General features: G+C 37.4%; 1 protein-coding gene across 9 annotated transcripts; it reads right to left on the bottom strand.

Moving 5' to 3' along the window:
• Window positions 1-23,638: 23,638 nt before the first annotated feature.
• PLS3 (plastin 3) lies at window positions 23,639-99,734 on the bottom strand. Of its 9 annotated transcripts, none has more exons than XM_037001883.2 (17): window positions 99,620-99,734; window positions 59,308-59,391; window positions 57,042-57,125; window positions 48,505-48,668; window positions 43,013-43,142; window positions 42,377-42,509; window positions 40,033-40,114; window positions 39,065-39,230; window positions 37,047-37,189; window positions 34,578-34,673; window positions 30,267-30,462; window positions 29,104-29,182; window positions 28,213-28,327; window positions 27,863-27,996; window positions 27,081-27,204; window positions 26,732-26,856; window positions 23,639-24,866 (listed from the first exon to the last, which is right to left on the bottom strand). In XM_037001883.2, exons 3-17 carry the CDS (start codon window positions 57,112-57,114, stop codon window positions 24,734-24,736), a joined length of 1,893 nt encoding a protein of 630 aa, XP_036857778.1. In that variant the 5' UTR covers window positions 57,115-57,125; window positions 59,308-59,391; window positions 99,620-99,734; the 3' UTR covers window positions 23,639-24,733. The 9 variants fall into 9 exon arrangements, with proteins under 9 accessions (XP_036857778.1, XP_036857782.1, XP_036857779.1 ...); XM_037001887.2 differs by having other exon boundaries at window positions 99,641-99,702; XM_037001884.2 differs by lacking the exon at window positions 99,620-99,734 and adding an exon at window positions 98,956-99,132.
• Window positions 99,735-144,179: the final 44,445 nt, after the last annotated feature.

A 144,179-nucleotide genomic window follows, 5' to 3' on the forward strand; every position in this document is an offset into this window, starting at 1 on the left:
TATAATCCCCTCAGGTAAAAATGAGTATCTAGTCCCTCCCCCCGAGGGATGGTAGGCTTGTAATACTGGAGTGACCCCATGTGTCTCTACTTCTGCCTTCAATTCCTCTCGCGATTTCTGTATTATAGTTCAGCTAGTACCCAGATTAATGTATCATGATGATCTCTCATTCGTAACTGAATTTGAACCTAGGCATAGATATAAAAGAGAGCCGGTCTCGCTGACCTTAGCCGTGTTGTTAGGGATAGGAGTTGCAGCCGGAGTGGGAACGGGGGCAGCCGCTATTGTTCAAGGGAACCAGCATTATGAAGGACTAAGGACTGCTATTGATGAAGACCTAAAAACAATAGAGCAATCCATTACAAAACTTGAAGAATCTCTAACTTCCCTCTCTGAGGTAGTCTTACAGAATAGACGAGGGCTGGATCTACTGTTCCTAAAAGAAGGAGGACTGTGTGCAGCTTTAAGAGAAGAATGCTGCTTTTATGCAGATCATTCCGGGATAGTAAGAGATTCAATGTCAAAACTTAGAGAGAGGCTAGATCAGAGGAAGAGAGAGCGAGAAGCAGGCCAAGGACTGTTTGAATCTTAGTTCACCAGGTCCCTGTGGTTTACAACCCTGATATCCACTCTGGCTGAGCCCCTACTCATCCTTGTGTTGCTTCTAACTTTAGGACCCTGCATGTTAAACCGGTTAATAACTTTTGTTAGAGAAAGAGTGAGTGCCGTTCATGTACTAATGTTGAAGCAACAATACCACTCACTCAACTCACAAGAAGATACAAACATTCCATGATTGGAATGCCCCAAAAAGAGAAGTGGGGAAATGTAGGATCTGAAGAATCAAAAGTTAGCATAAGTACAGCCATCTTAAGGCCTAAATACCACCCCCTAACCCAAAAGAAGGAAAATCATTAGAATCTTGAAAAACAAGTTAGTTAGCCTGTGTCAATTGTAGTGACCTTTCTGTGTCAATTGTAGTGACCTTTAGTTAGCTAACCGCAAATCAGTTAATCATACACACCTAGCTTATCTTACTAGAACCACCCTAGACATTCCGTAGGTGATCTCATCTAATCAGACCCCAGGATGTGGCGCCAGCAAAAGATTTATGAGCCTATAGAAAAAAACCCTGTATTGTGATTATGGAAAATTTTACCCCTTTTGAAAATGCTATAAAACCTTCTGCCTTAGTGTGCTCGGGGTCCTCGTTGAGACCCGCTGCGACGGGCTGACGTGGACCCCAGCTAGTTGGCTTCTGAATAAATTCCTCTTGCTTGTTGCATCAAGAAACGTCTTTGGTGAGTGATTTGGGGCGGCGCCTTCCTCAGGGGAATCCAACAGCACTTACAGTAATTTTCCATAATCTTTGGCTTGTGCCACATCCTGGGGGTTAAGCAAAAGCAAGATAAGACCACTTCTCAAATGTTAGGGTGGTTCAGCAAGATAAGCAGACCAGAGTTGTAACCGCCCACAACTCGGTATGCACGATTAGCTGACCAAGGGTCAAAGCCGCCCACAACCCGGTGTCTCTGATTAACTTGTTCTTCAACACCTGTTTATCAAGCCTTACCCAGTTCCTCCTTTTTTGAGTCACGCACTCAGAAAATAGCTTTTCGGCCCTTAAGATGGCCATTCTCATGCTAATTCATTCTTACAGTACAGGAGGCATCCCCCCAGTACCGTAACCTTCACCCCAGCAGGCTATCTGGGGGGAATTCCAAGGGAGCTCATCTGGTTCCCTTTCCCTGCTTCCCTAGGCCTAGAATTTGTATTTCCCATCTTTCAAGAGGTCCTTGTGTCCGAGTTCCCTGTGTGCCCAACCCCCCATAATGGAAGTTTCTTGCACACACCCTGAGATTCGCTTTGTCCTTCTCCGGCCATTTCCCTCGAGTGAGAACAGAACCGTGGATCGGGACTCCACACTCACTTCGTATCTAGGACACGTCTCAGCCACACACACTCGACCTCCGAAAAATGCCCAACCACCAAGGCAGTACTTATAGCCCAATTTTCCTACCTTGGCTCGTGCACGAGGTTGCCTGGTTGCTGCGGTGCTTGCGTTTTCTCCCCTGCTTCGGTCACACTGTCTCCTCACAACAGTCTCGGGACTTCTCTAGGCTTCCATATGAAGGTGAAATGCCCAGACAGAGCCGGTCACCCAAAGCCAGGCGGGACGCATCTTCTCACTCCACATGGGCCCCCACCTCGCACAGGCAAGAAGATCCTGGATGAGCCCCCAAATTTTGAGAAACACACTCACTAGTCCAAATTCAATAAGTGGACATGGAGACAAAGAGAACAGTAGAGCGAGGCTTTAATGACGGTCTTGCAAGATCGGTGTCTGGTGAGCAGGCACACCTGGGGAGATTGGTGTCAGTAATTTATCTTCTAGTGATTGACTCCCTCCCCTGGTTCCTCATTGACTGAGTACTATAGGGTTCACATTCTTTCCTGGACGTCGCCTAGTCCAGTTATATTTTCCCCTTATATTTGTCTTCATTTTATTGGTAGGTTTAAAGAACTCAAATCAAACAGGTATAGCCAGGCCCTTACTAATTCCCCCACCCCCACCCACACCCCCACTTGGCCTGAGCATCTTCCACCACGTGGCCCTTAAATCACATTTAGGTTTTATGCTCTTTCCTAACAATTTCAAACACAGAGAAGAATTTTATTTGGAGCAAATTCTATTTGGAGTAATTATTCATAGTTAGATCTTCAAAATAATTAGTTTTATGCCAAGTACTTTGAAGTTTTCCAAAGATAAGATGGGTTGTTACAAAACTATTTTCCTCTTTTTAGAAAATAAAACCATAGAGGACAAAGTGGGCTGAAGAAGAATTGGAAACAAGGAGACAGTTCTGGACATTCAAGTAGGGGTAAAACTTGAGCGCAATTTCTTGTGGCTTTCCTTACTCGCCACCTAGAGAGGGATGCGGTTGTTTCCAGTGTCAGAAAAATACCAGGATCATCCATCCCTGCAGCGAAATAAGTAGGATTTATTGCTTATTGAAGGTAACCTTGGATTGCCTTCTGTTAGAAAGGACTTAATTTAGGATTTGAGTTTGTATTAGATGGTTTTAGAGAGTGCTTAAAGAATTAGTGCTTTACTCTGAATTCATTGCTGTAATGTAATCGGAAATAAATATTTGATCTTTGTTCCAAATTGTTGGCACGCAGTTCCTAATACCCCAGAATCTCCCTGATGGTTATGAGACAGGGACCATGGGCTTAGACAGGGTAGGGTGAGGGCCTCCGGAAAAAGCAAGGCAAGATATTTACAGTCAAAGCAATGTAACAATGTAAAGTCCCTATGGAAGCTCTGTGTTCAGCATTATGCAAAGTCAAGGTCACACTAATTCTCTAGGGTAAAGATACAAGAATAGGCATATAAACATCTTCAGTGAGATCAGTTAAAGGTCAAAAGGCCAGGAGCAATTTGGCCTGGAACGTTTGAGTGTTTCGGAAGGGTATCTCAGCATAACCCATGACTTCACTGTAAACAGCTCTAGCAAACAGAAAACAACCCAGCCCACATTGAGGTCAGGGCAAGTGGTACAAGTCCACACCCTAAGCCGTCAGTCCCCCAAAATCCTCAACTGCCTATAAATCCCCTACACAACGCACCACCCCGGGCTCTTTTGTCCCCTCCTTGTGTGAGCCAGGAGCTCATTCCTCTCATTTTATTTCTAAATAAAAGCCTGTACTTTGCTCTCCTACCTTGAGTGTTTGTGAAGCTCATTCTTTGGCTTCGTGAACAAGAACCCCGGCATCATCTTTGGGGGCTCATCCAGGATAACCTCAGAGGTGAGTATCGGCATCCAAGACTACCTTTTCTTTCACTGTCCTTATAGAGTAAGCCATCTATGGCACACAAAATCGGGCGCTCGTCAGCCACTTAAATGGGACTACCCTGGCTACCGATCTCAAAGTCTTAAGCGTCAGGATCCCCTCATCTCCCGCAGTGGATCCCCCATCTCCCTTGGGAGCCGGGAAAGTCAGCTGAGTGGAGGCCCGGATTCCCTTTCAGAGCCTCTCCTTGGATGCGAGGGACGGAGGAAGGCCATGGGCACCTGCGAGAATCTAGGCTGAGGCTGCACTTCAGTGGCTTCTCAAAGTCCCGCGTGTCTGGAATCAGGCCCCAACAGCCTGACTGGGTATCCGTGAGGATTGTCTCTCTGTCTCTGTCTCTGACTTCCAGCCTGCTTCTTCAGGCCATCCTGGCCTCTGGGTGAGGCAGGGGGCGTTCCTAACTCTCTTGCAACTTCATCAGTTTCACGGAACCTGATGCTCACCGCCACAAGGTAGGAGGTCTACGCTTTGCTCTTTTTCCTGACTAAATAAATGCTGTACTTTTTATCTCATAAAAATATGTCTGGGCACCCGTTAGACACTTAAAAGAAAATTAGAGTCAGCTACCAGTGTTAATTGTCCGGTGAAAGGTTTCCCGGTGTCTGCTGCTCCTTGATCCCCTGCCCTCCAGATGGATGGGAATGTTCGGGAGTGGCGAGCCGATTTCCTACTTTCCTATCCTAATCTGCAGACTCCAAAGGCAGACCAGACTAGTAGACAGTGGTCCTTGGATCTTGGCTCCAGCCAATTGATCCCACGGCACTGAGTGAACCTCCAGCTAGGCTGCTGCTTATGTGAGAGTAGCAGATAATCCCCTGACCTCTTGTTTCACAGATCAAATTTGTTAGAGTGGGTGACTGGCTAAATCCCAGGCAGTGGCAGAAACTGGTGTTTGAGTATAGACATCCCCCTCCATAATTGTACATGTAAATGGCCCCGTTTAAATTCTAGCCGTTGCTCTATTCTATTGATCTCTCTTCCTTGGAGGCAGTCTTCCTGGGGCTATGGCATTTCCTTATCTGCAGCCGGAGTGGATTATGCTAAAGTCTGTGCAGAGAAACTAGGGTCTGGATCAGGACTCCCAGAGGCATAAAATAAGAGCATATTGGTGAGGTCCCCACTAGATCCAGGGCTCTGAAGCAACTCTTGCTTAGTGGGAAGGCAAGAGGGGAATCAAGGCAAGGTACAGGCCACGCTGGTAAGGAGTGGTTAATTCCAGTAGGCAGAGGGGGTGACTAACCACTGTCACCTAGGCTCCAATGCGAGGGGACGCCCTCATAGAGAGAGAGGCTGATCAGGTGCTGGACACCCATCTTTCCCTCTCTCTCTTTCAGATAGGAGCATCCTCTTCAAGTCTAAAGCCATACACGCCTCTGGCTTGCATTCTAAAGAACTGGGAGCAATTTTGATCCCCAGACCCTGAAAAAGAAGTGCCTTATCTTCTGCACACAAGCCTGGCCTCAATAGAAACTCTCTAATGGAGAGGCTTGGTCCCTGAGAGAAGTATACAATGTAATAAGGTTATACAGCTAAATTTATTTTAATGCAAGGAAGGAAAATAGTCAAAAGTCCCATGGACTACTATGAGGCTAGTTTTCTAAATTTTTTTCGTGAAAATCTGTTCTACTTATTGGGTTAATTATCTTCAAAAATTGGGAGGTTTTTAAACTAGACTCCCTGAAACAGAAGAAATGTATCTTCAGAAATACAGCCTGGCTTTAAATGACTGGTGCTAGAATTGTACTTGCATTTCATTTCCAGCCCCCTGGACACACATAGTCCCTATCAGTTCAGAGCCTTCATTGGTCCTATTAGTCTGGGGCCATCTAAACCTTAACCCAGTTATGTAAACTGCTCACCCTGTAGAGTGTATTCTTGAAAACTGAGATGCTTTTAGTCAAATAAGCTAAAAGGAAAGGCATTTGGATATCAGTAACTCAAATCTCTGTATCAGTTTATCTGTCTGTGTATATGTTCTTTTATGAAAAGTGTTGCTAACTGTAGTCATTATGTCTCAGTCTGCGTGTTTGTGTGTCTAAGCATGTAAATGAAAGATTTTTCTACCTCTGGGTGGTATTAATAAAATTGATTTAAAGACAAACGCTTGTGAAAATTGGGCATTCTAAAACTTCCAGAAAATTCTAATAGAAAATATTAAGCATTAATGCTAATTTAAGTTGAACTGAAATGGACGTGTCCTTATGGTTATCAGCTGCCCAAGTTTACCGTGAAGTCATTTAAGTTAATGTTATCTGCTACATCTTTCAAGAATAAAATGCTTAGAGGCTTGACTTTGTCTAATATTCAGTAAAGGTTTTGTAAGTAGTCTAGCATAGTTGTTAAGAATGAGTAAACAAGTGTAGGAAGTGAACATCTTAATAATAATGATGTTACAGTGTGTATACCTACCTACAGCCTGAGAATTTCTGTAGTAACCTAAAATCTCAAAATTTTGCTAAGTTTAGACATATTTTGTGCTTAGTGAGATTGTGCTGCAAAGCACACGGTTCCAGAAATTATAAAATGTGTTCATAAATTTGTCAATCTAAAGAATGCTAGTGTAACAGTTTACAATAGCCTACTTCTCAGTGTCCACTGAAAATTAAGGTACCTAATGGTTTTAAATTCTAATTAAAACTACTTAAAGTAATAAAGAAAACATTTCTACATGCTAAAGAATGTGTCTTGATAAAAGAAAGTAACTTTGTTCTAAAGTACAGAAGCTTATTTAAAGAGGGACAACTCTGAATGTAAAAGAAGGTTGTAAAAAGTTTGTAGAAGAATTGATATGGTCATGCTATATTAAATTAAAGCAAATGAGTCTCGATATCAAGTACAAAGCAAAACTAAAATTTTGTCTTCAGTTAAATAGACAAGTTTTCTTAAAGGGTCTGCTCTTTATGTTGAAAGATTGCAAAGGGTTTTCTAATTGTTTTATCAAAGCAGTTTCTCATGCTTAAAGTCTCAATGAGTTGTCTTGATTATTTAAGAAAATGAGATATTAATATTAAAAGGACTAAAAGCTAAACTTTGCTAACAACTGTAACCTTCTGTATTTGCCTTTGAGGTATTTTGTTGTCATTCTGGTTAAATGGATAAGTATTGCTTCATGGCAACCTATAATCCTATTTAAGCAAGTGTCAAAGAAACTTTCTTCTGACAATTTCCCAAAATCAAATTCGAAAAGGTGCTTTTACCTCTAGTTAACTCTGATATTTTCCAGAGGGCTCCTGGAACATGTCAGAGGAATTTTTTCTCATTGGAGAAAGTATTGCTAATTTGGCTTATTTATCTGATATATAATTATCTGCTTAATTACCTGGAAAGCACTGTCAAAGGGAATGATGTTAAACTTTGTTACTGAATGTTTTGTGCAGAAATATCCGAATTTCCTTATGTCAACTGTCTTACAGTAAGCTCTCATCAGATCTTTAACCATTGCCATTTGTAAGTCTTTTGTCATCTATAGTCAGTTTTATTACCCCTAAACTAGTAAAGAACTAGATTTCAGCAGAACATGTATTGGTTATATAGTATTAAGTGAACTAAGGAAGATGATTTTGTGGTTTTTTGTTTCAAATGTTGCTGATAAAGTGTTTTAAGCTTTTTCTCTTAAACTGACAACAGTTTAGTAAATGGCAATCTTTATAAGCAGAAATGAAACATTTATCTTTCTCTCTACCTGATCCCTCCAGAATTTAAAAACTCTCAGTGACTATTTTTATATTTCATGGCAGTATGTTTATTTGCATAAGTTCAATAAGAATCTGCTTTCCTTGTAAGAGGACCAATTAAAAACACAGGTTATATTACCAAGGCTTTGACTGGAATGTCATACCTGAGAGACACGTGCATAAACTCAGATATGAACAGCTTTAAGGAACTAAGATTGACTTTATAGAGCTAACAAAGCCCCTTGGAAGAACTGGCCTGGTACCTTGCTTATACAGGGTTCCCAGCAGCCTTACCAGGTGAGTAAGGAAGGTCACTTCCTGGCAGGTACAGGAACCTCAGAATGTCTTGGGGACCTCGAGAAGAGAGGCATTCACCCAAATCTACAGGTACTGCAGGCAAAACCTGATGGCAAGTCTGGCTTGGCTTTCTGGCTTTGTGAGGCCTTTAAAAGTCCAATCTGAAATTCCTTATAAAATGTTTCAGCAAAGCACATTTAAAAGAGCCCATGTAATCAATTACTTTTCTTGCTGCACTTATGCAAATAATCAAGCCAAGTGTTAATTATTTTCTAGAGAAAAGTATTGTTTCAATAATGCAGCCTTTATCTATACTAAATCCTAATAGTAGTCATTGGGACATAAACTAAATTCAGAATTCTAGTTTCCCAAAAATATCTGGCTATGATTGTCCAGCTGTGTTAGTTTTCTCCCATCATTTCAATTAAAGTTTTTCTATTTCTAGTTCTCAAATTCAGCCATGCATTCTTTTTTTTTTTTTGAGAGGGCATCTCTCATATTTATTGATCAAATGGTTGTTAACAACAATAAAATTCAGTATAGGGGGGGTCAATGCTCAATGTACAATCATTAATCCATCTCAAGCCTAATTCTCATCAGTCTCCAATCTTCTGAAGCATAACGAACAAGTTCTTACATGGTGAACGAATTCTTACATAGTGAATAAATTCTTACATGGTGAACAGTACAAGGGCATTCATCACAGAAACTTTCGGTTTTGAGCACGCATTATGAACTATAAACAATCAGGTCAGATATGAATATTCGCTTGATTTTTATACTTGATTTATATGTTGATCCCACATTTCTCCCTTTATTATTATTATTATTTTTATTTTTAATAAAATGCTGAAGTGGTAGGTAGATGCAAGATAAAGGTAGAAAACATAGTTTAGTGCTGTAAGAGGGCAAATGTAGATGATCAGGTGTGTGCCTATGGACTAAGTATTAATCCAAGCTAGACAAGGGCAACAAAACATCCACGGATGCAGAAGATTTCTCTCAAAGCAGGGGGGATGAGGTTCTGAGCCTCACCTCTGTTGACCCCCAATTTCTCACCTGATGGCCCCCCTGCGACTGTGCCTGTCTCAGGTTGTTCCTCCCTTTAGGAATCTTACCCGTCTCTTCAGCCATGCATTCTTAATCTCAAGTTTGTCCTTCCAGAATGGAAAATCCAACTCCAGATGTTGCTACTTAACCTAATAATACAATTTGTTCTTTCTTGCCTAGAAGCCACAAAAATGCCAATAGTAATAGAAATGGAACCTGGAATAGAAGTGCCCATCTTCTGAGGCCCTCTCAACTGACCACTGATGGAGACCTAACTGCACCCTTTACTGTGCCCCTTCTCAGCATGAAGCAGCGAGAGTGGTCATCGCCCCCTTTCCCTAGCAGCAGCTAGGGTCTCTATCTGTAGAGGGGGGAATGAGACAGGAACCATGGGCTTAGACAGAGTAGGGTGAGGGCCTCTGGAAAAGCAAGACAAGATATTTACAGTGAAAGCAATGTAACAATATAAAGTCCCTATCGAAATTCTGTGTTCAGTATTATGCAAAGTCAAGGTCACACTAATTCTCTAGGGTAAAGATAACAGACTAGGAATATAGACATCTTCAGTGAGATCAGTTAAAGAACAAAAGGCCAGGAGCAACTCGGCCTGGAATGTTTGAGTGTTCCTCAAGGGTATCTCAGCATAATGCATGACTTCACTGTAACCAGCCCTAGCAAACAGACAACAACCCACCCACCTTGAGGGCAGGAGAGGTGGTACAAGTCCACACCTGAAGCCCTCACTTCCCCCAAATCCTCAACTGCCTATAAATCCCCTAGACAATGCATCACCCTGGGCTCTCTTGTTCTCTCCTGGCATGAGCCAGGAGCTCTTTCCTCTCACTTTATTTCTAAGTAAAAGCCTGTACCTTGCTCTCCTACCTTGAGTGTCTGTGAAGTTCATTCTTCGGCTTCCTGAACAAGAACCCCGGCATCAACAGATCATGTAGAGGCTGTTTCCGGGTGTATTTTGAAAATGTGCCTTATGTCCAATGGTCATAAAGCTATTTTATGAGCCTCTTGGAATATTCAGTCATATTAGCCTAGATTCTGGGATTGGAAGTGAAATCCCCAAGTGCATGAGGCAGCCTTTTATTAACATATAAGGAGACAACTTATGGATCCCTGAGATGTTTGATCTTATTTTCATCAGGTCTCATGACAGTACTGCAGGCCTAGGAAGCTAGAGGGCTTTTGAGAGCTTTGGTTATTATAATTTTAGCATTATATTAATCTTCTTTATTTTTTTTCAATTAGAATATGGTAAGTACGGAGGGATTTCTGAGTAAAAGGTAATACTTTAAATGATTTTAAAATGATGACACTTGCAAAATGTGTGTCCCTGTTACTAGAGTGTTGTGGTTAAACTGTGCTACTGAGATTGATATGAAGCATTTTTGCTAAAACCTGTTTCTATCATGGTTATCTTCATATAAGGATAGGCTGCACCAAAATGTGCCACTTTGGTATATTGATTAAATTAAAGTGACGGGAAGAACAAACAGTGCAAGAGATACCCTGACCATCCTCTGTTTCCCCCTGAAACCAGGAAATTACTCTCCCATGTGAAAGGTACCATCCCTGTACCTGGAAGGCCGTTAGTCACCAGAGACAGGGAATTTAGAGCCAAGAAGTCTGCATAAACAAATCTTGTTACTTTTTTACTAATTTACTACTCCAGCCAAAATGATGTTTAGAATTCCTTCCAAATTGAAGCTTCCAAACCTAAGTTTTCTTTCTCCTGTCAATTCTTTACAGATTTATTGTCTCCTCCTCCAAAATGTATAAAAACTGTATGCCTTGGTTCATATCTATAGGTCCCCATTTCATTATTTGGCTTTTGTACATACTGTTTTTTCTCCTGTTAATTTGTGTCATGTCAATTTGATTCTTAGAACAGCTAGAAGAAACTTGAAGGATGGAGGGAAAATTCCTCCTCCCCAATGTCTTTGTAGATAATGGCAAAGAATCTAAAGGTTTTTGAACTTACCATTTATTTTATGGGGATTCCTGGAGAGGGCAGGAAATACCTTTTGTTTTTAAAGCATATTGATGTAGACTAATCTAAAATCACATATTTACTCTCAGTATAAAACATCCTTTCCTATTTTGTCAAATGCTAAGTCTGGGCAAGGGCAATTAAGTTTGCCATCTGAATGGATATATTTTTTATGAGAAGCTTATTTTTAAGAGGAAAGTTAAGTCTGTGATAGCATATCCTGCCTAGCAATTTTTAGTCTTTTCATATTTCTACCATTAACAAATACCACTAAATCATTTATAGAAGATTCTCTAACAGGACTGTACAGGGCATAGATAATCTCCTAAAAGAGATCAATGACCACAGGGTTTTTCTGTTTTAGGTAAAGGAAGGAGAGTGGCTGGGTTTGGAGTATTGCAAGGACGGACAGTGTTGGGTGAAGTAGAAAGTAGACAGCTAAGTGACTAGCTGGAAAGTGGCAAGCACTTTTCTTCCACAGAAGAGTTCACATACCAGGGAGGAGCATTACTTTTAGTGAAGACTGTAGAACTAAGCTTATAAAAGTTTTAAAATATTTTGTTGTTGCTGGTGTATCACACAAAGTGAATGTGTCTTGGTTATTCCGTCTAAGCAATAGACGCCTCATGAGTCCTATGTAACTGAATTGGTAACCTCAATCCTGATACACTAATATTTTGGCAGGGGTTAGGGTGAAGTTATGCATACAGTTTTAGTTAGGGCTCTGGGTTAGGGTTAGGCTTAGGTTTAAACAGCTTTCAGCTAACAGTGAGGTCTGGGTAAATGTGAGGATGAGGGGTTATGGGTATGGTTAGGATTATGCTTAGGGTCCATGTTTCGGTGAACCTATGGTTACACTTAGAGTTTGGCTTAGCATAGAGTGTTAGGCTGAGGTTTATGTTTTGGTTTCAGGTAACAGATATCTGTTGGTGAGTGTGAGGATGATGGTAACAATTCGGGTGAGGGTTTGTGTTATGGTTAGGGTTAGGCATTGTGTTGGGGTTAGGGTGAAGTTATGGATATAGTTTTAGTTGGGACACTGGGTTATGGTTATGGTTAGGGTTATATTTAGCTTTCAGCTAACAGTGAAGTGTGGGTAAGGGTAAGGGGTAATGTTTAAGGTTAGGGTTTGGCTTAGTATCTGTTTCAGTGACCTTATGGTTACACTTAGAGTTTGGTATGGCATTCAGGGTTTGGCTGATGGTTAGATATTGGTTCTGGGTAATGGATAACTTTTGGAGAGGGTAATAATGATGGTAAAAGTGGGCATAGGGGTTTGGGTTAGAGTTAGGCTTATGCGTTGCTTTGGTTTATAGTGAATTTATGAATATAGTTCTGTTTATTTATTTATTTAGGATTTATAGTGATTGTGTTATCTTTTTCACCTTTTTTTATTAAGGTTTCATTGATACACAATCTTATGAAGGTTTCACATTAACAACATTGTGGTTACTACATTGACTCTTATTATCGATTCCCCCCCATACCCCATTCCAGTCCCTGTCCATCAGTGTAGTAAGATGCCACAGAGTCACTACTTGTCTTCTTTGTGCTATACTGCCTTCCCTGTGGCCCTCCTCCCACATTATGATGATACACTAATATTTTAAGCAAGAAAGAAAAATGGCTTGTGAATTCAGCATCCTGGAAAAATTTTTGGCAGATCATCATTGCATTAGTCTTTGGGCTTAAACATGAGTTAAACTAGAAATGTATTCAGTCATTGAAAGATGTAACTACCATATTTGATTTATGCAAAACTAACATAAGGTTAAATTCTTTTGTCAAGTTTAACATCATCATTATTATTACATTTGGCAGACAATAGAGCTCTCCTGACAGTTTTGATTTAATTAAGTTAGAAAAATATATTCTTACTGCCCTGTCTTTTATAGAATTGAGGAACAAATCTTTGTCTTCCCTACTGGCCATTTCAGGAAACCCAAAGATAGTTTAGGCATAAAATACATCTTAGTGAGATTCAAGATGGCAGGTATTGCAGTACTAGTATCAGACAAAATAGACTTCAAAACAAAGAAAGTAACAAGAGAAAAAGAAGGACATTACATATGGTAAGGGGCTCAGTCCAACAAGAAGATATAACTATTATAAATATCTATGCACCAAACACACGATCACCTACATATGTGAAACAAATACTAACAGAATTAAAGGGGAAAATAGAATGCAATGCATTCATTTTAGGAACTTCAACACATCACTCACTCCAAAGGACAGATCAACCAGACAGAAAATAAAGAGACAGAGGCACTGAACAAAGTATTAGAACAGATGGACCTAACGGACATCTACAGAACACCCCATTCAAAAGCAACAGGATACAGATTCTTCTCAAGTGCACATGAAACATTTTCAAGAATAGATCATATACTAGGCCACAAAAAGACAATCAGTAAATTGAAAAGGATTGAAATTGTACCAACCAGCTTGTCAGATCTGAAAGGTATGAAACTAGAAATAAATTACACACAAAAATTGAAAAAGCTCACAAACACAGGGAGGCTTAATAATATGCTCCTAAATATACAATGGATCAATGACTAAATAAAAACAAAGATAAAGCAATATATGGAGACAAATGACACCAATAATTCAACACCGTAAAATCTGTGTGATGCAGCAAAGGCCGTACTAAGAGGGAAATATATTGTAATACAAGCCTACCTCAGGAAAGAAGAACAATCCCAAATGAACAGTCTAAACTCACAACCAATGAAACTAGAAAAGGAAGAAAAATGAGGCTCAAAGTCAGTAGAAGGAGGGACATAAAAAAGATTAAAGCAGAAATTTAAAAAATTGAGAAAAATAAAACAGTAGAATCAAAGAAAGCAGGAGCTGTTTCCTCAATAAAATAAACAAAATAGATAAACCCCTAGCCAGACATATTAAGAGAAAAAGAATCTACACACATAAACAGAATCAGAAATGAGAAAGGAAAAATCACGACTGACACCACAGAAATACAACGAATTATTAGAAAATACTATGAAAATCTTTATGCTAACAAGCTGGATAACCTAGAAGAAATTGACAACTTCGTAGAAAATACAACCTTCCAAGACTGACCAAGGAAGAAACAGAAAATCTAAACAGACAAATTACCAGCAATGAAATTGAATCAGTAATCAAAAAACTACCCAAGATCAAAACTCCCTGACAAGATGGATTCACTGCTGAATTTTACCAGACATATAGGGAAGACATAATACCCATTCTCCTTAACGTTTTCCAAAAAATAGAAGAGGAGGGAATACTTCCAAACTCATTCTACGAGGCCAACATCACTCTAATACCAAAACCAGTCAAAGACACCACAAAAAAAGAAAATTACAGACCAATATTCCAGATGAACATAGATGCAAAAATTCTCAACTCAAAAATATTAGCAAACCAAATTCAAAAATACATCAAGAAGATCATACACCATGACCAAGTGGGATTCATCCCAGGGATGCAAGGATGGTAGAACATTCGAAAATCCATCAAAACCACCCACCACATCAATAAAAAGAAGGACAAAAGCCACATGATAATCTGCATAGATGCTGAAAAAGCATTCAACAAAATTCAACATCCATTCATGATAAAAACTCTCAACAAAATGGGTATAGAGGGCAAGTACCTCAACATAATAAAGGCCATATATGACAAACCCACAGCCAACATTATACTTAAGAGTGAGAAGTGAAAGCTTTTCCTTTAAGATTGGGAATAAGGCAAAGATGCCCAGTCTCCCTACTTTTATTCAACATAGTTCTAGAGGTCTTATCCACAGCAATCAGAGAACACAAAGAAATCCAGATTGGTAAGGAAGAAGTCAAACTGTCACTATTTGCAGATGACATGATATTGTACATAAGAAACCCTAAAGAATCCACTCCAAAACTATTACATCTAATATCTGAATTCAGTAAAGTTGTGGTTACAAAATTAGTACACAGAAATCTGTTGCATTCCTATACACCAATGATGAACTAACAGAAAGAGAAATCAGGAAAACAATTCCAGTCACAATTGCATCAGAAAGAATAAAATAGCTAGGAATAAACCTAACCAAGGAAGTGAAAGACTTATACTCTGAAAACTACAGACACTCATGACAGAAATTAAAGAAGAAACCAATAAATGGAAACACATCCCATGTTCATGGTTAGGAAGAATTAATATTGTCAAAATGGCCATCCTGCCTAAAGCAATCTATAGATTCAGTGCAAGCCCTATCAAAATACCAACAGCATTCTTCAATGAACTAGAGCAAATAGTTCAAAAATTCATATGGAACCACAAAAGACCCCATATAGCCAAAGCAATCCTGAGAAGGAAGAATAAAGCTGGGTGGATTATGCTCCCCGAATTCAAGCTCTACTATAAAGCCACAGTAATCAAGACAATTTGGTACTGGCAGAAAAACAGACCCACAGACCAGTGGAACAGAATAGAGAGTCCAGATATTAACCCATGCATATATGGTCAATTAATGTATGATAAAGGGACCATGGATACACAATGGGAAAATAACCGCCTCTTCAACAGCTGGTATTGGCAAAACTGGACAGCTGCATGTAAGAGAATGAAACTGGATTATTGTCTAACCCCATACACAAAAGTAAACTCCAAATGGATCAAAGACCTGAATGTAAGTCATGAAACCATACAACTCTTAGAAAAAAACATAGGCAAAACTCTCTTGGACATTAGCACGTGCAACTTCTTCATGAACATATCTCCCCAGGCAAGGGAAACAAAAGCAAAAATGAACAAGTGGGACTATATCAAACTAAAAAGCTTCTGTACAGCAAAGGACACCATTAGTGGAACAAAAGATATTCTACAGTATGGGAGAATATATTCATAAATGACATTTGATAGGGGGTTGACATCAAATTATATAAAAAGCTCACGCACCTCAACAAACAAAAGCAAATACTTCAATTAAAAAATGGGCAGAGGGTCAGAACAGACACTTCTCCAAAGAAATGCAGATATCCAACAGGCACATGAAAAGATGCTCCACATTGCTAATCATCAGAGAAATGCAAATTAAAACCACAATGAGATATCACCTCACAGCAGTTAGGATGGCCATGAGTTAGGATGGCCACCATCCAAAAGACAAACAACAACAAATGTTGGCGAGGATGTGGAGAAAGGGGATCCCTCCTACACTGCTGGTGGGAATGTAAATTAGTTCAACCATTGTGGAAAGCAGTATGGAGTTTCCTCAAAAAACACAAAATAGAAATACCATTTGACCCATGGATTCCACTTCTAGAAATTTACCCTAAGAATGCAGGAGTCCAGTTTGAGAAAGGCATATACACCCCTACGTTTACTGCAGCAAGATATGTACCCCTATGTTTATAGCCACGAAATGGAAGTAACCTAAGTGTCCATCAGTAAATGAATGGATAAAGAAAATGTGGTATACATACACAATGGAATATTATTCAGCCATTAGAAGAAAACAGATCCTACCATTTGCAACAACATGGATGGAGCTAGAGGGTATTATGCTCCGTGAAATAAGCCAGGCAGAGAAATACAAATATCAAATGATTTCGCTCATATGTGGAGTATAAGAACAAAGCAAAAACTGAAGGAACAAAACAGCAGCAGACTCACAGAACCCAAGAATGGACTAACAGTTACCAAAGGGAAAGGGACTAGGGTGGATGGGTGCTTCCCTTAGTAGTTCATCTTTTTCCTTGATGGCTGGCCTTTTCCTCCTTTAGAGCAACTGGCAGCACTGCTATCTCATTCTGTAAGGAATCTTTTACCTCTCCAATGGCACCTCACTGCTGGTGTTCTCATGCTGCCTCCTCTCACATCAATGCCATTTCATTCTTCAGGGAATCCATAGAAGTTTGCAGCTTGCGTTCTCATACCACCATTTCTTGGGTCTTTTTCAGGAGGATGTCCTTCTCTTCTGTAGGCTTTTTTAATACTGTGAGAAGCAGCCCACCCACAGTCCCCGCTGAAGCACCCGTCACATAAGGGCAGCCTGTCTTTTTCCTTGGTAAACAATGAACCCTGCCAATTTTGCCAGTTGTCTTGCCCATGGGTTCCAGCCCTGGGCAAGTTCGCTATGGATTCAGTGTGACCAAAGAAATGACAGTAGAACGTTCTTGGGGTGAAAGGATTTATTACCTGGTGGTAGGTTGAGCACTAGCATCTCTGCCTCTGCTCAGAGTACTGGGCCAAGCTCTCCATATAGTGCAATAATAGCTTATTGCCTACAGGAGTGGAAGCAGTAGCCTAGCAACAGGTCAGTTACATCATCAACTGGTTTAAGTTCAGTGAGTATCCTGGCCATAGGAACCCCAACTTCTCCACAATGGGTAAAATATGAAGCCTTTAGGATTTTTTTTCAAAACCTATCTGGGCCCTTTTATCTCCAGTCAAAGTTGTGATAATCTAGTCACCAGCTAAACCAATACTACACATTGGAGATTTTGCTGACCACCATCACCCTAACTCACACATAATTTTGCCTACCACTTTCAGAATTTACCCTTTCTGACTTTGCACCCCTACCTGAGCAAACTTCCACTGTTACACTTTATGATGTGTTTGTGTCCCAGATAAACAACTACAGAGCTCTAGGAAAAGAATGTAGCATTCAGGCCTTACACAAAAGCCTGAGAAACAAGGCAGGTGCTCAAAATTGTTTGACTGATTAATGAATTAATTATTCATGAAAAGTATCTTAATAGCAGACTCAAAAGAAAACATAACTTTGAAAACCTCTACACCCACAGAAAGTATGTTGAATAAAAAGCAACAAAAGAAGACTAATGTCCTAAGCTTTCCACTGAGGGACATTATACAAAGTGAATAAAGTCTTATAAATCCCTCATGAGTTGTCATTTCCATCTTGTTGGTCATTTAAATACACCTTCCCATGCAGTGCTCCCGGGAAGGTGTACACAGGTGTATAATGGACAGAGTACTACCTCCCATTAAAAAAGCACTCATTCTTCTTGTTTTGTAAACAAACTGTTTTATTTTGGTGAGAATATTTTACATGAAATCTACCCTTTAACAAACTGTGAGGTTGGAAGGGAAGAAATAAATTTCCTATTTACAGATAACGTGATTGTCTATGTAGAAAATCTCAAGGAATTTATCAAAAAAAACACCAAATAAAACAAAATACTTAGGTATAAACTTATTTAAAAATGTATGCTGTGTATATTGAAAAATTTTAAATGTTTATTAAAGAAATCAAAGACGACCTTAATAAATGGAGAGAAATACCATGCTTGTGGACTGGAAGAGCTTACACAGTAAGATGTCAGTTCTCCCCAAATTCATCCATAGATTTCATATGATCCTTACTGAAATTGCAGCAAATATTTTTTGTAGCTATAGAGAAGCTTATTCTAAAATGTCTGAGGAAACACAAAGGACCTAGAGTAGCTAAAACTGTTTTGAAAAAGAACAATAAAGTGGGAAGAATCACTGTACCTGTTAAGGCTTATTATGTAGCTACATTAATAACTGTGGTATTGGCCGAGGGGTAGACACATGAATAGAACAGAATAGAGAACCCGCAAGTAGACCCAGGGCTTAAGAATGATGGGTGGTGGGTGTGGCTATAAAGGGATAGCACTAGGGAGCATTGTGGTGGTGGTTCTGTGAACCTACATGATACAATTACACAAAACTACACACACACACACACACACACACACACACACAAATGCATGTCTATAAAACGGGTGAAGTATGAATAAGCTCTGTGGATTGCACCAATGTCAATTCTGTTTTTGTTTTTTTCACATTTTTCATTGCTTACTATTTTCTAGCTCCTGATTTTTTTTAAATTGAGAAGTAATTGACATACAACATTAGTTTCAGGTGTATAACAGAATTCAGTATCTGTATATACATGATTCAATATTTGTATATATTGCAAAATAATTGCAAGTCTAGTTAACATTGATTACCACACAGTTAGAGAAACTTTTTTCTTGTGATGAGAGCTTTTAAGATTTACTATCTTGGCAACTTTCAGATACACTACACAGTATTACTAACTGTAGTCACCATGCCATTTATTACATCCCCATGACTTTATAACTGGAAATTTGTACCTTTTGACCCCCTTCACCCATTTCACCCACTGGGTTTTTGATATTGTACTATAGCTATATATAAGATATATAGATATAGAAGATATGGAATCTCTTGTTCATTTTTTACACTTCCTTTTAACCTATAAGTATTTCAAAATAAAAATGTAAAATGACGCACCCCCCCAAAAACCGATATCACCTTTTTACCTGTACCCACTTAAATCCTGCACACTCATACCATGAGCTCATTTATACCAGGTTTTATACATGCTATTTTGCATAAATTTCAAAAACTTTTTTTCTTCTCTATACAAGCAGGCAAATCCAGATTGTGGGGGCATTCTACGACAAAACTGGTCTGAACTCTTAACAAATGTCAGTGACACTAAAGATGGAAAAAAAGATTGTTCCAGTATCTTAAATCTCAAAGGACAGAGAAGGGAGTTGACTGACAATCAAATGCAGTGTGTAGATTTTTACTGTCTCTTGGATTAAAAAGAACATCGTTAAAGGCATTTGGACTACTTTGAAAAATTTGGATTCAAGCTATGTGTTAGATATCATATCTATGTTAAACTTTGGAGACATGACAGTGTTATTCAGTCATCTGACAAATGTGCTTGTTCTCAGGAGGTTTATGCTGTAGTATTCAGGAGTGAAATGTCACAATGTCTGCAACTTACTTTCAAATGGTTAAGCAAAAAACACACAGATATTCTTCAAAAAACTGAAATTAGAAATACCATTCGACCCAGTAATTCCACTTCTAGGAATTTACCCAAAGAAAACAAAATTCCTGATTTGAAAAGATAAATGCACCCCTATGTTTATTGCAGCCCTATTTACAATAGCCAAGATACGGAAGCAACCTAAGTGTCCATCAGTAAATGAATGGATAAAGAAGATGTGGTACATGTACACAATGGAATATTATTCAGCCATAAGAAGAAAACAAATCCTACCATTTTCAACAACATGGATGGAGCTAGAGGATATATTATGCTCAGTGAAATAAGCTAGGTGGAGAAGGACAAGTACCAAATGATTTCACTCATCTGTGGAGTATAAGAACAGAGAAAACTAAAGGAAAAAAACAGCAGCAGACTCACAGAACCCAAGAATGGACTGTTATGAGGGAACAGCACAAAATGGAGATAGCTCAAAGAGAAACCCTCCTACACTGTTGGTGGGAATGTAAACTACTTCAACCATTGTAGAAAGCAGTATGAGGTTCCTCAAAAAACTAAGAATAGAAATACCATTTGATCCAGGAATTCCACTCCTAGGAATTTACCCCAAGAATGCAGTTTCCCAGTCTCAAAAAAGACATACACACCCTTATGTTTATCACAGCACTATTTACAATAGGCAAGAAATGGAAGCAACTTAAGTGTCCATCAGTAGATGAATGGACAAAGAACATGTGGTACATATACACAATGGAATATTTTTCAGCCATAAGAAGAAAACAAATCCTACCATTTGCAACAACATGGATGGAGCTAGAGGGTATTATGCTCAGTGAAATAAGCCAGGTGGAGAAAGACAAGTATCAAATGATTTCACTCATTTGTGGAGTATAACAACAAAGCAAAACTACAGGAACAAACAAGCAGTAGACTCATAAACACTGCGAAGTGACTGGTGGTTACCATGGGGAGGGGTTGAGGTGGGTAGCTGGGGAGGGTGAGAGAGATAAAGAGGCATAAAAATCCTCCATCTTAATATAAGTTGGTCATGGGAATAGTTGTACAGCATGGAGAATATAGTCAGTGATTTGGTAACATCTTCCTATGTTGACAGATAGTAACCACACTATGGGGGTGAGGATTTAATAATATGGGTAACTGTTAAACCACTGTATTGTATACTTGAAACCAATTTAAGATTGTATATCAACAATACTTCAGTAAAAAAACACACAGATAAAAAAGAAATATGTGAAATGCTAAGAACTGGTGAATGTAGATGAAGAATATTTTTGTGTTCACTGTAATACTTTTAATAGGAATACTTTTAATACTTCTCAGTAGGTTAACAAAATGTCTATTATCTGTTATTTGTCTGATTATGGTAATAGTATATTTTAATTTTCCTTTTAAACTTTCTGACATTGTAGAAGTATGGAACATGAAAAGTAAAACACCCTTGTTATTGTACTCCACCTCTCCAAGTATAACTATGCACGTATATTCATATAGTATCAAGATTTTTATGTATATATTACCATTTATTTTTTAACAGTGGGATGGAGCAGAACAACTTTTCTTTTCAGTCTTTTTAATACATTAAGTATTCCATTGTGTAGATGGAACACAACTTATTTCACCAATCCTTTATTACAAGACAAGATGCATCAGGGCACATTGCTACACCTGCTGGCTGCAAGATTAAAGGATATACCAGCTTTAGTTTGACTTTAATTACCGAATCGACTTCAACAAACTGTAAACTGATCACTCTTCCTTCCATCTGTGATGTTAGAGAACACTTATATACTCATACCTTCATCAGATAACTTATTACTTTTTTATCAATGAAAAGCAGTTCATTAACAAGGCAGTTCTCTTAAATGAATATTACTAAGTGAAAAAAGGCAATCTGAAATGGCTACATACCATATGATTCTCTAACTACATGATATCTGCAAAAGGCCAAACTATGAAAATAAAATATCAGTGGTTTCCAGGGGTTAAGGGAAGGCAAGGGATGAAGAGGCAGAGCACAGAGCATTTTTAGGGCAGTGTAACTACTCCCTATGAGAGTATAATGTAGACACATATCAACATACATTTGTCCAAACCTACAGAATGCACACCACCAAGAATGGACCATAATGTAAACTATAGACCCTGGGTGATGAAGAAGTGTCAATGTAGGTTCATCCATTGTAACAAATGTCCCTCTCTGGTATTGATAGTATATGGGTTTATGGGAAATCTTTGTACATTCCTCTTAATTTTACTGTGAGCCTCAAACTGCTCTAGATATAGTCTACTAAAAAGCAAGGGGAGGGGGCAGTTCTTGATTCTTTTAAATTGCATACCATCATATGCTTGAAAATCAGCATTCCTTTTTTATGTCCACTGGCAAATTATTGTTTTTTGAATAGGATATTCATCTCTTTTGCCCATTTTTTCTAGTGGAACTTTCTCTTTTATAGAATTCTTAAAAGTATTAGTGATTTTAGCCCATTATTTGTAGGAAGAAATGGTGTGTTCAGGCCCATTGCTTTATACACAACAGTCCAAGGTGCATTCCTATAAACTGTGTGCCTTTGTACAGTGAACCACACAAAAAACCAGCTCCTTTCCTGAATAAAGGGCAAGATGGGATAAACCTTTTCCATCATGCTTCAAAGGCATTTCAAGGCATTAGGGTCCTAATTACTTAGTGCCATTGTACATGGAAGGAGAGAACTGTGGGTAAACATAAAAAATATGAAGCAGAAGACAGGTCATAAGATGTGATTGTCCTTTTCAGTTGCCCTGGTATATGCGGAAGACTTATCTTTTGTTTATTCATAAAAGCTGTTCTTATATTAATAAAATTAATCCATGATATAGGTACTGTAAGACCAACTATTTGTCTCTCCCCCAAAATTCGTATGTTGAAACCTCATCTCCCATGTGATGGTATCTGGAGGCCAAGCCTTTAAGAAGGTGCTTGGGTCATGAGGGTAGAGCGCATTACAGAGACCTCAGAGAGCTCCCTTGCCCCTTCTGCCATGAGAACACAGCCAGAAGACAGCTGTCTATGGACCGGGAGGCCAGCCCTCACCAGAAAGCAAATCTGTCGGCACCTTGGTTTTGGGCTTACCAGACTGCACCACTCTGAGAAATAAATTTCTGTTGTTCATAAGCTACCCAGTCTATATTTTGTTATAGCAGCCCACATGGACTAAGATAATGGTACTAAACTTGTTTTCTTGGTCATCTGTATTTTGACTTTATTTATATACTTTTTGCAAAAGCAGAACTGTCAACTTTATCATTCTTTTACTTTATGTCTTTGGGGTTTCTATCATACTTAGAAAGGTCTTTCTTACTCTCAGATTAGAAATACAAAATATTTTATAGTATCACCATGCAGCTCCTCAAAGGATTGCATTTCATATGACTCATTCACACAAAGCCTTAAAATGGGACCATAAGCCACTGGTTGTCAACTAGGGCTTATTTTGCCCTTCATGGAATGTTTGGCCGTGTCTGGAGACTTATTTGGTCTACATAGTAGGGGTGTGCTACAACATCTAGTGGGCAAAGGACTGGGGTACAACTAAACCTCTTGCAAAGCACAGGATATCCCCTCCCCTCCAGCCCCAAATGTCAGTGATGATGAAGCTGAGAACACCTGCCAGACACCTCTCCTCCCTGGTTGTTTGGATCCCCACTGTTATGGTGTTCTGTATTTTCACAGAACATTGAAAAGACTGAATGGTATGGGAAAGAAAGAACAAGGGAGAAAGTAGGTAAGGACATTTGGGTAAGTAAAGCTGTCGTATCCCATTCATACTATCCTTACCTCAATCCCTGTAATTCCAGCTTAAATTTAACAAACATGATTTTGTACAGTACATCAGAAAAGCAGTTAGAATATTAGAGGAAAAAACCTGGCAAACATTATTAGCATACACCTAAGGGACAGAAACATGAAAAGACTAATTTTTATGTAAATGCCTTTATTTGAACTTATACACTGCTACCAGATTACATCTCTTTCCAGAGTTAAGGTAACATTATGATCTTGAAAACTAAAGCAAACAGCTTGACAAAGCAAGAGTACATTAAGTCCTACATATGTATTTTTTAGTGACCACATCTCCTTGCCTTAGGTGTAAAATTAGAAAATTTATTGTACACTTAGCATACGTGGCCTACCATATCCTGTCTAAGTTCTGAGCACACTCTCTCCTCAAAAGTATCATATTTAACATTTTCAATTTAAAGAGAGAGTTTGATGATACAGGTTTCAAAATACATAAGCATATACTGAACCACATGTTTTAAGACAAAATATGTCAGTTGTTTACAGCTTGGGTGTGAGAGGGGAGATGCAAACCCAAGGTACATTTTTCCTCTGTCTATAATGTATGTTTTTCACTTACTTGAAGACCCCTTTAAAAAAGTAGCAAAATCAGCAGTCTTATTTAATGTAATCAAAATATTCTTAAATGTACAAAAAAGGATCATGTAGAAAGAATACTGTAAAAAGATACCAATTTTAAGAATAAAAGAATATGCAAAGCATCTATTACATTCTGCACAGCCAGTTACTTCTACAAATTCTCAGTATTGTAAAGACAAGCAAAAGACTCTCACATCCAAACACCCTCTGACCACAGTTCTTGGATAAGAACTAGCGCACTGGATGGGAAGCAAATTATTGTCTAACAATATTCATACCCAATCATCTAAGTGAGTCCCAAGAGGTGGACATTCTAAGAGGGAAAATATACATAGAAATAACATACAGCAATGGGAAATGTCAAGGGCGGTGATCTAGGAGGAGAGAGTAAATGATTTGGCTATGAGCACATTTCAGGTGTGCCTGACAAATCCAACTTTGACTATGGGAAAGCAGGTTTTATTAAAACTCTTTCCCCTAAGGGCTCTCCCAATGAGCTAGTCTTGTTTATCAAAACTGAAAGTCCTTTAGATGACCAACAGTTCCTTAATCCATGAGCACTTCACCTGGAAATAGCTGACCTGCTAATCATGCCCCTGGGAGCAAGGTTGTTTTTATTCAAATTGGTTATTTTACACTCTCTTCATTCCCCTGCCCATCAAGCATGCAAACACAGTCATGACCATCTTGGGCTTTACTTCCACAAGGTCTTCAGGAAGCGCATAAACCCTGGCTCCAATTCTTCTAGCCATTGACACGGCATACCTATATTTTAGGGAAACAAAAATTTAAAACGAAATTCTTGTCAGTCACGGACACAATGTGAGACATCTATTTCTTCTTATATAATAATTTGGCTGGGATGCAAAACTGCCATAATGAAAATTCAAATCAGAATGAATACTTGTTTTTTTGTTTTCTGTTTTGTTTTTGAGGGTCACTCTTAAGTGACGTCAGGTTTTAAAGCTCTACTATTTGAGACTGAGAATATTTATTCCTTTTCTCCAATATGAAATAACATTAAGCAGACTTGATATGAAAATGAAAAAACATGTATGTAATTACCTGGATTGAGTGTAAAACATTTATATTCTCATTGGGCATGTAGTAACAGACACTCTCACGTGATCTTAGAGCTGAGAGATGGAAAACTATGCCAGCTACAAAATCCAAGTCGCTCAAACAGATGCAGTGAATACTTCTAAATATTCAAAAGAGGGGAGAAAGTCTACATGGTAGACAGCCAGAGTTGGCCAGAACAAGAAATGGAAAGGGGACAAAAGAATGGAGGAAAGATCTGACATTTCCAGTTAGGGAAATCTGCAGGAGCACTAGTCAACTAATGTATGAGGCATTTCTAGGTGTTTTATAACAGGAATCTTTAAGGATGATCTTTATCAAAAGGGAACCGTTGTGCACTATTGGTGGGAATGTAAAATGGTGCAGCCACTATGGAAAACGGTATGTTGGGTTCTCAAAAAAATTAAAAATACAAATAACATTGACCCAATAATTCTACTTCTGGATATTTACCCAAAGAAAACAAGAACACTAATTCAAAAAGATACATGCACCCCTATGTTTACAGTAGCATTCTTTACAATAGCCAAGATACAGATGTACAGACAAAATGGAATATTACTCAGCTATCAAAAAGAATTAAATCTCACCATTTGCGACAACGTGGTTGGACCTAGAGGGTATTGCACTAACAGAAGTAGATGAAGACAGACAAATAACATATGATTTCACTTACATGTGGAATCTAAAAAAACAGAAACAGACTAAAAAACACAGAGAACACACCGGTGGTTGCTATAGTGGGGGAGGTAGAGGGATGGGCGAAATAAGTGAAGGGGATAAATAAATAGATGATGAAGTTTCTGGAAAAGGAAGTTTGAAGAGCTCTCTATATATTATGGATATTAAATCTTTAACAAATATTTTTCAAGGAGGAAACAAATGAGGTGCCTAACTCTGAAGTTTTGCAGTATGCCTTCTTAGCTATCCTGTGATGCTCTGCTGCAGGCTGATTTTCAGTGTATACTAGTAAAGCTTTCATGCGTTGCTCATAAAACCATGTCCCAGTATAGGCCTTTGGTGAGGAAGGGAAGACATGGGCTGAAAAGACCTTCTCAGTATTGCTGAATTGCAAGAAACTTCCAAGGCATATTTTCAGCTGAGAGTTAAGCACTCTGCCTATTTAGGGACCAAGATAATAAACTCAACATGTGTAGTAAGAGTAACCTATGCATGGTAAAAGAGGCATCAGTGGATAATGTGTTTAAAGAAAGAGACAAAATAGTCTTATCTAAGGCATGAATATCCTTGGGTCATTTTTCTCTTAAGTTTGTAACTGAGTTGCATTAAAACATACACTACATTATTTCTGTAATCCACTGAAGCAACAACAAATTGAGCACCTACTAAGTCAGGCACAATGCTAGGCACAAATATTTTATTCATTTCAAAATCTCTAAGGTAAATAGTATTGCAAGGAATCAGCAGCTCAAAGAGACCCCTGCCTCACCCGTGACAACATTGTTCAGTGGCAGAACCTGAGTGAGAGCGCACATCTGCCTGGCTACAAAGCCTGTACGCTCGCCAGGATATTATGCAGTGTCCCTTACTTGGCATTATTGTGCTTGTCATCTTCTGTTAGATTGCCGCTCTTAACAAGGTCATAGTTTATGCAGCCTGGCTGGATGGCATCAATTAAATCCACAACTGCCAAACTGGAGCTGATTGTCTTGTCCTATGGTAAAAGGACAATGAATCTGAGAACTTCAGTATGTAGAAATTAACAGTGATTATCTTATATAAAGTTGCTAAAAACAAAGCCCAGTGAATTAAAAGAGAATCTTGCCATTAGCAATTGAATTCCCCATAACAATTCCCAAAAGAAAAACCAAAGGTTGTCCTTCCAAATTCCATTTTCGAGCAAACATAATGTTTAATGGTCACATGGGGAATTCTTACTTTAAAATTCTGAATGGAAGTTGATTTTCCAGCTTCACTTAATGTTCTGTTCACCCAGCTTACAATGATGTCATCATTAGCTTTCTGACCATCTCCAAGATCTTCCAGGACATTGAGGGTATATCTAAAAGGAAGCAGCAGAAAAGAAGAAAAGGTCCTTATCTACTTTATGAGAAAAAATGCAAACATTAGACATAGGCCTTATCTTCCACTTCTTTTACTCCAGACTATAAAGAGTTCATGAAAGAGACTCACACTATTTAAAAAAAAAAATTTCAAGTAACAGTGGCTTGCCACTCATCTACCCTTTGCAGTGGTGCAGAACATTTTTATTGCTTTAATAAGCCAGTCCAACAGTCCACTACAAGTACATTTTGTACTAGTTCAACAGTGGTAATGACTTAAAATAGGCTGTGCTTTGGCTGGTACCCAGTCATAATGAATACTTTTCAGCATTATAGTTAAGAGATCTTGTTTTTCAAATGGACACACAGGATGTTCATAATTTTTGCTGACTGTTTTTTTATTCACTGGCTTTCGATAAGGCTCAAGTCTGTGTCAGGCTTTCTCTGAAAAATGGAAATAAAATAGTTCTGCTGCTTAACTTTCAAGGAGGCACCTCCCACAGAACATTCAGCATAGATCCACTATTCAAGCTAACTTCAGAGGCTAATTACAATGATCTCCAAGGTGTAGGCATTGACACATTTTCTTAAAAATAATGACTAGATCACAGACCTGTATCACAGTGAAGCTTAAACAGCTAAAATTGTGTAACATACCTTCTCATCAGCTGCCAGACTAAAGCCAATGTCAGGGTTTGGTTCCCATCATTCAGGTCTTGCCCTCCAATGCCAACCAGAGAGAATTTGGCAGGATGCTTCCCTAATTCAACAGCATAGTTGCAGTTTTCTAGCTGCAAACACACAAAGGTAAATGGTTAAAAGATTTTTCCTTTGTTTAATCGGTATACATGTGTGTGCATGTGCACATGATGTTAAGTGTTTAGCACACAAAAATAAGACACTATTCCTGTCCTTAAGAAGCTTAGTCAAGAGTTTTCCAAAGAAAAGGAACGAATTGGGAATAAAAATAGTCTGTAACAAATATGTGCAACAATTTAATTATCTACCTTTTTCATGTTGGCTCCGAGTTTCGGGTATGGAGGCTTATTAACCTTACTCCAGTCAACAGGAACTTTAATTCGTTCATATAACTGTAAGATTACCAGGGCATCTTGCAGGTCGCTAACAATTTAAAAATAATTTAATCAGTGTTTTCAGACAGCTGGTCCTTTGTTTCCTTAAAAACAATTAACACTCTACTGTCAAACAAGATATATAAACCATAGGTAATATCCAAGACTCATATTTTCTACCAATTTTTGCTGAAAAATAGAGCTAACATTATTCAATTCACTTAAAAATATTTATCGAGAGCTTATTGTTTGCAAAGTCTTGTTCTAGAAGCTGGCACATAGGATAAAAATTCCTGGCCTTACATTAGAGTCAGAGAGACAAAAACAAGTATATGGATAAAAGGTTAGTATGATTTTGGGGTGTATGTAACTGTTAGAAGAAGAAAAGGACTAGGATTAGGGGTTAGGGAGTAGTAAGTAGGTGGTGGTGAGGATCTGAACCAGTGGTTTGACTATAGTAAGGGATTAAGGCATTAGATGTGGAACAGAACATTCCAGGCTGAGAGGAAATTGAGCACAAAGGGTTTGAGACATCACGGATGGACTACATAAGGCTTTCTCTGGTCTCTGTTTCAAAATAAAAGGTATCTGTTCCTTAGGGTGTTAGAAAGACACTGACACATTCTTTCACTTAATGTTAACATCATGTAAAGAAATAAGCTAGGCGTTTGTTTATTTGGAAAATGATCATGTGAGTCACTACTCATCATTTTCCAATATAAAGAATTGCTCCAAACTAACACAAAATGTTTAGAGCTATAATTATTTATGTAGTATCTATTCATGATGTTCCTGACGGTTTACAACAGCAGTAGGAAGGCTTACACATAGAGATGGTTTACATGGGGATTAACACCAAGAGAGTTCATCCAGTTACGGAAGGTTCTTTCTTCACGGGTTTCTCCTATTAAGAATATTCACAAAATTTAGATATCAATTAAATACCTTGTATAAGTGCATATAATGTCAACCCATATAAGATTATTTTATTTCCTCTGTACAGATCTAGAAGCTTTCTCCAATATGAATCTCCAAGCATTCTCTCTAGATACATGCTAATTTTTCTAATTTGTTGAACTTATTTTAAAATTAAAAAATAATACAACCTCATGATAACCAGGTAACCAATTTAAAGTTTATGAACTTAAAAAAAAAATCTTCTTACCTCTCTAGTCCTTCTCCAGTATCTCCCCCAATTCCCATACCGCAGAAGTAACTTCATCGTGTCACTTTAGCTTATATTTTAAGAATTTGCTGTGGTCATATGAACCTCTGTGCTCATATTAATTTATGTCTTTCATATGAACCTCTGTACTCATATTAATTTATGTCTTTCCTCTCCCCATTTAAAAATAGTAAGCTATATATGAGTACTCCTTTTACACACCTATATTACAACAACAAATTACTTGAAATTTCAAAAGCACAAGATTTAAAGATTTTTACAGTAATTTCAATGGATATTCAAAAAACCACTATCACTTTTGATAATTTTTAAACACTATACTTCATGCATATATCATCTGGAAGAGGTTAACTCTGCCTTCCCCAAAGTTAAACCAATGATTACCATGTATTAGTATTATTTTCTGAGTAGGGTGAGTAGGAAAAGAACTGGGGCTAGGTCCAATTAGTCTATGGAAAAATGAAACATAAACACTGGAAATGTATAGGTCAAATTTTATGCATATGTGCATTTTTCTGGTGAGAGGTTTAAAAAGTGATCAAATTCTAAAATATTAAAATAAAACATTTGTGTACTAAGTGGCCTTAGACTAAGTTACCCTAGACTACTTTAAAAGTTCCCTTGTATCATCCCTTTCTATCAGCTGTCTCTTTTTATTCAGCCCTTGGGTCTACTCCCAGCAGAAATTTGGTGGAGGAAAGTGGATAAGAAAATTTATTAAGTCAAGATTATGAAATCATCGTGGCCTATGTATTCCTACTCTGTAGTCCAACATACTAGAATTTGAGAAACTTTTACTCACCTTCTAGGAGAGTCCAGTCAATATCCTGGTTTTCTGGCTTAGTTAGTGCTGGGTATTTATTAAACAGGTTAGCCACAAAGGCTAGGTTCAATTTGGGGTTTCCACTGACAACATCAGCAGGGGTAACAAACTGTCTACAACCTAACTTGTCTGCTTGTTGAAGCATACTCTCAGCTCTCTTCAAATCATCTGTTTCCTGTTGAAGTACAATAAAAAGACATTTTATAAAAAGCCATAGAAATGGCCTTTTAAAGGTAGAAATATTTCTCTACAATGATAGGCTAGATATACAAGTCTACTTTCTCTCGGCCAACATATGATACTTATTATGAAATTGTTCTGAAGGAAAAAAAAAAAAGTTGGCCCTGATTGATATGCAGTACCTTGAAAATACCCTAGATGGCACCAGAAGATATCTCTAAGGACAGAATATTTTTAACTCAATTGAGATTAAATCGCTAGTGTGAAATCTCAGGAAAAATAGCTAATAAAACTGTTCAGATTTTTCAATCAGGCCCTAAAGAAGGTATAAAGCTGAAAAAGATGAAGGAATTATGAGCAAATGTTTTAGAAAGTAATCATCAAGGACACCAGGTTCCAATCATTTAACTTCAGGTTTAATTGGCATATTTCAAATTGCAGTTTTTCTCTTCAACCATTTTTTTTTGGCTTTGTTTTGTTCTACTTAACTTTTCCACCCAGGAAACAAAAGTTGCTCATTTCTGTAAAGAATACTTACTTTCAACTGATTTCTATGACTCCTAATTTGTTGCCTTCTTCACCATTCTTTTATTTCCCCTTTTTTTCTGGAAAGATGCCCACCGATCTCTTCATTAAGATGGGATTTACTGAAGAATTTAAGTTGTAGATCCAGTGATTTCAAACTGGTATAGAAATAGCAGTTTCCCAGGAGCCCACCATTCTCACCTCCCAGTGCTAAAAGTAAAAAGCCAGGAGCTGCAGGAGGAACAATGGTTTTGGATGTCCCGTTTCTAGTGTCCTATCCCTGGAAAGGGACAAAGGGACCCTCTGAGCAGTTACTCATACAGCTCCACCCCAGTTTGCTCTGGGGCAAAAGCAGCACTTCTGGAAAACAGTGTCACATGAAAAAGGGTTTTACAATTGGTGGATAAAAGAGATAAAAGAAACTTGATGAATGTTACATATAAATCAACACTGCTCAGCTCAGGATGTGTAGCTTGACAGTCTTTGACTCCATCATTACTGGGTGATGCTGTCTTTAATTAGTTTTTTAATCTCCAGTGAGGTAGTATAAGACTTGACTGCATAGAACTCCAGAACAACGTGTAGTTACTGCTCCCGTTTCATTGTTACCATCTGCAGGGCAATCAGTAACCACCAGCAGATGGGCAACTGAGTGGGATTCAGCCTTTCTTCAAGATTCTCTTTGAGGACAGTGAGTTTCTCTCATACAGCCTATTCTACTTCTTGTAACCTGTCAGTTGTTATTTTAATATTTTCTGGTTTATGCTGTTTACCACCTTTATTTTAAAATCCCTTCTTTATTTATCATCTTGGCATTCCTAAAGAAAAAGCATTGATAGTAGTGGAACAGAAGGAAGCTTTAGAAAAGCCAGAAATTAAAAAATATAGAAGTCAAATACAGGAGAGTGAAATAAAAAATATACATATAAAAAAAAGCACTTTGGCCCATACTTCACATGATATTCAAAATTAACCACACAAACATATTCCTAACTGTAAAACCCAAAACTATAAAACATCTAGGAGAAAACGTGGGAAGAAATATTATGGACCTTGTTTAAGGCTGTAATTTCTTACATCCAACACCACAGGCATGATCCACAAAAGAATAAATGACTAAACCTGACTTTGTCAAAAATAAGAATGTCTGTTCTTTGAAAACACTGGGAGAAAATACATGGAAATCAAATCACATATCCAATAAAGGACTTCTAGCCAAAATATATATAAACACTCAAAATGATAATAAGAAAACAACGCAATTAAAAATGGGCAAAATGTTTGAATAAAGAAGATATATGGATAGCAAGTAACCATACAAAAAAGATGTTCAACATCATTTGTCATTTGGGAAATGCAAATTAGAACCACAATGACATATCTTTCAGCACCTGTTAGGATGATTAACATTAAAAAGAGTAACCGTAAGACATGGATGTAGGGAGATGTCCACACATTGCTGGTGGCAATGTGAACCTGTACAACCACTGTGGAAAACCATCTGGCAGCCTCTTAAAAAAGTGAAACACACACCGTGTTACCCAACCATTCCATTCCTAGGTATGACGAATGCATACAGTCATTCATACAAAGACTTGTACATGAATGTTCATAGCAGCTCTATCTGTAATAGCCAAAATTGGAAACAATACAAATATTCATCAACAGGTGAGTGGATAAACAAATATGGTGTATCTATTCACTGGAATATTATTGAGCAAGAAAAAGAAGGAAGGAATTTATGCTACATGTCTCAGTTATGCAGAGGGAAAAGAAGTGAGACAAAAAGAGGTATGTATTGTATGATTCCATTTATACAAAATTCTGAAAAATTCAAACTTATCTAAAGTGAAAGAACGCAAATCAGTGGTTGCCTGTGATAAGGAAAAATTCTGATAAGTCCTAAAATCAAGTGACATAAGGGCCAGAGAATGGGGGCGAGATAAGAGGTTAATCAGTCAATAGCCTCAGGCTGCAGCTAACCAGAGGCTCCACATTCCTGAATGAAGTCATTTCAGCAATGATCTAGAAGGTCCCCAGAACCACTGCATCCCTCTTACAGGTGGACAGTTCCTGGCTGTCAACCACCAATCAACCAGCAAGCCTTCTCTCTGGACTGACCACCTACCCCCAGGCTTTCCCAGCTTCACATTTGCCCACCTTTCTTATCTATAGCCAATATAAATTTAAACAACTTTTTCCCTTAAGACCTCTCATAAATATGCCATTTCTTGAGTCTGGGGGCAAGCTGTTCCTGTGACCTGGCTTTGGTGCTGGGGAAGCAGAGAACTTCCTGTCCCGGGACTCAGTTCTTGCCTGGCTGCATCTGTAAAGGCTCAATAGGCCCCTTCATGTCAGAGCACTCTCGCTCTCGAGAGTTTTGGTTTGTCACCTGGAATGGGAAGTACAGCATGGGAAGGGAGAAATGACAAAAGCTTAAGAGAAAACTTGATATAGTAATGGCTATTAGACAACGAAATAAATAAGGCCCTAAAGAAGGTATAAGGCTGAAAAAGATTAAGGACACTGACAAGAACAGGGAAAGCATGACCAAAGGGCTCAGAGGCAAAATGAGTGTTGGGGGAGCTGCAGACCAGTGGGAAGTAGTCTGCTTAGGAGAGATGGAGCAAGACTGTGTAGGGCCTTAAATGCTAAGCAGAACATTTTAGTCTGAACTCTAGAGTCAATGGGGAATCCTTGAAGGATTTTGAGGAGGGAAGAGACAAAGAAGTGCTGTAAGATCAGTTAGGGCTGATCAGAATTGGAATCAGTTAATATACTGGTGCCATTTACCCAGGCATAAGATCATGTAGCTGGCCGTCCCAGACAGCTCCCACAGTGCACAGGATGGCCCCTCAAGAGTGAACCGAACCGAAGACTTTCACATTTAACAGACAAACATACACACACAATCCAATTCTACTAAGGGCAGTGTAAATGGTTTAGCCAGGGTAATGCACTCAATCCTCCTGCATAATAGACTAGAAGTGTTGATTTTTAAAATTAGCAGAATGCATTCCATATCTAATGGGTACATAGGATCCTAGAAACTTGAGAAATAAATCATCTAGTCCAACTCCTTACTTACAAAGTGAGATCCCATTTGAGGAAGGAACTCATCCAAGGTCACTGAACAAATGACTGCCGCAACTAGGGAACATGGTCCATGACAGTGACTCCCCAAATTGGATTTCAGGTATCAAGAGTTTGTAAACACATTCACATTACTCTGCACAAGAATATTACAGATGCATAGGTGAACATGTAGTCATTAAAGCTGCCACTGTGATTATAAACCAAATACTTGGAAAAGGTGAGTGTCTAGTGCTTACTACCCCAGTCTTGCTTTGACTTATAAACCATAATGCATCTATATAAACTAATACCACCATAATTATGGAACTCATTAACAAACTATCAAAATAAGTGAAAGCTGGTCTCTGCCTCTGAATGACACCTACAGCAATACATTTTAAAATAATGCTTAAAATTGTCAACACCACTACAATCACAAAAATTCTTGTTATCTGTAAGAAATCGGTAACAATTTTGTAAGACTGTAGATTTCAAAACATCTGTACTTACATTAAAACCTGAAATGTTAATATCTATCCGTGGTTCACCTTCCTTTTGTCCTTTCGGTGCAATTTGATTGAGAAGATGGAAATATGCTTTGGAATCCTACAAAAGAATTGAAAATGTCAGTGAGATCAAATTTACAAAGAGGGAATGTATCCTACCATCCTGTGTTTTGAAGGCTATTTGCATTGGATTTTGTGAGAATATATGGCATAAACCTGTCTTCTAATTTAACGTATTTTTTCCCCAGAAAAGTTCATCTATCTGGCCTTATGTCTACTTTGAATATGGATGAACTGCATGTTGTCATGGTGTGCTAATAAACATGTAACTAGTTCTGTACCTTCAATGAATTACTGAAGTCAGTAAGCTTGGTAGATAGATAAAACAAGCAAGAAAAAAAAAAAGGACAACAGGAATCCAGGAAGCATAGGGAAAGAGAAAATGAACAGGTTACATCATTACAAAGTGCAGTATATATCCCATAACCTATGCAGATGATTGTTAAAGATATATTTAATTGCAAATTTTAAGAGAGAAAACTTTTAAACGAACTTGAGTTGGTGAGATAACATTCCACCCTTTATGATCTGAATATACTTAGCCGAATGAGCTTCTCTTGTTTTAAGAGCCTGAACTCTTTTATCACTTGACCATTTTTACTTGGAATCCCAATGCCTAACAAAGTGGTGTTGCTCCTACCGGGAGTGGCCTGCAAAAACTACTAAAGGTCTTCAACACACACACTTAATGCCTTTCTGCAGTACTAGAGGACAGGAACTGGGATCAAGATTTCTCATCCTGCTATATCTGAAGACCACCTTTCAAGCTGTGAGTTTTCTATTACTAGACCCTGACAGTCCAGACAGGCTACAAAGGAGTGTTTCTCAGTCAGCTCTGTAGACTATGTGCATCCTAATCCTCTGGGGAAGCTTTTCAATAAGCAGATTACTATATCCAACCCTAGACCTACCAAATATATCAAACTCTGAGAGCTACCCAGAAAGCTGCATCTTAAATGAGCTACCCAAGTGAGCCGGATACCCAGTGCCATCAATTATTCTAAGATATGGGAAAATCAGAGAGTGAAAGGCATTTCAGATTTATTTCTGAAATGCAAACCCACATACTACCTCCCATTAGTGGGCATAAGATTTGCCTCCTTCTAAGGAACAGTGCATTACTGTTGTGAATGCTTTCGATTAAAATTACCTACTAACAGTGCATAAATACTTCATAGTCTAATTCTGTGTACTAGAGAAGAACAGGTAGAGAGCAGACCCAACAGAGCCTGTAGTTATGACCCTGAAAAGGACTTTACAGGTGAAAATTAGAACTTGAATATAGATAAACTGATGTTCCTTTTCACATTACCAAACAATCTTTTGCTTTTAAAATATACTGAAAACAGGCTTTATTTTTTTCAATTATTTCCTTTTGTACATTTAAAATATGTCTCAGAATGCATAATCCACTTGCAAATGGTTTTCAGGAACACACCCAATGCATAAAGCAAAATATACAGGGTCAAATGTGTGAGTTAAAAGGGGTGGCTTTAATAATTTGGTGGCTAGCCTTAATTATAAGGCTGTCCTCTAGTATGATGATACCAGTAGTGCAAATATCCCATTCCTTCCTCTCACCACTGAACAAATCAGTATGATCACAGACTACTGTTTTCATAGTTCTGTTGGTCAGTGACATCCGAAGATCCTCAAGTCTACTCCCTGTGTCCCAACATCTGGATTTTGGAAAGAGTTAGAGTCAGTTATCGAGAACTCTGCATTATTTGCTATGGTAATTCTGGCCTTCTCTCCCTGAGAGGCCAAAGGGCAACATGTGGTAAATGAATGCTACCAATGTCTCCCTCCTTTGCTAGCTTTCCTCTGTTGCTCATGGTGAGCAGTGAGTACCAAAATTCAACGCAGCACAAGAAGTATCTGTGGATCTTTTATGTGCCAGGTATTGTGTTAGAGATGCGCTGTAGAAGGAGTGCCCTGGGGCTGGAGCTGAGGGAGGAGACACACACATAATAAGAGCTCATCATTACCCTCAAGATCTCAATGTCTAAAGGTGGGAGCCCATGACTGGAGAGAAGCCAAATAAGAAAGGGGAAGGGGACTCTTGAGGCCCATTCTCTCTCTTCTAGTCTTTGCTAACAGGTACACTGAGACCTGGGTGAGGCAGTTGAGAGTAGAATACTCACGGCCCATCCTCTTGCACTCCATCTTCAACAATAGGCAGAATGTGAAATGTTACCACTAGAAAACTTTTACCCTTTCTCACAAAATGAAAGCCAGACTGGTGCTCGTGCTCCTTACTTGGCACCATGTCTCTACTGAAACCTACCATCGGGGCCAAGGGGCAACCAGGCTTGGTGATATACTGGTAGGATTCTCCCTCTGTTAAGCTGGGATGAAACCTCTCAAGTCTTTACATTCCCCCGAAAACGTTTCTGGTTCTCTGCACAGTTACCTTGATGTCAGCACTAAAGTTGTTGATTTTTTGCCAGCCTGAGTTTTCCAAATGAAAGTTGGCCCATCTAAGCAGCAGCTCTTCTGGAGACAACTTCATAAGCTCCTCCAGAGTCTCACCATCTCGAAGTAAAGCAGCCAAGGCTGCAAAAAGAAAAACCCCAAAACCACTATATTATATAATAATGGTCATTACAAGTTTATTCTGTCTTTTGACACTGTTAAATAACAGAGGCGCAAAAACTGGTAAAACCTAGTTCTGCATTTTCAGGGACTCATAGTCTAACAAAAGATAAATATGGAAGTAGGTGATTGTAACATGATACAGAGAAAGGCACTGTATTGTGAGAATACACAGCATGTATATAATTTATTTATTATTCTTCACATTCCAAATACCAAACGAATTACAGATTTTAAGATTAACATTTTCACATTAAGTCACATATTTACACCAATGGTCCTTGTTTAATAATATTAAAACCAGAGATTTGGGGGAGGATGTTTGGAATTTTGGAGTCTTTTACTTAATGCTTTGTTTGTATATAAACACTATGGCATTTATAATTAAGTATAATTCATTAAATCTTGAAGAGTTAAACCTGTTTTTAAAGGAATACAATTAGACTTTACATTTTGTAGAGCACCTAAGGGATGCTCTATGTAAAGGCTGTGCAATAATTTTTTGTTGTTGATTTGATTGTGTGGAAGAAGCCAAGGGTTTCTGGGAAATTGTTCCATAGGCAATAGGTAGAAGTGTCTGCATAGAGAATGGGTGTCTGCAGAGAGAACTGTCTAAATTTAGGCATTATTTTATGAAGATATGTAGTCCTTATGCACTAATTCCCTCCCATAAAATAAAGGAAGTTTATATTGAACAAGAGGACTGAAACCACCTGATTTCTGAAGAGGTCTAAGTAATAGCTCTATCAGGCATATTTCATTTTGCATGGACTCTGCTTCTCACTGTGTCATTTTGGCACCGAGGGATTTAAGCAAGGCCAGGGACAGGATGGTCATTTGTACAGAACTCTCCTGCTCCCCACCTCCACCATGTCAAAGTCTGGCAGGGATTAAACAGCTTTGACAACTATGCACCTGAGACCTTGTCAAAGCCAATGTAATTGTATTTTGTCATCTACTTTCCTTTTTCAATGGACTTCAACTCTAACTAAAGACAAACACCACTGTGAAGAAAGCCAGGAATTAGAATAACTTTATTTGTTCAAATATATACCTTTGAATGGATTGAAAGTGTTAAGTACAGTGAAGTCTTGAAAGTACAAAAAAGTCTCACATAGATAAATGTGCAAAATAAAGCTTTGACAGATATTCTGAGACCTTGAAAATACTGAGAACCCAAAATATATATTCTTCCCCCAAAGTAACTGAGGATTGATATGGTGATTCCTGGAATCAAATATGGGTATTTGGAGTGGAGCTTAACTGTTCTAAGCTTGATAAGGTGAGGATAATGTAGTATTTCCTAGGATCTCAGGGCAATTGTACTACATAGCCCTGCATAGTCTATAAATCCATGATGTGATATAAAAACCTATTCTGTAAGGAGGAGGTTTCTGCTGGTTCAGGAAGTATGAGACCATCAAGAGCAAATTAGACTATTTTTGAAGAGGTCTAAATGTACGATAGAATATAAAAAGTATTAAAACTAACAGGAGATGGTGCACAGTAGAAGAGCTGAGGGTGGTGAGGGGCTGGGAGCTAGGTGGGCAGAGCAGAAAAGAATAGATGTCAAGTTTGGGGACCTTGGGAAAGTTCGTTAAACTCTCTGTGCTTCCATGTCGTTACTGTAAAATGAATTCTAAAATGCCAGACAAATTATAATAGCATGCTACTCAAGAAGAAAGTTATCATTAGGCTGTTCTCCCGAATAACACTATAGCATTACCTTGCATTAATTCTAGTTATCATCTAATCACCTCAATTAAGTGAAAGCATGAGTCTGCATGACTAGAAAAAAATAACCAATAAACTTTCAAAATGACTGTATTGCATTACCTTCATTCCTGCTTAATTCAATGTCAGCAAACAAACCGATCTTAATGATCTGCCAAAGCAGTCCCAAAACCAGATGAGGCTTCCCAGCCCGCAAGTCCTCTGCACCGATGTTCACAACATGACACCCGATGGCAGAAGCAGAGTTCAGTGCCAAGTTCAAGTTTTCCTGCAAGACAGCCAGTTTATATACTTGCTTGACCTTTCCATTTTTTAGAAGTCTATTTCTCACTTCACTGAAAAATAACACTCAACTCACTGAGGAAATTAATGCCCTGTATTAATTTCAGCCATACATGATCCACAGGAAAGAAATTTCAGACTTTAGAGTTAAAAGCATAGCTAACACAAATCTCAACCTTATTGCTTATTGGCTTTTCCCGAATTCCGTGGAAAGTCAACATGGTATTTTTATTTGGTCCCTCCTGAAGTACACTGATAGTAAAGGAAAAAGCTGAGTGACTAGGGTAAGCATATCCATGCTTGTTAAGTTTTGTATTTCTAAAAATGCCTACATGAGAGATCTGTTGCATATTCTTGGAAGAGTTCTAGAAGTTCTCAATCTCCACACCCCAGGAGGTGACCTTCCTGAGGGAATTTTGCTGTCTGGTAGCACAGTACTCACTTGATGGAAAGGGAAAATGCTCCATTCTTTAAGCATGCTAATTCATTAAGAACTTAAATATTTTTGCTTATTTCTACATGTTTGAACACAGTGTCTAATGAAAAGAACATATGGCTTTGCAGTTAGACCTGGATTTGAACTTCAGTTCCAGTATTAAACTTGGGCAAGGCCTGGAAACCTTTCTCAGTCTCAACTCTCTTCTCTGTAAAATCTGGATAACAATCCTAAACTCAGAGTTGTTATAAGAAGTAAATGAGAAGATAGAAAGTGTCTGTCTATAGTCTGTCTACAGAACAGGTTCTCTAACAGCTGCTTCATGGAAGAGGGAGGGGAGAACAATGCAAACCTGGATGATGAAGGGTGTAAGTTTCTTCTTGTTGATTGCTCTTTCATCAATTGTATCAGGAACTGAAAGGTTGATCATTTTACTGAAACAAAAATTAAAGAATGAGTTGATTTACTTTGAAAAAGACTGTAGTCACAAATATTTTAAGGCTCATTATGTCTCCCAAGTAATCTGAAAAAATAAATGCAACATGTGACTTTTATTGTGCTGATTACAAAAAACTATACATATGAAAAATGCAAATAAAAAAAAAAGACCAAAATGTTTACAGTAGTTGGGCATTTCTGATTTGGAGGTTGGGACATATTTTCTCATTTTATTTTTTAATATTTTCCATATTATAAGACTGAATAACTTGGATATTGAAAAAGCTTGACTGAATAAATGTTAAAATCAGATAAAATCGGGATTAAAGATGGCGGCGTGAGAGGAGAGACAGAGGCTTCCTCCCTAAACTGGATACAATTAGAAAATTTAATTGGCGCAACTAATCCTGAGAGAGTAACAGGAAAGAGGGCGGCTTCAGACTGCACACACCTGGAGAAAAGAGCAGACCTCAGCGAACCGGGTAACTACCAGAAACGTGGCTCCGCGGGACCCGAGCCCCTCCCCCACCCCAGCTTGCCGGCGGGAGGAAGACAAATGGAGCAGGGAGGGAGTGGAAGGCTTGGGACTGCTGAATTCCTAGCTCCGGAGATCTGCGCTGGGAGCACAAACCTACATTTCATGGTGCTTTCATGACATCGCATGGAAAGTTAATACAGGCAGAGTTCCTGGGGAGACTGGGATTCCGGCTGCTTGTGGAAAGCAGGGATCCATATCTGGCTGCTCTGGGACAAAAACATACCTGTGTGCCCGGCCCACTGGCTCAGGCAGTGGAGACAGGCATAGGAGCCAGGAGGCGGGAAACAGCTCTTTCCTCCCCCCAGGCACCAGTACCGCTCTCCTGCGACCCCCGACATTGCTTCAGGGGCTCAGCAGCTCCAGTATAGAGCTTCTGGACACTAGAGGGCGCCATATACAAACATGAAACGCCAAAGGAACCTTGTCCAGAGTAAAATTGTTAATACAACTCCTGAGAAAGATTTAAATGATATGGACCTCATGACTCTTCCTGAAAATCAGATAAAATCCCACACTGCAACTGTCTTGTCCAGATTATGTAATTTACAATTAAAAATTACCATTAATCCACAAAGAGGTAAAATTAGTTGAGCATGAGATTCTTTCATTCACTAGATATTTACTGAATGACTAAATGATGAGCTAGACACTACATTTGGTGCTGGAAATACAGTGGTGAGGGAAAGAAAGGGTATATTAATAAGGCTAGAATCTGTGACTTACTAGGAAGAATCTCTTGGTAGAATTTGAAGTTAGATCTTAACATTTTAGATGTTTATACTACTGCCCTAAAACATGTTATTCTGCACAGGGAAAACCATGCTCCTTTCCATGCAAAATTTAAATATTAAATAAATAATAACACATGATTGTCTCTATTAAAACACATGGGGAATTATTTCTTTAGTGTCTATAAATGGACAAAATAAAGGTACCTTACATTTTAAAAATCAGTTTTTCGAACAGCCAAAATGACCTTATTGCCAAAAGGAATTTTATATACTGTACACTACCATCTGAAATATATCTCTACTGCACTGTTCTAAGCACTCCATATGTAGTCACTTCATGCTTGTAACGGCCCTGTGAGGTAAGTACAATAATATGGGGACCATAATAGATGGAAACTGAAATGCGAAAGGGGTTGGATATCTTGATCACAGTTACTAAATAGGAACCCAAGCAGACTGATTATGGAGCATGCTCCTAATCATTGGCTATACTGCTTCAGTAAATAGGTGCACCAACTGACAAAGCGTTGGTAATCTTGTGTCATTTCTACCAAGATACTGTTGGCTCTGGAGCAACAGCAGTGACCACCAACCCATTTTTCAGATATAAGTAACTGGGGGGGTGAGAACCGAGGAGTAGCCTCTTTGTTCCTTTGGGAACCTAAGGTACTTTGGAATAAGTAGATATTGACATACTTAAGTTCAACAAAGTTGTAATGTTCTGCTTGCTCAGTGGTGAGAAGAAACTGGAAGCTGAGAGTCTCCCATAAATAGGTTCTCAGTCTAAATGACTTGAGTTTTACATTCACATTTTGGTGGTACTTTTATGGAGAGACCTAGAGAAGAAATGAAATGGGCAGAACCTAGGCAATTTTCAATTCAATTATGATTTCCCCCAAGGTAAAAGCTGGCAAGCATCCCAACAAATATATCAGTTACATGGAAGACTGTTTTCGGAAATCTGGATCTAAAATAAGGCAATGGCTTACCAGAGCACAATTCCATCACCAACAGCTTTGAACAGGTCATCGGTATTTGGGTTCATTGGTATAACATGTCTGCAATCAGGATCAGTTTCCAAAGCTTTGTTTATCCAGTTAACAAAAGCATACTTTTCTTCCTCTAAAATTATGTTGAGTAACAAGAAGTTAGTTCATACTCTAGGTAAAATATTTGACTCTAAAGCCTGAAATAGTTGTAGAGAGAGTGCTGAATGTTAATGTGTCATAAACATGTGAGTATCCTCTTTGGAAACCCAGACACTGGAACACAACCCAGTGGCTACTAGGAACTACAAAATTAACAAAAGAATACAGCAGTTAACTGATACTCAGAAAAGTTAGTTACAAAATTCTTTTACAATTATTATTAGAGTTCTATTATAAGAAAGCCTATTATTACACATATTGTATCATGTCTCTTACAAGCTAACAAAACCATACAATGAATACTTATAAATTCCTTTAGGGCAAGTATTAGACCCAAGTCCAAAAAAATACATGTCACAAAGGACTTATACTCTATTCTTAACTAGGAGGCAATGTTTCTCTAGAGTCCTCCTTGACATTACAGCACATATCCTACTTAAGTGCACTGTGTTGACCTAAAGCACATGAAACTAGTACCTGAGTAGGAATGCTGTGTTCCTTCACTGGACAGTTCCGAAGTTCCTCCCAGAGCACAAATTCCTTCTTTCCTGTTGATTGCTTTGCGGAAGGTTTTGGCAATATCACTGCTTTTTACCTCTTGGAAAATCTATTAATTAAAATATGTTATCAATTCACAATTAATTTTAAATCAGGAACAAGAATAACCACATTTATCTTCTTTTATACTCTGATCACCTGTATTTTCCCCCATAGGTGATGAGCGTTAAAAGTTATGGAAAACTGGGCTTGTGTTTTTTAAATGGTCAACAAGTTCTACCATAGTGCTACTGAAAGTAAAGCGCCAAAAAGTCAATTGCACACACTTGTCAAAAACATTAAGTGCCACATGCATCGAATCTGCTTTACACCAAAACCAGCGTGGTTCAAAGGCACAGGTAAATCTGTTAATATTCTAAGAACAAGTAAAGCTTTGTTCTTTTCCTGGAGAGGAAAGGCTGAAGGACCCCCTTTCTTTAACCATAATTCTTAGTGCAAAGAGAGATGAAAATTTATGACCCATCCAAAAAAGCTATTTTGGGGTATCATGGGCTTAGGTAGCTCAGCCAGAGTTTGTTCAATCAAAATGTATAGAATAGTAAGGTGGAAAAAACCTTGGTGTTGACAGCAACAGATGACTATTGAGAATAAGCACAAATAAGAGTTTTTTTCAGTGATCATCTTGTTTGGGCACTTATGCAGTCTGGCTTCTCTTTACAATAAGCAACGTGGCTAACAAAATTAACTTGTACATTCTAATTGTACAACAGCCAGTTGTAACAAAGCAAATCTCACACTGTACTCTAACCATTGTACTGGACATTCTAAAGGACCATCTGTGTATTTCTTAAACACTGGAACTTACCCAATCCCAAATCTGTTCCTTATCTACTAATGTGCATGGCTAAATTAGCCACTGCCAGTAAAACAAGAGCAAGATGTAGCATCTTCATAAAAATTTTGCTCCAAGGTGCTCAGAACATGTAAGTGGACTTACAGAAACTTAGGACCCTAATGGAAAAGTTGCTGAGCAAATAGGAAACAACTCAAAGGCCTTTAGCATTTTGACAAGTACATAGTCACACACACAGACACACACATCTCAGAGGTGCAGGCTGTATTTGAAGTTCACAGAACAGGGTCACAGTACGTAGCAGTTCAGGTTGTATCTGTGAGAGCAGGCACAAGTGGAAGCTGAAATCCAGCCACTAACCAAGTGTCTTGCACAAGACTGTCAGGCCAAAAGCAAGAGTGCCTTCTTATATTTAGTCGTTCCAGGAGAGCACCTTTTTAAAATTAATCTGCCTAGACGGAGTGACTTTTTGTAACTGGTCAAACAGCTGCTGTAGGTGTTGTCAGTGGCCCTATAACAAAGTCATCTTTTCCTGTTACCTTTCTTAAATCCTGACTTTCCTTGGACTTACAAACCCAATTTATTTTAGGAAAATAGTTGGTAAGCAGTAAGTTTTACAAAATCAAGCTTACTCCATTTCCACAGCCATGATTTTTGTACTATACCTGTAATTTCACAGGTACAATTTTAGAATGGATGTGTGTCTTTTTTTATACATGTATATGGACACATACACACACACTGACTGCTCTAAATAATTCACACACCAAAGAAGAAATCACTTTTCCTCCTTTCTGGCCATTACTGACTCCTGTTAAGTATCAGTAGTGTGGCTAAATTATTAAAATTAGTTTTCTTTATACTCTTGACTTTTTTTTAGTCTAACTTCAAATTCATTTAATTTACCTTAACTTCCAGGCCAAGATTACACAACCAAATAGTTACCGGGAATGTAACAGTCTTAACTGTGATGCATTTTGTTCCCAAAAACTCCCCCTTTGATAACTCTGTATCTGCTCGGTGAAAAAACAATATTCACCATTCTGTCTCATTCTGAACTCTACTTCATTTAGTAAAACATTGTCTAGTAAATTAAAATCTGAAACGTGTATATTTCCTCATGACTAACCATAAATCACTGGAATGACAAAAAAATGTCCAAAATGTTTCTGCTTCAGAATGACATGTTTTTTTTTATTATGACAATTTTTGTCTCAAAGGTCATTCGCTTCTAAAATTCGTTTCCATGATCACAATTTCAGCTGAAAAATAAACCCAAATTCATATATATCATGAAAAGAGGAATAATACAAATGATAAAAAAAGAAGGGCTGCTGTATAATATCGTAATGCAATTACTTACATAGCTTTACTTACACTCATGATGCTTGGGAACACATGTATGTAAAGTTACAATTAGTTAATTTTCAATTGTCTTACAAAAGTTACATGGCCTTTGTTTTCTAAATGTCTTTAAATAAATTATTTCAGCTAAGGTCAGATTTTCAGATTCATAGTATTTTAGTCTGTTTCTTAGGGTAAAAAAATTAAAGACAAGAGATAATGGAAGATTTATGTATCTGTTAAATTTATTCACTACATGAGAATTTGCATTATATTTTCTACTTCAGTAAAGAAAATTGCTCGAGTGGCTGATAAAGCTATTTGAGTATAAACGTGGGCTTAACAAAATCAGAGATAACACAAGGCCAACCACTGTGCTGCAGTCTTAGTGAATCTTTCCAAAGCTGCCCATTGTGATACTAATGAGCTCACTGTTTCGGGCTGTTTTCCCTCACCGAGGAAGGATTTGCTTTATGGTGTGTGAACAAACGGCTGGCATACACTTCTCACTGGTTCTAGACATCTTTCCAGGTCTCTTTTATGGAGTATATATGTTTCTTATTCCGTTTTAAAGTTTCATCGACTTTCTAGGTCAGCACAGGACTAATGGCCAAACGAAAACAATCCAGAGGCGTATGACTAAAGGAAAGAATTGCAAAAAAAAATTGATTGGCTTCCAACCTTAGAGGTTTGCTTTAAAGGGCTTGCAAAGTAGCAGTTTGAATTTTTCCTTTTTTTTCAGACTCTGTTGTAGGCCTAAACTTAGTAATAGTAGGAAAAAAAAACATTGCTTTTTTTAAAAAAACAGAAGTTAACTACCCCAACAACCAGCACTTATATAGCATTTGCTATATGCCTGGTACTGTTCTAAGCATTTGTATGAATTTATTTAATCCTATGAGGTCAGTACTCATGTATCTCTGCTGACATTTCTGCTGAAAGAAAACTGCAATACTGGTCTTTTTAAAGATGCAGGGAAAAAAAACGATTATCATCTTGAAAATATAAAAATCCAGGAACTTCATTTTGAAATACTTGAAAAAAATAAATTAGGGTATTAAATTTAATCTTATCATTTGAAGTTTATATAAAATTTAGGGACTCTTCTGCCTCATATATAGTCTCCAAAATTAACAAACTGTTTGCAGGCTGGTTGGCAATTAACACCTTTTAAGCAGCAATTTAAATAAAACACAAAACCCTAAGAGGTAAGAACATGTTTATTTCTACTTCCTTATGCTAATACCTGACAGGAATAACATACTTCCTCTTTCTCAGATAACTAAGATCTACCTGTATTTTGTTTGACAATTTGTAAGATGTTTCATTGATGACAAAGTGGATGAGAGTGGACAGATGTTTGGTTAAATGCCCATCTTTTTTTCAGTAGTCATGGTGGTATCATTCCAAAACAGCAGGCAGATTATTTTACTGTCTTTCATATTTCAAATTTCTTGACTAGAAGGGAGGTATTGAAAAATACACTAGTCTCCTTTATAATGCTGGGCAAGTCACTTCCTTTTTCAGCAATCCAGGCCTTTTTTTTTTTAACTTTGAAAAATGAAGGAAGGAGTAGAAGCATTGATTCCTTACGATTCTAAAATGTTTTATTTCATTTTTTAAAAAAGCCCTAGTGATGAGAAAATTTTTATGCATGTTACTTACTTTTTAACAATACACTATACTAAGGAATTCACACCTCCTCACTTAAAAGCTACAAACAGCTGAGCAGTATTTGCATGGTTTCAAAATACACAAAATTAAATATTTCCCAAGATCATTCTCCTCAAAGATACTTTCATAATTTTGTCCTTTATAACACTGGCACACTGCAAACATTAATGATTTAGGTCTGTTCTTTCTAGTAGACTAAAAAATACTGAGTGGTAAATTTTATCAAAAATAACCATAGTTTACTGATTTCAGTTGCCTTAAATTCACAATTCAACATGCAGTTACAAGAGAAGCAAGTTATACATCAAAGGACATGCAAGCGCTCATACTAGAAGTCAACTGCAACTTACTGTTGAACACAGTTCAAAACAAAAGGCTTTGGCAATAACTGGAGACAAAAACGATGGGGAGGAAATGAGTATTTGAAAAGAAGGCAAGAACTTTATCACTGTCACTATGACACATACCTGCGTTTTTAAAACCGCAGCACCCCCCATAAAATGGTATATGCTGAGTAGACATTATTACTTAGTTTAAAGGAGTTAATTCTAATTGGAGAGAGCACATCAGAATTTCACTTGCTAAGTGAGCCAGTTACTGATGGGGATATATGTCATCATTTCAGGTGTTTTAGGGCAAAAGTAAACTATGGGAAAAGAGGGTAGGTGTGCTAGGAAGTTTGTGATAAATATTAGGCAGCAATTTACCTGTTTGCAATATACTGTGAGGAATGACTAATGAGAGCTAGTCACACTCAACCTTAAGTTAATAATAGATAAAAACAAAAATATCTTAGGGGTGTTCTTCATTGGGAGAAGAGGCAACAGCTATGCTTTAATATATACCTCAAATACTTTGTCAATGAATATGGACTGAAAATGGTATATGCCTAGAAAATCTACAGCTTGCTTCACTAGAAGCTAAACCCCTTCAACAATGAGTGTTACATACATTTGCCCAGCACAGAGCACAGAACAATAAAGTAGGTGCTCGAGGGAGGAGGATTAGGAAATAGGCCCCTAACCTTGAAGAGTATCTGATGATACTAGAGAAGAGAATAAAAATTTTAAATGACTCTTCCAATGGACTAAAAAGATAGGGTTCTAATTTGTAATTATTAAACTTACTATCCTAGAGAAAACTGTGCAGTTAAATACTACTGCCATAAGAGTAGCAACCATCTTCTTAATCAAGTTCAACTCAGGAAACTTCCAGGTCTGTGAGTCAGGGTATATCATTAAAACCTGGGAGCACACTGTTCACCAAGGGAGACAGAAAGAACACTTCAAGGATGTCATTCATTTAGCACCTTGAAAAATGGCCTTTATGATGCCCCCAAAGGAGACTGTTCACCTTACACAGCAAGCAGTATGTTATATCTTTCCTTCTGTCAGAGCTCTTTTTCTTAATTCTTTAGTTGAGATATCCTAAGAGCTAAAAGAACTAATTTAGTGGGTGGGATGAGAGAAATTTTATTAGCTGTAACAGTACTAATATGATATATACTTCAGAACTTAATAGGACTTACTACTACTGTAAGATCCCACTAGACAAAGGAACAATCATTACTTCTAATAATGGTGGATTTGCACATACTTACATAAACAAATTCATCAAAACTTATCTTCCCATCTTTATTTCTGTCACCATCCAGAATGAGTTTTTGAATAATTTCTCTCACTTTATATCCTGGTAATGGCATATTAGCTTCCTTGAAGAGCTCATGAAGTTCATAGTCACAAATGAATCCATTGCTGTTGAGATCTTTGTAAAAAGGGAGAATGAAAAAAAAAGTTTTAGGAGAAACCAGTTAACCTATTTAGAGTATTTTTCTTCATCTGAGTCTCAGGTTCATAAATTCACCTAAATACAGTGTTTCCCTTTCTTATTGTTTGAAAGGGAAATGAAAATTTTAGCAAAAGAGCATGGTTTTACACCTTTTTCTGTATCTTAAGCAGTATTAAAGTAGCTTTCCTTAAAAATAGCATCTCTAATATTAAAAAGGCATAGCTGTTCAAAAAAATTATTAAATCATGAAGCTGACAAGAGTTTTTAAAAAGAATTAAGAGCTTATACACCAATAAAACACTGTCATGGTAAAAAGCAATTTCCACTGTAGCTATTTAGGAGTTTTATGCCCCTTATTCTTCCATTTGGCTAACAGAATAGTTTATGAACCAATGCTCATTATATTACAAAGCACACCTGAAATTAGGGTACACTCATCAGTACCAATGTTTTCCATGAGTTAATTTAAATAAACATTAATCCAAGACAAACACAGACTTCATAAAAGTAAATGCAGTCCTGAGTAATGCAAATGTTTAACATGACTCTATAAAAAACCTTTTAGTTTTTGTGCTATTGCAGCTTAAGAGAATTATGTAGATGATGCTTATTCTGAGACTGTTAAAAATGGGAAAAACCCTGATCAATCACCAAAAGTTAATTTATTGGGGAAGAGGGCTAATGTCCTGAGGGTTGATCATTTGGGTATATTTTTTTTAGTAAAGAAAGTTGGACTTCCACCAGCAACCTCAAATACCTACTGTTCAGCAACGTTTTTTATTCCTCAGGTACCCACTGGTTTTCAAATATAAATTCAATTATTGTAATAAAAGGAAGCAATCTGAATAGAGAAATGACTCAAGATGACCACAGCACCATCCAAGAAAACATATTGTAAAAGTTACTCTATTTGATACATTACTTAAAAACTGTACCAGGCCCTGTTCTTGGGATTGGGGTTACTGCCACCAACAACGAAAGTCTGGCTGTCCAAGAACTCACAATCTGATGACAACTAATAAGCAAAGAACATGTAACATGTGATATGACTATAAAATATAATGCAATAGAATAAAATCTTACTTGCTATGAAGAAAAATAAAGCAGGGAAAGGGGTTACACTGGGAGCTATTTGCCCCCTCCCTAGCCCTGGGGACAGTTTTGATTGCCGTAAGTTGTGTGTGGGAGTTGTGTGTGTGTGCGCTGGAGGTCGGAGGGCAGGTCTTATGTTTCTCATCTGTAAAAGGAGTGCTTTGGATAAAATGACCTGTAAGCGTTCCTTTTTGGCTCTAACACATTCATTTTAAGTTTGAGTACTCAGGACTTAACAAATCATACCCATACACTTTTTTTAAAAAGTGGGAGATAAAAATCATAATACATATTAAAAACAAATACAGAGTAGTACATTCTGATCAGTATTACACCTCAATATCTAAATGCAACATTCCTTCATTTTTATGGTATTTTTAGAAAAGGAGGTAGCTTATTCCTCGTGACTGCCAAAACTGTCCATTTGGCAATTTCTGATAGAAAAATATTTTCTAAAGGTATTGTACTTTTCCCTGACTTCTGAAATGATGTATCTGAGCATAATTTAATCTTATCATTGGCTCCAGTTTAGAACTAGCATGTAACAGGTTCTTACTTGTTTTTTGTATTCTCATTGATACAACAGAAGCAGGAGGTAGAGATGTTTTAAATAAACATCAAAGAACTAACTATGAATTCAAAGCTACGTGGAACTGACTAAGGCACTGAGAATCTGGTCTATCCGGCAGTTCATTGGCAATGGGTAGAATAGAGGCGCAGGCAATGGGGAGAACTACCACTTTTGAGAAAGCTCTCTGAAATACCTCTGGAGCATTACTTAGAACACAGCTCACTGATGTGATTAAAAAATGGCAGGAAGCAGCCACCCTAACATGTAAGTAACATAAAATAACCACATGCGGCAACTCCATTTTGAAGTAAGGGTAGTAGTACTAACAGATACTTTTAGTGACTGACAGGAACATTTTAAACGGGGTTGGAGGGATAAGAATTTGTCATTACATAACCATCTTCCTTATTAGGTTGCAAATGTTTCGATAAGGATTCTTGTAAATCTTTTTATCTCCTACCCCAATACCTTGCATATAATGAGCAATGGGAAAATTTTTTTGTAGAATCACTGATTCTCAAGTATTAACCAGGAAAAGAGTGCTCCGATCTAATGAGCATTTTAAAAACAAAACCAACCAGACAGCAATGACAAAAATACAAAAGTAGCACTAAAAGACTGAATGGCAATTCATCAGGAAACTCTAAGGACAGAAATAGCCCTTAAGTAACACTCAATCTCATTCCCTTTGTTCTCATCCTGTCCCCACCCAGCAACCTTCAGATCTGTAATTTGGTGTTCCAAGTGAACATACCCACCAAGGAGTACCAAGTAGACAACCAGTGACGGCTGTCTGGTCAGGACCTCTCTCTTGTTCTAAATGTAGAAACTTGCTTTGACTTTATTAAGAAATACCATGTGCACTTGTTCAGCGTGAGTCACTCTTCAGAGCAAGCTGAGTGCTGACTCTGTGGCAGGCACTGAACTACAGGCCAAAGATACAGGAATCGATCAGACAGAACCTCTTCTTACTTGAAATGGTAGCTTTAAAATCCTTTTAAAACTGTTGAGTCATTTGGAATATCGAGCTTATACCTTTCCTGAGATGAGAAAAGAATTGTTGAACACGTGTCATCTAGTTTTATATACTTTAAAAGTTATTTTTCTAGTACCTCTATATTTTATCAGTAGATCTAGCTTACACTACCTCCCATAATCAAGGCATTTAGTGTTAGTACTAGTAAATTCTAGCAAGCTTTTGTTAGAGATCCTAAATCACCTCTCTTGAAAACAATTTGAATTTCAATAAAAAGGCAGAGGGAGCCTAAAAAGGCGCCTTGCAATTAATTTTACAAAATCTCACAGCTGGCAAAGTACTTGAAAGACAAAACAGGGTGCAATTATTTTTAAGAGTTTTATGCTAATTTTTATTTCCAGTCCTCAGCCCTGCCCCCTCCCACCACACCCTTAATATCAGAGATCTAAAGTGCTGTGTTTTAGAAGGTTAGAAAACGAGATTGCATAATGGCATTTTAGAAATTTCATCAGTGACATTATTAACGAGGAGCTCAAAACTACGTTTGATGGTGAACTTTTTCTATTCTTAGTTTTGACATAAACATGAGAATTTAATAATAAACTGACCCAAAAAAACAGAGCCCTGGATTGAAAACAGTTTTAACAAATGGAAACTAAAATCACAACCTCCTGGTATGATGGCAGTCCTTTTATTTTCTCATTAAGCTGCCAAGATTCTGGAACCCCTTTCTGGCTCATTTGCCACTTTTTCATTACACATTGCCACAGGGTGGAACAGGTTCTACATTTTGAAGACTTCTATTCCAGTATCATATTTTCAACCTCCTGATAAAGTAGAAATTATCATACAGCCTATATTACCTAGAGCATTCTCAATGTTTCTGGAAGCACGTGTCTCAACCTTTTAGTTCAGAAAAATATGGTCAGTGTGTGTAGCCATGAATGGGCAGCAGGAAAAAGAAAACTCCACCTACTCACTGAACAAAATTCCCATAGAAAGTAAGGAGGTAAATCTCAATAATCTGACCATGTGCTCTTATTTTTAAAGAAAAATCACTATACTTAAAAAAGAAATCACCAAGAGGCTCCCAGTGCTGCATCAGAGAGGCCTGTCTTTCATACTGGCTGCTGAATTGATCAGAAAGGAACCAACTGTTTCTAACAACAGATTCTGTCTTCCCTTTGTGCGCGTGCTCTCTCTCTTTCTGATGACACATGTATGTTCACATCTGCATTCTGTTTTAAAAGAAACCTCATTTTGATCTTTCACCAAGCCTTATTTTAAATGCCAGTTAACTCTCCCAACACTCTCCCCCAAGTAACCTTAAAGTAAATAAACTTATTATACATCCATGTTCCTGTAGAACTTTGAATCACACCAAGAATACATATCCTTAAAAGGAAATGTTTTCCCTCCCCTTGCATCCTGTTATTTAAGCTATTTTAAGTACTTGTCTGGAGAAAGCTAAGCCAGAATTCAAGTGGTTTTGATTTTAGCTGCTGTTTTACACTGCCCATGTCCAGGTGCTATGGAGTGCAATCTATCACTTCAAACACATCTTTTGGGGTGCTACCCTGTCATATAAACCTGACAATAAGAAAGACAGGGATTTCCTTTGACCTCAGGTTTTGTATGTGTGTATGTGTGTTTTGCTTTAAACATCCTTGAATCTGTCTAAATCTAGTATCTTTCTTTATAAGGAGGTTGCATATGTGTGTCCTCATCTGCAACACATATGCAACCTCTTTGCTAACCCACTATGGACAATGCTCATTAGGATTTAAAGAAGAAAACCAATCTAGTGCAGATGTACATCCTTTCACAAACACTGGGCTTAAAAGTTCCATTTAGTTTAATCAATATATTTCACAATTTTTTTGCACTACAACAAAATTAACAAAAGAAATCTGTATGTCTAACAATAATGGCTTTACACACACATAAAACCTTGAATGTCCATGAAAGCACACAAAATACTGACTTAAAATACTTAGCCACAAGACTTGTGCAGAATAATTTAGATTATATTCCATCCTAAAATCTAAGCAGTAAAGTCAAGCTTTCATTAAGCATTAAAACTTTAGAAAAGGGGGCTACTAAACGTCTCCAGATGTTTAACTCAAAATGGGTTTTGCCTTTCACAGTCACTACCTTTTGGGGTAGCTTATTCCAGGAAATATAAGAGGAAATTTAGTGAGTCTTGCTAAGGGTAGAATAGAGGTCGCTGCCTAAGAGTTCGTCCTAACAGTGGATCCCCAAAGGTGGAAGTCAAGTACAGCTAAGGACTGGACAAAGTTAGAGGGCTGAGACAAGGCAAAATCAAAAGCATCATCTATCAATCCTTTTCCAATGCAAAACTGCCAGCAGCTTGGCCATCATTTTCCACTTGCTGCCATCCTCCTTCATTTCAAATACTCCACCAATAATTAACCAGAAGTCGAGTGAAAGAGTACTGCTTAGTTTATTTTTTTGGATGGGCTACAGTTTTTATTTTTAAGTTTTAATTAAACAAATATGCACTGGTAGTTTTACTGAATACTACAGGTAAATTCCACCATGCTTTTTGAGGCATCATCCTGATGGGGCTTTTCTATCTAAGAGAATATCAAGTACTTTGAAACAACTCAAATGCCTAAGATGAGAAAATCTGGTACAGCTACAATTACCATAACCAAAACTTTTTGGCTGAGTTTGGTGGGCAGCCTCAAAGGAATATACTCACACTATTTCTAGTCATTTACAAAATCCCACTATTCTCTTATTTCAAAAGTGCCGAATTCATGTTTTTCAAAAGCTCAGTAACGATGGCTTAGGAGAAAAAGAAGTCAGAGATCAGTATTTGCAGGACTAAAGCCAATCTGAGAGATTTATACTACATAAATTTATCTTTATGATCATCCAAATGAACTCTAGCTTCCATAACAAGATTAAAGCCTCAAAATGTACGAGACATTTTCTAGTTGGTAAAATATTTACTTCTGAGAAGTTTTCTGAAAAGTTTTACCTATTTTTTTAGACAGAAGTTAGAATTGCAACATTTAATTGAAACAAAAACATTATAAGGAAAAAAAAACAAGAGTCAAGGCTTCTGATATCCCAGTGGAAAATCCTGGAAAAAAAATGTTGAGAAAATTAAAATAATTAAATGAAAACATACTGCTTGGAGCTTAACACCAAGCAGGTGCAGAAAGTGAATGAAAAGAGAACTTTAAATCCTAATACTCGATTTATTGCTAGTAAAGAGAGTTTCAAAGCACTATTAATTGATTGAACAAAACCTGTGATTAGTGGTAATTACAGAGATTTTCTCCAGACACTATGATTTTGCTGAATTTCTAAAGAGATAATCAAGGCTATTATTGTTAGTAGATGGGGAAAATCATATAATGATTTCCATATTTTGTCACAACTGAACTGAGACAAAGTAGTCCTCCCTACCTTCTCCAACTGCCCCCAAAATAAGAAAGAATTATCCTTGACAGGAAAAGAACTTACAGAGCTTGTTTTTAAAATCAAGTTTCCCTGAATGAAAAACTGAATGGAAAGCATTTCCATTAGCACCTTTGACAGTTGCCTGAGGGCCTCGTGACTAACAACTAAAAACTACAAAGGTTTTAAAAGAAACTCAAAATATTCAGCTGGGTCTTTAAACAATTTTCTCAAAGGAAGACTATACACAAGCCTTTATTATGCTGAGAAATTTACAGAAATTTTACAGCTACAAGGTAATGACCCAAACCTTTAGAAATGAATTACACTATGGTGGAAATCTTCATGACAAAGGCCCTTTTAGTTTAGGTGATAATGACGAAGTCCTAGTACATGAAGACTGCATAATTCCTTGGAATTCAATCAATTAAGAGAAGCTAACCTGTGTGCAACACTGACCCAGCTACTGAGGAGGGAATACAAAAAAACCCAGAACATGCAGAACAGGCAGAAAAAAATCTGGATTCCAGAATTCCTATTTACAGCATGTAGAGTAGTAAGAGTCTGTATTTTAGGAATATATGCCTGAAAGGGACTTCAGTAGGACATATGGTCCAATCTCCTTCCTGCCTTTGGGAAGCTGTCTGCCTACCCTAAACCCTCCCAGATGTATGATTTTGAATAAGACAGCAGTTTCACAATGACTGTTTCTTGCAGTGCAAGTTCTAATTGATTCCTGACTTAGTGCAATTTAAACACCATTTCCTCCATGGAGATAACCGGTCAACCTCCTTGATATCATTAAGCTTCCAAGGAGCAATTAAACTCTTTTACAGATAAAAGTATTCCAGTCCTGTCAGGTAAACAAATGAGCTTCAATTTTTTAAAAATATAGCACACAAACATTTCCAAGTTGCTGCACATGAGAACTAGGCTATATTCAACACTACATATTTATTTCAGAAGGTGAGGCCTTGAGATTAACAAAGGCAATAATGTCATGTCCCTACCCCCAAATGCTATTTATAAAGGAACAAATTGGATGTCCCCAACACTGAAAGATGAATAGAAATAAAACAAGGTTCAAAGGAAATGCAACCCTAAAACAATTATAAGGATATCTCTCTCCAGAATGAGACTTTAAAAATCTTGCAGTCAGGACTTCACCTGTTGTCTTTCATAATCAATCTAATATCAGATGGGTAGTACTCTTCTTATACTAAGTAGTATCAATGGCAAGTTAATTAACTGCCTTTTTCACACACACACACACACACACACACACACACACTTCTGTTAGATTCAGAACTAACCAATTTTTTTCTAGTCAGAATTCTACTGGGATTATGAATAGTCACCCTGGGGGTCATTTTTTTTCCAGGACATACATACTGTTTCTACAAATGCGTCCACAGAAAATGTTGATCACAAATGTATGGGAATAGACATGTATGCTTCATCACTTTTCACTAATGTGACTTTCAACACAAGTTGAAGACTCAATTCTGAGTAAAGTAACAAATCAACATGATTTAACGCATGCCCTTTAATCAAGGAGATACCAAATAGTAATAGCCTACCTCTCTAAGCACTTGTTGACTCATGTGAGTACATACATTAAGAATTAGTTCTTGCCCTATTTTCTCACTATCTTCTACTGATCTGACCACTGAAATTTTGAATATAAATACTATAAATGGCTTCCATAGTTGTTAAATTCTAAGACACGTTGTATGATGTTAAAGGATAGGCCAAATGGCTTGCTATGCCTCCCATCTTACATGATGCTCTTAAGTTAATATGAGAAGGCAGAACAGGGTGCATTATCCAGAAGCCCAGAAGATCCATGAGAAAGGCAATGAGGCTAAGCTAAATAGGGAAGGAAAAACATGATCTAATGGTGCTTCACATTTTCAGGAGTCGTACATCTCTGAGAATATGGTGAAATTTCCAAATGCTCTTTCCTCAGGAAAATAGGATACACAAAATACTATAATAATACAAAATTTGTCTAAAATTTTCAGGAGCCACAGCAGTCCCCAGTTAAGGGCTGGGACCGTGGACTAAACACCTGTGACCATATTAGATACTAGATGTAATTAGAAATAATACAGTTTAATAAATACAGTGTGGCTTCTGAAACTTTATCCTGTCAGTTTTAACTATCTTGCTGTAAGGTTTGCAACTCCATTCATATAATTTTTCCAGAGAAATAACTTTGATTAGGGCCAAATAAAGATTGCTTTACTATAATTACACCACAAAAAAAAATACTCACCAACTTTTGCAAAGGCCTCTTTGAGCTCATCAAGTTCATCTTTGGAAATCTGAGTGGTGGCCATCTCATCCATTTAAAGAGGATCTAAGGAGAAAGCAAAAAAGTTTAAGACTTCAAAAAAATTTTTGTGATGAAAATATTGTAAGAAATTCTCAGCTTAGGGATAATATAAACAAAAATACAAAGTACTAAAACCATCTGAATAGGGTCCCATATTTGTTGCTATGGCCATAATAAAGAGAACAAGTCATCATTTATGAAAAGTTATACATAAAAAATATACTTCTGAATCTTCCTTTCAAGGACAAACTCTTACATTATGTTCAAAGAGTGTAAAGAAGGGTCAAGGAAACCGGCAATGACAGGAAGTATATATAATAAAAATTCTCGCTAATAGGAGTCAAAATTACAAGTCAAAATTATGTGATCAGAGATTCGTGTAAAATATAACTTTCCCATTAAGTCTTTCTTTCTCTCTGGCTACTTCCGTTTTTCTATTTTCATTAAGATACAATTGACATATAATACTGTGTTGGTTTGAAGAGTGCACAGTGATGATTTATTTGATTTATGTATATACTGCAAAATGATTCCCCCAATAAGGTTTGTTAACGCATCCATCACCTCACGTAGTTACCATTAAGCCACTTCAAAATCATTCACTATGAAAACACTGGTTTTCAAATAGCATACTAATACCTATCAATCATTCCCATTATAGGAGTCAACTAAAACAAATTATATTTGGCTTTAACTCAGAAATAGACACAAGCGTGTGCTAATAAACACATCCTTGGGAACATAACTTGCATTATTTAAGTTTACACCCTTTCCAGTTTGGCCCCATTTTTTCCTGTTTAACCAACACAGCAGGAGTTGGCAAACTGTGGCCTGTGGGCTAAATATGGATCACTGCTTATTCCTGGATGTCCCCAAAGCTAAGTACAGTTTTTAAAGATAAACATGTGTGTTGCAGCAGTGAATTTTCATGATAATGCACATTAACTCTGAAACCCCAGTTAAGAGAAATAGCCCAGAACAAAAAAAGAACACCATTCTTCTCATCAGTAGACCTGTATTACTAAAGCGAACGCACTCTGTTGTTACAGTGTGAATTTCGTCAGCAAAAGGTTGTGGTATAATAATATAATATTCTTGATTTTGCCTCTTGGCACAAAATATTTATGACCTGAACCTTTACAGAAAAACTTTACCAAGCCCTGCAATAGAGGAAGGAAGCCTGTACCACAATGGGACAATCCCCAAATACAAACCTATTAATTTTTGGACAGAAGGAAATGAAAATGATTATGAGTTGCCTTTTTTTTGGCTTTGTTTTTTTGGCTTTTTATCTTCTTAAGGAGTTTACTTTTTAGAACAGTTCTAAAAATTGAGACAAAATTGAGCAGAAAGTACAGAGAATTCAGTTCCCATATACCCCCTGCCCGTACAGCCTCTCCTGTTACCAACATCCGCCACCACACTAGTACACTTTTGCTACCGAAGATGAACCGACACTGACACGCCACTATCACCCAAAGTCCACAGTTTACATTAGGTTCACTCTTGGTGCTGGTCTGTCTATGAGTTTTGACAAATATATAAGGACATATCCACCACTGAAGTATCAAACAGAATAGTTTCACTGCCCTAAATGTGTTGCCCTTTCAGAAAAGTATTCTATGTGTTAAATTTCACAGACCATGTAAAACACAAATTTGAGATTCTGATTTTATCCCCTTTAGTCATTTTTATGAGAAGTTAAAACACTACTTGCTACCTCATCTTTTTTGCCACTAAGCCTATTACTCAGTACAGAGAAGCTCTCAAGAGAGCTGGGCCACTTCTTTTTCACAGCCGTGTTTGTCATCTCTAGAACTTACCACAGTCTCAGGCACACAGTAAGGCACTCAAAATAGTACTTTAATAAATTCATCCAATCAACAACTTGTGCCAGGCACTACATTACATGAATTCAGATTCACATAAATTCCCTGAACCCTCACAACAGCTTGATGAGGTAAATATTCTTATTCCCTTTTCTTGTTAGTTAACAAAAGCTCTGAGGGACCATGGAACTGGAATTCAAATTCAGGTTTCTCAAATCCCTGGGAAGTTTTAAAATGACCATACAATACTATTAGCTCTAAATTTCCACCATAATGCAATCCACACTTCTAATGACCATTATCTTAAAAAAGTAAATAAAAGACTTTAAAAAATCACAAAGAAAAACAGAACTTTCCTGTTCATAAACTTTTCTTACCTATGGTGTTAAAATGTCACTAAAGGTGGACTTCTCAGTAGATAATAAATTGGGTAAAAACACCTTTCAGAGTAGTCTCAGGATCTATAAGATAAGGAAAGATCTTCCATTAGATAGGAAGCCAAGCATTTTAAAAGACTAAAAGTAAAAAGCAATTTTTCATAAAGTAAAACCTGAAAACTAATGACAATACTTTAGAAGAGTGTTCTGTATTTTGCTAATATGATGTTCAACATTTATGGTTACAAAAACACTATATAGCATTTACTACTATTTTCTTCACGCACACTTTAAGTAATCAGGTTTCAAAATGAAATTACTACTCATCTCCATGAACTATGCCATGTAGAACAATGGCACAGAAACTCGGAAAGTGAGACTTTCTCAGAAAATCCAAAATATGTGGTTCTCCTGTAATCTCTAAACATCCTTTCCAGTTTGGGCAGTTTGTGAGTCAGTAATATTCTCAAGTATGTGAGTCGAAAGAAAAAGGAATTGATTGTATTGTCATACTACCATTATCACTTATATACAAAAGGGCATATTAGACAAAGAAGGTTCTGGACATAAAGTCTTCCCCTGGCCTGCCCTGCCCTCGCCCTTCATCGCTGCTGACCAGTGGGTTCTAATTAAATCCTTCTCTCCCACTTCCCTTTGCAGGTAACAGGGCTGAACAGGGTAGAACTCACTTTCCCTCTTTTCATACCCCTTTCCCAACACACACAAACTATCTATCCTCCCGATATTACCATTATTTTAGGCATCTGTTGTATGCCTATGAATTAGTGGAAGCAGTAAAAGGTATAGAAGGGAAAAAGCTCTGGAGGCCTTAAAGAAGGTTAATTCCCTCTCAGACCAGGAAAGAAGTACTTTTGTTCTTCTTACAGAATTAGGAAATTGTATCTCATAGAAATGATTTCAAAGCACCTGTTTACTTAAAAAAGAAAAGAATGAATACAACACATCATTAAAAAACCCAAACTATACTTTCAAGTTTTTTAATTTCTTGCAGTTAATTGTTTTAATGAAAGCCTAAAGTGACTTCATTCACACTGAAGGGGAGCAAAATATATCTCCTCAAATACCCTCTTTGGCATATTGATTATTTTAAATGGTTATTTTTAAAGAAAAAAGCACAGGTGAAGCTCTGAAAACTGAATAGAAGCTGCCCCTTGGAAGGGACATTTACATGGATAAGGGAAATCTCCATTTGCAGGTGTGTCTCCCATGCTACACCAGGAAGAGGGCTCTCTAAATCCCTAGAAACTGTTATCAAAGGAGAGGGCGTGGACTCAAATCTGCTTCACAACGTTACTCTTGTTTAGTGTGCTTTTCCCAGTAACCTCCCATAACAGAAAAGTTTGATTTAGGAATCTCTCACTTAAATAAACTCAATTTCATTTATTTATAATTATTTGAAAGTAAATATATAAATGCTACCATGAAGTACCTGAGATGAAACTTGGAAATACAGTCAAGTTTAAAAGGCTCACGATATAAACTTCAGTTGATAAAAAGAAATCAGAAATGTAAAATTAGCTATTTAATGCAGGCTTTTCCCCACTATTAATAAAAAAAGGTTTGTCTTTAAGACTACTCATAGGTACTTGGTGGTATCTTTAAGAATCAAGCAATTAAGCGCTATCTTGAGAGAAAACATCACATTAATAATGTACGTAAGACTGCCAGGTAGGTAACATCAGGTTTTTAAAACTTCAAATCTTACAAATTAAAATTACAGAAACTCTTCCTCCTCTCCATGGGGCATTCATTGTACTTTAGGACCTTTTTCTCTCAAAGCAACTCAAACCTCCCAGGCCGGGGGGTTTATGAAGCAAATCAGAGGATTTGACATCGCTGTTGCCCTGGAGACACCTCATTCAATCCTGAGTTCCTGAAGCAAGCTGTTGTTCTTCACCCAAAGGCGTGGTCTGTTCTAATGGGAAGACTGTTGAATGTGGAATCAGAAGACCTCACCCTAGGACCCAGCATTGCAGTTTCCTAGCAGTGTGTCCATGGGCAAGTTTATTTCATCTCTGAGCCTCAGTTTCCTCATTTGAAAATAACAGTAATAATACCTACTTCCCAGGGTCCTCAGAAAAATTAAAGATGGCGTATGTGAAGGCACTTTGTAAACTATAAAGTATTATACCGAAACTTCAAATCCTTAACGAAAGAAAGCGGGGAATAAATGTATGTCTACCCAAGTAATGGTGAGAGGCTATATAAATATAAGGCGTAAGTTCTAAGAACCTTTTAAATGGGATCTGTGAAAAGTTATCTCATTTGCCCTATAATTATTGACTACAGAATATAAAGATCTCCTTCATATATAAAAATTATAAGCCTTTAGTCAAAGTAATTTAAGGATGGGCCTAAAGAAAACTTGTCAGCCACCTTTTTGCCCATGACTCAGTATGGCTCCTTCATAAAGCCAGTTTCTAAACTTGAAGAGGGGCCAGGAGATACAAAAACAAAAACCAAATTCTACTTTCAATGTTTCAGGACCACTTTAAAAACAGCTAACGCCTTGTCAATACTGTCACATTCCTAATTTGCACATTTTCCCCATAAACAATGAAAAATAAAAATTGAAGATAAAAGTAGATATTACTTGCTGAATAAAAGTTTAACCCCAAGTTCACAGTTATGTGATTGACAGGCAAAAAGAAAGTCTGACTTTTCAAACCGGTCCTTTTCCCCAGTCTGTCTTCCCACAGAAGTGAACTTAATCGACACGGAGAGAAAGCACTGATGTTCAAAAAAATAGAAATATATTTCTCCTCCGTTTAAATGTAGCCAAATGAAATACTAACCAAAAGTCAAAGCTCCCAAGGTCTCTGCATTTTTCTGAATTCTCTCATCTGCAAAGCACTTTGATGTGTCCCAAATTCTGTTTCCTACGCCTGTTACCCAACATAGTTCCTATGCCTGCCTCCTCTATAAAGGGAAAGCAGCAGAAAAAAAAGGCAAATGTTCTCTTTCCCTGAACATCTGAGACACAGGAAAACAGACTTTGAAATAAGGGAATAAAACGAAAGAAAACAAAACCTTGTTTGTTTGTTTTTTCATAAAAGGATATGGTGTACAAGCGGGTCTGAATTCAGGGCGTCACCCAGAGGAATCCTATGCCTATGAAGTCATCTCTAATTACAGAGTTTGACTAACAATACAGCAATTATGAAACCACTCCACTGCCTCATTTAACTATATTTAAACCCTGAACACAAATCTATGCTGAGAAAGGTGTACCTACAACTAACTACCTGAAACTATTACTCAAATTCTGAAAGGTATTTGATGGAGATGAGGAGGGGTGCCTGTTTTCATCCCCTAAAGTGATTCACTTGAGGAATGCAGCTGACTGAATAATCTATTTACTAATCTGTGTCAGTACCACAGAAGGTGGGTCAGGAGGCAGAGAGCAGACACCCTGGAAAACTCATTGGTGGTGATTTTGAGCTTTATATATATTTTTTCCTGAAATTGACAAAAATCAAAGATAAAAGCGGGGGATGTTTACTACAGACTTCATCCCAGCCACAAGTATGCGCGATGCATAGGATTGGGAAAGCAAGGCTGATTACTTAAGTCAGGGATTTGGTAATCTTTTACACTGGTATCATGAAGAAAGCAATGAAGGGTGGCCAAAACATGGAAGAACCCAGTATTTCACAATAAAGTGAGGAGAAAATGGCCACTGCAATGTGTGAACAATTTAACAGTGGTCCACAAAAAAAGAGGAGTATTTGTTACTTTCCTCCATCCAAAATGAGCAGTGCTTTGGAACACCCACACTTCACATACCTTCCTGTACCAACAGAAACTGCCACCCTACCTCCTCCCGAGGTAGCTATGTCAACACTAGTCTCCAGGTCAGAGGGGTGCAACCCTCTGAGCTGAAGCGCACCCAATCACACTGTATTCCGGAAGCTACAGTGCCATGTTTCCAAATGACTTTAGAAGATTTCAACTTGAATGTCTACCATATTCGCCCACATGTATTAGAGCCTTAATTGAAGGCTTCAGTATTTACCAGGCCCTGTGGTGGTTGCTGCAGATAGAATTAGAACCCAAAATCTCCTTCCCTCCAAGGGCTTACTGTCTGGTGGGGTTGTGGGGAAGTGGGAAGAAAGATGGAAAAACAAAGACCTAACATTAGTGCTATCATGCTGAGTGGTGGGAGTCAGGAGAGGTTTGCCAGAGAAGGTGACTTTTTAACTTTATCTTAGAACATAAGTAGAAATTCCTCAGACAACCTCACACGTTAAGGCATTCTAGGCACAGAGACTTAAAGAGAAGATGATATTCTGGAGCTGGAGAAAGAAACTGTGGTTGGAACACTGTGCCTAGAGTTTGTCACAGACACTACTGGGAGCAGAAAGTCATGGTCCAATCTGGAAGGACTACACTCAAAACCTGGACTTGACCCCAAGGAAGAAGGCAGGTCAGTGAGGAGGATTCCAGTGAGGAAAGTCTACATGTCTCCAACTGAACTTAGAGTCGCATGATTCCCACCTCTCCTCTTTTCAATGATCTCTCCTGCCTGATCGGATCTCCTTTTCAACTTCCCCACTTTCCTCAGTCTCCAGGTTTACAAATTTGAATCTGAAATTTGGCCACAGGAAACAAAGGGAGGGTGAAGTCTGCTAAGCATTCTGAAATCTTCTTTCATATTCCTTTATCTCCACATGTCTGGCCTACTCCAAAAGCCTTTAGTTGATCTACAGTCTTGTCTCCCTCCAGTGTAATATTTACATTGCTCACTTGCTAAGGAGCAGATCTATGACATATTCCATATGAAATAAAGTCCCAACTTTTAAGCCCTACAACATTTAAAGCCCTACAGTTTTCAGTACTGGTACCTGTCTATCTTTCCAATGTCATTTCCCATTACATGCACTACACCCTTGAATCACACAGTAAAGATATAGATATCCTAGTCCCCAAGCACGCCACATTTTTTCCACCTCCATTCCTTCTCCTCTGTGGTTCTCTCCAGTGGAATGCTCTTCACCCATCTCCCACCTACTCTTTGAAAGCATCTCTGAGTAAGTCAAAGATGCCCCTAGATTGGCCCCCATGAGATACAAATTCTCTCTTCCCAGTGCTCTCACAGAACTGTGTTTTCTCCTGTTACAGCCAGTGCTGGATTCTTTCAGACAGCTCCAATTTTAAATCTCTTGTTTTACTGGCAGACCATATGTACCAATTTTTGAAAGGGAAAATAGAGTCATCCTAAGGATAGCATTTAATGCTATTATACAAAGCTCTTTGATGTAAGGGACCATATCCCATTCGTCCTCATATTCCCACCCCTATCACAGTGCCTACAGACTAAGTAATAATAATAATTAAGATAATATAATAATGTATCATTGTTAAGTTTATATTACAGCATCTAACATTTATAGAGGACTTACAGTTTAGGGTGACTGGGCTAAATGTTTTATAGACATTATGTAAGTTAGTTCTCAGAAAAACTCAGTTAACCAAGTGATATTGTTAGACTAGAGCAACAGGCTTAGAGAAGTTGAATAACTTTTCCTAAGTCACACAGCTAGAGAGAGGTAGAGCAAGGTCTCAAACCCAGGTCTGCCTGACTCCAAAGTCAGTATTCTCAACCACTATGCTATACAGCCTCTTCAACAATGGTTGTAACCTTATTAGATTAGAATACAGCTTACTCAGCTCCATATTCACCATAGCACTTAGAATAATGCATGGACACAGTACATTTCCAATAAATATCTTCTGAATAAAAAATGGTCTACAGCTAATACTCACAACCACTTTGCTCATGTCATCCCCCTTTTAGGAAGCTATACTCATTTATGCCTGCACAGCTTGTCTAATCCCTCTGTCAGATATTCCAGGTCCTCTAGAGTGGTCCTAGACCAACTACTCCCACTTAACCAGTTTTACCTTTCAACAATACTCCAAATTAGCTTTTTGATCACAGCTATCTTCCAGGACATGTCCTGTTAACTCCTACATCAGTACCTTTTATTTTATCCTGCCCCCCTTCCTCTTTCCTTCTCTCCCACTAAGGACTCCCTCTGTCTGTATCTACTTCTCACACATACAAAGCCCTCCTCTTTATTTTTCTTCTCTTCCTACCCAAGTTCTACTCACCCTTCAAGGTTCAGCAGATGCCTCATCTTCTCCCAAACCATGTTTCCCAATGGCTCCACCCCTGGCTGATTTTTCTCTTCAACTCCCACAGGATTTAGAATCTTGCCACAAAATTTAGCAATTTAATTATAGGCTTCCTCCTATAGTTCTCTAAATAGACGTGAGGACACCTGATTCAGTTCATCTGTCTCCTCCACACAAATCCTCAAACTTGGTCAAAGAGAAGAACCCCCAATAAAACGCAACCATTCTTTTACCAACAGCACACAAACACTTGTCTAACTACTTGCTCTGTCTTATTTCAAGATTGTTTGTTTCTCAAGAACACAGTCTAAACTTTATCTTCCTCTCATATATGCCCACAATAACAACCCATTATTGGGTGCCGAGTAGAGGCATGGCTCAAAGAATATTCCAACTGACTGCAATGTTTCAAGGGTAGCAATAATTCCCAGCATGCCCAGTATCCATGGTTAATGAAATTGTACTAGGAAAGAAATGTGAGCCTAGGGTAGTGAGTGACTCTGCCCAAGATACAACTGTTGAGTAACTGTAAAATTAAGAGTGTGTATGACAGGAGGTAATTAACTACTCTTACCATAAAAACAAAAACAGAGGCTACATACTTGCTCTGTGGAAAGAAGTCCCATGCCTATTACAGCCTACAGAAGATAATTCAAAAGCTCCCAAGAAATGTGACCATGGTATTGAGAAATAGGAACGGTTGACTGAAAATGGAAAGTGACCCCTCTAGCTACTAATACTAACTTGTTTTCATTATTTAAAGTTAATCCTTGAACTGAAATCCCCAAATTGTACCTGTGTAAAACATACAAAATACAAGCAAGAGGTTCAGTAAAGACTATATATTATGCAGTTCTTTAAGTTCTTTCTTCAAAACATTGGTGTTAAATGGGTACTGACAATAAGAGAAGCCATGCTTTTTAAAAATAGGGACACAAATGCTTACCTTCTCTTGTGGCACATTCATTCCAATTGTGACAGGCATCTGCCTCGCCATATTTAATATTGCTGAACTTCAGCCTCTTAAATGCTAAGTCCTGCTAACAACCATGCCAATTGTACTGGTGCTAATAACTTATTCTTAGTATTAACATAACCAAACACTCAAGTATCTCTGTGATTTACTTTTTATTTTAGGATTCTTTTTTTCATACAGAAGCCATCACTATGATACCCACAGCTTTTTTAGTGCTTAGTTTTTAACCTTACAGCTGATTTTTCTCAAGGGGCAAGTGGTTTGAGTTGTGTTTGCTTCCTTTTAGAAAACTTGAATGGAATCTTGGTAAAGGAGTAACCATGACAGCTTGAGGGATTCCGTGCATCTTTCTCAGTTGAATGTGTTATTGTGACTAGCGTCAGTTTTCTAGTCCTGAAAGTTTAGGAAAGGTTAAAGCAGAAGGAGGAAGTGCTAAGGGATTTTACGTTCATTAGTCTAGCACCTCAGCATTATTAAAAATTGCTTGTTATCGTCAATGTGAAGAGCAAGCTCCTGTGAAAGCAATAATCAACCTGTACAGCACACTCACTGAGGTTGTTTTCAGGCCTAGATCTCCTGGTAATTCCCCTTGGCTTTTCAGCAGCAAACTGGTAAAACTAAACAGATAGATAACCCCAAATCAAACTGACAGTGTTTGCTGTGAGGCACTGTTATATACGCTCTTAGGTCATACAGTACTCAGGAGTAGAGAATACAGCCAACTGGCTGATGCTTCTACAATTCACTTGAAAATAATGTGACACAAAGACATACCATGTCAGGTAACGTAGCATACCATTTCAGGGACATTTGCAAAATGACCCGAAAAAACCTTACCTATTTCCCTGACAAAATTGTCTTTCAAATACCAACTCAATTGAGAAATGAACTTGGGAAGGCCCTCTCAGGGACTGAAGGCTCACCTCTCCCCTCTTATTCAGCCCCAAGAAGCTGCTTGCCTACAACTGCCATTTTGCCTTGAACGCGATTGCTATGCCCTGCGTGTGCGCTGAGGTACAACATCTGCAGACACACGAGAGAACTACAGAGGTTTATGAAGAAGCGCAGGGAAGCAGAGCAGGCTGTTATGTGCAAAGTCACACATGGGGGACTGAAGCATTGAACCAAGCTATCTTAGCCCTCTTCCTACTTCTCTAACGCCCATGGCTAATGAAACCATCTCAAATGTTCTGTTTGTTTTAAGGGAGATGCATCATAGTCGTAGCTGCCAACCAGTAACTCCTCTTCCTCAATTCCTGTAGCTCCTTTCAGTGATGAGCATCCATCTCCTCCACCAGTCTGCCAGCTCCTTGAAAGCTGGGTCTTATCTTATCTGACTTTGTATCTTGGCTCACAATAAGCACCTACTTACTAAACGTTTGTTGAATAAATAAACTCTGATGGAGGCAAGTAGAGAAAATCAACAGACTTTAAACATAATGCAGGCTAAATAGCTGTCTCCCATGATTTGAAAAACACATAGTCTTTCAGAGAAAGTTGTGAACAAAAGAGTTAACACATAATAATGTTCCCACATTCTTCACATGCAATTGGCCTGTTAGTATGCTTTCACTATCTACTCTCGTTTAATACTTCACGATACTACAAAACTCTTCAAGATGTTTACAACCTGTCCTTTGAATTTAGCTGAAAGTCAAACAGAAACTTTTTTTCAGAAGCAGTTTTTACTTTCAACAATTTTGGCAGTCAGGCAGCACATTTCACCTTTACAGTAATAAACATTGTACATAGATCATGTTTTGATAAGCCTGCAATTTTTAGATAAAAGTAACATTAGGGATAACTGTAAATTGCCCCACACTAAAGCTATACTTACATGTTTTATAATGAAAATTTTCAATATATATAAAAGTAAGAGAAAATAGTATATCCACCATAAACCCATCACCCAGATTCTACATTTATCAGGATTTCCCCACACTTGCTTCATCTATTCTCCCTTCCAGGCCGCTCTTGTTTCCCACTCCCTCCCTCTCTCTCCCTGTCTCTCTGTCTCTCCCTCCTAAATTATTTTAAAGCAAACTCCAGACATCCTATGATTTTCACCCTACACAGCTATTAAGAAATGAGTTCATTTTCTGGAAATACCTCTATTCTATTCTAGAATCTAGAATACTAGATTCTAATTGATCTTTTTTTCAAGTGCTAATATCTATGAGTCACTCAAACCCCAAGGGGTGCCTAATTCTGTGTCATTTCCTGGAGGAATATTAAATATCTCAATTTTAAGTAAAAATGTTCATTCCTCTTTTTGTAGTAATAAAAAAAGATAAGATCTTAAAGCAATGGCTATTTAAACATAAGTAACTTTTCCAATAATAAATATTCAATTCAATTTAGTCAGATTGAAGACATTCTTTAAATTCTTGCCAGACATGAGTTTTCAGCATATGTCTTAATCATATTCTAAAAGCCCCCTTTCCTGTGATGAAGAGTACTACATCAAACCCAACGACATAACAAAATGACATCGCTTCTTCCCCCATCTTTACACAGTGAAGGTGTATTAACTCCTTGGATTGAAATAGCACAGTCTCCATTTAAAAGGTCTAATCCCTTCCATATTTCCTAAGTAAACTTTGACACTTTCCAAAAACATCTGAATAATTTATGAAAAAATATGTCTGCTGCTGATGAAATTAATTAATCTTCACACCTGAGGGATATTTCCATTCTCCTTTCCTATGAAAATTAACACTGAAGCCAAGGGCAACCTTCACACAAATATATATATATCACAAGGCAAGATCAGACTAGTTAACATGTTTCAACTCAAAACAAAATACTGCAATGTTCAAGTCAGAAATCACTAGAGATACAACTTCAGCTTAGACTTTGAGCTAAGCAGAAAGCTTACCTTTTAGTCACTGAACCATATCTCTACAGTGTTACATACCATGCTTATTATGTGTTCTCAAATACAGAACTAGTTAATTGAGAGAACTAGATTCTTTTCTTTTACTTCATATGGGTGTACTACGTCCAACCAATCTGAGGGGTACCCTTAACTCATTGAGTTGGAATTTATATAACTACTTATACTGAATTAAGGAGAAATAAAACTTATATGATCACGTGATCGAAAACCCCAGTGAGGTTGTGAACACCGGAAATTGCTATCACTATCATGTTACAGTAACACCACCAAACTGTGATCACCAATGATTTTCATGTATTTTGTAAAGAATAAACAAACACTAGGACAACTGTTAGACACAAGTCATTTTTAAAGAATATAATACCACTCTAATCATGACATATCCTGTCATGAAACCTACTTCATCTTCTATTTCATAGAATTTTGAAAAACCACTTAACAGGGCTCAAAGGCATTTGAAATTCCACCCCACTCCCCATGATATAAAGTAATAGTTTATTTCATTTAAACCTTTGGCCATCTAACTGGATAGACATGGCTATATTATCAGGATTTCAAAATCAATTTTTAAAAAGTACAAAGTCCCTAAAATATTCCCAAAATAAAATACAGAATATATAGAGAACAGGTTAAATTATGAACTTCAAATTTAAGAGAAAAATTTGATTCTACTTGTATAAATAAGATTTAGAAAGTGTCTCCAAATGTTTAATTACCCAAACATGTAATAAGAATTTCAAGCTTTTTAAAGTAAATTTCTACTTAAATATCCAATAATCTAAAAGTTAGAGCCTAACAAAATAATATGAAAAGTTACCCTTCTGCGACGACAGTGAAGCAAACCTGTTTCCTTCTCGAAGCACTAATAGAAGGAACCTCCCACGCCCAGAATGCCAATCTGGAAACCCAACATTCTTCTTACAACGGCAACTTTAGAGAGCAAGTCATAACACTTCCTGCTGGAAAAAGAGAACACCCTTACAAAAGAATGATACAATACTTATGAGTCCCCTTCCTGTCAGCCTCACGGAATTTTTGCCAAGGACTAATAAATTCTAACTTCATGACACTGAGCGTAAACTTAATTGTTTTATTCAAGCTCCACTGAAATCATGCAGAAACACAAGGGAATTTAAAGCTGGTTTAGGTCAAATAGCTACAACCCACATACCTATTTAAGAGTTTGAACATTAGCCAAGTAACCTACTTATTTTGGAGCACATGGAACGAGCTTCTCCCCAGTCACTGGTCCATGGTAAAGTGCATTACTCAGAAGGGCAAATTATCTCAGACCACTTATGTACTCTGTTATTCTTTTCAATCTATACTTATTTGTGCCTTCATACAACATTCATACTCCACAAGCTAGGTGTTGTAGCATTTCTTTTGAGTACCTACATCTTGTTTTCTCTTGAAAATGTAAACTATTTAAGTGTAAGAACTGTATTTTCCACCGGCCATAGCATATAACCAAGCCACTACTTGCTGAATGGAATGATTTCTATGGAGAGGAAGTACTGCAGAGTAGTTAAGACCTCTGGAACCAGACTGGGTTCCAATCCTGGCTCCACAATTTACCAGCTGGGCAGGTCCTTGGGCAAGTTGCTTACACTCTTGTACCTCTATTTTCTCACCCAGGGATAATAGTAACTACCTCACATAATACTGACTACTTCCTACATTGCTGTGAAGCTTAAATGATTTAATATGTTAAACTTTAGATCATAGCCTGGTAGCACACGGTAAACATTAGACATGTGATAACTGCTGTTCTTTCTGAAATTTGCTTTTAACTGCTCTAGCAATTCTAATCAGTTAATTGCTAAACTAAGCAAACTGGTTAGTTGTGAGTGCCCTTTATGGGAAAGAACAAAAAATCAGTAGGAATACTGTGCTAAGCTCAGGAGACCATTTCTAATACTGACATAGGTAGGGCAAGTCAGTCACTTGAAAGGAAATGGAGAGCAATGGGGGCAGTCATGATTTTAGAAGCGGGCCAGACTTGAAGTCTGTGTGACCTTGAACAAATTACTTAGCTTCTCTGAATCCTAGGTTCACATCTATATACGTAGAGCTAATTCAGTCAACTCACAGACACGGAGAGGGGACTAGTGGTTACCAAAGGGGAGGGGTTGGAGATGGTAGGTAGGGAGGGAGAGGGGGATTAAGGGGCATAATAATTCACAATCACAATATAGGTTGGTCAGGGTGATGGTAGTACAGCAGAGAGAATACAATTAATGACTCTAAAACATCTTACTACGTTGACAGCAACTGCAATGGGGGTGGTAAGGTCTTGATAAAATGGATGAAAGTTGAACCACTGTGTTGTGTATGTGAAACCATCATAAGATTGTATATTAATGATACTTTAATAATAATAAATAAAGAGTCTTATTACCAAAAGATAAAAAAAAAGTAGAGCTAATTCCACATACTTCACAGGGTTGCTAAGATTAAACAAAATGATATAAATACATAAGAGCATCTGGCTCCAGCACAAGGTGCTCAGTAAATGGCAGACATTATTATAACCTGTCTAGGTTAAAACATGCATAATACCATCTGATCTACCTACCTAATAGGAATGAAAGTGAGATGATAGATACTCCAGTCATTTATAAATAATATGAAACAAACTGAAGCATTTTATCTTAAAATCAGGAGGCAACTCATACTGCACTTACTTGTAAAAGGTTCAGGACAGTCCACCTTATAAGGCAGAGTGTTCTCCGGTTCTCATCACTAACCATTAGCAGACACTGGATTACATTTTGTCTCCTTAATGGAGGCACTTCACTTTATTTCATCAATCATGAAAACTGCATGAAATATCAAAAGGCAACACAATCCAGAACAGAAGGAATATAGCAGCAGGAGCCAGAGGATGTCTTTTTCCATCTGTCTTCGTTGCTGACTCACTGTGTGAAGCCTCTTCAACTTTCCTGAGTCCCAATTTCTCCACTTGTAAAATAAGCATAGCACTACCTGCCTGGGGCCTGTCAGGGCGTATGTGAGATAGTAACACCCAAGCATGTTGGACTAACTGGAAGAAAGGATATACGTGTATTCATTATCACGCTTTTTGCAGAGAAAATTGGGGCACAGATAGTCACCTCAGCTAAGATGACAGTATCAGGGTTAGACCAGAAATGTTGGCTTTTCCAACCTTACCTTTTCTTCAGCCATACTTGGTACTTCAGACCACTTAGATGGGTCTGCCCCAAGTGCTATTAGCTTCTTCAGTGACAATGCTACCTAGAAATGGCTTCCTTGATTTTATCTTTCATGGTCATCTGGAAAGTATGTGCTTTCTGGCTTTCTGAACTCTAATGTTAATCTTTGATCAGAGTAAAAGCTGTCCACACCAAGTCTTGATTTTAAAGTCTATTTACCGTAACATTGTAGAATGCATGTAAACTGCAAAACATTGTGGTATAACTTCTAGGAATGGATACATACTTGCCTCAAAAATGGACATCTTCTACTTAGTAAATAGTAGGCCATTTCCTAAAACACTGTTCTATTCCATCAGTAGTTCAGCCAGTTTTAGTCTGTGGCTCATTTTGTAACCTTCTAAATGTCTCACTCATCATGTGTGGTATATGTGGATTTGCGGGATTGGGGTTTGGGTGGGGAGGAGGCGTGTGTTCATGTTTGCATATGTGCATATATGTGTGACTGTGTGTGAACAGAATCTGTTTTTACTACGGGTAAAGAAAACTGCTTGGGGAATAGAAAATGGTGGCAAGGGCTTAGTAATACATTTCACATTTTTATAAGCAGGCCACAGAATGAAAACAACTTTTACACTGAATTCTAAATTCATCATGATGAATGCTGAGGAAAGCCAATGAAAACATATAAATCTCTCAAGCTGCTCTCTCTCTCTGTATTTCAAATCTCTGTCAGATGTGTAAGTTACAAAGTTCACATACATACACCCGTGGATACACACATCCCTTGGGTGAAAAGGAAGGGAAGGAGGCACACACCCAAAATTGCGTGAGAGTTTCATAGATGCATCAGTGTAATATGCACTGAGAACACAAGATGTAGGCATAGTGTTTTTAGTCTCTACGAATTTTTCATTCATATGTCATGCTCTCCACCACACCCAATACCAGGTACATTTTTTCCATGTGTAACATATACACCAGAGGCCTCTCCCACTGTGGTTAATGACACACCTCAGTAACACTGATCTATTGTTTTTTTTGATGAAACAAGAGTTTACCCATCTTTATGACTTATAAAGCAAACAAATAAATTAGATCAACAATGAGTGAAGCATTGAAGCAAAGGAGTCTAACATAAAACAGGTACCAAAGTAACACCCAAGAAACTGCTACTGTTAATTTTGGACTACACTGGAAAGTTTAGGAAATTTATACTATGGGGTATGAGATACGCCATATGTTGTATGGATGTGCCAGTTTTAATAATCCAGTATATCTGATTTATGTAATCATCTTTTTTTCCTATTTCAGAGGAAATTAAGCCACAAAAAATATCTCAATTTCAATATTCTAAGGGCCATCTCCCCAGTATTTATTAGTTCTGTATTTGTATAACAATCAAAAATTTTAAAGCTGTCTTACTATGCATTAAATTTATATACTGTGTCTTAATGTGCTGAATCAAAAGGTTGAAATAAACAGAAGGTAGTTTAAGTACTATTCCTCCAAAAATTATCAGCTGAATTACACATGGGGCAAGGGCCTGATTTAAAAGACATCAGTGGACACTGTAGTTAACAATACTGAATTGTATATTTGAAAGTTTCAAATATAAAAGAGTAAGTCTTAAAAAGTTCTCAGCCTAAGAACAAAACTTGTAACTGTGTGAGGTGGTGGATGTTAACTAGACTTACTGTGGTGATCATTCACAATTCACATAGATCAAATCATTAGGCTGTATACCTGAAAGAAATGTTATATGCCAATTATATCTCAATAAAACTGGGAGAAAAATCTATGTTCTGTTCATAGCTAATAAAACCATACAAAGGAAAGTTCATATGCTCTACACCTCTATCTTGCGGTTCTCTCACTCAAAAAAAAACAGGATAGGAAAGAAAAGGAATCAGGAGAGGAAAAAGGAAAGGACAGGACACAACAAAAAACCCAACTAACTCAGAAATTCCTAAATTTTCAACCGTCAGGATGTGGGGACCCCAAGAGCTTTTTTATATGTGGGTTAGAAACATCAATATTTATCATACTAGAAATTACAACTGGGATAGGTTTTAAAATTATTATTCAATAAAAAAGAACCCATTACGTATTCACAGAAATTTTGTAAATGAAAAAATCACGATATTTTCAAAACAGAGTATGAAGAGTATATTGTTTACACTTTCCCAATTGCTTATTCAACTTAATACAATGACAGCTGGATTTTCACATCCGCTTCTGCATTCAATCTTCTTGCTATGTTGCTTAGATTCAAGTACATAAAGAAAATATTGCCTCCCACAGATATATTGTTAAAGAAGTATTTTAAGAGCGTTCCAGATTATTATGGATATTCTTTATAATATTACACCAAAACTCAGCGTGGCAGCTTCGTAAATGTTAGTTTCAGTGTGGAATCTGATACCATACCTATGAATTTTTCATACTCTGTTACATTAAAATCCACTGGTCTACCTTGCACTTTAAATGAACATTTTACCCATGCCTGATTTTGTAACATCAGGCCATGGTCATTTGAAACAATACTGTTTGACTAGCACAGCTCCTCCAAATTTGACACACTTCATTTTACAACATCTAACAAATCACTCTCATTAAAAACACTGTACTGGCCTCATAAGAAAATTCTAAGTCTTGACACTTGGTAGCCAATGCAAGTTTTCAAAAATATGAATTTCTGCTTGAATGCTGTAATTTTATCATTGGCAACAAATACTTCTCAGTTATTTCCCTTGCAGTGACAGGCACCCTTGGTTGATTTTTGATAAAATATCTTCCAACTACTCAGGTCTGAATAACTAAAGTGGTATTTGGCTTTTCAAGTAAAACAGTTTTCTAGTTTTAAAAATGTGGCTAATTTAGCTTGCAACTCAAACAACTGCACAAGTGCTTTTCCTCAAGACAACCACCATACATCTATATGTAGTAAAAATGCTTTATGTATGTGTCCTATCTCATCACACAGAATTAAAAGATGTATACCCAAGAGTTGAGATTTAATAAAATTCATCTTTCCTGCTTTATCAAGGACTTTGTAAATGAAACACATGTTGTAGATCTTCTAATGGTGGCAGTATGCTGTCAAATGGAATGACTAATAATATGGTATGGTGCCATTGCCTTGCTTCTTGCTAAAGCATCAGCAGTTTTATCCACGATTGCTTTTGCACTACTAGTGGAAATGTCAACACGGTGAAAAGAAAATAACATCTTAGTGCCATTATTTAAGTAATTTTTACCCTCACGGGCTCATCTGCCGCACATTTTTTGAGAACTGCTGCTGTTATTTAGTCATATTTGTGATGGAGTCATCTAATTTTAGAGAGACAAAAAACATAAGGTCTGTAGGCTTTAACAAGAAATTTCAAAACTGCCAATAACTGTATTGCATATATAGGTTTTAATGTGAGTTCTGTGGCCATTCAATTGTAAAAAGAAAATTTAATTCATTAATATCAATTCTGAGGGATCAATCTACAGCTTACCTACCCCAAAGCACATTTTCCAGAATCAGGTTCATGCCCATAAGACATGAATTTATCAGTACTTAGAAACTTTTAATACCTTTTTTAAAAGATCCAGAAAGGCAATATATGTTACAAAACTACTTAAAAACAGTCAGCTCATATGTAGCAAATCAGATTTTTCTCCTGATAAACAGTAAGAGTTTCCTTCTCTAACATAAACTAGAATAGAAAAGGTTTGAAAGTTAAACTCTGTGTGTGATGCAAAAATTGTGAGTATTCAAAAATATTAAAAACTAAGTGCACTATAGTATTTATGGGTAATATATGGGATATTTTAAGGCAAATTCCAAACAACAAATAAAAAAGGGGAGAGAAAAGATGAAATAAGAACATCAAATATTGGTAACTGTTGAAGCAAAGGGGTTCCTTAAGCTCTTTTACTTTGTATTTTTTTTTAACATTTCCATAAAAGGAAGTTTTAAAAAATTGTGTGAGCTTATAAGAAAGTATTTGGTATTTTGGAAAGCAAAATCAAAATTCCTGGCTTGTCTTCATTCGCCTGACAAATACTGAATGTGATCCACTCTGTACTAGATGGCATTAGGAAATACAAAGATTCATGAAACATGCCTTTCACACCCAAAGGGCTCAAAGTACTTGTGTTCAAATATGTAATTAATTCCCTAAAATGGACACAATGCCTCCACTATGACCATTCTACGGGGTACTTATTATTACAAAGCACAACTTGAGCCAACTGAATTGTAAATCATTAAAATGCAATTTTAAGAACAAAGGAAGGAAAAATAACATGAAAGTGAGACAGGGACCATGGATGTAGTCAGAGTAGGGTGAGAGCCTCTGGAGGGGGCAGGGCGGGATATTTGCAGTCAGAGCAATGCAACTGCATGCAAGGAAACCACCCTGCTAAAACTCTATGTTAAACATTGAGCTCTAGAATCATTCTTCAGTGAAATCAGTTAATGTTCCCCAGATAAAGAAGAGTAGCACATGTTTTATTATACTAACCATTTATAATCATGTGTAAGGTTCTCTTTAGCATACTAAAAGGCCCAGGCCTATGTGCTGTCTTTCTCCTTCAGATCTGATGAAGTGATTTTGCAAACTGGGCAACTAATTTAGCAAGTAAGCCCAGGCATAAACACAGTAAAAAGCAGGAAGGATTCCACCTTAAAGATAAGACTGCATTTTAATACCCAAGAAGTTAAGACGTTAGAAATTCTTAACTTACTCTTTAGCAAACAATACCTCAGCTCACCTTGGGGGGCTGAGCAGGTGGCCTTGTTTACTGTGCCCCCAGACCAAGATGCTGGTATCTCAGGGAGAAATCATCAGAGGAAGTTGCTTGTGTTAAGTTAATTCTAAATATTCAGAGACCACTTAACAAGTTCACACCCCTAAGTTTTTTCATGTTCTCGAAAAATCCTCAGCTGCCTATAAAACCCCCTAGACAACGGCACCACTACGGACTCTCTTGTCCCCTCCTGGCGTGAGCCGGGAGCTATGTCCTTTCACTTTATCTCTAAATAAAAGCCTGTACCTTGCTCTCCTACCTTGACTGTGAAGCTCATTCTTCGGCTCCGCAAACAAGAACCCCGGCATCAAAAGTACAAAAAAGAAACAAAAAGTAAGAAATGAGACTCTGGTTTTCCTCTATAAAAGGAAACCAACAAGAGATGTGAGCAAATATGGGCATGATCACATCATTTTCCACCACAAGGCGTCATCTTATTTCACTTCAGGACAGGAACCATCATGTCATCTCCTTTCAGTCAGCTCTAGTACTACTCTCATAGGCAAAAATAACTGAGTAATACATTAATTTTTCATGGTGAATACTAAATACGTTAAGTGTTCTATAATTCTTCAAATGACAGAAGACAACGTTTACAGATGTCATACTTAATTTCCAGTGATACTATTGTCCTTTCACCACCTCCCTCCACACAAATTAAATCCATTGTTACAGTTCAACTAGTAATGCCCCTCAGTTACGCGAGGGGGTCTAATTATAACACTGATGATAAATGAAAAATAAAAGTGAGAATCAAAAAGTCAAATATTTAATTATCAGCTTCCACTTTATTGCTATATATATATATATATTCTAAACAGTAAATTCTTCCCTATTTAACCTTTAGATAAAATGTGCCAGAGTTCTCAAAACTCACTCAGTGAAAGTCTTTAAAAGCTGTGTGGTAGCATTAAATAATTTTAAACTGCTTTACTGTTTTGATATTTAATATTTATTAAGCTCTATGAGAGCAGTGACTTGTATGCTGTGTTCACCAATCTATCTCCAGTATCTAGAATGGTACACAGTAGGCACTTACTAAATATCTGTTAAATGAATACATAATGACATTGCATCCTAAAGGAATTAAACTCACTGTCATTTGCTATAGTGGTTTATTACACAAAACAGCAAACTTTTACTACTTTTAACACAAAAAAACCAAAAAAGGCATCTATCTACTCCTGCTCCATTGGGTGACTAAAAAATAAGATGATTCCTGAAAACTACTCTGGCCAAACAAATGATAATTAACATCTTTGTAGTGGCATGGAACCCATGATCATATCTGGCCATTGAATGGATGTTTTTAATGCTCCATTTTTAGAAAATAAAGGCAGTTCAGATTAAAGAACTGTAATGGAAAGTATAAAGAATTCTGAATTTTATGAGTTTTCCCTCAAACTTGCCCAACAAAAAAAGAGAAAAATCTCATTTTGCTGTGAAGAAAACAGTGCTTTTGCTTTCTAACTTTTAAAACGACTACTTTTTTGACCTCACAAAGAATAATGAAACCTTCAAAAGAAGGAGCGGCTTCAGCATTTCCTGCCTGCCTGCCCTAGTCTGAGATTAACCTTGTCAGTTCTTAGGAAGACTTATAAAACCCCTTTAAATGACTAATTCAGACGAAGTGGTAACATGAAGCCATAGTTTATAAGAGGCTGGTTTCTACTTGTTACCAGATGTTGCCATCACTTCAAAGTGTTAAATGAATTCATGAAGGGGTTCAAATACATTTACATGTGAAATATTTTCTGACTTCTGCTATTTTTGTGGAGATATGTTTCCAGAGAAAAATTTTGCCTCATTGTCTAATAAAATGTCCTTAACATTGCCAGTATTCACTTTAAGAACCATCAAGGACTCTCTATCACTGTAATTCTTCCATGTAATTCTTGTAAGCACATACAGAACACTTTCAAAACAACACAAACTAATTCCATTTCATTGGGAGTTTGTCATGAACATCCTGCTTAAAGGTCTAGTTGAAAAATCCACATTTCTGAGTGTGTATACTTCTGAAAATTTTTAGACAAGTAAACAGTCCCCAGCTTTATAGTTTAGGGTTCCTTTACCAGGGATAATCCAACAATTGCACAATGCTTTCTGCTTCTACCATTCTTCCCTGATTATGTTAATTTCTTTGATTATGCTGACATTAAAGTTTTATCAGCTTAATTACAAAGAAATGTTTTTGATCTCCCAGCGAACTGAGTTTAAGTCAACAATGACCGCTATTTTCTACACATAATGTCATTGTTAGGTTTGGCACAACACAGAATCCTGAACACAATGTAGATTTATCCTTAAGAGTGGCTGCAAAAATACTATAGTCTCAGAAAGGATTATGTGCCCTTAATATTCAAACGTATGAGAGATGCCCCAAAGATCTTAAATATTTATTTTATTTTTGCTGAGATGCCCCAGTTGTATTTCTTTGAAGATGGAGCTGAATCCATGAACATAACACTATGCTGATTCAGATTTCTAGAGAATGAATTGGAACTGACCAGCGTTGTTTGCTGAATATTTTGTTTGGCGATCTGTTACCTGGTACAGCTACAAAGTCTCATTATAATTAATTCTGCCACAAATCAAATGGTTTTTGTGGCCTTCACTTGCTAAAAATCATTTCGTTAGCAAAACGTCATCCATACAGGGGTACCTTTGTCCCTTTTCCAGTTTGTTCCTCGTCCTGGTACTATGTTACTTCAGAAACTGGCTAAAGCCATTAGCAGGGTTCTTTTGATAGGGTAGACTGCCATAGGCTCATTGGCTCTGAGCATCTACAGCTTCAGAGAATGAGCTTTTAAAGGTCTCTCAGTAGAGCAAATAAACAAAAAAAAGCAGGTAACTCATATGTGAAGAAATTGGAACATGTTTATGATGAGTACCATTACACTGCATTCTTCCTTAAATTACACCTTTTTCAATTACAGGAAAGGTTATACTGTAGCTGTGACTATTACCTGAACAAGTTAGGAAGAGGTGGGGGAAGAAACAAACCACTGATATTAGTGGTAGTAAACTTCTGTAATGATTACACTAAAACTATGCGCCATACGTTACAACTTAGGGCAGTTTTCATTACCGAGAAGTAATTCTGCTAACAGTATTTAAGGTAGTATAACTGGACTTTGCTTTTCAAATTCCTGCTTTGTAAGTCTAACAACTTAATACCATATTCATAATGTTATAGGCCACCAGTGATATATTTTCTTAAAGCAATAAAAGCCAATTTGGAATGTAAACAGGATGGGAAAGAGAGCCAGAAGATATTTTTGGTGCCACTGCCCTTAATCATTAAGCAGAAAAATGGATGGAAAAGCTTTATCTCAAGAAAGCAAGACAGAAATCAAAGCATGATCTCATTCATTCTCCCTCCCCCAAAAGCAAGGTGACATTTTTCCTTCCTCTTCAGCCCTGATCAGTTTAAGAGTCCCTCCTTTCTTTACACCCAATAGTACGTTTCCAAGTATCCTTTTTAAATTAAGAGATTTACCCGATTCTTTCTGTAATTTTTAAGATTTTGCAAAATCGAAGTATGAGAATGCATAAACGTTTTCAACTAAAAACTTTTGACTTACTATTCATGAATAACAAATGTACCTCAAACTCCAATACCCTAAATCCTACTGCTTTAGTGGCATTTTGCTATTTGGGGAAATGCATTTGTTTGAAACAACAGAAGAGGTAAACCATACTTTCCTTCAGGCAGAACAATAGGCTAATGGTGGGGGTGTCTTAAAAAAATTCTGGAAGTATCCCTTTAAAACACTTAAAAATTTTAAAACAGACCAGTGATTTAGAACTTCAAAGTTATATACCTAAATCAAAAATGTGCAATTCTGGATAAAGAAGATGTGGTACATATACACAATGGAATACTACTCAGCCATAAGAAGTGGAAAAATCCAACCATTTGCAGCAACATGGATGGAGCTGGAGAGTATTATGCTCAGTGAAATAAGCCAAGCGGAGAAAGAGAAATACCAAATGATTTCACTCATCTGAGGAGTATAAGAACAAAGGAAAAACTGAAGGAACAAAACAGCAGCGGAATTACAGAACCCAGAAATGGACTAACAGGTACCAAAGGGAAAGGAACTGGGGAGGATGGGTGGGAAGGGAGGGATAAGGGGGGGAAGAAGAAGGGGGGTATTAAGATTAGCATGCATGGGGGGAGGGAGAAAGGGGAGGGTGGGCTACACAACACTGAGAGGACAAGTAGTGACTCTACAACATTTTGCTAAGCTGATGGACAGTAACCGTAATGTGGTTGTTAGGGGGGACCTGATATAGGGGAGAGCATAGTAAACATAGTATTCTTCATGTAAGTGTAGATTAAAGATTAAAAAAAAAAAAGAAAGAAAGAAAGAAAGAAAAGGGGATTACTCCTTGATAGGATAAAACTATTGGTAAATCAAAGATCAACACATGCTTTAAATATCCTTAATGTTGATCACTTAAAGGGTGTCAGATGATCAGCTATGGAGGTACTCTTTTCTGATAATATTCCTTTCTCTTAATAAAAAAAAAAAAAGGCAGTCCCTGTGTGCTGACCTCCAATGAGTTCTGCACAGTGGTATAGAGGGCATGTCAAAGTGTGGGCAAAGGGTCTCTTTGTTTCTATGCAGAAGATCAAGGCCTAGCTTGAATACCCAGAAAATGAACTAAGATACGATATGAGGAGGAGCTTCCGGCATCAGCACTCTCTGGAGGACTCGTGCCGGGGGATGACCATCAAAAAGCCTCCACAGGGATCCAGGCGATGCTGCGGTTGTGGCTGCGTCCACCCCACCATTTCCTGGACTTGCCATTGGAATGAGGAGGGAGATGTCTAGGCTGGCATGTGCATACAGTGAGACAACGAATTTGACCAGATCTGTACTGTTGGAACTCAACCAGGAATTGGGAGGGGTGCAAGTTGTAGCACTCCAAAATCTTATGACTATAGACTATCTACAGTTAAAAGAACATATGGGATGTGAACAGATCCCAGAAATGGGCTGCTTTAATTTGTCTGATTTTTCTCAGACTGTTCAAGTACAGTAGGACAATATCCATCATATCATAGACAAATTTTCACAAATGCCTAGGGTGCCTAAATGGTTTTTTTGGCTTCACTGGAGATGGATGGTAATTACAGATTTGCTTTGTTTATGTCACTGTATTCCTATTATGTTAATATGTGTGTGCAAATTAGTTAGTAGTTTAAAACCTATACATGCTTAAGGTACTCTACAAGAAGATATGTCAAAGAAATAATCAATCCTCCCATGTTTTCTTCCATATGCTACCTCTATAGCTTTTCTTCTTCCTTCCTAATTACAACCCTTAAATAGAATTCGTGCCTCATATCGAATTTACCGAGTATCATAATTCCTCCAGGTGGTAAAGATACCTCGAGACAAGTGCTGGGCATAGAAGCCACAGGGCATAAATCTGCAAAGAAGTAAAAAGCTAACCTTTTCAAACAATATGGCTTCTCTCTCACTTACCAACTTTACATTTCCCTGTATGGCCCCGGAAGATGACTGTTTAGCCAGAGACGGGTAAGATTCCTCAAGGGAGGAACAACCTGAGACAGGCACAGTCGCAGGGGGGCCATCAGGTGAGAAACTGGGGATCAACAGAGGTGAGGCTCAGAACCTCATCCCCCCTGCTTTGAGAGAAATCTTCTGCATCCATGGATGTTTTGCTGCCCTTGTCTAGCTTGGATTAATACTTAGTCCATAGGCACACACCTGATCATCTACATTTGCCCTCTTACAGCACTAAACTATGTTTTCTACCTTTATCTTGCATCTACCTACCACTTCAGCACTTTATTAAAAATAAAAAAAATAATAATAATAAAGGGAGAAATGTGGGATCAACATATAAATCAAGTATAAAAATCAAACGAATATTCATATTTGACCTGATTGTTTATAGTTCATAATGCGTGATCAAAACCAAAAGTTTCTGTGATGACTGCCCTTGTACTGTTCACCATGTAAGAATTTATTCACTATGTAAGAATTCGTTCACCATGTAAGAACTTGTTCGTTAATGCTTCAGAAGATTGGAGACTGACGAGAATTAGGCTTGAGATGGATTAATGATTGTACATTGAGCATTGACCCCCCTATACTGAATTTTATTGTTGTTAACAACCATTTGATCAATAAATATGAGAGATGCCCTCTCAAAAAAAAATGTGCCATTCCTTTGGGGAAAAAAATTTACAATTTTGGCAATTAAAAAAGACATCTAAATTACATCTGAAGAAAAATGACCCATTAATATTCATTCAATGATTTAAAAATCATAAAAATAGGCACCACATTAGAAAATAAAGCCTAGAATGACACTATAGAACTTAAAATTGTCCTCCTTAATGGAATTACCATTTTAACTTAACATTACTTGAGCAATCTCAAACTTCTAACTCATTAATGCAATTCCTATCAACATCCTCGCACAGTTCTTTGTAGTCATAGGTCCACTTATTCTAAAAATTCATGTGAAAAGAAACAGGTGTTAGAACAGGTGAAATATATTGAAAAATAAAGTGGGTAGAATCACCCTGCCTGGTATTAAGTCATACCTTGTAACTAGAGCAATCAAGACAGTGTGGTATTGGCAGATGACAGACCTACACAAATATGCTCAACTGATTTGTGGCAAGGGCACAAAAGCACATTGGTGGAGGAATGGTGCTGGGGCAAGCAGACAACCATAAAGAAAAAAACAAAAGAACCTCATCTGAAAAACCTCGTAACTTTTACACAAAGGTGAACTCAAAATGGGTCACAGATTTAAATGTGAAACATAGCATGATAAAACTTTGGAAAAATTTTTTGAAAAAATCTTCAGGAACAATGCTTGAAGGGCTCTTAGACATGAGAACAAAAAGACAATCCATAAAAGGAAATACTGATAAATTTGGCCTTGCCAAAGTAAATGTTTTTGTTCTGTGAAAGACCTTGTTCAGAGGCTGAAATGACAAGCTAGGAAAAATATAGTTGTATACCACACATCTGACAAAGGATTATTATCTAGAATACATAAAGACCTCTGAAACTCAACATTAAAAAAACCCAATTGAAAAACAGACAAAAGACTTGAACAGAGATTTCACTGAAGAGGATATACAAATGGGAAATAAACACATAAAAAGATAGTCATCATCATTAACCATTGGGAAATGAAAAATGTAACCACAATGAGATATCAGTACACAGCTATCAGAATGGCTAAAATAAAAAACAATGACAATACCAAATGCTGACAAGGATGTGGAAAAACTGGACCACTTATTCACTGCTGGTGAAGATCAAATGGTACAGTCACTCTGGAAAAATATTTTGGCAGTTTCTATAGAACTAAACATGCAAGTCTCATACGACCCAGCAATTGCATTCTTTGGGCATTAGTCTCAGAGAAATGAAAACATACGTTAACATAAACATACACAAATGTTTATAGCAGCTTTATTTGTAATAGACAAACTGGAAATGACCCAGATGTCCTTCAGTGGGTGAAAAGTTAAATAAACTATAGTACATCTACACCATGTAATACTACTCAGCAATAAAAAGGAAATATTGATATACAGAACTTGGATGAATCCCCAGAAAATTATGCCAAGTGAAAAAAGCTAATCCCCAAAGGTTATTATATACTCTATGATTTCCTTTAGGTAATGTTTTTGAAGTGACAAAATTATAGAAATGGAGAACAGGTTAGTGACTCCTAGGGGTAGAGATAGCAGAGTAAGGAGGAATGAGATGTGTTGTTATAAAAGGGTAAGGAATGAGTTACTGGTGGTGACGGAACTGTTCCACATCTTGACTGTATCAATGTCAACATCTTGGCTTTCATACTGTACTATGCAAGGTTACTTGCAAGGGGTTACCACTCTAGGGAACTGAGTACATAATGCACAGGATCTTTCTATGGTATTTCTTACAAGTACATGTCTATGATTATCACAAAATGAAAAGTTTCACTGAAAAATTGAATTCAGGATTAAACACAGAATATAATACAGTTGACTCTTGAACAATATGGTAGGTTAGGGGCACCAGCCCCTGTGCAGTGGAAAACGTGCATATAATCTTTGATTTCCCTGAAACTTAATAGCCTACTGTTGACCAGAAGTCTTGCCAAAAACACACCTGATAAACACAGTTTGCATGTTATGTGTACTATATACTATATTCCTACACTAAAGTAAAGTTGTGAAAAGATGCTTTTCAAATTGTTGCATATCTCCAAAAAGTTTTCCAATATCTTTACTGAAACAAAATCTGCCAAAAAGTGGATGCATGCAATTCAAGCCCTGTGTTATTCAAGGGTTAACTGTATAATTAAATTGATATGGGAAAGGCAAGAAAATCTACTTGCAATAATTCCATAACCTGTCTTAAATGTTATTCCTACTAATGTTTCCAAAATATTATTGACATTAACTACTGACATAATAACCTTAGCATATATGGCCAATTCATGACTCCACTAGAATATGTGATCTGGGTGAAAGATATTTCTGTTCAATACTAAAAGAAAAAGCTGATATAAAGGTGGATTTCTGGGCTAAAACCCATCAATACATGACAATTTAGGTATCTGTTATTAGAAATATTTACTTGTTTAAGTTGTACTTCTCCCCAGATGGTCACGTGGCTCACTCCTTGATTTCCTTCATGTCTTGCCTCACATATCTTCCCTTCATTGAAGCCTTCTGTGACCACAAGATTTGAAATGGCACTGCCCTTGTTCTACGCCCTATACTCTTAATCTTGCTTAATTTTCTCCATAACACATTACCGTCAAATATATTGTATTATTGTTTATTTTCTATCTCCTCCTAGTAGGATGGAAGCTTTATAAATGTGGCATTTTTTTGTTTGTTTCAGTCACAGGTGTAATTCCCAGTGGCTAGAATGGTACCTGACTTATATAAAAGATGTTCAGTGAGTATCTGTGTAAATGAAAAAATAAACGAAACAAATTTTTTTCTTGGTGAAGAGTAATACAAAGGGGAAATACTGGCTTTCTGAGAGTGATAAAATCCAGTTGAGAAGATAAAGTGTGATAAATCCTACAATGCATATCCAATATGTTGGCAGTAGGGTTCTCAAAATCTTTTGGATGCATTACAATATAGGAAACTCTTTCAAATCAGTTATTAGGACTATGGTTTTGTTAGCATAAGAAACTTTGGGTTGAAAATATGGCTTAGAAAAATAATTTACCATTGTAAAGCCATTGGTAATGAATTTCCATTACCTGTGGAAAAGCTGGTCAAGTTAAAGCCAAGATGCTTACATTATAGGTGAAGTGAGTTTCAGAGAGTTCATGTCAACTTTAATGAGGCATCTGCCATTCCGTTAACATCTGAAAGAAAACATCAGTTAGTATAAGCTGATTCAAGGAGGCTGAGGCATTTCCATTAAACAAAGTTTGACTCTAGATGTGGTGTTTAAATTTATGGGGAGAAGAGTGATGGATTAGATAGATATTAGGAGACCCCATCCTCCATCACTGTCCTGGACCACTTCATGCTGGGGCAAGTTAAAATCAGTTAGACCTCTGTCACCTCATCTGTAAAAACCAATGGCTGGATTAGACTCAGTTCAAATGATGGCATGTTGTTTTATTTATCCTAGTGGATACCAGTGCCTGGCACATGGCTAATTAATAAAGGCCTGTTAAATGAATTAAGTAATTTTACAGGAAGTTCTAAATGGGTCTCCCAGAAATTGTCTTTTCTTGACTGAACTACAGCCCTCCTCTCTCAGGGAAGACTATCCTTTCCTAATGGGTCTACAAGATACTAACTGCCTGTAAGAGTAAGGAGATTTGGTCCAGGAATTTTCATGTGGGTTGGATCCAGAAAATAATGGCAGAGTTGGGTTCTAGGTGTCATTAGGTATTTTGACCTAATGCCATGCAGATGAATCTGGGGTCAGGGGTACTTGAGAGAAAAACTCTGATATGAAACTTAAGGTGATTCTTTTTATCATCCACTGATAATCTCTCATCCTCATATTCACCCCTAAAACGTGAAAAGATAAAAACCCTCAAATTTAAGCCATACTTTCTAAATTTAAAACACCAAATTCTTCTAAAAATGTCAAGTGTTAAATGTATTCAATATTATATTTCTGGATGGATACACAAGAAACTAGTACTAATGGTCACTTCCTGAGAAGGGAAATAGGGACAGAGGCAAGAGGCTCCATTTTCTTTTATTTATATCTCTCTATAGCTCCTGAATTTTGTTCTATGAATTTATTTCATAATTGAAAAGTAAACTTAAAAAATAAGTAGATATGCTTATTAATGTTTAGGTTGATTCAAACCATTGTTTTCAAGGTATTATCATTTCCTTCTGTACTACTTAATATGCTTACCTTTGCTCTTTATAGTAGGTATTTAATTAAATGTGTATTAACAAGGAATTTTGTATAAATCTATTATACAATAAGCTTGGAAAAGGTAATTATGCACTCTTATAGACTTTGCATTATTCAGGTAAAAATAGTAAGACTTTTGAAATGACAAAATTATAGAAATGGACATCAGATAAGTGGTACTGGGAACAAACTGATAATATAGGCTGCTAAGCATTAGGAAACAAGAAAAAATTAGCTATGCTTAGATGCAGAAATCAATATTGCTCAGAATCTATCAAAGCAAGGCTTTATATTAACAGCAGAGTAGTGGTAAGTTAAATGTTATCTTCTCAGTACCACCTCTAGCTCATTAGCTGACCTATGGTTAAACATTACTAGTAACATATCCTATTATAATAGCCAAAAGTAGAAATAATGGATAAAATAACTGTGATACATCTATAGAATGGAATATTATTCAGCCCTAAAAAGGAATAAATTATTGATAAAATGTGAATGAACCTTGAAAACAATATGCTAAGTGAAAGAAGCTAGTCGCAAAAGACATATGTGTTCCATTCATATGGAAATCCAGAATCAGGAAATCTAGAGACAGGAAGTAGATTAGTGATTGCTTAGGACTGGGGAGGTGGAGGGCTAAAGAAAGTGACAGCCTAAGAGTATGGGGTTTCTTTCTGACATGATAATAACGTTGGAAAATTGTGTGATGGTTGTACATATCTGTGAGTACAGTAAAATCCACTGAACTGTGACTTTACATGAATGGTATAAAATGTTAATTATATCTCAATAAAACCACTTTAAGAAGTGAAAAAGTATTACGTCCCAATTTCCTCTTTTTGATTCTAAAGTTCAGCACTTCTCCCAATGAAAGTGCCATCTATCACATTCACTCGACCACTGATTTAAAGCAACTAAAAGAGAAAGAAAACCAAAGCAGTCATTTGCTTAGCCTTTTTAAAAAATTTTGCTATTATTAATTACAATTACATGAGCAATATTATGGTTACTAGACTCCCTGTATTTTCAAGTCCCCACCACATACCTCATTACAGTCACTGTCCATCAGCATAGTAAGATGCTATAGAATTACTACTTGTCTTCTCTGTGTTATACTGTCTTCCCCATATTCCCCCACACCTGCTACATTATGTATGCTAATCCTAATACCCCTATTTCCCCCTTATCCCTCCCTTCCCTCCCATCCTCCCCAGTCCCTTTCCCTTTGGAAACTGTTAGTCCATTCTTGGGTTCTGTGAGTCTGCTGCTGTTTTGTTTCTGCAGTTTTTTCTTTGTTCTTATACTCCACAATTGACTGAAATCATTTGATACTTGTCTTTCTCCGCCTGGCTTAGTGTTCTTGTAGGTTCACATCATTATGCATTTTATTCAATGTGATTCATAAGTTACTAAACTTGCTGATTAGGTTTTCACAATTTAGTCTATCAGAAAGAAGCATTTATGGCCATTTATTTTTCACTCTTTTTAAATGTAAATAGAGACACCTATAGTGAGCCAGGAGCACTGTGAAGTAGGAGAATGGAGCCTCCCCCCAGAGCTTTTTTTCCTTTCTCCCTAGAAGCATGGTTTTTCCCATGATACATGGCAGAAATTTAGTACTGTCTTTAAAGAGACCGTATACAGCAGACATAGTACATCCAGACATTTGATCCTCTCCCATCAAAATCAAACAATGATCTGATTTGGAATCCTGGGGTTTTCCTGCACATTTAAAAGTCTGTGACAATAGAGAAGTTCAAGGCAAGAAGTTAAGGTGTCAGCTACATCTGTAGTTACTTGCTATTGTCCTTGAGTCAGATAAAATTTAATAGTATACTATACTACAGAAAGTATGAGAGCCACATTGGCAGGTAATGGCCAATGTTTATCTAGGCTCCTGCATACATGGTATTTCCACAGCTGCAGAACCAACTACTGCAGAACTACATGCTGTGCACAACATCTACAATTTAGTAAAGCTGGAAAGAATTTTATTTTTGTAAAAACTAAATGGGGTGTGGCTCATTTTCTTGCCAAAGGGCTATTTTATTCCAAGACACTGGTGTCTGCTGACCTTCATTTATAGACTGAGCAATGTTCTATTTAAGTAAAATTAACTCACAGTGGGCACTTTTTTTAGGATGCAATAATTATTGCAAAGAAATAACAATGTTTAAACTTGATTTGTTCTTAGTTTAGATTTGATTATATTGGGTTGTAAATGAATGTCTTTGTTCACACAAGCCTTAAATTTAGAAATTATTTTATGTGTGGAGAAAAAAGACCATATTTAAGTTCACTTTCTCATGTAAGAATATTTTTAGGTTTCATGAAATCCAACATTACCTTTATGTTTTTCTCTTCTACTAGACTGCAAGAGTATCTTATCCATCTCTGCAGCCTTAGCACCTAACAGTCTCAATTAACTTTTTTTAGTTGAAGGATGAAACCATTCCACAAATAGATTAATTAAGGCACTGTACATGTTACTATCCCTGGCTAAATATTACTCCATCTGTACTTTGTACTACCTCAACATATACTTGAGAACTCTGGGCACATTTTAGGGTTTTCCTGAGTTTTACATCTATTTACAAATAGCCTACTGGCTCCTTTTATATAATACATATTTAAAGATACTTGATACATCAACCTTCCTTTCATCTTTATACAAATCTTCTCTGGTTAGAGAAGTTTTCTACTTTCTGCTTGCATCTATAAATATATTCCAGTTTGCTTTTCTCAGAGGACCAACTAATGCTGGAACACTGGTTCATGGGCTGGGTTATATTTGTTAAACACGTAAATCTATCAATACTACTTTTTGATTACCTACACTTAATGATAATGTGGTTATATTTGTTTAATTATCGTAAGACAAAATATAAAATTTTAATTATAACCCTTGTAAAAATGATTCAGCTGTATCTTTAAACTGGAGACCCATAAACTGCTCAAAATATCTGTTGAATGTGTTAATATCCTTCATCATTTCCTGGTTTTTGTTTCTAGAAACTTCCATCAGAGGAAATAATCGGCATCATAAATTTAAGATTAATAGGTTTTGGATTCACCCATTTCTAAAGGCTACATGTCGTCTTGGAAAGATAGTAATTTAATTTATAATGGTCTGCCTTGCCCAGCATTTTAAATTTTCACTAATTTATTTTCTCTTTTCTCCTGTTTTTCCAAAGGTAAACTCTCTAACATTCACATTTCTACTATTTCTCCTATTGTAGAACCTCTAAAGAACGTCAAGCTTTTTTTCCCTTCCTCCCAAACCAGGTTATCAACATTACCTATTACCTTTCAACCTGATCTAAGCTCTATCTGTTAGTGGCAATGAGTTTATAATGGTGTCTGTAATGTATTAAAAGAGCTATGTTTCTAATTTTCCTTTGAGATCGAATTCTGTTGACTACTAGATAACATATCCTCACAAAAGCATAAATTAAATGGTAAACAGGTTTCCTAGCTAAGCCAAGAAGGTTCTTCAATCTGGAACACTGTTAAAGTCCTCCTCCTTCACAATGAAAAGCAATAGAAAGCAGTTATTTTCACAATGCCATTAAGTAAAACACACACAAAAATAAACTATCTTATTTATCTGGAATGGTGATACTTCAGGAAAAAGGTCTGAATTGGAGGAAGTGAAGTTGTAACTATAGATAATTAACAAAGATCATCTAAGATGACATAAACTGACCTGTAAATGGGAACATTATTGAGCACCTACTATACGCAAGTTTCAAATGTTCTCATTTAATTTTAAGGACGATACTGAAAGAAGTGGAATTATCCTCTTCTTATAGTTGGTGAAATTGAGGTTTAGAGGAGTTAAGGAACTTTCCCAATGTCCCAGAGATAAAATTGCAAAGCACTGGAACCCGTATTTTATGCTAAAATCCATTCTGACTATGAAACATAGCATGTACATGATCCCTCTACAAAGAAAAGGTCGGGGGGGGGCGTGGAAAGGAGGTGTTAAGAACAAGTTGTCAGGTCAGAGAAACCTTCCACATCCCTTCTGGGTCATCATGAAATGCCGAGCCCAGACCAACATGGTCTATCCTTGGTAAGACTGGTGAACTGGCGGAAGGGGAAAAACATCAGGGAAGCCTCTGTGAAGCAGCACAGGATAAGTTCAGAGAGCAATATGCAGCATACAATGAGTCATTCAAATATACAAAGTATTTGCTAGCAGTTTGTAATTTGAAACGAGGCACCAATTAAGTGGTTGGCGGCATCAGAATTTTTACCACTACTGGATCTCCATTTAGTTATTTAAGCAACCTGAATGAAATTTAAAACTCTGAGTTTATTGAGTAATGTCAAAGTAATTTAAGAGACTAACAGACTGAGATTTTTAAAAGCCTATCAACAGTCATTTAACCAACTCCACAATTAAAAGTTTCATTAGGATACTGAAGGTTTACGGTCACAACTAAGGTCTGATACTTGAACTGAGTTTTATAGCAAACTGAAATCTAAAGGCTACTTAAAAATAAACTTGTCTCCCTTCCCACATTAAGAGTTCCTTTTTAAAAAAATAGAACTTCCTATGATTGTAGTACCCTACAGGATTCTATCTCATCCTGCTTTGCACCTGTTAACTAGATCAGAGGAAACCAAATATCCCCAAGACATTTACTTCACCTAAACCAGCTCCAGTTTAGAGTCACATATGATAGATTATACAGGAAAATAGCTTTTCTTTTTTTTTTTTGAGTGCAACTGTTTCAAGGCTCCTTTTGTTTAAGCCAATGTTTAAATTTCAGAGACTGTCAAAGTCTTCCCTTAGAAAGAAAAATCTTTACAATTTCTAAGTATTTCTCAAAGAAATAATCAGCCACAAAATGGTTTCTGCCCAAAGATGTTCACTGAAGCATTATCTATACGATATGAAAACAGCATAAACTTCCAACAACCTGGAATTGGTGAAATAAATTGTGAAATATCAATGATATAGAATATCATACGGTGATTGTAAACATTTTCAAAAGTATATGATTACATGAAAACATGTTCTAATGTAATAAGTGAAAAGAATGGGATACAAACTATATATACAGTATGATCCCAATTTTTAAAATATCTAGCTTTCTAACCAGGAAATAGATGAAAAACATGAACAGGTGATACAATTACGAGCAATTTTTACTTTCTTTTTTATAAACCCTTTTGTTTTCCTCTAACATTTTCACAATGACTTTGTATTTTTTTAATCCAAAGTAAGATGATTTAAAAACATCTTAAGTATGCACAACTTAAGACACTTTTCCAGAAGATTAACAAAATCATACATACGGACCATTACAGCAATAGGATATACCCTAGGGACTATTTCTTACCATTTTTTCACTTCTGAGAAAACAGTTTGCAGTCTAAAATGGTCATTCTCCCTGGCGTGAAATACAAGCGCCAGAATGTCAAAAAGAACAGTTAAGAAATGGCAAAAATGGGAATATCCAAATTAAGAAATACTGAAAAAAAATTTAAAAATTACATTAGCCTATGAAAGACAGTGTATTAGTGTCAATAGCAGAATGTCAATTTGTAATTAACACAGTGTAATTAGAGCATATAATGTAGAACACAATAATATTAATATTATAAGCTACTATACTGCCCTCAAATTTTATTCTATAGATAGCAAAACAGTTTATGAGAAACAGTTATATTTTCAAGGAATGGGTTACAAGATCACAAAAAAATAATTTGCTACTGAGTCTTTTAAACCACAGATGGTAGAAATAAGAGATCAGACTTTCCAAAAGAAAATAATTTCCATTGACAAAAAGAAACCATTCTTCATAACTTGTCATATAATGTCAGGTTATTTCAAAATCCATCAACTCAGGGCTTTCTGTGTATTTCATTTTAATAAAGTATTATCACTTTACAAATGATATTTTCACAAATGTTATCAAAAGCAATTTTATCCAACAAAATAAAAATGCACATAAAATTAAAAAAGGAAAACCTCACCAATATGGCCTCCTGAGGCCTGCAGGGGGATCTCTCACCCCCACCACTCCTAGTTGATGGAGGACCTCTTACAACTCATACTATTTTGGCTACTTTACCATCCAGTAGGAAGAGGGAAGAGTTTTTGCCTCCACCCTGCCCACTCACCCAAAAACCAGCTCAGCCCATGAGAGACTGTCCCTACCCAACCGGTGAGCAGCCAGGAGAGGTCGGACTCCCAGTTTCCTCCAATGGACTTTCTGGTTAGAACAATCCCCTTTCTTCTACAAGAGAGCAGTTCCTCTCCTTTGTTCTCTGGACATAAGTGTGGTTTTACCACAGCTTGTTTGTCCTGGACTGCTATTCTCTGCTGTTCCCAAAGAAACCCATTTTTGCTGGTGAAATAATGGACAGTTTTATTTTTAAGGTTAACAACTCAAAGAATGACTGACAGAGTTAAAGAACTATCACATAATTGGTAAGATGATAATAAACACTGAAAGTCAATTCCAACTTAACAGTTCTGAGGGTGGGGGGTTGAAAATGACCCTTCCAAAGTCATCTAGTCTAAGATGTTTCTTTTTCAAAGATCCGCATTAACTTCTCACAGAAGAGTCACTGAAAGCATACCACTTAAACAGATTCCTACCGCATTATGCACTTTTCCATTCCTGCATGTTGTACCCCTTTCGAGTGCAACTGTAAGGAGAAACACTTGGTTTTTCGTCAGCAGTTCCACACAACACCTCCTATTTCAGGCAATCACAAAACCAGAATGAAGTAGGATGAGCCAACAGATTCTGTACCAATTACCAGTGAACACCAAATTGCGCAGCAGTACCTGAGAAGGTTAAAAAAAAAAAACCCAAAAGAACAAAACAACCACCCACCACATTAATCGCTTTCACAGGCTACTTGGCACAATATTTGAGGGAAAAAAATGTAAGACAGTATTACGCAGAGGTTTTTATCCTCTTCTTGTCACCCATTTCTTTTATTTTTCATTATATTCTGTCTGGCTTTATTTCTCCTTTGCTTATAAAATTGGGTGGCTGGAGAACATTTGCAGACATGTGGTAAGACGTAAGTGATGAGAATTCTACCGTTTCTGTAAACTCTCATTAAAGCTTTAGTGTTTCTATGATACACTACTACAGGACTTTGAATTTATGTAGCACCTGTCTGCTGAAGAGCCAGCCTTACACAGCTCACTTATCCTTTCAGCATGCCTGTGAAATGCATAGATTGGAAACAGATGGCTTACAAATAAAGTAAAATCCAGATATGGACACAGAGAACTTCCATGATTTACTTAAGATGGCTTATCTGTTCAAACTGTAGAGAACTAAAAAACCTTGGATTCCACACTCAACACCTTTTCCACCTACATTCCAATAAATAATGCTACCTTCTTACGGTCAAACAAATTTCTAGACTGTTAAGAAAAATTAAGCTTTCTCATCACATTAAATGAGTAGGTTTAACACACCTAAAATCCTTGTTAAGAAATGATATTAACGGTACCTTCGCATTTTAAAGGACATTAATCATGGAATAAGTCCCTGATGATCATCACCAATTTGCCAACAGGTATGTAGCTGTTCAATGCAGGTGCATTGAGTTTGATAAATCAGCTGTTAAGCATAATATAATGGAAATAAGCCAGACTATAACTATTTGGAAAAAAAAACAACCCAGCAAACCAAAACCCTTGAGCAATGCCCTCATTTTATAAATGAGAAAATGCATGTTGTCTGGCACATGTATGTATTCAATGTTAGTTATACGTATAATAATTTTAAGGGACTTTCTCAAGGTTGCACGAGTCAGTGGCAGAACCATGTCTAGAATCTCGTTCTTCTGAAGCTAAGTCCAACATACTTCCCCTTAATATTTTAATTTTCATTTAGCAGCAATGTTTTTTCATCCCTAAAACAGTTTATGCTCACTGATTTTTTGTCTTTCAAGGGCTAAGAATAAGGCAAATTAGATGTTATTAAACATACTGAATTCTTTAAAACTGCTTCACATCTGTAACTACAATAAGTTGCCCCAAGTATTATCATCATATCTTCTCCTGAGACTGACATTTCATGATTAGACAGTTTCTTATATTTCTAAGCCGTAACTTTAACCAAAGCTGTATCACACCTAAAAACAGCTATTTCTGACCACTGGTGTCTAGAAGACCTCCCAACATTGTGAGATAAAGCTTTTGAAACCTTTCCAGCAACACACTGAACATACATTATATGGTATATCACTCTCTAGAATAATTCAAAACATGATCTAGCATCTAAACTGTTTTATTACTTTCACAGATCAAATTTTCCCCCCTCTGGATTACTTTTTACCAAAAGAAAAACTGTCACACAATCAAGTACAGAATGGTTCTAAAAACAGATACCCAAGTTGTCATGTATTGATAAATGTTCATTTTCAGTTTTATATCAGCTACTTTTGGAATCTGTATTAAACAGCAAAAATGTTTGGCATATACATTCCACCTATATTATACTACACCAAACACAATAGCAAATAGATGAATTTATCGTATGTGCTGAGAATATTATGTCAGTAAATTTCTTGAAAAGGCAAGTAGAAATAATGCTGAAAACAGAGTATGTAGTAATGGCTGGTAGACTTTCTTCCTTTTCCCTGTCAGTTGCACCAAAGAGAATCACTTTAGTGCCCACACACTATGACCACACCACCCTTTTTCAGTAACAGTCATGCTGTTTGCCTAGGAGCAAAATTCATTTGGTTTCTAATAGTGCCCTGGATACTGACATTCTGCCAGTATAAATAGTCACAGTAGAACTTAATGTGAGTGTAACCATTTCTGGAAGAGACTTAATCTCAACCAAAATATTACTCACTCGTTATAATTAATCCTTCTACCCAAATGCCATAAGCCTAGACATTTTTAGCAATGGAATCCAAATGATGGCATCAGACTAGAGACCTTGGACTTCAATGTTGATTGCCTGTAATAAGTCAAGGCAGAGCATAATTTGTCTGGCTGCCCATCCAAGGTAAAGAAAGAGGTTGATAACCTGCTAGATCCAACAGTTGAAATTAATAATTAGACTCACAATCCCCTAATTTTAATAAAAACCTGGGTTCATACCACTAAAAAATGAAGTCAGTGGTTTTAAAGAAATGCACACCCCAAGACAATGGAATGCTGTGGACGACAGCCTAGTGATGATCCTGATGTGACACGAGTTAACAATATTTTTAAAAGAGCTTATCTCCCTACCACTTTAGCCTAGTGGGATAGTTGTATTCTCCTTTTTTTGAGGTTAAATATCAGAAGTTCAATCTAAAATTTTATTATCACCTCACTTCCACTAGGGGGGTCTATCTACCAGTGTAGTTAACTTCAGTAATTAAGGTGCCGCTTAAATCCACTTCCAGCTAATCTGTGAACAAAGCTAGCCTTGGGGTCAGAACTATGTGTTTTAAAGTAGTTCTAGTTTTTAGGCTCAGAAACCCATGCACAGCACTAAAATGAAGTACTCAAGTCACTGAGAGGTTGCTGCAGTAAAGGGTTTCTGACTAAAGCGTAACAAAGCTACAATCTCTTAAATGTTCCCAGTTTTATATTTAGCTGCCCTAGTTGTTTTTAAGGCTATGTATCACTGGATCCATTTTTGTAAAGAAGTAAAGCTTTTAAACTCCTGACCTCAGAGATTCCTCTGCCCATTTATATGCCTTGCAATATATAATCTAAATAGCAAAACTACCACGTTTTTCCAACAGCAACCTTAACTTGGGCCACATGGGTGAGTACTGGTCATTACGGGAATTGTTTCAGGGTCCTCTCATTATTCTACCAAATTACTGACAGGCAAAAACTCAACCAGCTTGATTTACCAAATTTAGTGTCCACTGTTTTTGTGCCTGATTTCTGATTCATTAATTCCAAACCACAAACAACGAATAAGTCAATTTTGGTCAAGAGATGATCCACCACCTTCAAACAGATGCCTAATATAGAGAACAGTTCCATTAGAATATAGGCCAGACTCAGGTACATGGACAAAACCTTTTTTCAAAAAACACTGTTTTAGGATTTTAGGATGCAGTAGCTGGCTTTAAATCTATCATTTAGGGATGAAATGGGGCATGAATAAAAGGGCAATTTTCCTAGAAAATTATTACTAAGATATTTTTAAATTTAGAAAGCCATAGCTAGATTGAAGGGCCACAGGGGAGATGTATGTGCCAGCACAAACGTATTTCAAGCCCTTATTTTTAAAACAGCTCCTGTTTTTATTCTCGATAAAATCTGAGCACCAAATTCCCTTTCTGTTTCCCTCATCCAAATCCAAATAGAAGTCTCTTGAGTAGAGGCTAGTTCACACTCCCCTCCCTTTTTGTCCGGGGAAGGCTTTGGAAAATGGACTTCAGCCATTACATTCAAAACATCCAGTTTTAAAGTCAAAAGAAGTCATGTGACCATTACCCTAGGGGCATCAGATTTGGGGTACGTGATGCCAATTGGCACGTGTGGGGCTTAGGCCACTTCGTTGGAATTCACTGTAAATTGCACCTCCAGGATCTAAGTTTAGGGTCCCAATACATTGAGACATTCAGTAAAATGGAATTAGTTCTTACCTTTCCGTAGCTTTTAATATCACCTACATTTTCTACCTACTGTGCTGTCAGCCAGGCTCTCTCCCCCACCCTCCACCGCTCATACCAAGCCGGGCACCCCCAGCATCCCGACTGTCTGAACCTTAATGGTGAGGCTCGCCAATCCAGTTAGTTCTAAACTCAACCTCCTGCACCACTAGGGATGTTGAGCGGATCAGGTGAGGAGCGAGAAGCATCCCAAGTATCAAATAGCATTTACCCCACTCCACCCCGCAAGCGGGGATCATCTACTTCCCTGGAGCCGGGCCATCGGAGTCGCCAGGAAACAAGAGGTGCAGCGGCGGCGGCAACTTTAAGGCTGGCAAGCAGCCAGGGGCGGGGGTGGTCGGGGTCCCCCGGCCTCTCCGGAGCCAGCTGCAGTGCTGCAGACGGAGAAAAGCAAAGATCCCCCAAGTGCAGCCGCGTGGGAGGAAGGGATAATGCCCCCTCCCGCCACCCCTTCGGCGCAGCCTCCCAGGGAGCCTCGCGCGCTCGGAGCTGCAGAGCCAGGGGAGCTGAGATGGGAGCTGACAGGCGGCGCAGGATTGGGGAAGAGGAGAACAGAAAAGTTCTGCTCTAATGGCCCGATGTTTTGCTACTGAAAAAAAAAGTGCTTACTCATAGGGAGACGCGGTGCAATCGCTACGGTCTCTTTAATGGCCAGGGAAGCGGGCGGAAGGCAGGCAGTCGAAGCCTCGCTCCTTTCCCGGGGCCAAGGCAACCCCCCAGAGCCCCAGGGCCGGCGTGAGTCTGCGAAGTCACCCGGGTTGAGCGAGCTGCGGCTGGAGGCGTCGCCGGCTGCCGGCTCCTAGATTTCCTGAGCCTGGAGGCGGGGCGTGGTGGGGGGGCGGGGGTGGAGGCAGTAGCTGGGGTAGCTGGAGAAGGACGACAGAGGGAAGTTAGGCGCGCTGTTTCCACCTCGCGGCTGCCCCACGGAAGGGGAAAAGGGCAAGGGTTGGCGTCAAGGACTCGTACGTGAGGTTGGCAACAAGTTCAGAGCAACTATTGGGAAAGCACCATCTCTATAGTTACGAGCAGAAAACGCATTTGCGGCGGGTGGTGGTCCTGGGGAACACTGTCACTCCCACACATCCTTGAGCGAAGGAACGCTTCGGCGCCCAAGGGCTACGACTGAGAGGTCTCAAGCCTCGCCGTCTGCTCCCTGCACCCCCGCGCGAAGCACGATCCCGCGGAGGTTCCCGGAGATGCTCTTCCCTGGACCCACTTCTGCCCATGCCCACGGAACCGCTCCCTTCGCGCCCTCCTCGGGCCGAGCACTTACAGAAAGTCGCAGAATACCGACCTGGCCCGACAGCCTCCAACCGACACACTCAGGCAACTTCTGCCTCTCGGAATCTTTGCAGCAGCCGTTCTAAAGCCAGCGCTCCCTCCCATCCTGCCATCCCCTCCGCCCTTCGGCCGTCGCCATTGGCTCGGGTGATGCTAGCAGTCGGCCTTTTAATATCTGGAACGGGATTGGATTACGAGCCTGTCACATCAACTGGGTGGGGAGCTGGGAGAATAATGCTCAGGATGGGCGCCCCGGAGGGGTGGGGACTCTAACTCGGCGGCAGGGATCGGAGGCTGGTACCCCGCGCCTGTTTCGCCCACTCCTTGGCTAAGGAAGACGTAGGAAGCCCATAGTGTCCGGCTGAAGTACATGTTCAAAAAAATCTTGTGAAATAAATGAAAAGATGAGAATGTCGGGAACGAGAGTTTGAACGTCACCAAGCCCCTACTTGAGTCTATGGTGGATACCGTCCCTCTCCGAATCGTGAAGAGATCTCGGCATGAGAAGAGACATTATTAGTAGTTTCGTCTGCTCCACTCAGCCCAAGTGCAGAACAACGCAGAGGGAAAACCTCAGCAATCTTCCATTCCTATGAGGTCTAGGGAGCAGAGAATATGGATGGGACTTCCATGTCTTTGGCTTCGTGCCAAGTAAACTGTTGACCAATATCATCTGTCTGGTGGGTTTGTCCATGTGGAAAGGGGTGAGAGGTGGAGGTGGGAAGGTATGGTGGAAGTAACGTGGTTCCCCTCTTTTGATTGATAATGGATGTCAATTCTCATCCGTCTCCTTTCACCAGAGAAAACTTGGACACATGCTCCAGCTTGCCAGAGTACCTTTTCTTCTTCTTTGCCCACGAGACTGCCTTCGTGTCATAGCTGACCTCTTTCATTAATACACACGGAGGTTTCCCCTTCTTATCTACATTCCAATCCTTTGGCTCATTCCAGGTCCAAAATCAGCTCCGAGGTCCAGAGACTGAGGAATTCTCCGGGGTCAGGTCAAAACATTGGCTTGCGGGACAGCTGTAAAAGAGAAAGTCCAAGCCCTTTCCTGTTCCAGTCGGCACCATTTTGTTTCAGGAAATCCGTGCCTGGAAATTTTTTAAGAATTTAAAGTTGGTTCGGTTACATCCCATTTTGCATGCACTTTGGGAAACATGCTAAATTAAGGATGGCCTGAAAACTTGAATGCTCTTGTAAAGAAACCCCTACCTCATCTGCTATTAAGAATTTCCTTAGAGACATTAACCTGTATATTCAGTGTCAGGGCTTCTTAAATGGGAAGGACTGGGGGAGTTCTGCCTAAAGGCTAGACAAGCAGAGGACTTGGCACGGGGAAAAAGCCTTGTTAAATATTACTTAATGATTGATCAACCAACTGGAAGAACTTATGAAAGGCACAGAAGGTGAAAAAGAAATGAGAGGGCATTCATGCTTTTAGAAACATTAAATTTCTGTTGTGAGAGATTGCATACTGAGTCAGGTTTGGTTCAGCACAAAAATACTGATTTCACCATGTTGGTGTTCAGTTGACCATGCAGTGCATGACCACACACATTTACAATAGGCTCCAGAATGAGATTTCTGGCTTTCAATAATTGGCCCAAGGTTTGGTATGATTTCTGGAATGCCTTACACAAAATCGCTAGATAAGCTAAACATGGTCCTTCAGTTTTCTACCTTTGATGGTGTCTGTGAGTCACCACTGAAGAGCTTCCATCTGCTTTTAAACTTAAATTTATAGACATAGCAATAGCATGAAGGGACTCTGCAAGCTAAATTTTTGAGTATGGATATATTTGTCTCAATTACTCAACTGAATATTCTATTCTAATTTAGGTTTTAAGTTTTAGAATTTAGAATAAGTCAAAATCATAAGAATCATATGCATATGCTATTTATACTTTCCTGTTTCTTATTCGGAAAAGCTTATGTACAGTGTATGAGGGTTCCCTTTTCTCCACATCTTCACCAACACTTTTTATTTCTCGTTCTGTTGATATTAGCCATTCTGACTGGTGTAATTTCTCATTGTGGTTTTGATTTGCATTTCCCTGATGACTAATGATGTTGAACATCTATTCAGGTGTCAGTTCGCCATCTGTATGTCTTCTTTGGAAAAATGTCTTTTCAGGTCCTCTGCCCATTTTTAAATTGGATTATGTGTTTTTTTTATGTTGAGTTGTATGAGTTCTTTATATATTTTGAATATTAGCCCTTTATTGGATATATCATTTGCAAATATAATAGGTTGTCTTTCTGTTTCCTTGATGGTTTCCTTTACTGTGCAGAAGCTTTTTAGTTTGATGCAGTCCCTCTTGTTTATTTTTGCTTTTGTTTCCCTGCCTGGGGAGCCATATCCAGAAAAAAATTTCTGATGTTGGTGATCAAGAGGTGGGAATGTAAGTTGGTTCAGCCACTGTGAAAAGCAGTATGGAGGTTTCTCAAAAATCTGACAATAGAAATACCATACAACCCAGAAATTCCATTTCTGGGAATTTAGCCAAAGAAAACAATATCACTAATTCGAAAAGATACATGCACTTCTATGTTCATTGCAGCATTATTTACAATAACCAAGAGAAAGCAACCCAAGTGCCCATTGATAGATGAATGGATGACGAAGTTGTGTGGTACATATACACAATGGACTATTACTCAGCAGTAGAAAGAAGGAAATCTTGGCATTTGTGACAATGTGTATGGACCCAGAGGTTATCATGCTAAATGAAATAAGTCAAAAAGAGAAAGACAAATGTCATATGATTTCACTTACATGTGGAATCTGAAAAACCAACCAAACAAAAAAGAAGTAGACCCATAAATACTGACAACAGACTATTGGTTACCATAGGGGAGAAGGGTAGGGAGAATGGCTAAAATAGGTGAAGGGGATAAAGAGGTACAAACTTCAAATTGTAACAAATTAGTCACAGGAATGGAAGTACAGTATAGTGAATATAACCAATAATATCACAATATCTTGGTATAGTAACGGGGGGGGGTAACTACACTTAGCATGGTAAGCATTTAGTAACACATAAAATTAGTGAATCATTGTGTTGTACATCTGAAACCAATACAATATTGTATATCAACTATATTCCAATTTTACAAATAAATAAATAAATACATTTTAAACAAAGCTTACATAGAAGCTTTACCTTAAAGTCTTTGTTCACCACTAACACAGAGGATGTCAGCAAGAATTTGTTGTCAAGAAACATCACTTTAATGGAAGTGCAGTGGTCCATAGTTTCAAAGCTGCAGGGTGCCTAAAAGTGGTGGCCCTACTTCTCATCGCCTCAGTAGTTTCCAACAGATAAAAGCTGCCTTAAACACGGAGGCACCTATTTGGATGCTAGTTGAGATTGTTATTTAACAAGATCAACAGTATTACCAGGTAGAACTCCAATTTAATGAATACTATTAAGATAGGCATTTTGACATAACTAAGCTACCTTTGTGTTGCCCAAAATCTAAAAGGCTTTTTCAAAGATTAGCATTTTCTCTAAGAAGGGAGCCTCAGGCTCAAAGCTCTATTCAAACTGCATTTCTTTCTGCTCTTTCAGACCATCAATTTAGATTTTCAATTTAACTCACAGGATCATTCACAGAGTCACCCCAAACTGGTTTTTTGCCTACCTATATTGAAAAAAGGCTTGCACAAATGATCTTCAGCGTTGCTTCCAGCTACTTACAGTCAGGTTATAGGTTCTAACTCATCTTTACAGCACCTTTGCACAGCACGTGATACATGAGAGTTCAGTAAATGTTTGGTGAACTAATGGTTATTTTATGGTTCTATTCTTGTAAAAATAAAAACAAACCAAAGAAGGCTATATATATATAGGTCTCTCACATAGCCTGTGAATCAATGGCCTAAAAGCTTTTATCCTTTCCTTCCATCTCCAATTTTCAATTCCACGGGCCTTTGTAATAAATGACTTAAAATCAATAACAGAAAATTTTTCCACTTTTTTTGTTTTCTGATTTTTTTATTGAAGTATACTTGGCATACAATATTAGTGTGCAGTATACAACATAGTGATTCTACAGTAATTTACAATATTAAATGACCACCCAAATGAATGCAGTCACTATTTGTCAACATAGAAAGATGTTACAAAACCATTGAGTATATTCTCTATGTTCTACTTTATCCCCTTCACCTATTTCACCTACTCACCCCAGTCTCTTCCCCATGGTTACCACCATCCAATTCTCAGAATAACACAAAATTTTTAAAACCATTTCTTCTTCCTGTATTCTTTTGATGTCATAGGAAACTCCAGTTTCCCCCTTAGCTTTTATCTCTGTCCAACCAATCTTTCCACAAGCACTTCCTCCCTTTCTTTGTTCTTTTCCCTATAGTTTCACCACTCCAGTTCTCTCCCTAGTCCAGTTCACAGTTTATCATGTCCGCATAGTCTGAGTTTTTTTCTGAAATTTCCCTTAGGTAAATTATTTGTCTCCTTTTTATCTATTTTTTAAAACCTCCTTCGTATGGGCTATCAAATTGTGATTTTGCCACACAACCATTAATTATATAGTAGAAGTGAGAAGTAAAGAATATTGATCAAGCCAATACCAAATAATTTCTTCTAATTCACCTAATTGTTTCCTCAGGATCTAAATGTATAATTGTGTACCAATATATTTTAATTAATTGCTTCTTAATTTATCAGCTCATTTCCTGGAACCAATCTGTTTTATTCTTTCATTTTATGGTTTGTATGATAATTCTATTCTATATTATGATATTTTAGACTCTTGGGTTGATTCTTGATTCCTCTTTTTATTCAACATGTTATATCTTATTAAAAATGCAGCTTATATGATAATATCCACAGCAAATAGTGACTTGAAATTTTTTTTAATTGTGATATTAAGAGTATCCTTTTTTTTTTTTGCCCTTTTATCCATTTCGCCTATTTCAGGATAAAGTTTTCTTTAACCCTTAAAATATTAAGCATGGAAGAAATCTTGGTAGACCTGGAAAATTCTTAACATTTTTTGACCTGGAATATAGAAATTTGAAGTTCTTTCCATTGTTTACAGGAGGGTGTTTTCATGTTTCTGACTCAAAATGTACGCCTGCATAACACATCAATGTTAATTCCTCAAATAGGCCACTTTTAAATATTTTTCAAGCCTCAGCGGTTACTATCAATCAGAATGTCTGCTAAAGCATGCCAATTATCTTACAAGAACGTCTTCTTAAAGTAATTACTGTGACGTGTCCAAGAGTACTTTTTTACTTGTTAAAAAAAGAAGAATTAAAGACAAAAATCAAATGAAATGTCTTTATAGGATTAGGACATATTTGATCAACATTAACTTTCTATTATGTAGATCTAATGAAGGTTACTATCATCACTGGAAATGCTCCAAATTAAAATGTTTCCCTTGGGTTTGCTGTTTGTCAAATATATAACTAGTCAACGTATTCTTTTAAGTTACTGTTAGGTTCTCAGCACTGAATTAAGTATTACAAGAAACAGAAAACGTATGGTCTCGATGCACATGGAATTAATGGTTTAATAATAATTCAATAGCAAAACCAACATACATGAAATACGAAGAAAACAATTAAAGATGGAATATTTAAGGGATGCTGTAAGAATCCTGAAAAGCATGAGAATGGTTGGCCTGAAGCTATCAGAGAAGGCATCCTTTGTGTGATGGGATTTGAGCAAGGCTTTCAAAAGATGCGTAAGCCTTGATAAGACTAAATGGAAATGAAAGGCATTCCATTCCTGAAAAGAAAGCAGAGGAGCAGCTTCGGATGAGTTTCTGGGATTGGACTTCCATTCCCAGCTCCTACTTCCTCATCAGCCAGACAGAAGTTTCAATTTGCCTGTAATAAAAGTCCAGTGATAACATAATCAGAAAGAATGTGGGTCGAGATGTTGTCTATTTAATCCATTGAAAAGATAAAATATTTACTTACTGCAGAGATTGAAAAGACTTACGAATCATGTTTTATAATGGTTAAACCACAAGTTACAGAAAGTCTTGCTTTTGGTTACAGTGATTCTGACAGTTACTTTAGATATAGCCATATTAATCCCCTCAAGAGGTTTATATAACTACTTGGCACATATCACATTTTGTTTTTACAGAAAAAATGAACATGCTTGCATATTACAAGCAAAGGGAGTTGAGTGCCCTAGCTCATATACATATCTTGACTTCATCATTTTGTGTATCTGGGTTATAAAAGCAGTCTTTTGGATGAAATATTCAACCTAAACCTTCTTCAGACTAATTTCAAATACTGGAAGTTTCCTGAGAGAGAAGGGTCTGTTAAAGACATATTAGAGACCCTTCAGGATAAATTGTAGAGCATACTTCAAAATTCTTAAGGATTATACATAATTTTCCATACTACTAATCAGGCTCCTAAAGAAACAGTCATTTCTAGCCTGTTACATTTGATTGTTTGAGTCCCAAATAGGTTAGACCAGACTTTGGTGAATTTAGGAGTGTCTGCCTGTATGTGTGTGTGAAAGAGAGAGAAAATATAAACAGGTTTTAAAATGCTATAAATATTTCAGTCTGTGTCTACTAAATATGCAAAACGTACTTTAAAAGAGATTGATAGTGCTACAACATGGATGAACTCTGAAAACATTATGCTAAGTGAAAGAAGCCAGTCACAAAAGACATATTGTGTGACTCCTTTAGTATGAAATATAACAAAAAGGGAACAATCTGCTGAGAGGGAAAGTAGATTCCTTGTTCCCTAGAGCTGGGGCAGGGGCACTTGGAGGAAAGTGAGGAGTTTCTGCTAACAAAGTTCCTTTTGGGGGTCATGAAAACGTTCCAAAGTAGATTGTAGTGGTGTTCACACAACTCTAAATACACTAAAACCATTGAATTGTACCATTTGAGTGGGTGAATTTTATAGTATTGTGAATCATATCTCAATAAAACTGGTATTTAAAAAGATTGACATAATTAGGTTGCTTAAGCACAAAAAAACCATACTAGTGAGAATATGACATGTGATGGCAGGAAAAAGTATGGAAAGGATCTGTACTGCAGGAGACAAACTCAGAAATCAAAAGGGTCTTGGAAGATAAAATAATCTACATCTTGGTCAGGGTGATCCTTTGTTTGCCTCTGCCATTGAAAGAAGGACCAAGTGCTTCAATTTACCACAAAAGAGATTTAAACATTGCAGAAACATTTTAAATGAAATAAACCAGAAACAGAGCCCAGAGAGCAAAAGATGACATATTTCTTCTTTGATATTTTTAGAAAGTTAAAATTATCATGTGACTGTATTGGTTTGACTAAATCATGCCAAGGTTTTAATAACTAATTGCTGTTGGAAAGGTTTGGTCTAAATGACCAAGAGGTTCCTTAGAAAGTGTCCCAGAAGGGTTGAGGACAAAGAGTTTCATTAGGAATCAACAAACATCTTTTTAATAATTCAAAACCACGAATGCCTTCCCTGGTTCTTTATCAATGCCGTAGGGTCACCTGAACATGGGTACAAATAGATTGTAAAGCTGTCCATTCAGAGGGGCATTCCCTTTCACACACTGGGCAACATTATGGTAAGATACATCACATTTAGTGGCTGAAATGGAGTAGGCCTACAACTAAGCTTAACTAAGATTTAAAATGTTTTAAAAATATTTGGGAGTCCTCTAGAAAGGACATCATGTGAAATGAGATCAGAGTAGACTTCTAAGGAATAGTCTAAGTCAGAAGTCAGTAAACATTGTCTATAAAGGACCAGATAGGAAATATTTTTGCCAATTAGGCCATACAGTCTTTGTCCCAACTATTCAACTCTGCTATCGTAGTTCAAAAGCAGTCATAGATAATATAAACAAATGGGCATAGTGTGTTGCCAATAGAACTCTATTTAAAGGAACAAATGGCCACAGATTGGGTTTGCTGCTGTAGTTTGCCAACGGTCCCCTGTCTAGTTTCTTGTGGACTTGGCATCTGGATGGAGTTGTGTTGTTAAAGGGGTATTTAAGTGAGAGTTGATTCACAACTGGAGCTTTGAAACAGATTAAAATAGAAATCAGCACCCTTCCCTCATTTTAGGTTTTCACATCTTAAATACCAAGCAGTTGACAAATTGGCTATATTTAACTCTCATTTGTTTCTCACCTTTCAAAGTTGAATGTAATCACAATGGCAAAATTCCACCAAGGGGGAAAATTGACAACTACAGCTGCCCCTTATTAAACTCCTTCTGTGTGTCAGGACTTGTACTAGGAACTTTATATATATTAACTCATTGAATGCTAGTAACTGTCCCATGAGTGGAAGCATTATTATCCCCATTTGCAGATGAAAAACCAAGCCTTATGGAATAAGTCACTTTTGTCCAAAATCATTTGCTTTGTAATGCAGAGCTGGGGGTGCAGGAGTGGGGAGGAGAGTATTGCCTCTCATATCTGACTCTACAGCCTGTGAGTAGAACCATAGTATCTTACAGGAAACATTCATTATACTTTATTCCAAGAACTAAAGCATGGGAACACTGCTGATGATCTCACCTTCCTTCTCACTTCCATGGAAAATTGGTAAGCCAGTTAGTGGTAAATCTCATAAATAAGCAGGCATGCTTATTATACTCATGCCTAGTCTAATGTGAGGTGTGGCTATATGGTAGCATATATTTATTCTCATAATTCTACACATGATTTTTTCTTTCCATGAAATGTCACTGTCAACTTTTGCAAGTCAATGGATCCATGTAATAGCAATTTATGCCAACGGCAGAAAGAAGAATATAATTCTATCTTCCTCTTTAGTATTATTTTTAGATGATGTCCAGGATTAATAACACAGCAAAGGGCGTTTTATTTTCAGTCTCTATTCTAGAGGATAATTTCAGTAGAAAGTTTATCAAACTAGTTGTTTGTTACAAATACAAAACAGCAGATCTTCACTTTATCCTCTAGCTAGGGTATAGACAGAGGCATTTTATCAAATTTTCCAGAAAATACACCATCACAGCCCAAGTTGTCCTATCTAATGAACTCTGAAGTATGGGTCACATAATTCATTGTGAAGGTAGTTTTAAGTAAATTAAATATACTCTAAAAGAAATCTGTTAATAAAAACAACACTCTAGTATACAGCTGACAGTTTATTTAATTTTATTTAACACAGGGTCTCTTGAAGCATCAAATTTTAAAAGTCAAATAATTTGATTATTAATAAAATTTATGTTAGAAGGAACATTATAGACCATCCCTCTCACTTTACAGATGAGTAAAACTGAGGCACACAGGATTGAAGTGACTAGCCCTAATCATTTGGTTCTTTCAAAGTCTCTTCTTTGAATTACTTTAAGAGGTGGCATTGGGAGGATTATAATTTTCTTTCTCTGTAATTCAATTTTAAATGGAGTTGCAAATATGATAGCTAATGACACATTCCAGTGACACTGTCATAACTCATGCCATGTAGTAGAGTGCAGCCCCTTTGGCTGTCAGTTTCCTGTAGAAGGAAGTCAACAATAGGGTACTGGCTGAGGTCAAATAGCAGGTAAGTCACAAAATGCTCTCCAAAGTCTTGCAGCAACAGAGTGTAAGTAGGGCCAGGAGTAACCAAGATCAGAAAGGAAATGGAAATATCGAAGCTTTAAGGACCTAATCAAAGATGAGAGCTTGACAAGGAAGCCAGGTAAGGCTAGGGAAACCTGCATAGTAACCCAGCAGAAATGATTTTCTAGTTTCTGAGACAGTGTCCTTTACAGAGCACACAAATGCAAAGATCCCTTAAATCAGGCTGCTATTTAAGTCTGCTCTCTAATTATTCTGATTCTAAGAGGCATGAAAGTCACTAGACTATTCCTTAAGAAGCCTGAGTAAATTATTTACATCATTAGGAGCAATTCAATGTCTGCAAAGAGGTCACTTGTCAGGTCATTCTGCCACACAATGGAATCATCTAGTTAGTTTGCTTCCTTAATTCTCCTTTCTCCCTAACCTTAGTGTTGAGGATACAAAATTCTTTCTCTTCTGTTAAAGGAGGATGAAGCCCTTTCTCTTCATCAAATCTGAGAAGCTTTATTTATCCTTTCCCATTTCTTTTTTTACCTGATTGAAGCGGGTACTAATTAAAATGGCATAATATTCTGGATCAGTGTAAGGTACAACTTTTAACAGAGCAGACAACCCACGAAGGAGAGAGGCCCAGGTAAGAGATTGCAGAGGACCGGCAGTACGTCCTTTAAACCCCAACACGAATACCAGCCTCTCCTACCTCCCAGCAATATATGAGTATGTGTTGGAGCTCCCCAGATGCACTGAACAGATGTACAGGACTGGATCTGGTTGTCCAGGAGTCTCTCTTCTTTAAAATTTGTCTTGGAATATTCGAAATAATAGCATATATCATTCTTTTTATGAGAAATCATTCAGAACATGAAGGTCTTTCCTATGCCTTATTTTCCATTTTGAACTAAATATACATTTTTAAAAAATGAATCAATATTTGCATTTATATTTATACATCCCAATCTTTTTTTTTGTGGAGGAAAGAAAGACCTCTGAAGGTTTGGAATAGCTCAGCCTCCAAAGTGCAGGTCAGGAAATTGGGCTAATTGAATGCTTATCAGTAGTACTATAATTTTTTCCAAATGTCTCATAACGTTTTATAAATCGTTAGGCATACAAATTCAGTTTCTAAAAGGGAAATGGATACATACTTTATAACAATGTGTATGAAAGAATAAAGTATTGCATAAATTCAAGAAGTGCATAAGCATTAGCAGGGTTTCAATTATTTAAAGTTGTATAAAATGAAAGTGCCAGGCTCAGAGCTAAATTCTACATTTTCAGTTATTCTTATTAAAAGCCATTAAATTAATTATAATGCTTTGGTGCTCCACGGAGATCAAATATATGCTTAAACATTAACATCTAAAAACTTAAAGCCAACATCTTAAATCCCAGCAGAGGGTATAATTCTTTTCCATGATCACTCAGATGGGTCATTTCAATTAGTGCCCTGTAGGCTTAATAGAAATCTCAGGAAATAACTATTGGTTTGCACTATGCAACAATTAATATTTACTGCCAAACACTTTCTTTTATTGTGTAATACTAAGCATATTAGATCATTTAATGAGATGTAATTTTATAAGAAATGAGTTTTCAAGGTATATGCAGATTTTGGCAATTATTTTGGAATATGAAGACATGAAACTACATATGCACGATACAGTTATGATGCAGCATGAGGGTTGTCATTTTTATTTGGTACTCTTCTTCATGTTCGCTTCAGATAACAGTCCCCTTGTCATTGCCTGGGTTCTGGCATATTGTCTGGAAAGCTGAGTGATAAATATTCATGGTATTTTAAAGTAATTACAAGTAAAAAATGATTGCATTGAGAATCAATTTTCTTTTTGTTTTTTACCCCCTTCAGCATTGTGGGGTCATAAGTTTCTGAAAACGTTAGAAAGTTATTACTGTACCTGGTCCAGGATCTTGGAAATGCATAGAAAAGGAATTCTTTCTCTTTTTCTAAAATGAAATGCAAATGATCAGATATGTAAACCTGAACATGCAAATTAGTGAAACATTCCAGAGATTTTCTGCTGTCACTTCTCACTCCCTCCTCACATTCCCTTATATTCTAGCCAAACCAGATATTTCATCATTTCCCAAGTATGCCTGTATACCTATACAATTCAGTTTGGGGAGTGGAATGGAAAGCACATGTGTTTAGGAGAGAGTCAGAACTTGATTTGAATCTGTCTCTTACTATCTAGTGGCTTTGGGGAAATCTCTTAGACTGTATGCTTTAGTATTCTCGTACGAAAATTCAGAGAATTAGCAGTCCATCTTAGTGCTTAGGTATCTAGCATGTGCTCAAGTAATTGTTATTGAATGAAGTATCAGATATAGCATACATACATATTGGTAAATAATACCTCTTATCATTTATCCTGTCATTCTGTGAGGTCTGCTTTCAAGTTCATTTTTAACCTAGCAAATTCCTAGCCAATTGACTCCTTCAAGTCCCATATCAAATGACATGTCTTTGGAGATGACTTCTCCAGCCCTCCAGGCAGAGCTTCTATCTCTGCATTCTTGTAGCATCTTATACCTAGCTCTCAGAGCATTGTGCTGTCATCCCTGATATGTTTATTTTCCCAAGTAGATTAAGGAAGCTCCTTAAGGGCAATGATTCCACGTCACTGGACTTTTTGTCCCTATTTTCTAAGTCTCAGGTACATCATAATAAAGTAAATAAATGTTTGATGAAAGATGAAGAAGAGACTGAGTTGTCTACCAGAGCTTTTACTAGAATGCAGGATCTGACTATACTATTTAATTCACATATCTATGTTCCGCACTAGACCATGAAATTTTAAGAGAAGGCCCCTTTCCTTGTACATGCAGCACCAACACAGTGCCTGCCAGGGCACAATAAATGTCTGCTGAATTAGTGTAGGTAAAATCCATCTTTAGGGCTCTTTCACCCATTCTTTTTCTTTTTCTTTGTTTGAGTAACTCTCCTCCTCCACTTCACAGGGTCCTTACAATGTCTGTCTTTCCACGTATTCTCTCAGTCTCTGCTTTCTTTTGCTAAGTGCCAAAGGATAGGTTTGAATTAGATAAACTCAACTCCACTAATGTGTTATTAGCTAACTCCTCACTATCCCTCCCAATCAGTGTCTCAGTACAGCTATAATGAAAATGTCCTGGCAAATGATGGTATATTGCCTTTTGTCAACCTGTTGGAGGTGGGTGGGAGAGGAGCAATTTGAATGCATAATCCTTAAAATACATTTCAAATCACATTGTGTACAGTGGCTATCCAGTGTGTTGGTTGACAATGTCTAGCCCTGGGCAGAAGTGTGATAAATTAGATGTAGTGCATCAACCTGTGAAATCCCTCAATTTTGAACCTATCCTTTTTAATATGAGAACTGAACTCCTCTGGTCTAATTACCTACTTTTTGAGTTTGGGAATACTCAGGTAATGACCTCTTATGGAGCTGGGAGAAAAATCTTGCCTCTACCTCCCTTCCAAATTACCTGAAGTGATCCCCACTTTATTTTTGTTTGCCCAGCAACCAAGAAGCAACCATGTTCTGTGCTGATTTTAATATGAAGAAAAAAGTGGGTGCTAGGTGGATATTCAGCTAGTAAGTAATGCATTAAAATTGTCTCTGTCCCATCAGTCTATCATGTATGATCAGTACAAAATGAATGCCTAAGTTTCTTTGGTATTTTCTCATGCATAATTGGGCTTTGATGGCTTGGGCCAAGTATCCTAGCTTGTGTCATCTTTCTTTTCAGTCTTTTAATTACCCAAATTATCCCCTGCCCAGCCATCCTAATTGTCAGGGAAGGAAGAACACATTTCTCTGATGATTACAATGTAAAATTCTTGAAGGAAAGCCTTTTCTGTTAAAAGAAAAAAACACCACTCATAAATACCAATGGTGTTGCTATTGATCAATTGGTGTATTGGACTGTACAAAGAATACAAATCTATGAGTTCTAAATTAGAATATATTTAGACTAAGGATTGTAAGTGAAATTTTCCTTTCACTTTATCCTGGCACTTGTTTTATCTTCATTCAGACATCTGTTCCCAGAGACTGTTATCTTTACTCCATATCCCCTCTTTCAATTAGGGAGACAGATAAGCAGTTGTCTTGAGAATGTAAGGTCACTGGCATTCAGTAAATGGATTCCAGTGCCTGCTCCAGGAACAAGTGGTGAGTGTTCTCTGTCACTTGCAAACTATAAATTAATTAAGTTGACAACTTTTCCTTCTTTATGTATACTTTCAGAGGGACTTCTGAAATACCATTTGTTGCATTTTCTGATTATAAAAGTAACATATGGTCATTGCAGAAAATTGATAGTACAGGAAAGTACTGAGAATAAAAATCTCAACACCTTGAGATAACATCTGTTAGCATTTTGATGTATTTATGTACAGCTTTTTAATGTGCATATGAAATATTTTGAAAGAAAATTGGGGACATAGTATGTATAAAATGCTGTATCTTGGCTTTTCAATGTGTCCTTACATCTGAAACATTTTCAAGTACCAGTAAGTATTTGAAAACACTGTCTTAAATTGCTATATAATCTTTTGTCATATGAATATACCATGGGTTTATTACAAATAACATGCTTTTACTGTTGGACATTCAAATTAATGTCAATTTTTCTTTCTTAAAAGTGATTCTGCACTTAATTTTTATCTAAGTTTCTGATTGTTTCATTAGACTAGAATACTACAAAGGAACTTACTAGGTGTGATTTTTTTTCCAAAAAACTTCATGATACGAATTTTTTAATTGTTTGAAAGAATGTACCAATTTACCCACCCACCAGCATGTTCTAGTGTGCATGTCCATTTCACTGAACGTGTTCCCCCAAATAAACATTTAATAGTTCTAAGTTTGATTGACACAAATGGTATATATATATATATATTACTGGTGTTTTAAAATATTGAACATTCAAAAAATACATACATAAGATTCTTGAGTTTGTCACATGTGTATTTATCTCTGTTCTTGTTCTTTACCCATCTCCCTTTTCTGACTTTTTTGAGCTTTTCATATTTCAAATCTATAATCCCTTTTTAATATTTGCTGCAAATATTTTTCCCAGTTTGTGGCTCGCCTTTTAGGTTTTCTTATTTAGTAATGGCTTTGGAGCTTCAATTTTTTTTCTATTTTCGTGTAGTCCAAATTTATTGCTTTTTCTATTTAATTTCTTCTACTGCTTACATGCTTAACAATTCCATTCTTATTCAGTAGAAGTTTCTTGTTAGTTTTAATTAGTTGGACTTATAATTTTGAAGGCAATGGATTTGTTCTACACAACTGCATTATAGCTATAGCTGTGCTTTGTTCATTTAAAATATTTTATAGACAGATTTGGAAGTGTTAGTTATAAAAGCAGGAGCAGCTGTAATTCCTTTTAAACAGGACCATGTGTGGAGAGAGATTCTTAAGCAGTCTTTTGAAAAAAAGACTTGAAATGTTGACATTTTATTGCTGTGAACAACTGTGTTGATTGAATGCTCCACATTATTCACTATACATTGTGTAAAAAGCTCTGTTACCCAAGGCAACACAACATTCAAACTGAAGAATCCCCCAGCAATTTTCAGTTTGAGGATTATCTGATTGTAGCCTTATTTCAGAATAGCTACAACAACAGCCTTTCTCAATGCATGGTCTTTGGACTCCCTGTATGGTGATCACTTAGGTTACTCCTTAAAATGGAGATTCCTGTGTCCTCCCTCCAAACATTGTAAATCAAATTCCTTGGGGTTGAAGTCTTAGAATCCGCATTTTAACTAGCATCTCACGTGATTGTGGTGCACTTCAAAGTTTGAGAATCTCTGGGCTAGGGAAAAACATTAGTTTTAAGAAGTCCATGGAGGCAAAGAACAAAAAGCATGTTTGTGAGAACATGAGGTCAAAGACAGATTTGAAACCAGTGTATCAGCCAGTAGGTAGAAGGGACAATAAGAATGCAGTAGAGCTTAGGTGAAAGAGCACTGGCCTATGAATCAGAAAAAGGGGCTCTGCTATTTAATATCCTCGTGTCCTTAAGTGAGTCACAACTCTTTAGGCTTCTTACCCTTAAAATGAAGATAAGAAATGCATGTGCCCAAGTAAACAGGGTTGTAAGGAATTCAGGTGAAATAACGTATGTAACTGTGCTTTGTAAATTTCATAGGTTTTACTGTTAATAATAGAATCAAAGGAAGTGCTGGTGATGGTCAGTATCTGGACAGTGTGGCACCGGGTACCAGTGACTCAGTGTTGACAAATGTAAATGAAGTTCAGGATCAAGAAATTCAGTCCACAGGAGAACTTAAGTCGGGGGTTGAGGGGAGGCAGAAGGCAAGACATCAATTGAAGGCCTATAGTAGGAGTACAGTACAAGTTATTGGCAGACTTATTTCAGAAGGAGCAAAGCTGTAAGGCTTTCAGTGATCCCAGATTTACTGAGAGATGTGAATAATAGTCATCAGGTTCTTTCATCAGACTTCACACCGGCCACACCCTCCAGTTTAGAATCATGAGTAGGTTAGGGTATGAGGTGAGGGTACATCTGTAAGAGGTGACTTAATTAAACTGGTTCGTAGAATGAGAGGATTGAGAATTATGGGGGTTGAAGGGAGGTAGAAGGAGTCCAAGTATGTACTTCTGTTGCCACAACCTCAGGAAATGGGAAATGTGCCTTCTGAACCATTTAATTTCCCTTTTGACTTCTCTCCTCAGTAGGGTATATCATTGCCTTTATTTATTGCAAAATTAATACATTACAGTGTTATTAAATCTCAGGGGGTAACAGGTAGATGATACAGCAGTAAACATATACATAGTTATTTGAACCAGCCTGATGCAAACTCTATTCATTAAGTATACTGGAAAGAGCATGAATCTGTCAGGAACCACCTGAATTATTCCTCAGTAGGAATTCCCTCTCAATTTCTTACTATCTGTGTGATCTTGAATGTGATGTATATGAGCCACTGTTTTTTTTTAAATCTGGAAAATAGAGATAAAAATTTCTACTTGAGTAGTTATTTGAGGGTTAAATTAGATATAATAGTGAAATAACTGGGTACAATGACTGGTACCTAAGTATCCTTTTTTACCTGATTAAATCAAATTTCAATAGTTCTGAATTGAACTATTGAAAGTCATGAGTCAACTCATGACTTTATCCCTGATCCTGTGGGATCCACGGTTCTTCCTTTCTAGTTTTAACCTTTTCGCTTTCATCCATCCCTTTGTCCTCTTTCTCTTTCATGTTTTCTCCCTCCCTCTCACCTTTGTTTCTAAGGAAGTGAGGTTTCTTAGGACCACTTATCTCTCAATGAAAAGTTCTGTCCTTAGCCTCCTTAATAATGAATATATCCCCTGGTCTCCTACTCAGACAAATTTCTCTAAACTAGTCTCTCACTTTTTTCATGGCCCCTGCTTAAACTTTCTTATTTTCAAGCATTTATCCTACTATTGTGTCAAAGTTTTAAAAAAATTTTCCCCTCCCCTTATTCCACAGTAACTTTTCTAGGCCTCTAGTGTTTGTCATCCTCTTCTGGCCACATTCAAATTTTCCTACATATATGCAAAAACATGCTGACCTAAAATCCAGCTAATGATAGGTGACATCCCAAACAGGCTGGGTTTTCACCACGTGGCTTTGAGAGTATGATAAGAGACCCAGTTTAAGATTCTAGAATACACTGCGCTTACAGTCAATACTCACCTCAGCCAGACCTCTCTGTTTACCCACAGGGTAAAAAAGAAATTCTAGTTGCTGAGAATTACTTAGTTTTTAGATTTTGTCAGTGGGGAAAATGCCAAAACCTTTCTCCTCTTTCTGCATCCAAGTAGTTTTGGATGACAGAACAGCAAAGTCTTTTATTTTGAGTTAACAAAAGAGAAGAAACTCCTCTCAGCAATATTTTCTTGGAAGCCCTGCATATCTGGGTACAGTTGTTCTATAGTTGGTACAAAATAAAAACAGTTCACACATTCACTCATTCATTCAACAAATACTCATCAAGATCTGACGATATGCAATGTAAAGTTCTGGATGAGGGGATAAAGATGAGCTGATCTGGACCGTACTGAGATCTCAGAGTCTGTCACTGAACAGGAGAGAGAAGCTACAAGCTATAACATACAGCATAAAGGGATAAATGCTGTGCACATGGGACATAAGCTAGAGAATATATCTTCAGAAAAGGGAGAGACTCCTCCAGGCGGAAAACCTCATGTGATTAGTTTCCCTCAGTGACTCACCAAATATGTCAGTCTCATGAAGCCAGCTTAGTTTCTGTAGCAAGATTGAAAATATTTCAACTCAATATAAGGAAAAAATGAGATTCAACTGTCTCAACAATGACCATAGTGTCACTGGATGAGGGCAGCCTTGTGGGCACCAAAAGACTCTGACAACTGAAGCGTTCCATCTGTAAAGCCTTCTTTCTTTTCCTCAGGTTGTGGAAATAAAATAAAACATTCCTCAAAAGGAGCAAAGTGGAGAATTTCCAATTTTATCCTTTAATAAATGATTTGTTGGCATTGAATAGAATGAAAACAATCATAGGTGTTTTGCCACCAAAGCATAATGACCCTTGTGCCCTTTCTCCTCAGTCTGTACCCTGTACTTTAGATGGTAAACAGCAATTTGAGTGGCAATATTGAAAAAGATTTTAACTCTCTGTTGCTCAGCCACTGTGAGGCAGACACAGAGCGCACATTGTACTCACTGAACCAGGACTATTAGCAAAGAGCTGTCCCTTTCACCCCAAGCTCACTGACACAGAAAGTTTGGTATTAACAGATATAGGGCCCTGATTGAGAAGTCAGAAAATCCACGGATAGTCAGAAAACTTACAAACCTTGAATGTAATGTTATGTTGATATTGATACTGCATAGGAACTTAGATTCTAAATTCTGTAGATGAAATCATTACCATCCTAAACCTTTAGAAAAGTAATGGAATAGTTAAATTTCAAATCTTTTTTTAGGTCAAGGAAAAACCAAGTTTTTTCTTCACATAGCAGTGTAAAAACTCTTCGTTCATTAGAGAATGTTAAATTATAATGCCTGATTCAGAATTTTAACTGCCATGCACACGATGGGTAACACCTTAATAGGGTTGCCAGAGTTAGCAAAAATAATGATACAGTAAAATACAGGATGCCTAGTTAAATTTGATTTTGAGATAAACAAATGATTTTTAATGTAAGTGTGACCCAGGCAAGATCTCGCAACCCTAACTTGAGAGAGCATGGCTTGATTATATAACATTCCAGTGGGATGGTTAAATTTTAGGAGGCAAGTTTGCTTTATGTCCCCTGGTTTTCATCTTTCCTCATTCCTATATGTCTCCCCAGCTAACAAGACTTCTTTGAATGAATGGAAAGATCCTCTGTGAAGAAGACCATTCACTTCATAAATGCATTATTTTAAAGCCCTGTACCCTAAAAAAAAAGTGAACAGAAAGCTTCTTTCTGGCTCCCATTTTCTGCCATCTCAATTGCTCTTCGCTTGTTGATCTAGGTTGAATCATTCAGGTAAATGCCTCAACTATAAGTCTCAACTCTACTGTTTTTAGTGTGAAGTCTCATCCAGAGTGAGGTGGGTCTGGGGTGGGGTGAGGGGGGTCTAGGAACTGAGTCCAAAAAGTAGAAATACTTTGAATGAGAATTTGGAGAGCATCCAAAGTGCATATGAAGTGAGCTCTAATGTAGACATCAGGTGGAGTTTTCCTTTAGAGAATTTCACTTCCCCAAATAGACCTCAGATGCTTTACCTTTTCTGGTCATTTCAGTGAACATTCAATTAACACTTCCATCAGGTTGTTCAAAAAAAGTCTGAAAAGTTGATGATTCTGCATTTAGTTCTTAACCACTTTTACACAGAATAAGTTTATCTTCTTCATATTTGAATACCTTGATGTCTGCTTCCAGGATTACTTAGTTACTCCTTATCTCAAAAGGAGATTAGCTACCTCTACCTCAGGCTATCCCTGAAGACAGGCTCTAATAGTACAAATGAATATGAATAATATGGGTTGTTTCCTAAACTTCTAACAATTTTGGGAGGGACAAATTAATGAAAACTAAGAAATATTATGGATTTCACTAGTTGCTTTATTGTGTCATGAGAAAACCTTTCTATGAAACCCTGAAACAGCTTTTCAAACAGCTTTCAACTGTATTATGACAGATATCCTCGATGATGACATAACCTTAAACATATTTTGAAAAGTACTGCTTTTCAAACATTTCCTATAAATTCTTTAACCTTTTAGTTTTAAAATGTGATTTACACACTCCCATGTTTTGTTTATATGCTTTGTTAAAACACACACAGTACTTCTGTGTATTGTACTTAATTGAAACCCTGTGAATTACTGAGGTAATTTATGTAGGTAATACAACTTATTTTACATATGAAAAATACTAAGGTTCAGAGAGGTTAAGTGATTTGCAGAAGGACACACAGCAATAAATGCCTGAGCTGTCTCTAGAAATAAGGAAGAACTCTATTTACACACTTTCATATAGGATATCTGCCCTCTCAGGAACACTTTAATGGAAAAATATTAATATTGGTGGCTTCTATTTATGATTATTAAATCTTTTGTTCAGCCCCCAAACACTACAAAGGCTCAAAAAGATATCATGCTCCCAGATGCTGATATAAGTAAATGTACAACTTCAGATCAAGCTTTAATGTTGATTGAAAAAATATTTTTCTGTATGTGATTTTATATCATATACATTATACAGTATGTCTTTTATCCAAGGAAGCTTCAATTACTGAAGCAAAATTGAAATAAATGCTTACATGCAGATAAAAAGTTATTTTTAAAGTAATAAAAAAATTTCCACCCATGAAGAACACTTATTTGACAATAGTATCAACATTTCAATAAGTATGCACAGTAAAATCACACTAAATTGTAATAATATAAAATATATGATAAACTAGGTATAGTTTAGGGGGTCAGCCCTATGTGTATATTTTCACTGTCATTTAAAAATATTTGCCAAACAAATTAATCAGGTCCAAAATTCCTAACTCATGAACTCTGAGAACATTTTAAGCACACATCCTCACACACACGTGCACATATATGTTAATATGCAGATTGTAGAATATTCTTTTCAATAAAAAATTCCTGACAGAGCTTCGCATGAAAACTTCATTAGCTTGGTTTAACTTAATGTACCTCCTCAAACATAAACACCACATATTCTAACACACTGAAAGCTCTAGTCAGAGCAATTGGGCAACAAAAAGAAATGAAACATATCCAAACTGAAAAGGTACATGCTTATTGAAAGCACTTAATGGTAAAAAAATGGAATGCTTTGCTCTTAAGATCAGGAACAAGGTGTGGAAGTCTGCTCTTTCCACTTCATCAACATTGTTCTGGATGTTCTAGTAAGTGTAATAAGGCAAGAAACAAAAGGTATTTAAATTGTAAGAAAAGAAGTAATATTTTTATTCACACATGATATGATCATCTGTAAAGAAGATCTTTAGATATCTTCTTAAAAAAAAGCTAATAGATATAATAAGTGAGTTTAATAAGGTTGCAGGATACAAGATAAAAATAGAAACACCAATATTCTTTCTATATGCTAGCAACTAATAACTAACTGGAAATTGTATTTAAATAAAATAATGCCACTGACAATAGCATCAAAAAACCCCATGAAATACATAGATCTAACAAATCTAACAAAATATGTTCAAGACCAATACACTGAAAACTATAAAACATTACTGAGAGAAATTCAATAAGTTATAAATTAATAAATGTACAGTATTCATAGATCAGAAGACTCAATTTTGTTATTTGCCAGTTTTCTCCAAAATGATATATAAATCCATATATATATATTCAAATTCATATGGAGATACAAAGGATCTAGAATAGTTAAAAGAACTTTGAAAAAACAGTATAAAGTTGAAAGAGTAAGAGTATCTATTTTTAAAACTCATTATAAATCTGCAGTAACCAAAACCTTCTGATACTAATCTTTATACTAGTTTATCTTTATAAACTTGTAGATCAATGGCACACAATAGAGAGTTCAGAACTAAGCCCACACATATAGGAATGACTGATTTTCAGCAGTGGATCAAGTGCAATTAAATGCAGAAAGGATAGTCTTTTTCACAAATTGTGCTAGAACAATTAGATACCCATATGCAGAAACATGAGTATAGGTTCATACCTCTTATTATACATGAAAATTAACTCAAAATGCACCACAGACCTAAATGTACTTCTTGCAGACAATATAGGAGAAAATTTTTGTGTCCTTGGATTAAGCAAAGATTCTATATATAAGACAACAAGAGCACAATCCATAAAGCAAACAATTGATAAGTTGGACTTCATCAAAATTTTAAAATTCCACTCTTCAAAAAATGCTGTTAGAATATGTAAAAACAAGCCGCTGGCTGGATGAACATATTTGCATTACAAATGATAAAGACTCACATGCAAAATATGTAAAGAACTCTCAAAACTGAATAATAAGAAAATGAACGACCTAGTTTAAACAAGGGAAAAATCTGAATGGACACTTCACCAAAGAAAATATGTGAATGGCAAATAGACACATGAAAAGATGCTTATCATTAGTAATAGAAGAAATGAAATTTAAAACCACAATAGAATACTACTACACATCTTAGAATGGCAAAAATGAAAATGACTGACCATACAAAGTATTTAGCTAGGATGCAGAGGAACTGGAATGCTCGTATACTGCTTGTGGGATGTAAAATGGTGTAACCACTTTGGAAACCAATTTGGCAGCTTCTTACAATGTTACACAAACTGTATGATACACCTATTCAACTCTTTTGCAATTATTCAAGAAAAATTAAAGCATATTCCATAGCATCTTTATTTGTGAAATAGCCCCAAACAGGAAACATCCCAAATATCCATCAACAGGGAAAAGGATAAACAACTGTGATGTACCTATAAAATGAACTTTTGATATGTGCAAAAACTTGGATGAGTCTGAAAATAATTATGCTGAGTGATATGAACTAGTCAAGAAAAGAGTTCAGATTGTATGATTCTATGTATATGTAAAATATTAGACTATGCAAACTCATCTGCAGTGACTGAAAGCAGATGAGTGCTTGCCTGGGGAATGTGGGAAGCCGGGACTGAGTATGCAGAAAGTATTGCAGTGGGGCACAAGGGAACTCTAGGGATGGTAGACTTGTTCACTCTGTTGATTATGGTAATGATTTCATGTGCATACACATATGTCAAAACATTTCAAATTGCACAGTTGAAATTTATTCAGTTTATTGAATATCAAATTATATACTAATAAAGCTGTTAGAAATTTAGTATCAGCTTATAATATTTTTTCCTGAAAATCTTTCATAGTGAATGTCATGCAACTATCTTGATGGCATTTCTATGTTATTTATGAGCCAAATGAAAGACCTCCCTTGAATGAACACATTGTGCTTTCCCTGAATTTTACTGGTTATGGTTTCATCTGAAAAAATGAGAGAAAATGGCCTAGCAACTGTTCTGAAAAGGTGAAATAATTTGAGGCCAAGGAAACAGTGTTATCAGAGAGAATTAATTTTACTTAGCTGGCAAAAGATTGTCTAGATAATAAATATTGCCTAAAACAATAAATGGAGAGATTTATACCATTGTTCATTGGTTGGAAGACTCAATATTGTCATGATATCAATTCTCCCAAATAATATAAAGCAGCTAGCACAGAGAGGGGGCACTCAGTGAATTGTTGCTCTTGCTATCACTTTAAAATCAGAAAGTTCTAGAAAACAGAAATCATTATATACTTTTGGCAGTAACCAATTAAGACTTGAGATAGTCTCTAGAAACCAGAAGTACATGAGACCACAAAACTGGAGACCTACGTGTGGCCCAACTGCGCCAGCATTTAGTTCTGTGACGTTGGACTGGTCATTTCAACTTTCTGGGCTTGAGTTCCTCACTTAAGAAATCAGGTTGTTAATAGATGGCTTTCACTCTTGTCCCACTTTTAATACTTATTATCTAAGACATAGAGTTTAAGATCAAATTTATTATCACCAAAACCTTAAACTGCCTCACTGCTGCAACTTGAGCAATTGAAAACAGTAAAACACTTCATAAATGTGGGCAAAAGTGAACTTTTTGTCTGAATCATTTCAGATAATTGCCTTAATTATCAATTGACATTATAGATCTATCCATGGTGTGTTAGGAATATTTAAAAAAATCAAATCAAATCCCACAGAATTTTGTACTTTTCCAAATCAGATGATTAAAAGCAAAGAACTAGTTTTTATGGGCTTCTGATTTAGACTTTCAAGGCATTCACAGGGTAGACTACAAACTGGTAATTGCAAAGACCTTTAAAGTACTATTTTAAAAAAAAGTACCTGCAGTCTTATTCTAGTGCTAAATATTTGGACTCTCTTTTGAGGACACATACCCTTCATACTCAACCAAGTCGATAGCCAAATTATCAGTTTATATGGCTTACCAACAATGTGATTTTTGTTTCCTTATGATGGTTTCTTTAGCACATTTGAGTGTTAAAGTCTAAAATTATTAATCTTTTACTTTGTCTTTGAATATGTTTGCACTTTTTCAAAAGAACAAAAAGTAATGTGGGATGTGCTCACTATTCTGTATAGAATATCAGCCTACAAGTTGGTGATGTGCTACACAATTGTCCTTCCTTTCCTTCTTTACAACTAGCCTCTTTTCCCATTCACTCTTATCAGTTAATTTGTTCCATTCACCTACACATATCCTGTAGTAAAGTTTTGTTTATATTTAGTTACTCCGCTAAATGACTGTTAAGTGGTTTCATATTCATAGACGTTTATAGGTAGGGAGATTTTTATTTTCTGAGTGATTAAAACTTCGTGGATAGTTGAAATTTCAAGAAATATGAAATATAAAATGTCTTCCTTCATTTGCATGTTTTTAGTTGAGTATTTCATTTAAATTGACAGCCTTGAATGTATCAAGGTCTCTTCAGAGTTTTTCAGTGGCTAACAAACTTCTTTATATATATATAGAGTCCTTAGAGACTGTTCTCTGAAGATGCTGCCTAAGTGTTGCTTTGGCTAAAATAATCAGGAAAATGTTGAACATCATTATGAAAAATAGGAGAAAAAACCTGTAAGCAGTCATCCTACTTTTCAATAATTCCTTGAGGTATGTGCATCTGGGCTGTGTTTTGTAGCTCTAGTCTGTGTGTAATGTATCAAGGTCTCTTCAGAGTTTTTCAGTGGCTAACAAACTTCTTTATATATATATTTTATATATATATATATATACACACAAACTTCTTTATATATATATATATATTCTTCTTTACAGTGTCTACAATGGCAAATTTAGACTGTGAACCAATGTTTCTGCATTCCAATCTGATAATGAGCTTTAACCTTGTACCATTTCATTCTGTTAAAAGAAAAAAAATACTTGCAAAGCAAAATGGCTCATAAAGTAATCTGAGTGATGGAGAAAGAACAGCTTCCAGCATGGAATGAAAATATATTTCCCCACAGAGGAAGCAGCACTATAGAAGTCCTCCATCTGTAGCTGCTTTTGACAGTTGACAATCTTAAATAAAATTCCCCCTTGGTCCCTTTGCTGTATTTTTGACCACAAAGGTTTTAAAGCCTGAAACATGATTAAATTTACAGTATGAGCAGTCACAAAGAGAGCCCTACATTTTCTTTAGATTTGAGGGAGATGGGCATTCTATCATGCCTGCTCCACTGGTTACCTTTAGTCTCATAAATTTCTTTATAAAATTACCGTATGAACTTTTGGATTTTTTTCAAATAAAATCTTTTCTAAAACACACAACTTATTTTGTGATGCCAAGATGGCCCAGGGGTTCCTAACAAATAATAAAGCAATCTAGCATGGAGGAAGGAGCCAGACTTCAGTTCTAATACCAGCTTCATTGCACAACTACTGTGTAATGGAAAAGTGCACTTAGTTTTCTAATCAGTTATTGTGAAGGTTTAGTGCAAATATACATGAAAGACCCTTTCAAACCATAAAGCATTATGCAAATATAAAGTTTTTTCTCCAAATAGCCACCCGAGTGAATGTTCCTAACTAGTTACCTCTATACATTGGTTTTTCAAATCACATCTGTATTTCCACCTTTCCACTTCTCCATCTCTTCAAGCATGTTTTAAAATGACGAGTTCTGAGCTGTTACCCCCAAGGAAAGGGAGCCTAGAGTCCTTAGAGACTGTTCTCTGAAGATGCTGCCTAAGTGTTGCTTTGGCTAAAATAATCAGGAAAATGTTGAACATCATTATGAAAAATAGGAGAAAAAACCTGTAAGCAGTCATCCTACTTTTCAATAATTCCTTGAGGTATGTGCATCTGGGCTGTGTTTTGTAGCTCTCGTCTGTGTGTAAGACAGGGATGATAGAGTCAGAGAAGATGAAGAGAAAAGCAACCCAAGTGACAATGAAGGGGATTACAGAAAGCAAGGTGGGAGTGGCGGGGGGAGCAGGCGATACAAAAATGATAACTCTTCTTAATGAAACTCTCATCAGGGGGGCTATGTGGCCGGCAGTCTTTGTTACTGGAATCTTGCTAGAGAATGTGTGCTAAACAGTTTCTCCCCCAAATGGCCTTGGGGCTGAAGTTTTGTTCTTCCCTGTCCACCATGTTGTCAGCTGACACTTCGTCAGTCCAGCACATTCCCATTTTTAGAGCTTCTCATTGCAGGATGGGGAATGTCAGGATGTCCTTATACACTGGTAAGGGGCAGGTGAACAGTCTTATTTAATGAGCCTGAAAGCTGATTCATTAGGTTCTGGTCTGATTCTCCCTCCAGACCAGTTGACTTACTCTTTAGGTTCCATGGGTTTCAACCAAGTTTATGTATATCAGACTCACCTGAGGAACTGTGGCACTATGAATCATTTGGCACTTAATTTATTGTGTAAAATTATAATGTCATGTGTGTGTTTCTTTAATACAGAACATAACTAAACAAACAACAAAAATGCACCAGTAAATAGAAAACTGCTGTTGGGTTTACATCATATTAAGTTTCTTGAACAGAAAGGCATCCAACATTGAACATGCTCAGAAACCAAAGTTGGCTTTAATTAGTTGTCAAGAGGCAGAAGCAAATAACCACTTAGGGCAGCATCTCCATTAGGCAGGGCCAACCCCTGTTCTTTACAAGCCTGCTTCTGCACTCCCTATTTACAACATCTAGCTCAGTTAGACTATTTTCACACTAACCTCATTGTCATACAGGTCATTGCCTATTTGAAATAGAAATTTAAAAATCAAATCTTAGCCATTCTTCAAAGATAAATGCTTTTAGTGAACCCCCCTGCCTATTCCCCTAACACACACAAAACTGCTGCTAGTCCAAACAGTGCCTACATGTGATTGGAAAAGACAGGCTCCAAACACAGAACCAGCCAATGAAGAACAGAGCTTGGGTGGTTATCAGCCCCATTTCATTCTCTCATGAAGGTGCCCTTGTGCAAATAAGAACATAACAACTGTGAGACTAGAGATACTAAACAAGTTTAGTTTTTGGTGCCAAGTCTAATGAATCAATAATGGCTGTCTTAAAAAATGCATGGTGTTGAGAAGGATTCTGAAGCTCAATAGATAAAGTGTATTGTAAGTGGTGATTTGCCTGAGTTTCAATAATGGCACTGGATGTGACAAGAATTTGCCCTCGGAGGACTAGAGGCTTCCAGCCTGCCCAGAAGAGGTAGGAGGCCTGGGATAGGCAGAAGTTGATGTAAAACATGGGCCCACACAAGTTATATAATTTATAGACAATTACCTTGCAATACTCTTGTAATGCAGTGCACCAATCCTACGTCTTCAGGTCTCTAACAAAGCATCCAGCTGACCTAGAGTGTTTCATGTGGACTCTGCTATGCAAAACTGTTTCTTGGTTAAATAAAAGAAAAGAATAGTACCTTGGTGTCATTTTACTGTTTAATAAAAACTTATTTTCACTTTTAGACATAATTCAAAGAAAGAAGCTTCAATTTCTTCCTCATTTAGTCTAACAACTAGTCATGTTCTTTCTGTCCTTGGCTCCCTTACATTCTATCCTCTGTGGTCATGTTTGGTTTAAGGAAAAGAGGGAGAACAGAAGCTGTGAACCCATCCCTGATCTAAAGTTACAAGTAGATTCACACATTGAAGGGATGACTTGATCCTAGGAGATGTCCATAGACAAGATTTGACAAAAAAGAAAAGAGAAGCTCCAAGGGTTGAACTAATTGGCCAAAACCACACAGCTGGTCAGTGCCTGAGGTGAGACTTGAACCTGTGTCTCTCTGACAATGATTAAATTAGTGTTTCCTAACTATTCTTTGACATGGTAAAAGCTATGGATCTTTGCCCCAGAAAAATTAACTTATGCAAGTGTGTGGCAGCCCCAGGTTAAGAACCTGTGCACCACGGTGCCATTCTTCAGCCTGAGCTGGGGCTCTGTGGGTACTTGGAATTGACAGTTTCTCCTGAAACACAGGACTAGGTCTTCTTCAGGCTCCTTAGGGTTTTAAAAGGGGGTGGGAAATATCATTTGCTAATGAAAGCACCCCTGAGGCCCATAGGACATTTTGATGCAATTAGCAGGTGTTGCCAAACGTTCCCTTCAAGGGCCAGAAAATAAATATTTTAGGTTTGCAGGTGTATGGTCTCTGTGACAACTACTCATCTCTTCATTTGCAGACCATATGTAAGTGAATGAATGAGCATGGCTGTGTTCCAGTATAACCTCATTTACAAAACCAGGTTATGGGCCTTCAGGCTGTAGTTTGCTGACCCCCAGATTAGAGGGGGGCACACAGTCTGTTAAAGAGATAATGCTGCAGAATCTGTGTGCTTGTATACTCTTGAACATTTAGTTCTAATTCCCTAGGACCAAATATAATTACTCTTAGTGATAAAAGCACAGAGTACTATGGCAAGTAGGGACAACTGGAGTAGGAAGACCTGGTTTCAAATTCTAACTTTGTCATACTGTCTGTGTGACCTTACTCTTATTCCTTTGAATGACTGACCATTAGCAAATGGAGTATAATACCAGTAAAGTGAGTATAATAATGGCAGCCTTGCAAGGTTGTTATGGAGCACACAATAGGTATTCAGTAATACCTGAGAAGCCCAACTGCTCAGTGGATTTTACCTCACTATCCCTATTCTGTTCTTCTCACCATCTCATCATAATAAAGAACCTCCTCATCAATTTAGGTGTTTACTCTAAAAGTCAGACATGACTGGCTACACACACCAGGAGGTTTGATAAGGTATAAGCATCAAGAAGCCTCCTGGGAAATAAATCATCCAAAGTTAAAAAGGGGGTCACAGCACTTATCAAGGTCAGTTGGTCCAGTATAGGGGCCTTGGGTAGATTATGAGCCCAGCACAGTGTCTGTGATAGATATCTTCTGGCCCAGCCCCTGAAACATCCCTGAATCTTATAGCAGAGGATCTATAACAAAATAACTTTATGGTACTATGTCAGCAACCTCAGTGCCAACAACTTTGGCAACCCCCTGGGAGACTGCACAACTGGCTTCTGCAGCATGGGAAGATGGCACCTGCCTTAGAGGGCACTGCCAACCTGGACACTGTTGGCCACCAGTCACACCATGGGCAGCATCAATAGGAGTCTTGCTTTTGATGGCCATTGGCCACGACAGCATACATACCCAGAGCAAGCTCTGGATGAGAAGAAGCGAAATGGGAGACTTGTGGTGGCCATGAGCACCAGATCTCAGAGAACTTGTGAGATATCTTACTGGTTTTCTGGAGTTTGTTTTGTTTTTATGGGAGGAAGGGGCAAGAGAGAGGATATATGGGAATGTGTGCCTATGAAATGGGGAGTGAAGTTCCTTGAGAGTGTATGGGAACAAAGCCAGAAAAACCCTGGTTTGAGATTTTTCCCTTTCCTACAAAGCTAATGTGATCATGCAAACTCATTTGCAATGCAGTAACATTGACTCTCCCTGAAGATCCTGTACTTCCTAACCCTCTGATGTTTGGATGTGGATTTTCTCCCCAGGAGTATCTCTCCTCATGTGGTTTTTCTCTCCGAAGGCTCCTCTTCATGTCTTTTGTTCATCCAAAGGTTCACCTTCAGTCCAGTTTTCTCCTGAGGTGTAATATCTTGGATCAAGGCACAGGTTATGCTCTACAAGGGAAGTTCTCAAACTTGCTGAAATGTCAGAGGACTTGGAAGTCATAGTGCTCTTTGAGGGACTTTAACAGATGATATTTTTTCATTTGATTCTATCACTTAATGAGAAGAATGAAATAATTGCCATATAACAGCACCTATCATTTGGGGGCATGTACCAAGCCTTATTCACCTCTCATCATAACCCTGTGCAGTGTGTGCTCCGTGAGCACTGAGGCTCAGAGACATCCAGAGACTTGCTCAGAGCCACACAACCAGGAAATGATGGAAATCAGATTTGTACCTTGAAAGGTTAAAGTTTATGACTTTAACTACTGCATATACTGCCCCCTCTTGTGAACAATTTTGCTAATAGGAAACATGACAGTATGACAAGTGGGCAGTAGTGACTACGGCCTCTAGAATATGGATTTAAGCACAGGAAATAGTCTGATGAGTACATATGTTCAGCTGAGTATACCAATAATATTCCTTTGAAAACCATAGTAACAGTGTTTTTGTTCCTTTGGGCTTTTTTTTTACAGTAATTAGCTAACTTGCTTATCTCTCTGGGGTTCATTTAAGAGTATCAGTTGATACCAAATGGTGTATGTTTGCTATTAGCAGCTAATACAAGAAAGGAAAGAGACTTGTCGTTCTTAAGGATGCACTTTTGACTACTTCAAGAAACTGCTCTTTGAATATCAAACTTATTTTAATCATCTTTTCCATTCGATTCACAAAATTTGAGATTTTCACAGTTTTAAAGAGCAGAGTGTTGCAGATGTTAACTAGAAGGGTGGCTGAGACTTTTACCACGTTTTTTTTTTTTTTTGGCCAAAATGCCAGGACTACTCAAATAACAGAATATTCCCCATTTTTGTCATCAGTTTCTCATCGCCAGTCCTCAGTGGTTGAAGATTTTCCCCTTCTGGATGTCAGTACCTCTCCTCAGAATTGACTTTGATACCACCACAAAGGATGTATGGACAGCCACATGGTGAAAAATCTCAGGTTCCAAACCACACCCAGGGAAACAAATGATAATAGCCTAGATTATTTGGAGCAAAGCTTAAGTTTGTCTTCTTAGTTTTGACATCCTTTACCCTCAAGCCAACCAGAACAACTATTAAGCCCCTGGTAACTACAGAAAAATAGGTCTTTGTGACTGGACTGCAGGTGTAAGCCTAAGATTCTAAATCAATTATGACATAGCAATTACCCTGACAGCCCAGGTGGACTGCTCTCCTCTAAACCCCCTGAATAAAACCTTAGCCTGGAAACTTGGCCTAGGTCAGGTTACATGAGCTGCTCTCGAGTCAATTGCCCAGTTTCTCCATTTTACTTTTTCTCCAGTCCTTCTTCTCACTTCAGTCCTTTTTCTTCTTGTCTTCTTAAGGTTTACACTTGACTCAGACTCATCTTAAATTCTAGGTTGTCTGCACATTTGTATTTTATCTCTCAGGAGCCAGCTTCCATATTGCCTGCATTTTCTTCAACATCCATACAACTGCTGTTCTTAGAAGAAAATGGAGCTGCCTAGACAATATAGATGGTTCTTGGGAGGCATGAGTCATCACATCTTTAGGGCGTAATGTAACTGGTGCATAAGATCAAAGAAACAAGCCTCTGAGTCCTCAGCCCATTAAAAGTGGACCAAACCCTGAGAAGAGAAAAGGGACTGTTATAGAGAATTACTGCTTTTTAACTTAGCCATAAAAATATTACTTTAAAAAGCCTCAAGCAGCAAATTGCAAACTTTATTTTTCAGTGCAAAAATTCAGGTGTGTGGCTGGTTCATAAAGTATCAGTTTGAATATCTTTCGGGGAACCTAAGTTTGTCAAAAAAATATGTGAAAACCCACAGGTTAATTGACACACAAAGTTCTCCTCAGGGGAAAGTTCAATACCAGTGGCATCAAAGAATAACTTTCTTCCACAGTTGCTTGCTACACAGAAGCATCTTTTGTTATATTGAAAGTCCTTAACCAAAGTTTCCTTTAAGTAAAATTTTCAGAAGATCACTCAGGAGAAAGAGCAGCTAGACATTTGTGTTTAGCAATTTTCTTTTTAGATTTTTAAAACTGTGATCAGATGCCCTGGTTTCATGCTGAATTATAAAGACTGAGTTTGTATGAATGACATTGTAATCATAGAAATCCACTTTCTAATGTACATGTTTGGCCCTGAACTTTCACCTTTTTTGGCCACACCTTTGTTTCCAGCTGTCTATAGCAGTCTTCATGAGTTTCTCTAATTTGAGTCACCGCAAATCCTTATTTAAAAATAAAGTCATCATCTTGCCAGCTTTCCCTTTTTCTTGATGGTATTCATCTGTGCTTCCAACCTAGAAATCTCGGTGTCCCTTGGATATGCGACTTTCTTCCATTAACAGACTTCGCTCGAGCTTCAACAGTGAGCCAGGTACTGTACAAAGATGTGGTGCTAGCTCTCAAGGGGCTCTATATTAAGATTATAACTGAGTTGTATTGTTGCCTGATTTACATGAAGGCATGTAGAAAACAATAAATGGTAGCTACTGCTATTTTTAATATTGACAATTTAAAAAAATGTGTTAGATTCAACCTCTTCTGTCGTTTTCACTTTCTAAATCCTGGCTCTTAAAACCTGATGCTTAAAATATTGCAACAGTTTTTCCATGTCTTCAAAGAGCATCCATGGTTACATATAAATTTTAGTCTTGGGAGTTGGTTTGCTGAATTTGCTGTCTAAGCTTAACTTTATAGTGTTTTATGAACATTATTAGCCCCATCCCTCTTGTGTCAGATTCTGCAGAAGCAGGGATATGGTTGCAAATGACGTTTTGAGGGAATGCTCTTTAGGAAACACCAGTAAGTAAGTGAGGGGAACAGGACAGAAAAGCGAAAAGAACCAGGAAAGGGTGTGGTCTCAGATGAGCCTAGCCTTGGTTTGAGCCGTTGGGTTAGGGTTCTGGAGCATAAACCACACTGCAGAGCTGTCCCTATTTTTGTCAAGAAGTCAGCCTTTTATACCTCTATCAGTGCTTCAGAATTTATGGGCCACCCCCAACCTAGGACACAACTTTCCTGGAGAAGTAGCTCCTGACAGCTCAGGGCAATTCCCCAGAGAAAGAAGATCAACTGTGAGACACTTTGCTGCTGGCGTTTTTGTGCCGTCTCCTCTCACATCAAGGCCATCTCCTTCCTCAGGGAATCCACAAAAGTCTTTAGCTCACGTTCTTGTACAGCCTCCTCCCGCATCAATACCATTTCCCTCCTCATGGCATCCACAAAAGTCTGCAGCTCGCGACTCGTGCTGCCTCTTGCAATAATGCCATTTCTCTCCTCAGGGAATCTACTGAAGTTTGCAGCTCGTGTTCTCATGCCGCCATTTCTTGGGTCTCCTCTGCAGACCTTTTTAAGACTGTGAGAAACAGCCAACCCACAGTCCCCGCTGCCTCATGGGCACTCTGCTTCTCAAAGGATCTGCTTACTATACCAAGGGCCACCCCTACTGCCTTAGGTGTCACCTCTACTTGCCTCCAGTCCTGGGGTGGGGCCCAATCCTCTAGGAAGCAAGCCACCTCAGACCACATACCCACTGGAGGACGATCCACTGTCTCCCCATTCACAGGGGCAGCCTGCTGAAGCACGCCTCTCATAAGGGCAGTCTGTCTTTTTCCTTGGTCAACAGTGAACCCTGCCGACTTTCACCAATTGTCTTGCCAATGGGTTTCAGCCCCGGGCAAGTTTGCTATGGATTCAGCGTGACCAAAGAAATTGATAGCAAAACGTTCTTGGGGTGAAAGGGTTTATTACCCGGCTTGTTCTTCGGTGGTAGGTCGAGCACTAGCGTCTCTGCCTCCACCCAGAGCACTGGGCCGAGCTCTCCATATAGCGCAATAATAACTTATTGCCTAAAGGTGTGGAAGCTGTAGCCCAGCAACAGGCCAGTTACATCATCAGGTGGTTTAAGTTCAGTGAGGATCCTGGCCATAGGAACCCCAACTTCCCCACAAACAGACACACAGACAAAACCTGCTTATATATCTCTTTAGAGTCTTCATGCATCCCAGGAGTATGTGTACCCAGTTTGAACAACATTGACCCAAAGAACAGAATAATGTGAAAAGCAGGGAATTGGAGAAAGGAGGAAGGCGTTATGCCTATTGACCCCATGCAGACACTATCACATTTTTTGAAAAAAGAGTCAATGTTGAGTCATTGTGATGTGGGACCCCAAAACTCATATACTCAATCCTGAACTCACCAAGCATACATTGCTCATGTCCTTGGGATAAGGAATTCATTTAGTTGTGTTCACACTAAATTGTAGAAGTCTGGTACAAAGGCTGGAAGGGAGGATGGTGGGAGATTTCAGAAGAGCTTTTGACCCTTTGGATAAAGGAACTCAGTACATAAAACTCTCTTTTGATGAAAGCCACAAATAAAGTTACCTGTTTACCTGATTTCCCAGATTCTCCCTAACTGCAGGACTTAAATAAATCTCTCTGAAGCATTTTAGGTAGCATATGGCACACAGCTTAGATTCAGGAAACAATGGACTGATAAGAGTCAGCTCATGTAATTTCTAAGGACCCACTTCTAGCCTAGTTCAGTGATTTGGACTTTAGTAGATAAAGTCCTACCCCAGTTTTCAATTGGGCTCCATAGGGACTCAAAGGGCAGGGTGCTCCAGAGTTCTGCAAACAATGACATTTTGCCAAAATATTTAACCTTCCTGAGGCATTGGTTCATCACTTCTGTCTATTTTAAACATTAAGGTTTAGAGAAAGATTTATTTGGGATAAAGTGCTCTGCTGCTGAAAACACACACACACACCCCTGAAGCCATTTACTGAACACACAATTGCTTTCACTTGTTTGTGCCATTGCACATGTTATTTCTTCTGCCTGGGATAACCAAAGCTCATCTTTTCATTAGAGTCTCCCCCAACCCTTGCAGACAAAAAATGTTTCCTTTCTCTTTTAGATAGTATTCTATATTTACGGTTGTTACAGTGTGTGGAGAAAGTGAAGGTTCCTATGGCCCGGATTCTCAAATGGCCCTGGTTGGCTTGCTGACTACATACTGTGGGCAATAGGCTGTTATTGACTGTATATAAGGAGCTCTGCGTGCTCTGGGCTGCAACGCTGCAGGAGAGCAGAGACTGGAGTGGTGGCAGCACTGAGGACAGAGACTGAGAGGGCTGTGGAGGCAGAGGCCTAGAGGCAGAGACCGGCTTGCTGCATGCAGACTCGCTCTGAGTGGACAGGATTCTAGTGACTGACCTGCCACCATGGGAATAAAGTTGGGTATAAACCCTTTCACCCTAAGAGTGTTCCACTGTCATTTTTCAGTCTTATTGAATCCATAGTGAACTTGTCCGGGGCTGAAACCCATTGGCAAGACAGAGTGCTTTGCATGTTGTATCATAACTATGTAATTACCTGTACTGACAATTCAGCTTTCCATATATTACTTGAATATATCTTCTCCAACCAGTGTTTTAGTTCAGTTTGTTATGATCTCTCATCTTGATTATTACAATAGTATCCAGCAATGACCCTTTCCTATTTTTCCATATTGTACCCAGGTGCCCATTCAAGACACTATTAAAAACATTTTGTGGATCCTCATGCTCTAAATGATAAAGCTCATGATTCTCAGTCTAGCTAAGTTGTCCCTGTTTTCTTCCTCAGGCTTCTTTTACTATGCTCCTCTCCCTACCCATGAATCTTATGTTCCAGCCATGAGGAATTACTGAGAATTCACCCAATAAACTATGTTATCTCAAGGTTTTGTGCCTTTGTAAACACTGGCTCCTCTGCCTGAGATAGCTATTCCGTAGTTCTTAGTGAGGCTAATTCCTATAGAGCCTTTAGATTCCTGTTTAGATGCCACTTCCTCTGGGAAGCTTTCCTGACACTAAAGTATCTTTCTTTCGTGATCCTACAGCTCTCCTCCATCCTTATTAACCGTATTTCATAGTAGCTATGTTTGTGTCTTTCTATACCATAAGACTCTTAAGCCTTAAGGGCAGGGAACTGTATCTTACTCATCTCTGTATCTCCATTGCCTGGTACAGGGGCTTGCATAGGTAGCTGTTCAATAAATGGTTTTTGAAGGAGTAAGGGATGAATGTATGGATGGAGAATATACGTCTAGCCTAAGGAAGGCTTCGGGTACTTACTTCACTTTGGGTTCCTGGGTCATTCCCAACTAGGAGGCATGGGGCTTTCATGTATGACATAGCTAGCCAAGGTGTTTCTAGGCTATGCCCAGAAAGGGTTAGCTTCTGTATAATCTACACAAATTTATGGAGTTATGTGTATTCAAACTAGATTAACTACAGCTTCAAAGTCTAATAGCCACTACAATATACAGTGCAGCATAATCAATAGCAGATAAACAAAGTCATTAGGAAAATGAGATTGCTGAAAGACTGCAGGAGAAAGGAATCTGGGTGCTATAGAGACCAAACAGTAGTCACAGCTGTTGACTCTAGGGGATAACAGAACAGGAGGGGGAGAAAAAGAGCAATAAAAGGCCATTGAAAGCACACCTGTTACAGTAGGAGACAGGCCTTGGACAGTGTCCTGTACATGCCTAGGTCAATTTGCCTCTTATTTCTTTTAAACTCTGAGCAATCTAGGGGTAAAATTGTATAAGATGGGGCATTGTTCTAACATTTCCCATTGGCAATATCCTTTCTGTATCACTAGACAAAGAAATATATATAGTTGAACACAAAGCAAAGGTCATTTATCTTTTAAAATACATGTATAAAATATAAATAATATTGGAAAGAGAAAATTAGTGAGCCACTGACCATCCAACTCAAGTCTAATGTTACTGTTTACCTTTACTGATGTCCTATATTGCCACTAAATGTAATTTTAAGGAATCTTATTCAGATGTTATTATCAAAATAATTCTTTCATCTTTAGCTTCACAGATGGCTTAGATCAACAGGAATCTTGTTTGATAATATAAGTACCATACTTAAAGATTCCTGAAAATAAGTGGGTAGCTTCATAAAGCAGATAATGTGTACAGACAACCACAAATATTTAGATAAAAATGGAAACTTTCAGTCAGAAATCTGGACTATATCTCCATGATGACAGAATAACACTTCCATTTTTCCTGCAACATGTTAGCCATAACCATCTGGACACTGCAAAAACATCTATTTTACTTATTCATTTCTTTCTATAGAAGAGAATATTGTTGTACTAAAAAGAACAACAAAGTTTGATTATATTGATTCATACTAAGGTCGGCAGGCCTAACAGGAAGGGCTTCATACAGGATTTGTATATTTTTCTGTTTGGTGTGTTTGCTATTAGGTAAACCAAAGGATTTCCTAAGTGCTACCATCCATAGTTTCCATAATGTCAGTTCTAGTGGCATTCAGTCATTTGAAAATTAAACTGGGAATGCAGGGAGAGAGTGTTGCAGGATATTTCAAATAAAAAAACATGTATACAGGCTCTGAGATAGTAAGGAACTTGACATGTTGGTGGATGTAAAAGAAGGCCAGAAATAGTTCAAGGATAGTGAGTAAGGGTGAGAATTTGGGCTTCACCCTAAGAGCCATTGGAAATCACTGAATGGTTTTCATGTTCAAGAGTGATGCAATCTGATTCATATGTTTAAAAGGTTACCAGATGTACAGTGTGCAAAATGGATTGGGCAAGGCTAGAGGCAGAGGGAGAAATACCTGTTAGCTTACCCTAAGTCCTGGTAATGGAGCTGGGGAGATGTGGACAGATTTGGGGGGCATGTCAGACTTGGAATCAAGAGGATTTAGTGATTAATTGATTGCAGAAGAGAGACTCTAATGCCGAAGCTGACTTCTGGATTTCTGACTTGAGTAATTGGGTGGATAATGGTGCCTTTAACTGAAATGCAGAGAACTGAAAGAGAAACAGGACTTTGAGAAAGGTGGTATGCATCTTGAATATACTTTTTGTTCTGTTCAGTTTTTGATGCCTAGCAGATACCTACAGTAGGCACGGTTTAAGTTCAGAATAAAAATCCACAGTGGTGTCACTGGTACCTAACTGAAACCCTGGGAATGAATGACATAATTTAAGGAGAAAAGGCCATACCCTGAGGATCTCCAACATTTAATGTGTGGTCAAAAGTGGAGGAGCCAAAAAAGATGCCAGAGGAGTGACCAGATAACAGGCAGGACACTGAAAGAGGGGTCTGTCCCAGAAACCAAGGGAACACTGTTTCAAGAGGATGTGATCTTCTAAGATGAAGACTGTAAGATTGCCATGTGTTAAGATTTTCTCTAGTCAGGGCCCCATCATGGCCTTACACTTCTACCTGAGTTACATGGTGTAAATACACTGGCAAGGTGGCTCCACAAAATCTACTGGACTGGGAAATATGAGGAAAAATGATTCTCCTCTTGAATCTAATAAACCTAGTGGAGAAATGCTGTTAGTATTTTTTTCCACAGGCATATGACAAACTTTCTTTCTTAGGAGAATCAGGCTCTCTTTTTATGATTTATTAGCACCCACATGTGCCACATACACTGAAACTCAATGAGAAGCATTAGATTTTTTTTTAAAGGAGAAAGAAATACCATTTCAGGGAAAAATGTCCACAGGGACACAGACATTATGTCTATATTTGTCAAGCAGGCACAGGAGAAAAATCAAAGAGTAGAAAACACTATAAAATGGTTCTTAAGTAAAAACCATTTTTTCAGGGATTTCAGGGAATTTGAAGCCCTTTAAATGAAGAGTATAAGTTGTACAGAAAGTTTGAGTTCAATTAGGATCAGATATCAAAGATGACCTTGCTTACTTCAAATGATTTAACTCGATACTAGCTGAAAAGAGCTTAAGCTAAAAAGGAACTAGAAATGTTGTGACTAAGATTCTAACAGATGTAAATAACAGGAAGAAGTCTGTGGCAATCCAGAAGGAAAAAAAATGAAAAAGGGGCTAAATAGATACAAACTGCTGATTACTGTACTTTGACTGAATTTCATACCAACTATGCATTCAAATAGTAGAGATATTATTTCAGAAAAACACATCTCTTTTAATAAAGAAAAATTACACACCATTCAATTTCTAAGCCCATTCTATTAATAGAAACTTTTTGACACAGAATGAGTTTAGAGGGAGGGAGGGAGGGAAGAAGAGAGAGGCAGAAAGAGAGAGAGAGGTTCTGAGAAATTGACTTTGTGTCTGCCTCATAGTCACTGGATGGAATCACAAAGAAAACACTGGCAAGAGATCAGGCCTCCTGGAATCCATTAAATTCAAAGAAGAAAAATATCCAAATGTTGGTTGCAGATCAGCCTGTTATATCCAAATATTTGAGCAGATCTGCTTAAGGGCGAGCAGATCAAGCAATAAAATTTCATAATCAGCATTCATAAAAGTAGCAAGCACCGAAGTTTGCTAGGTTAGAGAGCAACTGCTACTGCTATGTATGTTGGATCTCATACATGCATTTTAATCAGAAACGGAGATCTTGGTGGGCCACTTATTCCTCATTTCTGTTCTTGCCTCTCAGCATATGCAAGTTTCTGAAATGTCTCCACAAGTCACTAGTCATAATTACAGTTTTTGGAGGTGTGCTCAGAATAAAGACTAATCTGACAAATTTAACCACAGACTCAGGATAGAAATGAGGGCTAATCTAGGCTGGGGGATGATCACTGCTACAGCCACACCCCACCCCCACATCTCCTTTGGTGGATAAGTTCAATAGACAAAAACTATGTAGTAGAATGACTTGACTTGAAAGTATAGCCTGCTTTAACGGAAAGTATCAGAGAGAAATTAGAGATCAGATAGGCAAGATGCCAGGGATAGGGAATTCAGCTAACACAGCATAAAATTGGTTGGTTCCAGAGGCCCAAACAGACTTGAACAATCATTTCTGACCTTTTTGAAAATGAAGACTACTTATTACCAATAAGACAACTTTTTGGAAAATTAGAAAAGCAATCTTCCAGAAAAAAAGCAATTTGTTCATTCTATACAAATTTTAGAAAATAAATATTAAAAAAAGAAGAAAATTAAAAATGCACACAACACTACCACCAGATAGGCACAATTAGTTCCTTGGTGTCCCTCTCAGAAAACATTTTCTATGCATATATAATTATATATATCATACATATGTATCCTAATATATAACTACATACAATTATATATATAAGCTATATATATGCAATTACCACATCTTTCAATTTTCATTTAATGATATTTTTATGAACTTTTCATTACAATGAATACTTACCCACAATATTATTTTTATTTCTACATAATATTACATTGTAAGGGTGTGTTTCTAGTTTTTTGCCACTATGGGAAATACTACAGTGAATATCATTGAACATATTATTTCTTTAAGGACCCCTTTCTCATATCAAATATAAAAGAATGGGACAATAGGATATCCACCTGCAAAGAATTGATGTTGTACCCTTACCTCACACTAGATACTAAAATGAACTCTAAATGAATCAAAGATCTAAATATAAGAGCTAATACTACAAAACTTTTAGAAGAAAACAGATAAAACTTCATGATTTTGGATTTGACAATGATTTCTTAGATATGACACCAAATGCACAATAGACAACAGAAAAAAATAAAATGGATTTCATTAAAATTAGAAACTTTTCTGCATCAAATAACACTATCAAGAGAGTGAAAGGCAAGCCACAGAATGGGAGAAAATATTTGCAAATCATGTATCTGATTAGTCTAGTATCCAGAATATATTAAGACCTCCTATAATTCAACAACAAAAAATGAAACAACACAATTAAAATGTGAGCATAGGACTTGAAAATACATTTCTCTGAAGAAGATATACAAATGTCCAATGAGTACATGAAAAGATGTTTAACATCACTAATCATTAGGGAAATGCAGATCAAAACACAATGAGATACCATTCATACCCATTAGGATGGCTGCTATTAAAAAATACAGAAAATAATAAGTGTTGGGGCAGATGTGGAGAAATTGGCACCCTAGTACATTGCTGGTGGGAATGTGAAATGGACCAGCTACTGTGGAAAACTTTGGCAGTTTCTCAACAATTTAAATGTAGAATTACCAAAAAACATCTATTCTACTTCTAGATAAATACCCAAAAGAATTGAGAGCAGGTGTTCAAACAAAATCGAAATCATGTACACCCATGTTCATAGTAGCACTATTCACAATAGTGAAAACATGGACACAACCCAAACATTCACCAGTGGATGAATGAATAAACTAAGATGGTATATTCATACACTCAATTATTTTTCACCCATTAAAAGGAATGGGCTACTGATGCATGCTACAACATGGATGAACCTTGGAAACTTTATGCTAAGTAAAAGAAGCCAGGCACAAAAAGACACATATTATATAATTCCATTTAAATGAATTATCTGGAATAAGCAAATCCATAGAGATAGAATGCAGGTTGGTGGTTGCCAGGGGTTGGAGGGAGGGCAGTACTGTGGAGTGATTGCTTAATGTGTAAGGAATTCCCTTTGGGATGATGAGAAAGTTCCGGAACTAGATAGTGGTGATGGTTGCACTACATTGTGAATTTAATTAATGCCCCTGAATTGTACATTTTAAAATGGTTTAAATGATAAATTTTGTTATGTTTATTTTACCACAATACAAATTAAATAAGAAATGTATTTATAAACTTACATAATAGTATTACTTTTAATATCCAGTATTTGAGACATTATATAATGACAGAAATATGACCTTAATAATACTTTATGAGTTAACATTATATTAAAACACCATATATGAATGTATTTGAAAAAATAATACTGGATTTATATGCAAGATATATATGATCTAACACCAGGCTTGCAATAATTCTGCTGGCTTCTGAAGATTTAGGGCCCACAGGCTATGACATAGTAAGCAAGGTAATGAATTCATAGAAATCAAAAAGGCAGTATATTAGTTCCTCTGTGGTGGTTGTTACAAATTACCACAAACTGGGTGGCTTGAAGCAATAGGATTTTATTATATCACAGTTCTGGATGGCAGAAGTCTAAAATCAAGGTGCTAACAGGGTTGCTCTCTTTAAGGTTCTAAGGGAGGATCATTCCTTGCCTCTTCCAACTTTTGGTGGCTCCAGAAGTCCCTTGGTTTGTGACCACATCACTCCAATCTTTGCCCCCTCTGCTTCTCTGTGGTTACATTGTCTCCTCTCAGAACGTTCTGCATCTATCTTATCAAGATAAGAGTGATTGCTTTTAGGGACCACCCAGAGAATCCAGGATAAATTCCTCCTCTAAGGTCCTTAACATAATCACAACTAATGCCATATCATATTAATATACACTCTTTTTCCATATAAGGTAATATTCACAGGTTCTGGGGATTAGGACAAGGACATATCTTTTGGGGAGACCAGTATTCAGACACTACAGCCTTCCCTTGCCTCACCCCCCTAAATTCACATCCATCCCAGGGAGTAAGGACTGAACCATAGGGGCAGATCTGTAGTTAGGAGCGGGAGGAGAAAGAAGAGCTAACAAAGAGAGGTGAGGGTGAACAGTAGGAAAGGCAAGAGGTATTTCAAGACAGAATAGTTCAATTTAACTGCCTGTCAATAATGTTCAAACTTTGGATGACTTCTCATTGTTTTGTGTGAACACAGCTAATGTCAGACAATCTGAGGGTGCATTCGTGCTATTGATCAAATACATGGAATCATACAATTTGTGGTCTTTTTGAGTGGCTTCTTTCATTTAGCATATTTTCAAGGTCGATCCATGTTGCGGGATGCATCCATACTTCTTTCCGTCCCATGGCCAAAATAATGCTCCATTGTACAGATAAACCAATTTTGCTTATCCATTCTTCAGTAGTTGATGGACATTTGGTTTGTTTCCACCATTGGCTATTATGAACAATGCTGCTATGAGCATTTGTGAACAAGTTTTTTAGTGGATTTATTTCCAGTTCTCTTGGCTATATCAATAGGAATGGAATTGCTGGGTCATATTGTGACTGTGATTAATGATATAAGGACCTGTCACAGTTTTCTAAAGTGGCTGCACCATTTTACATTCCCATGATCAGTATATGAGGTATCCCATTTTTCACATCCTCACCAATACCTGTATTTATGTCTTTTTAATTACAGCCATCCTAGTGGGTGTGAAACAGAACTATTGAGTAGAGTCTGCAGAAAGTTCCCCTATATATCCCCCCACACATAGAGACATTTATCCTATTATTAAAATCTCACATTAGTTTGTTATGTTTGTTATAATTAATGAGTCAATATTGACAAATCATTATTACTTAAAGTCCATAGTTTATATGAAGATTCAGTCTGTGTTGTACAGTTCTAGGGGTTTTGACAAATGCGTAATACCATGTATCCACTGTTAAAGTATAATACAGAATGGATTCACTGCCCTAAAAATCCCCTGTGCTTTACCTATTCATCATTCCTTCCTCCTAATGCCTGGCAAACACTGATTGTTTTACTATCTCTATTATTTTGACACTTTCCAGAATGTCATACAATTAAAAACAAAGTATGTACCCTTTACAGACTGCCTACTTTTCCCTAGTATATGCATTAAGCTTCGTCTGTGTCTTTTCATGATTTGATAGCTTTTTTTTGGTGAATTCATTTTTTTATAATGAGAAAATGTTTTTATTTCCTTTTTTTTACTATCATTGATATATAATCTTATATTGGTTTTAAATATACAACAGAGTGGTTCAACAGTTACCCATATTATTAAATCCTCACCCCCACTAGTACAGTTACTGTCAACAAAGGAAGATGTTACAAATCATTGGCTAAATTCTACATCATGTACTACTATCCCTGTGACCAACTTAAATTATGATTGAGAATCTTGGCTGTTGTAAATAATACAGTGATAACATAGGGGTGCATACATCTTTCCAAATCAGGGATTTTGTTTTCTTTGGGTAAATTCTTAGAAGCGGAATTACTGGTTCCAATGGTATTTCTATTTTTAGTTTTTTGAGGAACCTCCGTACTGCTTTCCACAGCAGTTGCACGAATTTACAGTCCCACCAGCAATGTAGGAGGGTTCCCTTTTCTCCACATCCTCACCAACACTTGTTATTTCTTGTCTTTTGGGATAGTGGTCCTCTAATGGTATGAGGTGATATCTCATTGTGGCTCTGATTTGCATTTCCCTGATTAGGATGTGGAGCATCTTTTCATATGCCTGATGGCCATCTATATTTCTTCTTTGGAAAAAATGTCTGTTCAGGCCCGCTACCCATTTTTTAATAGGATTATTTGCTTTTTTTGGTGTTAAAGCATATGAGTTCTTTATACATTTTGGATGTTAACCACTTATCAGATAAATCATTTATGAATCTATTCTCCCACATTATAGGTTGCCTTTTTGTTCTATTTATGGTGTCCTTTGCTGTACAGAAGCTTTTTAGTTTGATGTGGTTCCATTTGTTTATTTTTGCTTTTGTATCCCTTGCCCGAGAAGATGTGTCCAGGAAAAATTGTTCATCCTTATGTTCAAGAGATTTTTGCCTATGCTTCCCCCTAAGAGTTTTATGATTTCATGCCTTACATTTAGATCTTTAATTCACTTTGGGTTTACTTTTGTGAATGGAGTTAGTCAGTAATCCAGTTCCATTCTCTTGCATGTTGCTGTACAGTTTTCTCAACATGAGTTATTCAAGAGGCTGCCTTTTCTCCATTGTATATTCATGGCTCCTTTATTGTATATTAACTAACCATATATGCTTGGATTTATATCTGGGATCTCTATTCTGTTCCGTTGATCTATGTGTCTGTTCTTGTGCCAGCACCATAC

Source organism: Manis javanica, chromosome X (genome assembly GCF_040802235.1).
Source record: "Manis javanica isolate MJ-LG chromosome X, MJ_LKY, whole genome shotgun sequence".
NCBI lineage: Eukaryota > Metazoa > Chordata > Mammalia > Pholidota > Manidae > Manis > Manis javanica.

Coding starts and splice junctions, on each gene's coding strand:
- PLS3 (XM_037001883.2), bottom strand. CDS start 57,114: ATGGATGAGATGGCCACCACTCAGATTTCCAAAGATGAACTTGATGAG. Junction 43,143..48,504: donor GTTTTGATGAATTTGTTTAT/GTAAGTATGTGC, acceptor TTTAATTAATAG/ATTTTCCAAGAGGTAAAAAG. Junction 27,205..27,862: donor GTCTGGCAGCTGATGAGAAG/GTATGTTACACA, acceptor GCTTCCTTTTAG/ATATACCCTCAATGTCCTGG.